Raw genomic sequence first — 144,179 nt, forward strand, 5'->3', positions numbered from 1 at the left:
GATTTAAGGATAGAAACACAATTTGATATGGAGATCAAATTGTTGTTTAGAAAATGCATGAGAACTTAGCTTAAGATGACCTAAACTCATATCTCACATCAAAATTGACTTGGATGTGTTTGATACACCTTAGATGTGTGTGAGATATTAGGATTATGAGTTAGGATCAAGGTGCATAGTTCTTGTACCTAGATGAGCCTAATTCAAATTTGAGGATCATAAGGAAAACTTGTATACAAGTCATGTACGTTTAGCCCTAAGATTGTGGTCCTAAATTGAATGGTTTAAGATTATTTCAAAATTAATTTGAAAAACCTTGATGAAGCTTTTCTAGTGATAGCATTCATCATTGAGCAAGTTGATACAAAGATGGATTAACCTTGAGCTATTTCAAAGTCTTTCGAACTTTGTATCAAGATTAAAAAATGAGAGTTATTTTCATAGAAAACTATTTTTCCATGATAATATATGTTATGAGGAATGTATCCTCAAAATTTTACAATTTTTGGAATTTTCTGTAATTTTTTAGGGGTTTCTGAATTTCGGGAGAAAAATCAGAAATTCTTATCAGAGAATTGTGGACCGATCAGAGAAGATTCTGATCGGTCTAGGGAAGTCTGGATCGGTCACTGGACCGATCCAGGGAAGTGTGGATCGGTCTGGTGACCGATCCAGTGGAGTCCTGATCGGTTTGGTGACCGATCAGAGTGTGCCAAAATGCTGATTTTCGACTGTTGTCTGAAATTTTAGCTGTAGAAGTTGGTGTTTTAGATTTCTAAAGGGTTGAAACTCTCCAAGACATTGTTGGTGCAATGGACAAGGAGGAGTTGACCTTTAGGGGGAGTTTTACCTATTGGTCAAGGGGGAGTTGACTTTTAGGGAGAGTTTTTACTCGTCAAGATTTCTGAGGATGAGTGATATGGGATTATCACTAAGTTGATTGTTGACTTTAGTATCAAGGGGGAAATTAAGGGTTTCAATGAAAGGTATGAGACTTTCATTAGGAAGAAACTCTTAACCTTGATTCACTCTTTTTGATGTGTGTCAAAAAGGGAGAGAATGTCCAGAGAATGTTCAAGGAAGAACAATGGAGTTTGGGGAGAATGTTCAGAGAATGTTCAAGGAAGAACATTGGAGAACTATTGGAAAACCTAAGTTAGGTTATCAGGTTAACCTAACTTGATTATGGTTTTTGTCAAACATCAAAAAGGGGGAGATTATTGGTGCAACCTTAGGTCAAGGTTGACCTGGGTGACCCGACTCGAGTTGACCTGACTCGAGGTATATTTTGATGTTTGACAAGAATAGAGAAGTTATATTTTGATGATTGACAAGAATAGGAACTTGGGGGATTGTGGGTGCAACCTTTGGTCAAGGTTGACCTGGTTGACCCGACTTGAGTTGACCTGATTCGGGAAAAGTCCAAGTATAGAGACTTGGCACGGAAAAGTCCAAGCAGGGAGCTTGGCACGGGAAAAGTCCAAGCAGGGAGCTTGGCACGAGAAAAGTCCAAGTATGGAGACTTGGCACGGAAAAGTCCAAGTATGGAGACTTGGCACGGAGAAGTCCAAGCAGGGAGCTTGGCACGGGAAAAGTCCAAGCAGGGAGCTGGGCACGGGGAAAAGTCCAAGTATGGAAGCTTGGCATGGGAGGTCGGAGAGGGCTCGGTAGCTCGTTCTCTGGACTAGGTCAGAGAGGGCTCGGTAGCTCGTTCTCTGGACCAGACGAAGTTGGAGAGGGCTGGGTAGCTCGTTCTCTGGACTAGGTCAGAGAGGGCTCGGTAGCTCGTTCTCTGGACCAGACGTGGAAGTCGGAGAGGGCTCGGTAGCTCGTTCTCTGGACCAGACGTGGAAGTCGGAGAGGGCTCGATAGCTCGTTCTCTGGACTAGGTCAGAGAGGGCTCGGTAGCTCGTTCTCTAGATCAGGAAGGCTTTAGGGTTTAAGGCTGGGAAATTGAATCGGTCTGCTGACCGATCCAGTGATACTATGGGTATCTGGATCGGTCTGCTGACCGATCCAGTGATACTATGGGTATCTGGATCGGTCTGCTGACCGATCCAGTGATACACTGATTCTCAATCAGTCTGGTGACCGATCAGTAACCAAACAGATTGGGAGAAGGAATAGGAGGGATCGGTCTGTGGACCGATCCACCTATGGCCTGATCGGTCCACAGACCGATCAGGGATCGGCACCAACTCTCTATGAGAGTTGGGATCGGTCTGGGGACCGATCAGCCGAGGGCCTGATCGGTCCCCTGACCGATCAGATCCGTCCTGGACCGATCAGGGTGGAGTCTGATCGGTCCAGGCCTAGCCGTTGAGACACAACGGCTAGATTTCTGTGTCTTTTTCTTCGCAGGTTCATATAAATCAAGAGGTGGAGGGCCTCTATAGAGTGATCTTCTTCTTCCTCCTTGCGATCTGAGCTTTGCTGAGCTCTCCATTACTGAAGCTTCGTGTGAGCTTCCCTCGGCTGGGTTTCCAACTGATCAGTTGCTGCTGTGGTTGGCATCCGTGAAGTTGCTGCTTCATCAACAGTCGACGAGAAGACAAGCAAACCAGTGTTTTTACATTCATATTGTTCTTGGCTTCTGCTGTATTTCTTGTACTCTGATCTTGTTGTTGCAAGAGAGATTGTGGCGAGGTTTCTCCACCCAGAAGGAGTTTTTATTAGCCGGTTTTCCGGGGTCTCATCCACCGACGGATTGATAGGATTCGTCCACCTTACGGACACGCCGAGGAGTAGGAGTATCATCTCCGAACCTCGTTATATCGTCATGTTTGAGGTTTGATCTTCTCCATTTTCGTTTCTACTTTTTATTTCCGCTGCGCTAACTCAAATTGTAGAAAGAAACGAGAATTTGGGGTCGGCTATTCACACCCCCCCCTCTCTAGCCGCGTCAGAAGGTCCTAACAGTTCTAACTACATTCAACTAAAGTTTAGAAATCATGATAGAATCAACTAGTACCATAGACATCACCAAGGACATATTAGGAAAATCCCTAAAAATTATATACCTCCCAAATTTTTAATAAATTCAGTAGGCAGAAATTTATATTGGGTTCCAAAATCTTTTTTAGATTAAAATCTATTTTTTTTTATTTGGATATAAATTGTCTCAATTAGAAAAAATTTTTATATTTTGAGTTGAAAATTTTTCTATACTATTTGATGATTTAATCTACAAATAGAGACTTTTTCAAATTTTGGTTACTGTTGAGTTATTTTTTAAAATTTAAATGTATTTTGAAAATATTATTTTTCTATGATAAAAATTAATATTCTCTATCTTTACAAATATTTTTATTTTTTTTTTAAAAAGTCTAATTTATTACGAATTATTTTCAAAAATTAGTTTCTATACTGTAATAATTTATTTCTTTTAGAATACAAATTATTTCTTCATGTAAATTTTTCTAACAGTTTATTTTATTTTTTCCCAATTTTTTTTTATGTGATCAAAGAGAGAGAAATATGTACAAGTTCAGGGGGAGTTAGGATTTAGAATTTTTACTCATTTTGCATGTAAATTTTTACTTATCGTTATCATTTTTAGTTTATTACATTTTTAACCCTAACTTGAACTTAAGTTGATGCACATCAAAATGTAGAAGATTGTAAGTACCGAGGATAGTTTTGATGTGGTCAACAAAGTTTAATTAGATCATGTTGTGTTTTAACCCTTGTGTCTTAAGTGTGCAGGGACTTATGAGCACAGGAAGTCGAGCGAAAAATGCAGCTAACGAGAAGGATGGCACGGGAAAGAGCCGACGGGCTCGGTGCATCCGTGGGACGAGATGATGTGGAAGAGTACATCGATGGACGAAAAGGATGCGCACAACATTCGAGGGATGAGAAGCCGGGAAGGAAACCTGCTCGAGGAGAAGGTTGGAAGATAGGTCCAGGTGAGCCCAATTCCGGATAGACGAAATCACCTAGGCGATCGGAGCAGCGGAAGAGCCAACAGGGAGCTGCGGAGCTACTGGAGGCATCCTCAATGTGGTTGGAGGCGCCTCCATGTTTTTCTGTGGGAAGGCCCCTTCAACAGGTTGAAAGCGCCTTCGACCACCCATGGAAGGCGCCTTCAACCCTTCGAAGGCACCTTAGACTGGGCAAAATATAACCGTTAGCGAAGATAAAACCTTATCTTCACTTGTCTTGCTGGAGGCGCCTTCCACCTTATTGGAGGCACCTTCCAGCCTCGGATAAGATTTTTCAAGGGTTATAAAAAGACCCCAAGACTTAGGAAATATTTAACAACTCAAGTATTCATTTCCTAGAAATTTTCTAAGCATTCAACGAGTGTAAGAGGCTTCTCCGCCTTCACCGAAGGAGATCTTTAGTGCTTTCTTTTGCCTTAGATTAACAACTACCTAGGTTGTAACCAATTAACTTTCTTAGCCTCTTTATTTTATTAGTTGTTAAATTGCTTTGAGTTAATTGTGCTACTAATCTTGTTTGACAAGATAGAGAAAGATCTATTTTTGAATTTACAGGAAATTCATCCCCCTCTTGTCGAATTCGCTCCATTTTTGAACCTTCTCCTTTTCCTCATAGGCTAGCGCGGGAGATTCTTCCATGATAGTGTTCACCTCCAAAAGTTGAACTTCCGCGTGCCCCTCGCCTCTAATTTAACCATCTTGACATAGCACTGCCAAGCGGCCAACTGGTCGCCTTTGACTTCACCCACCTCATTGTCTATCGGGACCTTTATTTTTTGACAGAAAGTAGAAACCACAGCTCGAAACTCATTTAGGGTCGATCGGCCCAATATGATATTGTAGGAAGATGGCGCATCCACCACAATAAAATTTATGGTCCTGGTCCTTTTGAGAGACTCCTCTCCTTGGCCAATCTGTAATACTTCATTACCTGTGAACCCATACAGCGGGGTTGTCATGGGCTGCAACTAGCTCCAGTTGATTTGTACCTGGTCGAACGCCTTCTTAAAGATTATATTCACGGAGCTACTGTATCAATAAAAGTTTGATGAATAGTATAGTTAGCTATTACCACCCGGATGATCAAAGCGCCGTCGTGAGAGATCTCCATTCCCTCTAGGTCTCGAGGGCCGAAACTAATCTATGGTTCCTCGACCTTCTTTTTGCTGCATCCTACAGCATGTATCTCTAGTCGTTGGGTATGTGACTTCCTTGCTCGGTTGGAATCACTGTCGGTTGGCCCATTAGCGATCATTCTGATTTCGCCCCAAGCGGTGTTACTTCGATTTTCCTCCTCCCGAGCCAAGGGTTTAGTTCGCTCAGCAGAAGCTCAGGCGGGACGTGTTATTTCTCTGTTGAGGCTGGCGATAGCGCTGCTGGCCCGCTGGTCTCGCTTCTTCTCTTTGCCTATCTGACCGACATCGATGTCGTCGATTGAGAGTTGGTGAGCGACGACGATATCTTGGAGAAGCTGGTCGGCTAGAAATCGGCCTCAAGTCATAGCAGTCTCAGAGTATTATACTTCACCGATTGATGGAACAAGCAAAACAAAGGTGTCCAGGTCTTGCCTTTTGCATCTTTAGGTCGACCTGTTGCTACGTGCTGCACGACATGTATTCTTGGCTCCTGGTGCGACTATGCTACTCCCGATCGGGGACCCTTTGGTGGTTGATTACCGAAACAATAGAAAAAATGGAACAATAGTAAGCACAAGCGTGAATAATAAATAACGCGTACATCAGTCGATGCATGAACCCCTCTCTTATATAGTGCTACAGTGGACGATGTGCACCCTCCTCAAGCGTGGCACGTTCTCCAAACTGTCCTATGAAAGGACATATCAAAAAAGTATCTCTGACACCATACCTTAACAGGGCATGCAAATTCCTGACAAGACAGTAGAAACTTCCGTCATACGATCCACCTGCTGACCATGCCCTGTTATCAGCGGCATTATCTCCTAAACGGATATTAAGAGATATGAGAGGAGTCCCACTGTTTAGCCGAGCGGGGGAGCCGCTCGGCCAGGGATCCCCGCCCAGTCGACCTCAGTCGTTCTTCTCCGTAATCCCTCAACTCAATTGATTGTTTTCGCTCGACCGAACCAACGCTCCAGTGCCTTAGCATTCCTCCGCTCTATAATGAGTATCTGATGTTCTTGCCGTAGTACTCTTGGCCAGACGGACGATCTGATCAAACAAGTTGTTTCACAGATCGAACACTTTAGGCTCGATCGACAGCTAGAGTCGAATTTTGCTCGACCAACTTGGGTGGGACCGTTGACCACCATTGACTACGTTGACCGCTTGGACTTTAACTTCCACATCGACTGTTGTCTACATTTGACCCGCGCTTGGTGGGCCCCCTTTATCGTCACATCACTAAATAAATAATAAAATAAAATAAATAAATTTAAATTTTCAAATTCAATAATTAAAAATTGAGAGCTCGATAACATCTAAACAAATCAAACTCAAGTCAAGCTTAAACTAAGCTCAAACCAAGTTTGAATTGAGAACTTGATAACAACTAAATGAGCGAGCTCAAGTCAAGCTTCAAACAAATTTAAGCTCATATAAAATAAACCAATCCAAACTTGAACAATCATTTTAAAAGTTTAGTTCATTTTAAGCTCAACTCAATTACCTTATTAAATAAGTTTGAACATCCCAAAACTCGACTCGTTTACAACCCTATGGTCAAGAGAAGAATGTAAAGACTTTGTAAGAATTTTATTATTTTTATCATCTCAAGGAAAAAAAAATCTTTTAAAGCTTCAACATTTGATTGAACTTGTGTAATATATGCATATACTAGAAAAGATTTGTTTATCATATTTGAATTTTCAAGGTTGGCAGATGAGTTGAAATTAGCGATTGAAGGGTTAAAATGTAGTAAGATTGTTTACTTGTAAAAGAACATAGAAAGCAACACAATTTACTAAATTTGCTACACACAAGGCCAACTTAGGCGGAGTGTCGACAACTTAAAAGCATCACCTTAGTAATTTATAAACCAACCAAGTAACATCGACCAAGCTTTACTAGATCGATCAATGTTTTGCATACTAATGCCTATATCTATATAATAGCAAATTGCGATCAAAATGTAAATAATTTAGAACACTATCAAGAGCTCACATTCTCCTTCACGGCTACAAAGATCTCGAAACATGGCATTAACAAATTAAAAGATCAAATATATTAGAAGTCGTAATCAAATTCCATTTATTTAATTATGCCTCAGGTGTTTTCTTTGCCTGCCCGCTTGGTCTCCAGCCTGCGTCGCCCCTCGTCGTCGTCGTCGTCCTCAGACGCCGCCCTCCGGCAGAAGACCACCCACGAGTTCACCTCCAACGCGACGCAGACGCCCACCACCGTGGACAGCCCCAAGCAGTAGGCCAGCTTCCAGTACGACCTCCCCAGCCCCATGACGTCGAACCCCTGGAAGACGTTGACCACCCCCACCACCATGCTCCCGTACCCCACCAGGTGGTGGTACGACTTCCAGTACTTGCGGTACTTGTTGGTGGTCTTCGGCCGGAGCAGCAGCGCGGCCGACTGCAGCCCCCCGCCGACCACCGCAGCCACCCCCAGTCCCCGGTGCAGCCCGTACTCCACCCCCTCCGACCGCGCCCCCATCACGATGCCTATCGCGAACCCCGCCGCCCCCATCAGGTACCCAGCAATTTGCACCGCTGCGTGCAGGTAGAACCACGACGGCCCCAGCGGCCGCCGGAGGTACCGCGCCACCGCGACCCCTGCCGGGAGGAGGATCCCCCACGAGGCGGCGTTGAGGGCGGCGTGGGTGCAGCGGAGCACCACCTCCGACGAAGGCGAGGGCCCCGCGGCCTCAGTGGCAGTGGAGACGATGTCGATGGTGGCGCGGGAGGCGAGGTCGGCTGGGGATGTGGGGTGTATAGTAGGGGAGTAGCCTTGCACGTAGAGTCCCCTGTTCCAGACGTGGTGGAGGCGGGTGTGGTTGGGGGACAGTTTGAGAGTGGCGAAGATATGTACACCGGCGCCGGCACTGACGGCGGCTGCGTGCCGAAGGGCGGCGGAGGAGGAGAGGAGGTGAGGGCCGAAGGGACGGGAGAGCAAGGGGGACTGCTGGAGCTTCACGGAGGGGTCGAGGAAGAAAGGGAGGAGAATGAGTCCACCAGAGGAAGGGTCGGAGAAGGCAGCGACGACGCGAGCCCCGGTCATGGAAGGGGAGTCCGGGTTGAGCCCCCAGGCAACCCAGCCGGAGGGGGAGATGAAGGAGCCAGAAAAGGCGAGGTCGAGGGTGGCATTGCGGGCGTGGTAGGTCCAGGCCAAGGTGGCGCCTTGGGTGGGCAGACCAACGCACTTGGCGAAGGTTCTACCGAAGACGGTGGCAGTGCAGCGGGAGGCGGACGCGGGGATCGCCGGCGAGTGGAGGAGGACGAGGAGGAGGAAGATGAAGGGCGACGGCATGGTCGAAGGAGCCCAGTGGAATGGGAGGACTGTGAGTTGAGGCTGAGGGAATAAGAGAGTGCAGTGGCTTGTCCATTGCCATGCAGTAGAGTTGGCAATGGCTTGGCTTCCAAGTGAAGGCAACTGAACGTGGGAGATGAGATCATGGTGGGTGTAATCGAGTGAAGTTCAATGCTTGTAAAACAATTAAGAATGATTTATTTATTTCAGGATTAATTCAAAAATTATCATTGCCTTGGCTTCAAAGGAATGTGATATCTCGTTCATGTCAAGAAAAAAATAAAGGAAAAGAAAATTGAAGAAATGAAATGGATGTCAAGTTTTACCTTGAAATGGTTGTGTACATGTGAGGTAATTAGGGTTTTTGAAGACATCATGATGTTCTTTCTCCTAATCAGTAACCTGCAGAGAGTTTAAAATTCTACAGTTAGGAGACAATTAGTCGTGGAAACCTTTAATTATTCACGATAGAAATTTTTTTTAAGAGATTAATATACTGAAAGTGGGCATAATGATGAACTTCTAGTATAAAAAAGATAGTCAAAGGCATGGAGATTAAGAAAGTTATAACTGACTAAAATATGAAGAAAAATATAAAAAAACAAAAATGAATGTCGAGCAATGTAGTTTACATTGTTAATTATTCACAAATTTAGATATCTCAATGATCAACCTGAGTCTTAGTCCAAGCATCCATGGTTCGATTCCAAATTACGATACACTATAGAGTATTTTCTTCCGATGGGATGATAAACTTGGAATGTTGGTATGGACCTGATAGTCGGTGAAAAATTTTTGTAGAGTCAGGCCTCATCCCCAAGATTAGTCGGTCCGAAGGACTGAATACCTGGTGTTAGCTAAAAAAAAACTGAGACTTAGTCCATAGTTTACCAATATAAAAATTCAAGTTTGGCTCAGATTGGAGTTAGAAGTATGAATTTACCTAACCATCATAATAGAGGAACTTATTCAAATCTCCTCTACTCGAACAACATTTCATTATCACTAGATGAGCGTTAGTGTTACCCTGCCAAAATTCAATCCATACGAGCAACAAAAGTTAGATTATTCGCTCAAATGCCAACCCATCATTTTCTTTGAATCCAATTTCAAGTTCCGAGAGATGAATTAGCAAGAAAATATGTAGGTTGATAGTATAAATCCATAGGGTGAGACAAACAGAACACTAGAGAAGACAAAAAACAGACTATCCAGATAGATTGGATATTGCCGACGGTAAGGCAATTAAGTTTTGAGTTACTACGATCTCATCAATCATGCTATATAATGAATTTTCCAGTTCCTACTGCCATTTTTATGAGATGAGCCTTACATAGGCACATCCTACATGCACCAGATTAAAGCAAATAGCTGTAGCTTAAATTAAAAACACATGGCCACGCAAATTATGGATTACATTACCTGATGTCGTTTTTGGATTTAGAATCCAAATAGTATCTCCAGCATACTCATAACGCAAAAAAAAATCATCGATGAGGATGCTATCATATCCTTTAGGAGCAGAAGATGCAAGTGTTAGCCAGATCTAAGTCATTTGCAAATAATGGCATCGCATCTTGGTCCAACAGCAACGTAATTAATGGGAATGCTAACAAGCTCTTCTATCCTCTCGACATACTTATGAGCAACTAAGGGAAGGTCTTCATAGTTTCAGGTAGATGAATGTCACTTTTCCAACCAGGCAGCAGCACTTCATAATCAACCTGTATTAATGCAAATATATCAAGGACTGAGAAGGTCAGAACTAGAAAGAATAATTGTATTTCCAGTCATAAATTAGACACTTCAAAAAGACTGGGAGTTATTTCAAATGACTTAGAAGTTGACTGTAATGATCTGAAAAAACATGCCTGCGCTTGCTCAAGAAGACGAAAATCAGCAGGGAATGATTTAAGTTTTTCACCATCCATTTGCAGATAGGAAATACCAAGCTTGATGTCTGGAAGTTCAGATAGCACATCAAGCTTGGTGAGATTGAGAGACAAAAAATCATTTATCTGGCAGGAATACTAACGCAACTATATCAACCCAGCTGTAGCAGTGAGGACAACCAGTTGTTCCAAACTCCTCCATCCCAAAAACCCTAAAAAGGTCACCATCTTTGCCCAAAACTTCAGTTGGAAATGGGCCAGAGCCAACCTGAGTCGTGTAAGCTTTCACCTACATAACATTGAAGAACAATTTGATTATTTGTGTGAACTTTCACCATTCACAGCCCATCCTACCTTCCCAGTTAAGTTTGACTATTTGATAATCAAATATAATTCAAAAATTAATTCATTTCAAGTTAAACAAGAAAAACGTCTACTTGTATAGTTTGGGCACCGTTTCAAGTTGGTGTGATGACCAAGGACTTGGAGGATTTAGTAGTGAACAATACAACATGCAGAGAACCATTTCAGGAGTGTGTAGCACACGTACAAAACAGATGGGGTAACTAAGGGGGAGAAATTATTTAACTTTAGAAATATTGACATTCTGCTACCAGCTTAAATTTGCAATCCAAAGAGAAAATTTTGGTCAATGTTCTATCACCTAAAACATTAACTATATCCCATTGCAACGGAGGGAAATATATGGGTGGAGATGAGAGGCACTGTGAAAAGAGAGGAAGAAGTATGCAAGGGTTGTAACAGATAAATTGTTTATGTGTTTTAAAAGATTGAAATATATATGAGCCAACCCATCTAACACACAAAAATTGTTTATGTGTGGATAATCAAGGAGCAAACTTGTTTAAGACCAGAAGAAAGTTACACAACATCTGAAACCCATATTTTAGCTATATGTCAGGCCACATAGCGTAAAAAAGTAGTCCACTCTTTTGTTTGCATATCTGAATGTTTGTTCAAAAACTCCTCTTGATTGAATGGATTAGGGATATGGAACAAACGTGAACTCAAAACTCAATATAAGGCGGCAAATCAAACAAAAAAAAACTCATTTCAGTTTGGTTCGATTTTGGAATTTTCCAATATATTCAAATTCTGTCTACCTTATCTGAATGTTCCTATACAATTGCTGTTGAGGAATTGCTCATGGCCTTATGGGTATGGAAGAAAGCAAACTCAGACCTGGATATAAGAAGAAAAAAAATTGAATCCTTAAAAATAATTTCATTTTGGTTGAATTTTAGACTTTTCAACATATATTGGATGCATTATATTATCTAATATTTTATATAACATTATATATAATATTATAGTATATATTATGATAATATATATAACTTTATGTATAGTACATATAACTTCTGATTTTCAGGTTGACTTTTCTATTCAGGCCAGTTTTCCATTTCAGTTTTGAGGTCATTGAGGGTCTATGTATAAATGATTAGTCAATTGCATATGTGTGCCATTTGAGTAAAACTCATTGGTTAAGTTCAACTCTAATCCTATGTTAAAGTTCTTAGCATTCTTCATTCTTAAAATGCTATAGAAATTATCATATGCTTCGACTTCACTACACTTAAAATTTGGTCTAATGGTAACCTAGCTATATCAGGAAAATTTTCAACCAAAGGTCAAGATTTTGAATCTGTATAGTGTCACTATTGGGAGGGATTTAACCTTGTCGCTATTGCACCGAATCTAATGTAGTGTGATTTAAGTATTATAAGTTATGGGTACGGGTCACTAGGGGGGTGACATAAAGAACATAATCACTTATAATTATCAGATATCTCCCTTCCTAACTACAGTTTACAAGGCATAATTGCATCTCAAAATTCTCTTCTTTTTTGTAACATTATCCTTAAAATCCTTATCAACCACAATAACTACTACATTTTACAACTAATTATCCATTTCTATAACATTATTCTCAAAGTCCTTATCCACCAGAATAACTACTATATTTTACAACTTCCCATTATATGAAATTTGGATCTTCTATCATCTACTTCTTAGTCTCTCCTCTCATCTTTTTTTCATTGATTATGTTTGTTCTCCTACTGATCATTACTTTACGAATTCCAACTTTTTTCTTGAATGCGTTCCTATACTTCCAAGTTTTTATCACCATGTACTAGCTTCTTTACACTTCGCAGTTCTATAATCCCCTTTTTGCACCAGTTACAGATGCTGAATGCGGTGGTCTAAGAGACCGTCTAAGCCACCAATTGTCTGATAAAAAAATAGGACAGAAACTTTACCTGGCACCGGGCAACGACATCAACGAGTTTCCTTTGCCCTCGTCTCCCCCACTGCGTGCTAAGCACGGTTGCCTGAACTGACTTAGCGACGCTACCCTGTATATGGAGTCTCCGCGGTCAATCTCCTCAACGGCTGCGAGGGCTGCGAGGGCTGCGGCGGGCACCACGGCTCTGGCCGATGTATCGATCTGTTCCATTGGCTATTGGATTTGCGCAGGTGAACAAAAGTGGAAACCCTGATGACACGAATTATAGTTTAAAATAGAAATAGGGCCTCATATTGTATTTTCAAAACATGAAGAGCTATAAAGTATTCTTTAAAATTTAGGGACATTTAGAAAATAAGGAAATTTCAGAAAATTCGGAGGGTGGCAATAAAATTTTACCTTGACATCGTTTCGGCCGAACTGATCCGCTCTCTCGATCCTTCCTGCTCTCCTCCTCCCAAACGGAGTTCCGACGGCGATGCGCAGAGCGGCGGCGACCCTCCCTCGGCTGCTCGCCAGACCTATTGTTTTCCCGCGGCCTCGCTTGACCTCCCTCCCTCCTTTAAGCCCTCGATCCCTCCCATGTTTACGCCTCGGTTCCTCGCTGTCTCTTTCTTCTTCTCCTCCTCCTCCTCCTCCGGTCGCCACAGTTGCCCCGTTGCCAACCTCTTGGGATCCTCCACGACCTTCGAGCGTATCCCATGCATACGCTGATCTGGAGCCTTATCTCGGATGCTCGATGCCGGGGAAGCGCCTCAAGGTCGCCGTCCTCCTCAGCGGAGGCGTCGATAGCAGCGTCGCCCTACGTCTCCTCCACGCCGCCGGACACGATATTACTGCTTTCTATCTTAAGATTTGGTTTCAGGTACTTTTTCCATTTCAACATTTCTTCTCTACTCACCTTGCATTTTGATGGATCGCGCTCTTTCACATCCCGGGCTGTGTTTAATTTATTAAAGTTTACATCTTCTAGCTATTTATGTTGTTTCTTACAATACCCGCTAGTAATTGCAAATTGGAGGGAATTTGAAGAACTTTGGACAACTAAAGAACGTAAGGGTTTTCATTTGCATGTTCTTAACTGCCGGTCATCATTCAGAGAAGTAAACTAATAGCCTTTCGTTCTCTTGTAAAACACATTGGGGGAGGGAGGACTTGAAAGGCTATTCCTTGTGTTATTTTCTACGGAAACCCATAATAGTGTTCTTCTAATCAGGCATTGATCTTAATTCTAGTTTGTATTTATAATTGACATATGGCGATTGAAATTTCCTTATATGAGTATTACACCTTGCTGATGTTGTATCCTCAGGACCAAAAATTCTGTGTCAATGTTTTTTTGTGCATGTGTATGTGTGTTACTATTTTCATGAAATACATATTCTTGTCTATCAGACAACACAGTAGTTTTATTGATACATGTTTTCCTATAGGAAGATTTTGAAAACTTTTGGTCTGAATGCCCGTGGGATGAGGATTTAAAATATGCTACCATCGTTTGTGACCAGGTGAGTTGGTTATTTTCTTTTCTCCCCATATGTTTAAGGTCAAGTTTACAGCAGTTATCTGGATCACCGATATTGAAAGAAAATTTCCTGTTTAACAATCAATTAAGAAATTTGAATAATGGTTTTGCTATGATCTATGAAATAGAAGTAATCAAACTTTTTTTTAGTCACCTCTTTCAGAATAATCTTTTAAGTAAATATGAACTAAAGTTTGTTTTTCCTTCATCTTGATTTTATGTTTAAAAGAAAAGGTGCAATGCCTCTTAACTTTGTGCACTAAAACATAGTTTGATGATGTTGCAAAAGGTCACCAATCATGTGAGCTATTTTATTGATACAGGTTGATGTGCAATTTGAGGTGGTCCATTTAACAGATGAGTATTGGAAGAATGTGGTAAGTCTGCGCTGCTCTCTGGTAACTAGTTTCTGAATCTCTAAAGTATATGCTGAAACTTTAAATGAGAACAATGTTGAATTTGAGCAATCAAGATAATTAAGATATAAAGACCATGAATTTTGGTGATTCCTATAATAGTTGTAGAACCAACAACATGATTACATTGACTAATATCCAAAAATTCACCTCTAGTACTCATGAAGTTGAATGCTTACCGTCTTAGGTATCTCACATTATCAACGAGTATCGTAGTGGTCGAACTCCTAATCCTGATGTTCTTTGTAATACAAGGGTAAAATTTGGTACACAACTAACACCTTTTTAGTCAATTACCTTATTAGTATTTTATGAGCTATTTTTTAGAGTTTGAATAATGTCAAAGTTTATTTGTCCTAGGTGCTTTCTTGGAAGCCATTGGTAGTAGGGGGTTTGATTATGTTGCTTCAGGACACTATGCTCATGTTATCCACTCTTCTTCAAAAGATGGTCTTTCCATTCTGAAATTGTCAAAAGACATGGTACCATTTTGTAACTCCTGCTCAGTTCTTGTACAAGGCACTAATCTTATTGATGTAGTTGTTAGGTTTTAAGTTCTTTCAGCAAGTTGAGTTAAGCTCTGTATCATTATAAACACGACAATTACCCTTAGATTGTTGAGAAATCTTTATTTTGTATTCTTAATGAGGATTGACAAAGTTTTATTATATACAAAAACATGAATCATGTTTCCTAGGTGAAAGTCCAATCAACAAACGCTTTTTTGTAGTTTCATAGTTGGCAATTTGTTAAAAAGACACCTTGAAGTTTAATCTAAAATTTCAACAGCTATACTTTTTGCAAGTTGCATATTTGTTTATCAAGCTTGTTATCCTTATATTTATTGCCTAAAATTTCAATCCCCGTTAGTTTTTCTCCTACAGACAATTAGTTCTAGTGATTGTGAAACAAAAGTTTTGCAAGTGTTTAATTGTATGCATGTTCCTCATATGATCTGGTCACCTTATTGGATAGTAGAGATTATCTATTGTGGGTTCTGCACAGTATGGTGTTGATATATTTTTATTTGGAATTATGGATTTGATAAGTTGATAATATACTGTCATTTATACTTCATTGTTGTCAATATAAATGTTTTATCAAATTTTTTATATGGATTGTATATTCTCCCACATATACGTTATATGCAATGTGGTGACCACATAGCACCTATATATAATTCTATCCTTGCATCAAAATTACTTAGTTAAATGCGTGAAGTTAGCAGTGTAGAAAAGAAAGTAGGTAGGAGAAATCTAACCGACTTATATCATTCAAGAGATTTTCTAAAATGTTCTTACTAAATTGAGAATTTAAGGGAGCGTTTGGTTTAGGGGAATAGAAGTGGGGAATGGGAATGGAAATCATTGATTGTCATTGTTAATGTTTGGATTATAGGAATAGGAATGCAAATAAGGGAATGAATCCTTGAAATTGGGTAATAACTCATTCCCATGTACCTCCCATTCAATGAGTCATTACCCTATTTTCATCAATCAAAATATTCCCTTATTCCAAAAATACCCTTGACCTAAAACTAAAATTTTCTCCCTTAATATCAAATATCAAAATATATTTATTTATTTTTTCTTTCATATCACTTCTCTCTCCTTGTTCTCTCTCATCATATTTTCTCTCTCATCATTTTATCACACACTTTCTCTCTCCTATCACACTCTCTTTCCTCTTTTTTTTCTTATCACACTTTCTCTCTCATTATACTTTCTCTCTCCTCAATCTCTTCCATCGCACTCTCTTCCTTCTTTTTCTCTCATCATACTTTCTCTCTCATCATACTTTCTCTCTCCTCAATCTCTCTTGTCATACTCCCTCCTTTTTTTCCTCAACACACTTTCTCTCTCTTCATACTTTCTCTCTCTTCAGTCTCTCCCATCACACTCACTGTTCTCTTTTTTTCTCATCATACTTTCTCTCTCATCATACTTTCTCTCTCACTATACTCTCTCTCCTCAATCTCTCTCATCACATACTCTCTCCTCATTTTTCTCATTACATTTTCTCTCTCTTCATCCTCTCCCATCATACTTTCTCTCACATCATATTTTCTCTCTCATCTTCTCTCATTATGCTCTCTCTTATCACACTCTCTTTTCTCATTTTCTCTCAGCACACTTTCTCTCTCTTCATTCTTTCTCATCACACTTTCTTTTTCTTCATTCTTTCTCATCACACTTTCTCTCTCATGAGTCTTTCTCTCTCATCATTCTCTTTCATCATATTTTTCTCTTACATTCATCTTTCTCTCACATCTAATTTTTTCTCTTATTTTCTTTTAAGGGTAAAAAAGGAAATTTTGATTTATTCCGATAGAAAATATGCAACTAACCAAACATTGCTTTTAAGAGTGATATTCATGCTCATACTCATTCCCATTCCACAATATAATGATTCTCATTCCGATTCCTATTCCTAGGAAAGAACCAAACGCCCCCTAAGAAATTGAAATTCCTTGTTCTCAGAACATTGTTGTAGTAGACCCAGTATATAGTAGCACCATGCTACTTAATTTCCCTATGTTCTCTTAATTCAGAAGTAAACACTGTAATAACTCAATTAGATATTAATTTTCTATGATAAATTTCATAATCTTATGTCAACTAAGCATTCATGCCAAATAAGCATGCAACAATAAAACACAAAATAATAGCATATTTGTCACAGTCAATATAAGGAGTTAAGGACATATAAGAATATAAGATTAAGAAAACTATAAATGATATACTAGTACTAGTTCTATGACCATATTGATAAATGGTGATGCCTTTGGCCATTAGTAATTTCCGATAATTGATTTTTCTTATCAGAATCAATATGATAATCTTTGTCTATATACTATATTGCCTGTCTAGCTGATCTTTCTGACAATTAATTTTCTTTGTGGGAATGGAAGGGAGATTTAAATGGTGAAATGTTTTCATTGTGTTTGACACAATTATTAAGCTGATTAAGTAGATTTATTTATTCACCTCAAACATTATTAAGCTGATGTATAAAGCTAATCAATCTTGTAGGTCAAGGATCAAACCTATTTTCTTTCTCATCTATCCCAATCTCAGCTCAAAAAGCTTCTTTTTCCACTTGGATGTATCACAAAGGTAATATGACTCTAATTGATAAGGACCACTTGATATCTTAAATAATGATATTGAAAGTTAATGTTTTACCTCCATTGGGAATATATATGTGATCCATCTACCTTAACAAGTTTACTTTTTCCAGTGTTTGGTTGATATTATATTTGGTTGTTCTAAATAGGAAGAAGTGCGTAGTATAGCTTCCCTAATGGATCTGCCAAACAAAGACAGAAAGGACTCCCAAGGGATATGCTTTCTTGGAAAGGTAAATAAGATACACTGATGAACAAAATACAAGGATTAAGTTTGCCTTGAGTCCCAATAATGTTATGTATCTTAGGTTTTGACAAGTGCCCTTATCCATGTTTTCTAAACCATTTCAAGTAGGTTAAGTTCAGTGAGTTTGTTGCAAAGCATATAGGGGAAATGGAAGGTATAATGCTTGAAGCTGAAACCGGAGATTACCTAGGAAAACACCGTGGGTTTTGGTTCTACACCATTGGTCAACGGCAAGGCCTGCGGCTTCCTGGAGGACCCTGGTATGCTGTTTTGCTTCAGCACATACTTTTCTCTGTTGCCTCATATCATTGCTTCAGCATTACAATGGTGATAGAAATGCTTCTATTTTATTATCTGATATTCACTGCATCACATGATTTGGCTATAACTTTTGGCTAACGTTTAGCTCAGTTTCATATTGCTTGAATCAATCATTGTAGGTATGTTGTTGAAAAAGATGTGCAGAACAATGTCCTTTTTGTATCAAGAAACTACTTTTCATTAGATAAAAGGCGACGGACATTCCGTGTTGGATCATTGAATTGGTTTAGTGGTTCCTCTCCTATTAACGTTGAGCAACTACAATGCAAGGTAAATTCTAACTCATGTTTCTCAACTGTATAATGTACTTTTTAAACTTGCTTGATTGTTTTACTGAGATACAATATGTACATTATTTTAATTTTTGTACATTGTATTAGAATTTATAATGTCAAATATCAAGGTTGACGAATTGGTTGGTATTCCACATGTAATTTCATATGATTTGATTAGAAAATCTTAGCGATGAAGACAGCAGTATTCTGCTATTATGAAATATCCATCAAAGTAATTTATGCTCAGTTCAAAGTTCATACTTCAAGAGTTTTTTTTCGAGTGTAAAAATACTGAAAAAAAAATTACTATTAGGTCCGGCATGGTCCTGGTTTCTATGAGTGCAGCATTACAAGTGGATCAGGGATAAGTGACGAGGAAAGTTTGGTTGTGCATCTATCGGAAGATGATCAGGGTTTGGCTGCTGGGCAATTTGCAGCTTTCTACTGTAACACAGTGTGTGTAGGTTCGGGAGTTATTTTGGACTCCTGGGATGAAAAGTGCTTCCCCATTTGTTCAAAGGCTTTGGAGATTTCAAGGATGGAAGACAAATCGAAACTCGGAAAACCAGTTAGAATAATTAACCTGGAAACAAGTAAAAGTACAATTTGTCGATCAGAATGCTGATGACATATTTGCAAGAATATCAGATTTATAGCCCAAACTCAGGTATACATTTCTAAAAACTAATGCCGTTGCATGTTAATTGCCTTAGCTTTGATTATCTCCCCTACTTATTGGTAGCTGAATCCTTTGGAAAGAATGGGGTGCAGGTGACTTGAACAATCATTTCGGACTTTTGTAGTCAAAGTCCTGATACAGATTTATCACCAAAAGTGTCAATTGTCGTCACAGCTTCTTGAATGACTTGCCATCGACATGCCACTAGTTGAGGATTGCCACTAAATGCCCAAGTAAATGTGGATCCTTGCATACTAGAATGACTGGTAGAGCCCTTCATCAATTCATGAAGGTAGCTGATTTTGGAGGCTTCCACCTGTTGGAGTTGTCTCAAGCAATCTCTTCACCCCCAAAAGTGTAGATTTCTGATCATTTGTAGAACGAACAATTGAAACTGCTATCGGCAACTTGTGTTTCGCCGACAAACTTGGTATTTAAGCAGAATGACTTTTGAGTTCTTTTAAACAGGAATTGCTTGTAAGTTGCATACATTATGAATTCATAGTTGAATTTCTCTGTCTATGTTTCAGGTTTGAATTTTTCTCAACAACAGTTTTAACTTTATAGCTCCCGGCGCTGATCAACAACAGTTTTAACTTTATAGCTCCCGGCGCTGATGAGATTCTGTTATATGATGGAAGACCGGGATTAAATAAATCAAATTAATTAAGACTCGATGGAGGATAAAATAGAATGAACTTATTAAGTTTAAAAGGATGAAAACATAAAAACGAGTCCAAATGAGAATGCAGGATGAAAGTGGGGGCGTCGAGTAAAAGCAATGCAACTTGCAGATAAGCAGGAAGTAAATTCCAAATTTTCTGCAAATACGATGTATACATGAACCAGGATTTGTGGAACCACAAAATGCATAAATTGAGAGCAAAGTTTCGAAAATTATAGCGGTATATCTAAGAATAGTGTTAGCTGATCAACCAAAATTCATTACCAGCAAAACTAAAATATCCTAACAGACCAGTCATCTGCAACCCGAATGTTGGGCTTCCTGATTGTGAGCGCAATTGGCTTTGATCCTTTCCGAAGAGTGAGTGGACCAAGTTCGATGTTCATCTCATGATTTCCTGGTGCAACCACTGCTTTTTTGGCTCCAGATGGTAGCCCAAGGAGTATAATTCTCTCAATGGTGCAATCTGAGGAGAATTTCTTCTCGCCTGCAGTGGAAGGGCGGATGTCTATTGATGTTAGCTTATTATTGGCAAAAATGAAACGGCGGTGGATGTAGGCTCCCTTCTCAAAGTCATAGCTTTCGCCATCATCAATGTAGAGCTCCCCCTCGGCAGCAAGTGAGCCGTTGAGAGCAATTACCTGGTACCACAATTCAGGTTCATAAGTTACCGGACAAACAACTCTGAGTATTCTAGACTGAACATGCCACACTAGCAATAAATAAAACAAAATTCAAAATCAATTAGCATGAGGTTCAAATCTGCCAAACCGGAGAAGAAATAGCCAAACAACCAGAAGAGAAGGAAAGATACTTGAGGCGTCTTAACATGAAAATTTAGCAACCACAAACAAATCATTTGTGGTTTCATGTATGAATATAGAAAATATTTTATAAAGAAAAAATGGAAACATGTGCACAAACAATATGTCTTTCCCGACTCCAATGACCCTTGCAATCTAGCCACCCTTCTGTTGGAACAGTGGTTCCTCGTAGGTAGGTTTGATCACATTATTTTGATAGTTTGACAATACAATTTAAGTTATATGGAGCTTGGATTTGAAGACCAAAGAAAAGTAAACTATGTATCGATTAAGCGTGTTGTAATCTTGATTTTTGTTTTCAAGGCATAATATGCAACCATGTCGTGATTGTAGGAGTTGACCACCTATGCTTGAAACATGTGACTTTGGAGGGAAGTCATGTTTGTTACCGACTCATCTTAAACCTTAAATGCTTGTGACATGTTGTAAGAGGAAATAAGAGTGCCTAGGCGTGTCAATCCACAAGATGCAAAGCATTGGGAAAACAAAATAGCAACAGTTGACTGGAAGCATTTCAGTCAGCTTGAGATGAGTAGTTTTCAATCGACTGGTGATACAACCATTATAGTCTTAAATCGACATTGTAGTGGTCAACTAGAGGCATCTAGTAAGTGAACATTGGAACTTCAGATATAAGCTCTTATAGAGTTCAGAACTAAATGAAATATTCTATTCTCCTGTGATGGAGTTGATCAAGTGTTTAAAGAAATCAAAGAGCAAATGATTGGAAGACTTCTTGGAGAAACCATTCTTTCCTCGTGGTTGAGCTTAACCACATTCTAGTCCCTTGTAATCCGATGTAAAATACCAGTGGGTTTGCAACACTTAGCAACACTCCTCTCTTGTAAAGTTATGAGGACAAAAGATGTCATTGCCACTAAAGCAAGAGCGGTCCAGTTTCAGAGTATTTCTATTCCTGATCTCAGTGTTGTGTCACAAAGTATTTACAACTCTCAAAGATTGAGTTTGAATGTAGCCATGAGTGGTCAGCTTGCACAAGGAACTATAAGTAACATAGAATAAAAGCATACATGTATTTATATATATCTAAAAAGAATAAGAATATGAGACAAAGTGATTTTTTTTTCCAATCCAAGTTCCTTTAGTATAAAGCTGAAACACTACCAGCTCACTTGTGACAAATTATCATAGCAAGATTACTATGTCTCATCCTGAAGGAACACATTAGCACTTCCATCTTAGGGCAATGACAAGATATTACGTCCTATGTGTATGTAATGGTCTGGCCAATTACACATTTGCAATAGATGTAAGTTTCATATGATGGATTACAATCCATTACCACTTTTTGGAACATAGCCCAAGCCCCAAGAGTTAGGAACTCGTTTTACAATCTTCCCCATTTAAACTCTTGGAGCTAACAATGATGCAAATATTGCATATAGATCATGAAAAACCATCAAATGTTTCGTGAGCATCCTTGTAGTTAGGTTAATAGTAGTATAGTAGGTTTAGTCCTCAGCTTCTAGATTTAGGGGTTAACAGTAGCTAATACAAAAATGTTTCAGAAATAACTATAGCAGAAAACCAGATTCTAACTAAATAGATAAACGAGACAAGGCATATTTAGCAGGTTGAAAAGGGTGACATATTTGTATAATAATATACCAATGTGTAAGGATCATTGACCATCTGGGTGGAACTTCGCCTGAACCTGTCCTTTCTGGGAATAATAGTACCAGCTCTCTGGAAACTGGGTATACTATCTTCTGAAGCATCCAGTTTGAGTAAGACACCTCCATCATACTTGACTCCATTTCTCAAATTAAACCAAGATGCTCCAGAAGGCAAATAAACTGATACTGACTTTTGATTCTGTCCAGTAACAAAAAATAACAAAAAGGAATTGATTACCTAGCCAACTCGTATAAATAGCGGAGACATAAGCATGAAACATGTATACCTTCTCATAAACACCCTGGACTAACAGGCTTGATCCAACCATGAAAGCCTCACTATTGTCATATGTTTCTTTATCAGCAGGAAATTCCAGCCACAAAGGGCGCATGATTGGAATGCCACTTGTAGCAGCCTCTCTAAATAGTGTGTAGTAGTATGGCAATAATGAGTACCGGATATGTATTGCCTCTCTCATCAAAGCAGTATTTTCCTCTCTGGATTAATCAGAACAAAAGGTTACATGTATCATTTCGTGTAAAATCAATTACATTACAAAAAATATAGCACATTCATTTACTAAACTGCCTTATTCAGAAACTGGTTAGAAGCAGATTAAGTTTTGTAGTCTACAATTTGATGAAAACTAGGGAAATCAGGTTACTAGATATGATTTCAAGATTTAAACAAATAATTCATAGAGAGATATAGCTACACTTTTAAAAACAAAATATCATTGTACAATAGAATTGCCTCGACAATTTATGGAAATAAAACTATCAATGGAGTCTCAAGCCAGGTTGGAAAAAAGTTGGCAACCAACATAAAATGTATCTTAACCTTATGAAGTTGATCCCATGTAATTGGAACAAACATGACTTCTTATTGTTGTAATGTAGAGAATGTTAGGGTGCTACTGTCAGGACAAATAATTAGACATGAGACCATCTAGATGTTGTGCATATTTCCTGAAAGAATTCAGCTAAGATAGTGAGAATCATACCATATGATTAAGAAAAGCTAATACATTCAGATTCTTTTCTTTTCATAAATTTCTCTAAGAACCAACCAAGATTAGCACAATCTCTATTTTGATTCAGATCTAATTTCCAGAAGTTTCTCAGTGATGTTAGAGCCAATGACCATTTTCAAAACTACAAAGCGTTAACCTCCTGAAAGCACATATACACAATTCTATGCAAAATCTAGTATGCCCGCTTAGAATGCTTTTGGACCAGTCCTTGAAGCCCTTTAACAGTCCTTATTCTTTGGATATAGAACTACATAAAAGTTTGTCATTTTCTGATGAAAATTTCACAGCGAATCAATTCAACTTACTTCAAAGCTTAAATGTCAGATATCTTGAGTACATCTGGCTAAGCAGCAAACTTAGATAGACTAGGCATATAAGGACCTATAAACTCACCAGAAATTGGCCAAATTACAAAATAGTCATAAAGTATCTTAAGATAAATGAATCTTAGAGACAAGAATATATTAACTGAGAAACAAAAAATCACCATAGGCCTCCGCCTTGCTATAAATTTTCACACTGTTAAAGTTAGAAAATTTGCTGAGCTTAAGAGCAATAGAATATGAACTGGGGCATTTTAGCAAAGATCTATAACCGAATAGAACAAAATATGCCTAATTATGGTTAGCATACATAAGCTTAAAAAAGTGTTTGTTATTGCATCTAGATTGGACAATACAACAGAGTAACTGATGAATACCCAAATAGCCAAGGTTCTCGTCGCTTGGTGTCATGATGTGCATGACCTCTGAAGAATGGGTAATAAGCACCAAGCTGGTACCATCGTACTAACAAATCTACTTCAGGGTTGCCAAAAAACCCTCCAACATCAGCACCTGTGGCATTATCTTGATTTTAAGAAAACTGGTATAAACAATACAACATGCACCAAACATTGAGTTCAAAATTACTTACCAGAAAATGACATGCCAGTAAGACCAAGGTTTAGGATCATTGGAACTGAAACTCTGAGATGATCCCAATCTGCTGAATTATCTCCAGTCCAGATTGCCCCGTACCGTTGACTTCCAGCAAAAAAGGCTCTTGATAACACGAATGGCCTGTCTTTTCCATTACCTCTCTTTACAAGTCCATTAGCTGTCGCCATATGGAAATAGTAACCATATGCATTGTGTAATTCTCGATGCTCTACTTCCCCATGATGTATGGCATCCCTGGGCATGGTTACCTAATAAAGATGGATATGGTTAGAATATAAAATTTATTTGCAAAACCTTTTGAGTCATGGAGCTCAAGGCTAAAATTTAAATTAACTACTAAAAAAATCTGTAACTAAGGATTAAAGTCTGATGATTGAGCAACTAAGCTGAAATTGTAACCTGAGGAGAAAAGCTACTGATGACCAACAAAAGACTTTAAATTTCTGGAAAGAAACAAAAATAAAGGGGAAAAAAGAATAAACTTTTTGTCTAAAATGGCCTCAGCTATCATGTATCCCTACACTTTCACTTTGATGTAGAGATATTGGAGCTTTCAAGTGTTGGCCTAGATCTTTACATTGCATTTAGTCAATCTTAATGGGAATGAAAAAATAGACACAGAAAGCAAAAAAAAAAAAAAAGACGAATGCAAAATCATTAATTGTGCCCAATTATAGTTTATACCCCCTACTAAATGATAAATATTTATTAATCATCTCTGACCTGTAACCAAGATATTATGAAACAAAAAAATTGTATCAAGTGGTTGTTATAAACATAGAACTAAAAGAACAACATATCATGATTACCTCAGGACCATTGAAGACTGAAGGTTCATTCATGTCATTCCATATATATAATGATGCAGTCGAACCAACATAATTCTTGTAAGAGAATTTGTCAGCCCACCATTCTCTTATCTCTGGGTTCAACATGTCAGAATACGATGAGGACCCTGGCCAACACCATCCATCGAAATCCTTCCCTGATGCATCTTTGACGTAGTAACCCTTCTCAGTTGCCTCTTTATGCACATGAAAGGAATCATCCCGCTTAATGTGAGGGTCCACGATTGTCACCATGTGCCTCCCTTTGGCAGCCAACTTCTTCTGCATCTCCTCAGGATGTGGGAACAGCGTCCGATCCCAAGTGAAGTATCTCTTCCCATCAGTATGTTCTATGTCGAGCCACAAAACATCATAAGGTATATCATGCTCGTCAAAAGCAGCATCCACAGCTGCAACATCCTCCTCATCCCTGTAATTCCACCTGCACTGGTGATACGCCACAGCAAACTCCTGGGGCATGGCCGGAGTCCCTGTCACAGACGCGTACTGTTTCAGCACGTCTTTTGGGCCTGGACCAACAAAGAAAAATGCATCCACCACTCCAGCCTCGCTCATCCAAAATGAGTCGACCCTCCCAGCGTTCGGCGCAGCAGAATCATCCCACCCAGGCGCGAGGACATCAATCTGCATCTCGGCAGCGTTAAGCCAGAAGAATCCGGAGGTCGAACGGGTGCCGTGGGAGAGCATAAATGGAATGGAACCGTAGATGCCGAATGGGGAATCATGGAGGTATTCGAAAACATCGAGGTTGAAGAGGCGGTACGGTTCGGATTCATCTACTCCGGAGCCTCTCGTCGGGCGCAGAGAAAGTGACGGAGAAGCGTGCTCGGGGATCCCGTACACAAAATTAGCACCGTGGAATGAAACATCGAAGCTTATTGACTGTGGTCCGTGAGGCCGCGAGTCCGTGTGGCTGCGAAAGCTTTCCTCCCAGTCTTCACCTTCTTTCTTTGCCCTCAGCTGCTCGTAATCGAACAACCCGTGGGAGTTAAAGGAGAGGACGGGCTCGCCCTCTGAACCAGTACGGCGGACGACGATCTCGAAAGGGTCGTGGCGGAGAATGCCCTCGAATCCATCAGCAAGGTAGAAGGAAGTCGCGGCGACACCGGAGGGGGACGACAGGCGGGGGAGCCAGAGGCGGCGATCCTCGAGATCGGGAAGGAGAACATCGGGAAGGCGGAAACGGCGCTTGGGAGTCGGCGCGGAGGACGGATCCTCATCGATCTCCAGCCGTAAGATGCCCCCGTGGTAAACGGAGAGGCGGAAGAGGAGAGGCCGCTGGGCGGTGTCGTCAACGGCGGCGTCGGCCGAGGGATCCTCGTCAGTGACCTGGCGGATGGAAGGGGAGGGAACAAGGCGACCGGACACAGAGCCATCGGACAGGGATACGTCGGAAACGGAGAAAGGAGGAAGCGAGTGAGGGGCGCGGGTACGGGCGCGCTTGCAGAAGGGGGTCTGCTTGCAGGATCGGAATTCCTCCTTCTTCCAGGCGGAGACCGACGAGGAAAAGACAAGGAGCAGAAATAGCAGCACGGGGGCCGCCGATCGGCGGACTGGCGAGGTCATGGAGGCCGGTGCTGAAGGCGACGGCTAGATGGATAGTGAAATGTTCCTCACACCGTGAGAAGAAGGGTTAGTAGTTCTCCAGGAAGATCGATTTGCGGGTCGGATCCCCTAAAAACAATCGGATCCAATTATTTCTATAAATAGTTAGAAGATAATGATCAATAGCAATAGCGGGCTTCCAGTCCAAGAACTCGAGGGGGGAAAGCCCACTAACTTCAAGCCTGTCGCTGTTCCGGACGCCGGTTGCGCGGCATCCGGTCAACGCCAGGGCTCAAATTCTAAAACGGAGTAGCGTTTGAATTAGTTTGTAGTATCGCGATTCGGAGTAGGATTGATTTGGGTCAGAATTGAATTAGTTGGGATTAAATGATCGTATCAAAAATATTTTAAATTTAATTTAATATTTAATAGAATAATCAACTGATTAATGAAGACTAATCAATATTAAATTTTTTTAAAATAAAATAAAATAAAATAAATTAATAATATTATTAATGATAATAATAAATGTTTAAACTATATATATAATAAATAAATAAAATTTATTTATAATTTTTAAAATTTAAAATAAATTTATATATATATTAATAGGATGATTCGAATAACTATCTCGTTCGAGTTAAGAATTATTTAAATTAATTAATTCAATTAAAAAATTAAATTCACTCACTGTTTCGTCTCCTGTCTTCTCTTTGCACCTACGTAGCAAGGCATTCTCTCTTACCCGTGCTCCGTACTCATCGTCATTGCTCCCGTCAGCTTGACCTGCACAATCGCATACATATCGCCGTCGATGCTTGCCACCAACGATGTCTTCCCCTCTTCGTTTGAGCGCTCGCCGCAGTCGTTACCCTCAAGGCCTCACCCGTAATGTCGTTGTTGCCAACTGCCAACAAATACCTTCCCCTCTTCCACTCTAAAAACCACCAACGTCGCATCCTCATGTCCCCTCCGGCCTCCACTGTCGTTGTTTGTTGAGACGTCGATGAAGATGCTTTGTTCTTGTGCTACATCTATATCATTTGTAACGTTCCGATTAATAGATACTATACGATTCTAGCAATTTCATTTCGATCTCATTACAAAACCGATCTTTAATCAGATTGATCAATTTCTTACTTCTAGTAGGATCATACGATCCTGATCCGGTGATGAGGATAGGGGGGCCCATATTGATAGAGGTCAACGACACGTGGATGTTAAGGTCGGAGGTCAACCTACGGGTGGGGCCGATCGGAAACGTCTCATGACCACCCGGCTAGAAGAAGTCTCATGGCCATTCAGATAGGATCACGCCAGGACTGGTGTGAAGACAACTCGACCGCAGGGTCAAGCTTCCGACGCTCATAAGTTGCCAAGTACAGAGAAATTGCCTAGCCAAGCGACCTGTTCGCTCGACCGAACTACAGCTCAACCAAGGAAGCATTCTCACTCGGTTCGGCATGCCTTCAGGCCCGAGCCTCGCGGTGCCGAGCGGCTATTCCGCTCGGCCCAAAACTGACAAGGCGCAGAAGGACAAAGGAAGCAGCTGGGGATATCCTTCTCGAGACGTACGTCGCGCGACAGGCAGCGTGGTTGGCGGCTGGACCGGACAGAGAATCGTACGGTGGAAGTTTCCACTGTCACGTCAGCGGACAATTGCGGCATGGCGCCAGACACGCTTTTCTGACAAGGTCATTCCAGGTATACTTTGAGGAACGTGCACGCTTTGGGATGCGTGCACGCATCCCCCCGGGGAGTCCTATATAAAGACCCACAGGCTTCAACGGAGGTATGCATTCTACATCACTGTAGCTACAGTTCTCATTCTCATCATTCTCTTTTCCGCCAGAGTTGACTTGAGCGTCGGAGGGTCGTTGCCAGGAACCCCTTCCCGGCTCGGTTTTGTGCTTGCAAGTTCTCGCCAGAGGTTCACAGCAGTCGAAGGTCTATACGTCATCACCGGGAGCACCACGTACCCAGCGCTAATCGACTCAGCACTCGAACAGGATCAAATTGGCGTCGTCTGTGGGAACGCACCTGAATCCGAACCGAGAAGGTGTAAGAAGCTGAATGTCAACTCATGGTGACGCTCTCTCCCGAGGAGCTCGACGCACTCATCCAAGCGCGAGCTACGAAGATGGTCGAGCAACAGCAGAAGGCCCAAGCCGAGCGGATAGCGCAACAGGCCACCTCGGTTTCTGGTGGCCGAGCGGCGATGGAGGATCGACCGGAGCAATACTCTACTTGGGCACAGAACAAGGGGCAGACCGGCACACCAGGAGACGCGCCACTCACCCCTATTCCGTTTCATCGGACACTGTTCCAGACTCCGTCGGAGCTGACCCTAGCCAACCAGGGATCGTCCGATGAAGCGCCCGCGCGGGACACCAGGAAGGAGAAGGCGCCGCGGGATGAATCATCCCCCGAGCGGGTCAATCGCCAGTTCTCCGAGGCTATCTTACAAGACCCTCTCTCAAAGCATTACGCTCCCATATCGATCGGAGAGTATAACGGTACAACCGATCCGGACGACCACCTCGGTAAGTTCGATAATGCTGCTACTCTCTATCAATACCGATGGAGTTAAATGCAGAGTCTTCCTCACTCCATTGTCCGGTTCAGCACAACGCTGGTTCCGGAGGTTGCCGGACGGATCAATTCAGAACTTCAGAGACTTCCGAACGACATTCCTTCATCACTTTGCCAGTAGCCGATGCTATCAGAAGACCAACGTCAGTCTCTTTTCCATGAAGCAGGGGCCAAGAGAAACACTCCGAGCCTACATCCAACACTTCAACCAAGCAGCTATGGACATCCCCGCGGTCTTGTCCGAGACAATGATGCATGCTTTCACACAAGGCTTAGTCGACGGGGACTTCTTTCGCTCGCTCATCAGGAAGTCGCCTCGCGACTACGACCACATGCTGAAAAAAGCAAGTGAGTATATTAACGTGGAGGAAGCACAGGCGACCCGAAAGAAGGAAGCACTAGGTGAGCCTTCGGGCCCTACCGAACGGAGACCACACACCAGCCAACAGTCGCCGAGAGGACCACGTGCCGAGGGGATGAGGCCACATCAAGATTCCAGGTCGCCCCGCCATTCAGCATATTGCGGCCGAGCGGCCTAGACAAAAAGGCAAGGTATGGACGCCCTGTTTTGCAAAATCCATCAATCAACCACTCACAACACTCGAGACTGCCGAAGTCTCCCCCCGATTAGCCAACCTGAGCCAAGGAATTATCGCCGTCGATCACCTTCACTGGACAGGCGAGCTTATCATCAGAACATCGAACGGCGAATGGCCAGGCGTTCACCCGAGTAGCATCACCATCAGCAGCATCATCACCAGCCAAGGGCCAACCCCCGAGTCTCACAGGAGCGAGCGAGACCATTTGCTCAGGAGGAGGAAAATAGAAGCAATGCAGCTTAGGGCGAGATTAACATCATCGCCGATGGATCGACGAGCGGTGACTCGAATCGGGCCAGAAAGTTGCACGCCCCGGCAACTCAGGATCCACACGGTTGGCTGTAGCCAAGAACGGACATCCGGACCCGAGATCAGCTTTGGTCCTGGGGACCTTGAGGAAGTTGAAGTACCCCACGATGACGCCCTCATCATCCGAGCGGTAATAGCTAACTACACTGTTCACCGCATATTTATTGATACAGGCAGCTCGGTCAACATTATCTTCAAGAAGGTGTTTGACCAGCTTCAAATTGACCGAGCCGAGCTATTGCCAATGACGACCGCGTTATATGGGTTCACTGGCAATGAACTCCTTCCGATTGGGCATACCAGGTTGGCTATCTCGCTAAGAGAAGAGCCGCTCCGGAGGACGCGGACCACTAACTTCATTGTGGTTGATGCCCCCTTTGCCTACAATGTAATATTGGGACGATCGACCCTCAATGAGTTCCGGGCGGTCGTCTCAACCTTTTGCCAAAAAATCAAATTCCCCGTAGAAGATCGAGTGGGAGAAATTCGGGGAGATCAGCTAGCAGTCCCGCGATGCTATGTGGAGATGGTCCGAGACGAATCAAAGTCCGCTCGGAAAGCACCTCGCCTTGAGGTAAACGTTATAATTGAAAAGCCCCCTACTTTGGTTTATGAAGAAAAGGAGAAAGTACAGATTCGGGAAGACCGATCGGGGGGCACCACATTCATTACGTCCGATCTGGAAGAAGAACGAAAGGAAGAATTGGTCAGATGCCTCCAGCGGAATCATGACGTCTTCACGTGATCAACACACAAGCTACCAGGGATCTCGCCAAGCGTCGTGCAGCACGAGCTCCACGTTCGGCCGGACGCTCGTCCCGTCAAGTAAAGGAAGCGGGACTATAGTGTCGAGCAGAACATCATCATACGGGCGGAAGTCGAGAATCTCTTGGAGGCTGGCCACAAACGCGAGGTACAGTTCCCGAGTTGGTTAGCAAATGTGGTACTGGTTTCCAAGCCTGACAACAAATGACGGGTCTGCATCGATTTCCGTGATCTAAACAAGACATGCCCAAAGAACTTCTACCCTCTACCTCGAATTGACCAAATGGTGGACTTGACCGCTGATGCGAGCTAATATGCATGCTGGATACTTATCAGGGGGTACCACCAAGTGTCGTTGCCCCGGGAAGACCAAGATAAAGTGAGCTTCATTACGGCGGACGACATCTATTGCTACAACGTAATGCTGTTTAGACTGAAAAACGTCGGAGCTACGTACCAGCGACTCATGAACAAGATGTTCCAAAAGTAGATCGGGCGAAACCTAAAGGTATATGTTGATGATATACTCATTAAATCACTCCGAACGGCCGACCTCTGTTCAGATATACAAAAAACTTTCTGGACAGGATCAGATCCTATAATCTGTATTGCAATTTTAGAAACCACTCTGACATGTATAAGGGGTTAGGGTTTGAGATGTTAAATGGAAAGGCTCATCTTGAACCGTAAAACTTTTTTAAAATTTTTGTTTTTAATTTTATATAATTTAATATTATGAGTATGAAAAACAATTGGTAAAAATCAAAAGATCCCCTTAAATTTTATAAATATTGAAAGAGGCGCTCATTAAAAAAAAATAAAAGTGTGTCCATAATGATTTCATCTTGAAGATATCTATTATTTTAGTGACATTATATTAGCTATTGAGTAGCATATAAAATTTACTATAGGAGTAGTTTTTAGAATGTGTAAAAATTATTTGGTAGCCGCTATAATATATTTAAGATTAATTTAAATTTTAATTTGATTGAGTATGAAGTATATGATTTTTTATATTCTAGCATTTACCTATTAATTTTATGATAATTGTTACATGTTATAGTTAAATTCTAAATCTTAAAATTTTAAATCCTGAATTCTAAACTCTTATGTCAAAATACTTTTTATAAATTTGACAAAAACTATTTAAACTTCATCAAAATTATTTTAAAATAATCAAAATCATTCTAAAATTGTTATAAGCTACTAAATAGTTATTATAACATTATAACACTATTGTATTAGGGGTTACATATTATAATATCTACATAAAATTGTTATAGAGCTACTAAATAGTTATTATAACATTATAACACTATTGTATTAGGGGTTACATATTATAATATCTACATAATAGCTTTCTACACTTTATTACAATTACATTATATTAGGAAATTGAATAAAAGAAGATTATGCTCGTCTCAAACCGTCATTAGCCCATCTCAAGACCGCCACAAGGACAGTAAAGTTACGTCACGCCAACTCCAAGATTCAATCCTTCGCTAATTGAATAAATCTATCATTTACTTACCATTTCAATTAAACCAAGAGGGCATAAATCTATCATTTACTTACCATTTCAATTAAACCAAGAGGGCATATCTAACAATGAGTTTCTGCATGTAGCAATATCCTATAACATTACAACATTATTCATAACAATTAATAGTAGTAACATATTTGATAACTTCTATTCATTATAATAGTAAAAAATAAAATAAAAAAATAATCCCAATTAATCTCACTATCTCTTGAGATTCAGGACGACCAACCCAAAAACCCAAGATCCTTTGATTACATCGTCCATTTTAAAAAAAAATCCTATAAATATATCATAGTTGAACTTCAAACCACGAGTACCTAAGAAACAACCTGAATGTCCTACCACTAAATTTCATAAATAACCAAAATCCTTTGTATAAATTATGGGAATAATACTTTGACGTGGATAAACCAAATTCCTTTTCTGTCCCGTGCAATTGTTAAGAGCATCTGCAATGTGCAATGTTGAGAGATTTTTTCAAAAGAATAAGATTTTTAACTTTGAAGTGACGGCAATGTGATGGTGCATAAAACTCTTCAAGAGGTTGATGCCCAAGCAACAAACTAAACCAAAACATAAAATTCAGGAGATAAACAAACAAGGGTTCCAAGTCCTTAACACACTATTGAATCATATTTGTTGGAGATAAATAGGTCTCTGGTAGGGAAAACTGACTTCTTGAGATCCTAAGCTTCAATCCTCTCGGTGTTCTCAATGAGAATCGTTTTGGTCGGTTTGGCGAGCAAGTCTGTGTACTCCTGGAAGGGAGACTTGCTGAAGCGAGTCTCTAACCACAAGTCAGGAGTGAGGAACCCATAGGTCTTCATGAGACAATCAAACGTAGCCTGCAAAGCAATAAAAGCATCAGGAGCAAAAATGCAAACAGTTGTACCTCTATTGTCAAGATCTCGTATATTATATATGCCATACCAAAAAATTACATCATCGGAAAAAAGAGAATTTCCCAGAACAAAACACAAACACCATCATCCTTATGACCCAAAAAGTGTTGTCACTATTATTAGAAATCGTTCTACATGAATCTTGCAACTATTAGAGATCCCCTACATGTTTATATTACCTGACAGAATAATATGAGTAATGTCACTAATTGTATTCAATTAATTAAACTATTTTTTTAGTACATTGATTAATATTTCTTTGATCTGCCTTTAGCTCTTTAGAGGTTTCACTCTGATAAATTAAACTTTTCTAACAAAAGTATATTAATTGTCTTTTAACATGTCAATACCAAATCTTCTCTCATTTTATGAGTTACTGATAGCACCTAATACCTAATTACTCTAGAATATAAGTATTTTTTTATTCAATCATTTCTAATCTCTGCACATTCACATTCCGGTTCCGAATTCATCTATGAAACAAAATTTCTTTAGGTGTTCTTTTCTATTGGTCCACTTTGATTGATAAATACAATTGTGAAAGTTTCTTCTATACTTAGGGGTCACAACGAAGAACTCCATAAACTTCTCCCCATTTCAATCTCTCATTTTTCATCCTATTCTCTTTCTGAAAGTAAATATCAACAACCATAAGATCATGAGAACAACAAAGTCTAAATTGAACTACCTTCCTTATCTCTAGCAAAATCCAAATTATATTACCTTCATTCATAAATCATATCCATACAGTATACCAAGAATGATTTCATCAAGGCTCTCCCAAAACAATCTTTTGATTTGGTTATTTGATACTAGTTAAGAAGAAAGGAGTTATAATATTTAGTATCTCATTTCTGAAAATCAATTTTCACACAACAATTTCATCTCGAGATTTCTAACTCAGACAGCCACTCATCTAACTAATATTTATCAAAAAATAAATAGAATATCAAACATAAAGCATGCATAATTAGGTGAATATGTAAAAGATATTGGTTGTTTTCCATTAGTTCAACATTTTTTTATGCTAGTGCAATAACAAGGAAGAGGACCCTTCTCCAAAATGCACATTCTAATTCAGTGCAATAAAGATTTTGCAGTTCACTTGATCATAAACCTTCAAGCCAAACATGTAAAAATTAATAAAATCAATGAAAAACTGACCTTGACAAAGTTTCCAAGAGTCTTCGTGGAACCACGGGATGAAGTGTATACGTCCTCAATTCCAGCAAACTGAAGAACCTTTTTCGGAACACGAGCAGCGACAATCCCTGCCCCTCTCGGCGCAGGAACAAGGCGGACAGTGACTGACCCGCACTTCCCAGTAACCTTGCACGGAACAGTGTGGGGCTTCCCGATCTTGTTCCCCCAGAATCCCCTCCTGACAGGAACCACTGAAAGCTTAGCCAGGATGATTGCGCCTCGGATAGCCGTGGCGACCTCCTTGGCACACTTGACGCCGAGGCCGACATGGCCGTCAGAGTCACCGACGACTACAAAGGCCTTGAAGCGGGTGCGCTGCCCCGCGCGAGTCTGCTTCTGCACAGGCATGATCTTCATGACCTCGTCCTTGAGGCGACCGCCGAGGAGAGTGTCTACAATCTGGTGCTCCTTGACGGGGAGCGAGTGGAGGTAGATCTGCTCGAGGCTGGTGATCTTGCCCTCCTTTACGAGGCGACCAAGCTTGGTGACGGGCACCCACTTCTCCTCCTCATCGCGCCGCCCGCCGCGTCGCCCACCGCGACCGCGGTCGCCGCGGCCCCGATCCCCGCGGCCCCGCCCGAATCCACGGCCAAAGCCTCCACGGTCTCCAGCGCCACGCTCCGCCATGAGGAATCTCCGGACAACAAGTTGCAGTGATGGAAAAGAAAACGGCGGATAGGGTGCAACGAAAGGTTTTTATAGCACAGGACTCCTAGGGTTTCCTCTGAGCGTAAACAACCGCAAGATTAGAAATCGATCTAATCGGGCCGGAGACAAGGCCGGCCCAAATGGAAAAGTTTTAAAAAAAACAAATAAATCTGATTTTTGTTTTAAGAAACTTTTTTTTTTGTTGAATTCTTCAGTACACTTTGAATTATATAAAAATTATCATAATTTTTACCATTTTGTTAGGGAAATGCCCAGCTAGCGGTAAGGTCAAATGGTTCTGTGATTTACCTCTCAGGACAATCTTAGGGGTTATCATCTTTTCGTCACACCGATGGTAATAAAAGTGTCCATATTTTCACTAATATCAAAGTGCATAATGCTTGATTTAAACATGAACGAAAGTATCAACTTCAGTATTTTTTTTTTCCTCCGCCTTTTTCTCTATCCATGTAACGTAGGGCTTAAGCCCAACCTCCCAACTTTGTTATCGATGTTGTATCCCCATGGAATATTTAGTTGGTTAGAAGATGACTCTAGAGGAAAAAATCTCAATCAATTTAGTGGTCAACTATAAACTAACTTAGTAGTTTATCTTTTTTTACATAATCTGATGATGGACTATAACATAAGTATAATCACTTTTTTTCCCTTGCTACAATTTGTTATCGATGTAGCTTCGAAAGGTAAACACATTCATAAATTTAAACGAGCATCAATGGTTTTGTACTTATGAATGAGAGAGACAAAGCAAGTAAAATCAAATAATACAAGACACCGCGAGGAAAGAAATGATGAAGATTTAACCCCAAGGAACAAAGGAAGATGAGCGTTTCATAAGGTAGCATGGAGTGAAAACTCTGGCCATGGCAAGAAAAGTAGATAGTCTATCGACTCCATTGCATTCTTCATTCATTACCATACCTCAAAAGAAGTAGATGAAACAAAATAATAGTTCTGCAGTTGCTAACTGCTTGCTTTGCACATCTCTAATCCTGATGAAGAATGTTGGAGGAGAATGAATGCTCTTGTGATTCGCTTTCTAGATAATAATACAAAGGCTAAGTAGGGAAGACATCATTTCTTCCGTAGCGGAGCTGGAAAAATTCTCAGCGGAACAACAATTCGCTCCTTAAAGTTGATGGCTTTGTCCATCTTTCACCATCACTAGAGAAAGTATAGAGATAAGGAGAATAGCGAGTTAGAGAAACAGCTTAATATAGGGATTGCGGGATTAGCAAGTTGAAAAAATAACTTAACATTGGGAAATCAAGAAACACAGTTTGCCCACCTCAATGTAGCAGTCTTGTCGAAGAAGAGTCTGGTTTTGTGCATTCACTTGAAGTGAGCAAGAAAATTTACCCTGTTCAATGAACATTGCAAAAGAGGTCATGTCAATCTATCGAAAAAAAAGGAGAAAAAAACCATGTACACTATGTATAAAATAAAATTTAGATTATCATATCAGGTGTCAAATTAAAAATAATTGTATGATTAAATTTGTATAAGATTTTCAATTGTGTAATCTCTATTAAGTAAATTATTAAATTGAAAATCTCTTGGGCGATGTACACAAGTAACATTCCAGTACACCATTGGGCCAAAACGTTAAATCTTTGTATAAGGGGGAAAAAGTTGACAGAGAAAAGGCTGCCATTAAAACATTACTAGAATCTACAGTTGAGTACAAAAATTGTAAAGCTTGGGTGCATAATAGCCTTGCAAGTAGAGGTGTTAATAGGTCAAGCCTGTGTCAATCCATGAAAAGCCATGCTAGGCTAGGTTAGACCTTTAGTAATTTGGGTATTACTCAGCCTGTGGGTTGCGCCTGATCCATGGGTCTTAACTCTTATGCCCCACATGAACCCATATTTGGTATCAAGACCAATCTGGCCCCGTCAAGTTGACACTACTACCTTGCATCATGCATGTCTCTTTGAAGATATGACCCTTAGAGAACAAAGATGGTTTTAAATCTATCATGGTACAAACATTAAGATTATTCATCATAATTATTTGACAAATCACTTATAATTTACCAGACCATCAAGTGTTGGAAACAAACTCAAGGGATCCCAGTTCATAATTATCCTCAAATTACCTAATCCTAGTTTCACCATTTCTTGGATCTGATTCACAAGCTGACACCAGTCCTCCCTAATTATGCTTCCAACAATTAAGTCATCCTCTCTCTTCACACTCATAACTTATCATCTCCTGCACACTCCGCAAATTATCATCTTATTTTTCTGCAACCTCCTAGGCCTTACAATATGAATAAGTCAATAAACTGGGAAAAAAAAAATAAGAGGACCTTTAGTCCTTTTACACGTAGATTGAGTGTATGCAGTTGAAAAAGTAGGCTAAATCCACTAACATCCACAGATTTTTCAATTAGCAAGTGATAGTTGACAGAGCATATAAGTGGTAGTCACTAGTTTGAGAAATGTGAAATAGGTTCCACGAATCATTTAGAAAATCTAGATAATTTCTGAAGAAAAAGAAGATTCATACTAAAAGAGAGGAGATATGAATTAAAAATTTGATGATAAGTAAGAAGACCATCTTTAGCTTAGCAAACAGTAGAACCACTTGTCAAAATTTGGATCCAGTTAGCATACAGGATTAATTAGAAGACAATAACCTAGAATAGGGTGTGTATTATGGTGGGAAAATAACAAACTTTGTATAAGAAGCAACAAGGATAATTCTGTATTATGTGCATCATCATAGGCATGTATTTTCTGGACATAATTGGGAAAAAAAAACATGTTCAATTAGCAAAATCACAGACAATGGGTGGATTTGTTGTCATTCAACAATCTGAACAATGAAGATTTAGCTTCATTTTCATTCTTATTACTTCCTCTATTTATTTAGCATCATTTTCAATCTAACTACTTCCTCCATTTGCATGGCATAGCAAAGGATCACAAACAAGATAGTAGTTGCCTTCTCTAAAAGTCTATTTAGGAAAGTCATTTTCTTCTGCATCTCACAAATTTCTGGAGTATATATAGTAGCACAGCTCATGAAAGCTGCACCAACGAAATTCTTTATGTTGTGAACGTCAAGATGCTAATGTGAGGATGTGAGGGCCATAGTTTCAGGATTTGACTGGTAATGCTTGGTGTAGAAAGTTAATATCTGTCTGAGATATAATGATACCATCACCATTCATACTGAGAGGTGAACACTTTTTTTGCACAATTTGTAGGAGTGCATTAAGGCATACAGACTAATATAGCATCTGGGACCAATGTAGGTATTCACAAATAGGGCCTGAAGCAAAACAGGCAGCAAGATCTACCAGATAAAAGAGATGTAATGTGCAAGGTCATATGAAGAGCAATGACACAAACACATTAACGTAGCTAAATCCAAGCAGTTGACATGGTTTGCTCTTCTCGTAGGAAGCTACATTGGAGTCTAATTACAAAGACCAATACTCAAATGTAATAAGTCCATTGATACAGTAGCAAACTATGACTAACCATTTGTCAACTCCTCTATTTTCCGATTCTAGGACAAGCTAAATTATATAAATAAGAAAATTTAAATAAGAACTTATATAGCTTATAACTCCATGAAATTCTCATAGGAATAACACCCAAACTTGACAACACAAGAACTAATCCCACTTGATCTCCTGAATAAACCAGCATAACAGAATGATATATCTTACAGTCATCTGATTATATGAAGTGAAGCCCCATTGAAATAGATCATATAATCTTCTACCCAGCAGCTCTAATGCATGGACTCTTAATCTAGACCTTTAATATCTGAATCATATATTGAGATTTTGAGTGGACACTTAACATCCAGTTGAGCCTGTGTTAAAATAGTTGTTCCAACACTTACATTAATACTGTGTCAGATACTCATCACCAAGTCTGAGTATCATTGTGACATACTCCAAAATAAATGCTTATGTCAGAACTACCAGGTGGAAAATCAACTTGAATCCAAATCATTTTTCACTTTGCAAATGATACATCCAGAGTCCGAAATTAGTCATAAACCAAGCAAGCCACCAAAAAGACTCTTGGCTATTCCAGTAACCATAAATTGAGAATTAGGTCCTCTAATCTACATTTTGTCATTAATTATTAACATCAACCCTTGCTTAAAGCTCTAGAGATAGACGAGTAGTCATTAGAAAAGATTCACTATTGGCATTTAATCTCTCAGCACAGAAATGACCTGTAAGAAGCCTGACGAATAAAAGTCAGGTAACTAGGCAAAAATGCTACGTGGTTAGTAAAGATAGAAGCATCCGAAACGATTTGAGGGTGTTGAACTGTCACCGTAGTAAAGACAACAATTCGAGTTTAACACACTCAGACCTAACTATAATTTTGTCATTCCAGTGCATTTCTAATCCACATTTTAATCTTGTTGCAGCTGGAGGTTTAAATTAGTTACAGACAAGATGAGCATATTAAAATGAACAAAGTTCACATCTTTTACCTACCTCAACAGGGACGTCGATGAAGAAGAGTCGCAACTTGCCCTGCACCTCCGTTATAGTTTCAAAGGGGATGGATCCCCTCCTATAATCCTCGAGCAAGTAGAAGATGTCGTGAATCACCCGGATCCCATTCAGCTGCAGGTCGGCATCGAGGTACGAGACCCGGCGCGCCCCGACGCGCCCACCCTCCGACGTCACGGATCCAAGCTTCCGTCCCCGGTAGCCGATCGTGGAGACGAGAGAGTCGTAGTCCAAGGAGAAGAAGTTAGGGTTGCGGACCTTGACGGAGAGGCTGATGGAGACGTTCAGGCAGAGGGAGGGGGAAGTGGAGAGGTGGACGCCGTCGAGGTGGAGGCGGGCGACGCGGAGGTCGGGATCGGCGGGCCAGAGGAGGAATAAGGCCACGCCGAGGGCGGCGAGGGCGAGGGCAAAGAGAAGCACCGGGAGGAGGCGGAAGGAGTTGCGCCGACGAGGAAGAGGAGAGAGAAGGGGATGCGTGCCTTCTCCTTGCTCTTCGACGACCGCCATGGCCATGATCGATGGGGAAAATCATCGCCAGCAAAGCTTCGAACTCGATGGTGGTTTACATGGTCCCCCAGTTGGTGGGCGGTGACAGATACGCTGGGCAAGGATGATGCCCTTCGGAAAAACTATTTAGCGGTCGATTATAACTTAACTCCATAATTTACATCTCCGTGACTCCGTTGGAAATTAACATTAAACACCTTGTTAATCTAATTAATTTTAAATTTGACAAGTTTTAGTATATCTTCCATTTTGCATCTTTTTCTAACTAAACTTAAAACTGTCAGATAGGTCAATATGTGATAAGATGAATCGGTCCGTAGCGGATCAATCATTTAGTGGAACAGGATGGAACGACCCGTCAAGGATCAATCATTTAGTGGAACAGGATGGAATGATCCGTCAACTTGACGGGTTGAGAAACTTTTAACCCAACTCAATTATTTTTTATTGTTAACACTTCACGTTGGAAAGGTTTAATTAATTAAATGTATTTATAAATATATATTTTAAATATAAATGATACAAACGAGTACTTATATTTTATCACTATTTTTATTTTAAAATTATAATAAAGAAAGATAATAAATTGACATAAAACTTAATTTACATATGTTTCTTAACTCGCGGACCAACCCAAGCCCATCGTGGGTTGACCCGTACGAGTTGTGGGCCTAGACAGGTCGGCCCACAACAGACTTGAGTTGATAATATTTCAACACAATCCGCTTAAATTATTTGACAGGACGAGTCAATTCTATGGGTCCAACTCAAATTGATCTAACTAAACTTCCCCAGAAGGAATTGAATATTAAATATTGTTTCTTTCTAATTATCAGATATTTTCTCCCGAAATACTCTTTATTTGAGCATTGTTATAGCATAGCTACTACGCTACCGAGTAATTACCATAATATTGTTCCTTATTTTTCAATATAATTTTAACCGTTACAATGAGCTACTATAACATATAAAAATTACTCTATTGATGTTACAAAATTAACACCACTATTGTGGTATTTTAACAACTACTTATTAGTTGTAACAACTATTTTAGAATAACTTTGATGAAGTTTATATAATTTTAATTAAGTTAGTAAAGAATATGTTGAGAATATAATTTTCTCACGATTATAATTGAGTTGGTATGAAGGTGGTAGAAGAAAAATCTTTTTAAAGGTAAGTATTTAACTATAGTATTTTTAATAAAATTCTTTTTAAATAATTAGTTAAATAATTAGCAAAGAAATTTTTTTAAAAACTAAGTTTTTGTTAAGGTAAAGTGATAATTTCAGGGAGCTTAAAAGTTGAATTTGTGGAAAAATATTAAAAGTTAGCTTTTTCAAAAAAAAAAAATATTGATTTTATAAATTAAAACAATTTATCTCAGTGTCCTTTTTGATATGTCAAAGAGTTAAAATAACTTTTCTTAGTGTCCTTTTTGATATATGTGAAAGAAAGAAAGTTTAAAGTTAAGTTCTCCAAAAATCGATGTTTTTTTTCTCAAAAGATTGAGGGAGAGCATTTTGTTAAATTAGTCAAATTATTTTATTTATGCTCAAATTTTTTACTGATGTTATATTAATTGTTGTTATATTTTATTTAACTTTAAATTGTATTGTCATAATAAAAAAAGAAGAGATTATTGGTATAGAAAACACCAGATGATCAAACCTAAGTTTTAATTATGGTAAAGGATTCAAAGTTAAGATTTTTATTTGTCTAACAAGTTGAACTGAGTGTGCAAGAAAATCCTAAGTGATTTTAGGCAAAAAAAAAAAAAAACAATCTAGTCGAGGCTAGGCAGATAGAAAGTCCTAACTGTGGTTAGACATATGGAAAGTCCTAGTTGAGGTTAGACAAGGAGGTCCTGGTCCGGGAGACTAGGTGAAGTTTTGGTGGGTCAAGGACTTTGGGTGAAATCCTAGAGTCTAGGACTCTAGGTGAAAATCCTGGGGGTCAAGGACACCAGGTGAAAGACTAGACAGGTCGTGAATCAGACGTTCAACATGAAGTCTTGAAGTCTCAGATGCTGAGTAAAAGTCCAGACGGTCTAGAGGACCGTTTTGACAAAAGAAAAACTCCCCTGAGAGGAGTAGACGAGGACGCGTTCCCCGAAGAAGAAACAGTAGGCGTCGGTCCAACCTAGAGTTTCAGCGAAACTCAAAGTCAAGACCGGACAGTCCGGAGGTTGTCAAAGTTACTTCTTATATACTATTATTCTAACTCTATTTTGCAAGAATACTAACATTTTGCAGGTTAGAATTTTACTTTGTTCGGTGACCAAACGTCCGAATCGGTGCATCGAATTGTCAAATAAAAGGATCAGATTTTAGCTCATAATGAGGTTTTCACTGAGGGACCGGTCGACCGAACATGGAGGTTCAGTCGACTGAACGATGGATATACAATGAGTTGATCAGATTAGATAAGCCGAAGATCATCGACGAATCGGTCGATCGAATGTCAAGATCGATTGACCGAATGAAGCCTCTTATCCGAAGCGGTAATATCTGGATGGGAAGCTAGCAGATTCAGAAGGTTTGGTCGACCGAACGGCTGGATCAGTCGACCGATCAACGTCAAGTTAAAGAGTAATCCCGAGATTAGTGGATCTGGCTCAGGTTCAACTCGGCTATAATAAGGGTTCGACCAGCTGCTTTGAAAACAGTCATTATATTAATTGAAACGTCTTTTGCTCTTGCACACTGCTCAAAAGACAAGTCTATGAAGTCATAACTCTGCTTCGACGACCGAAAGTTCGAAACTCCAATTCTCTAAGTCGTCGGTATAACTTTCATTTATAGCACTCAATTCTACAGATTGATAGTGAATTTTCCAAAGTAAACACTCAACAAGTGTAGGCCTTAGAGTAGAAGTCGTCACAAGCTTTGAACCAAGTAAAACTAGCTTGTGTTGGTGTTTTATTTATTTTTTTATTTCCGTTGCACGAACTCTTGCACGAATGTATTCTAAAAACGTGAAAAAGTCATGAGCGTTATTCACCCCCTCCCCCCTCTAGCACTTTTGATCCTACATCTCCCCTCAAAACATGCTCTAAACTTCTATCACTACACTAAATTGAAGTTATGAGATTGAAAATTCAATATTGAATATAAACCTCCTCCTAAACTCCAAATTAGTCTCTTTTAACCATTTTTCTTAATTTTCTTAAGAAAATTACTCTTAAATACTTATCAAAGCATTTTAGAGGGTGAGGGATAATTAACATGACTAAACGTAGCTTAATAGACTGAAATTGGACTATTTCAGTCAAAATCAGGAATACTAATCGATTGATTTCAACTATCAATCGATTGATTTCAACTATCAATCGATTCTAATATATATTAATTGATTGAAGTTGAGTTTCAATAGATTACCGTCACCTTAATCGATCAACTGATCGATTCTGAGGGTTTATCTTCGTCAAAAATTCACTATCAATCGATCATCCAATCGATTAAATAAATCTCAATCAACCGCCAGATTGATTGGAGTTTTTGATTTTATGAATTCAATTTCAAATTCAATTTTAGAAACTCATACTAATTCTACGATTATCAAAAATCATAAAATTTTATGTAAACATTACTTATGTCATACACTATCCAAAAAAATAGTTTCCTATGAAAATAATCCCTCCTTCTGAAAGATTGATACAAAATTGGAAATCATTGAAATAATTCAATGTTTCACTCTACTTTATATCTAACTAATAAATGATTATGATTATCAAAAGATAGACTTCACCAAAGTTTTTTAAAATGATTTTGAATTGTTTTTTAAAATAAAATTTCCAACCACAATCTTTGGGCTAAATGTACATGACTTATACATTTTCTTTTCTCATGATTAGACTTCACATAATTTATCTCTTTAATGAACCTAAAACTCAAAAAGATACACTAAATTAATATATTGAGTTATATTCATCTTTCTAATATCTCACTTGTCTCTAATGTTTATCAATACACATATAAGTCAACTCTATAATTATTGTGAGATGTATAATAGTTTTTTCCTAAACTAAGAGATCATGTATTTCTAACTAAGCATTTAAAACTTATATTATCCAACCTAGGATGTTAATTTATGTCATTGTTCTTAATTATAAGAATTTAAAATAATTCATGAAAACGATCATGGTATACATCAAATGCATATTTCTCAAAAAAAAATCTATCATATCTAAATGATGTATATATGACATTTTTCATATAGATGTGAATACAAAATATAATGTCATGGCATATTATAGGACACGTAATTATGGTAATTTTAACATAAAAAAATACCTAGATTTTCTATCTAAGTATCACTAATTAATCGCTAAATTTAAAAATAAGACTAATTTTGCCCTTATTTCCCTAGAAATTACCAACATCCCAACTTAACATTTCTTTGATTTTTATCCTAATTGTGTCAATTTAATTAAGCCCAAATCTTCAAATTTTGGCATATTTTACTATTTTAAGAGTAAAAATAACTTTTCATTTTCAAGATGTACCAAAACCTTGAAAATACCCTAGAGTGCTAATTTCATCATAGTTGGGTTAACTATCCTTCTAATTTGAGTTGATACACTCTAAACCCATCTAGGGTGTAGAGAATACACTCCTAAGAATCCAAAATCTATTTGTGCTTCTTAGGTGTTCTAAGCATTCATTAGGGATAACTTCCCTTGATACCTTCCTAGACTTCTTAGAAGTCGTGGTCACACTAGTCTCTATTGGATCGTGAGAGGGGGTGAATCATGAGTTTTTGAAACCAGAGTAATTTTAATATATTAAGATAAAATTGCAGCAGAAAGAAAAACTGAAAAGAACACAAAAGACGTGGTTGATTTTTTACTTGGTTTGGAGCCTTCGGTGACTCCTACACCAAGACTCAGGTCTCGCAGACCTATCGACCGGTAATCCACTAAAATACCTCTTTCAAAATTGTCGGAACAGGGGATCGAGTACAAGAGACAAGTGTAACACGCTACACTTTCCTTTTGCAATAATTAAGTATAGAATTGTAAATTCCTTGCCCAACACCTTCGAAGATTATCGGCTTAGGCTCGGTGTTGGTCGGCTCCTCAGTAGCAGGCGGATGTAGCAGAGTCGTAGCAGGGCAGCAGAAGGAGGCTGGGATAATCAGAAAGCCAATCGGGCGTTTAGAAGTTTGTATGAAAGTTGTTTTTCAAATGTTATTCGAACAACCCTCTTAAAGGCTATTGGAGGCGCCTCCAATGCCCATGGAGGTGCCTTCAACCTCGAAGCTCTATCCCGAGAAGATCGCTTCTCATCCACGATGAAGCAATGTTTTGATCCTCTTTATGGTGCCTTCAATCCACACGAGAGGGCACCTTCCATTAGATCCAAGGCGCCTTCAGCCAACGCTCAAGGGCGCCTTCAACCCGGTCTGAGGAGTTCAGAACTATTTATCCAAGGTGAATGTGTGTCAATCGATCCTACAAGTCAATGTTAGCTCAAAATAGAAAATAACCTATAAAACAGAGTTAGTACAATAAACATAAGCAATAATAATTAGTTCATATCCTTGCAGGATTAGAAACTACTCAAAGTCTCAGTTTAAGAATCCAAAATGGACCTAAACTGGACTGACGCCTACTGTCCCTCAACCGGGATGTGTCCTCACTGAATTACTCTCCTCTAGTGACTTACCTGCCCTTACCAATTTGCAGTTTATCGATTAGCCTCTTGACCCACCAGGTCTTCATGCCAGTTGTTAGATCTGTAGATCCAATTGAACTTTTGTCAGCTGTCAGGCTCGCCACGGACTCAACTAGACTTCCAGCCAGATATCAGGTCAGCCCTTTAACCTATCTGGTCTTCGTACCAACTATCTGTTGGTGCAACCTTAGGTCAAGGTTGACCTGGTTGACCCAACTCGAGGTGACTTGACTCGAGTTGTATTTTGATGTTTGACTTGGGAAGATTGTCGGTGCAACCTTAGGTCAAGGTTGACCTAGTTGAGTTGCATGTTGATGTTTAACACTCGTGAGAGAGTTCTATTCTTGATATGGGACAAGAATAGATGTTTGGGAGGTTATTGGTGCAACCGTAGGTCAAGGTTGACCTGGTTGACCTGATTCGGGAAAAGTCCAAGCAGGGAGCTTGGCACTGGAAAAGTCCAAGTATGGAGACTTGGCACTGGAAAAGTCCAAGCAGGGAGCTTGGCACGGGAAAAGTCCAAGTATGGAGACTTGGCACGGAGAAGTCCTGGTGAGTGAAGCCAGGCAGTCGGGAAATCCTGGTGAGTGAATCCAGGTGAAAATCCTAGTGAGTAAAGCTAGGTGAAGGTGAAAGTCCTGGTACGTGAAGTCAGGCATTCGGGAAAATCCTGGTGAGTGAAGCCAGGTGAAAATCCTGGTGAGTGAAGCCAGGCAGTGGAAAGTCTTAACTGGGATGTTAGGCAGTTGGAAAGTCCTGGTGAGTAAAGCCAGGCAGAGGAAAGTCCTAACTGGGATGTTAGGCAGTTGGAAAGTCCTGGTGAGTGAAGCCAGGAGTGAAGCCAAGCAGTGGGAAAGTCCTAACTGGGATGTTAGGCAGTTGGAAAGTCCTGGTGAGTGAAGCCAGGCAGTGAGAAAGTCCTAACTGGGATGTTAGGCAGTTGGGAAGTCCTGGTGAGTGAAGCCGGGCAAGGGAAAATCCAGATGGATCAAGGATGATCGGACATCTGGTGTTGAGAAGGTCAAGTAGGTCAAAGGGTGACCGGATACTTGACACAAAGAGAAAAGTCCAAGTGGGTCAAAGGGATTGACCGGACACTTGGTGGGGAGTCTTAGCAGGTCAAGGGAGTGACCGGATGCTAAGCATGATGTACCAACAGGTCAAGGTTGACCGGATGTTGGTTTGGGAGACTTGGGACTTGGTTTGGGCAAAAACCAAGCTCTGGATCGGTCTGCAGACCGATCCAGTGATACGTTTGTATATCTGATCGGTCTGGTGACCGATCAGATAACAAACAGAAGGCAAAGCGCAGTTCTGTGAGCATACTGATCGGTCTGGGGACCGATCAGCATGAAGCCTGATCGGTCTCCACGACCGATCAGAGACGCAGCCGAGAGAGGTGGGATCGGTCTGTGGACCGATCCATCTGTGGCCTGATCGGTCCACAGACCGATCAGGAAACGAACAGAAAGTTGGGCGACTTTATGTGGAGGAATCTGATCGGTCTAGGGACCGATCAGCCCAGGGCCTGATCGGTCCCCAGACCGATCAGAAGGGTCCTGGACCGATCAGGGTGGAGCCTGATCGGTCCACGATTCGACCGTTGAGTCACAACGGGTCGCTCCGTTTCTCCGCTGGCTTCTGTCTTCGCTGTGCAGGTTCGCAGGTTATAAAAGGAGATCAAGGCTTTGGTGCGACTTCTTCTTCTTCCTCACTGCTGCGATTAGAGCTTTGCTGAGCTCTCATTGTGCTGAAGCTCTGCGTGAGTTTCCTGCTGGTTTTCTAGCTGAGTTTGGATCCTAGAAGCTGCTGTTTCATCTGGGTTCCAATCGACAACAAGAGGCAAGCAAGTGTTTTTACATTCCTGTTGTTCTTGTGTTCTTGTTCTTCTTGTACTCCTTATTGCTGTTGCAAAGATTGTGGTGAGGTTTCTCCACCCCGAAGGAGTTTATATTAGCCGGTTCTCCGGGGTCTCATCCACCGACGGATTGATAGGGCTCGTCCACCTTACGGACACGCCGAGGAGTAGGAGTATCATTTCCGAACCTCGTTACATCCTTGTGTTAAGGTTTGTCTTTCTTCTCCTGTTTTCTTTCTACGTTGTATTTCCGCTGCACTAACCTAATCGTAGGAAGAAACGCGAAAGATTGGGGTCGGCTATTCACACCCCCCTCTCTAGCCGTACAAAGGATCCCAACAAGTGGTATCAGAGCAAGGCCGCTCTTCGACGGATTCACACCCGTGGGAGCAAAGCTAGAGAATGGATCTCTATGGAGAAGACGTCACCATTCCACCCTTCTACGAATGCGGCGACTTCGCGTATTGGAAGGTAAGGATGAAGTACTTTCTTATGACTAACATAATGAATTGGTTTTGTGTACAAGAAGGTTTTACTCCTCCGGTGGATAAGGAAGGAAAACCTCTTGAGAAGAAGGAGTGGACCAGAGAACAAATTCACAAATCCGAAATCAACGAAGAGGTAACGAGAATAATTGAATTTTCATTGCCTACTAACATCTTGTGTAAGATAGGTTACAACAATGCCAAGGAATTATGGGATAACTTGGCCAAGTACCATGAGGAGAGCTCCACTTCAAATCATGAAGAGGAGACAAGTGAGTCATCAAGTAGCTCACATCATGGAGGAGAGGAATTAGAAGTTGAGGGTTACTCAACATCTAAGGACGAAGAGGAGGAGAGTTCTTCTTCAAGTTAAAAGCAAGTAGAAGAAGCTTCTACCTCCGAAAGGGATGAAGAAGAGAGCTCGCATCCACCCTCAACCCTAGGTAACTCAAGCAATTTAAGTTCAATTAAATTACACATTATGTGCTTTGAGTGTAGGGAACATGGACATTACAAGAGTAAGTGTCCAAAGAGGGTAAGAAAGACTCCACCGGCGCCAAAGGTCAAGGAAGCCGGAGTCCCGAAACGCAAGGGCAAGGAGCACATCGTGTGCTTCCAATGCAAGCAAAGGGGACACTATAGGAGCCATTGTCCGAGGGGGAGGCAACCTCACAAGGGCAAGAGACCGGGCACATCGATAGGGGGAGCTAAGGCAAACCCTAAGGTAACCTCTAAGGTTCATTTTTGCAATTCTAATAAAATGCATGCTAGGAATTTTATTGCACTTGTCGATAATAACAAGCATGATAACCTTAGGAATCAATACATGTGCTTAGGAGCTAAACATGTGAGTCTAGATAAGGATAATTCTAGAAAGGCTAACCCTAGGATCAACCCATCTAAGGCTAAGGATAACCTAGGTAGGAATCCTAAATCAACTAGACATATGCCTAAGAATACCTCAAGGAAGAGTGATAAATCAAAAATTGAGGTATTAGAGAAGGAGAATCAAGTCTTGAAGTCAAGACTTGATACTTTGGAAAAGGCTCTTAAGAACTTGGAGAAGTCATCTCTAGGGTTTAAGGGTCAAAAACCAATGTCCAAGGACAAGAAAGGTTTGGGTCACAAACCTAAGTCCCAAGTGGTCAAGCCCACTTATCACAATGTTCCATTCGATTATGGAACAAAACCTAGGGCTAGGAAGACCACCACCAAGGTCACAAGGGGAGTCACCCCTAGAGTTGATCTTGATGAGTCCCAAATGACCAAGGCTTCAAAGCCTAAGAGGGTCATTAGGAGGGTTGCTAGGGAAGTTATCCCTAGTGAATATTTAGTGAACCCAATGAGCTCAAATAGGTATTGGGTTCCTAGGAGCATCTTCTCTACCCCATAAATGGGTTAGAGAGTGTCAACTCCAATAAGAAGGGTAGTTAACCCAACTTTGAGGAAATTGACACTCAAGGAGCATTTTCAAGGTTTTGTGAACTTTTGAAAATGAAATGGAATTATCATTTACTCCTTGGAAGAGTAAAATGTGCCATTATGGAAAAGAATGATTTTAATTGGCACAATTTGGGAAAATCTAGAGAACTCTCGAGGAAAAATGAAACATGCCAAGTTTTGAGGATAAATTTGATCTTTAAGTGGCATGAATTAATCTAGAGTTCAAGAAGTGTCAAAATTAGGATTTTGGCATTTTAGGGCAATCAAGGGTTAAATTTTAGGTTAGCAAAGTAGTTAAGGATACTTAGATAGGTAATCTAGGTATATTTATTTATGCTAAATCTTGCCATGATTGGTTGCCCTCACATGTCATGACATCATATTTAGTTTTATTATCATTTGAAATGTCATGATAATGCTTAGGCTAGGTTATATGTCATGCTTTATTTAAGTTTTCAAACTTTATGCCATGACATCATGACGTTGGCACATGTTTTTACTTATGATATCATTATATGTCATGTCATCATCTCTTGCATTGTAATCAATGAAATTGATTTAAGGACAAACATATAATTTGATATTGAGATCAAATTGGTGTTTAGAAAATGCATGAGAACTTAGCCTAAGTTGACCTTAATCCATATCTCACATCAAATTGACTTAAATGTGGTTTGATACACCTTAGATGTGTGTGAGATATTAGGATCATGAGTTAGGATCAAGGTGCATAGTTCTTGTACCTAGATGACCCTAATTCAAGAGATTAAGGATCATAGGGAAAGCTTGTGTACAAGTCATGTACATCTAGCCCTAAGATTATGGTCCTAAATTCAAATGGTTTTAAAAGCATTTTAAAATTGATTTGAAAAACATTGATGAAGCTTTCCTAGTGATAGCATTCATCATTGAACATTGTGATACAAAGTTGAGCTAAACTTGAACTATTTCAAAGTTTTTTTTTTTTTTAACTTTGTATCAAGATTGAAAAATGGAAGTTATTTTCATAGAAAACTATTTTTCCATGATAGTATATGTTATGAGGAATGTATCCTCAAAATTTCACAATTTTTCGAATTTTCTGGAATTTTCTAGGAGTTTCTGAATTTCGGGAAGGAAATTCAGAAATTCTGTATCAGTCTGTGGACCGATCAGAGAGGTCTGATCGGTCCATGGAGAGTCTGGATCGGTCTGCGACCGATCCAGAAAGCGAGGATCGGTCTGGGGACCGATCCAGAGGGGTCTGATCGGTCCGGGGACCGATCAGGCGTGCTAAATTTGCTGATTTTCGACTGGTTGTCTGAAATTTCAGTTATGGAAGGTGGTGTTTTGGATTTCTAAAGGTTTGGAACTCACAAAGACATTGTTGGTGCAATGGTCAAGGGGGAGTTGACCTTTAGGGGGAGTTTTACCTAATTGTCAAGGGGGAATTGACTTTTAGGGGGAGTTTTTACTCCTTAAGACTTTTGAGGATTAGTGATATGGGCTTATCACTAAGTTGATTGTTGAGTTTAGTATCAAGGGGGAAATTAAGAGTTTCAATGAAAGGTATGAGACTTTCATTAGGAAGAAACTCTTGACCTTGATACCCTCCTTTTTCTTTTTGATGTGTGTCAAAAAGGGGAGAGTGTTCATTGGAGAATTATTGGAGAACCCAAGTTAGGTTATCGGGTTAACCTAAGCTAGAGGAAGAACATTGGAATTCTTTTTGATGTATGTCAAAAAGGGGGAGAATTATTGGAGAACCCAAGTTAGGTTATCGGGTTAACCTAAGGGGAGAATGTCCAGAGAATGTTCAAGGAAAGAACATTGGACATTGGAAGATGGTTGGAAAACCTAAGTTAGGTTATCGGGTTAACCTAACTTGATTATGGGTTTTGTCAAACATCAAAAAGGGGGAGATTGTTGGTGCAACCTTAGGTCAAGGTTGACCTGGTTGACCCAACTCGAGGTGACTTGACTCGAGTTGTATTTTGATGTTTGACTTGGGAAGATTGTCGGTGCAACCTTAGGTCAAGGTTGACCTAGTTGAGTTGCATGTTGATGTTTGACACTCGTGAGAGAGTTCTATTCTTGATATGGGACAAGAATAGATGTTTGGGAGGTTATTGGTGCAACCGTAGGTCAAGGTTGACCTGGTTGACCTGATTCGGGAAAAGTCCAAGCAGGGAGCTTGGCACTGGAAAAGTCCAAGTATGGAGACTTGGCACTGGAAAAGTCCAAGCAGGGAGCTTGGCACGGGAAAAGTCCAAGTATGGAGACTTGGCACGGAGAAGTCCTGGTGAGTGAAGCCAGGCAGTCGGGAAATCCTGGTGAGTGAATCCAGGTGAAAATCCTAGTGAGTAAAGCTAGGTGAAGGTGAAAGTCCTGGTAAGTGAAGTCAGGCATTCGGGAAAATCCTGGTGAGTGAAGCCAGGTGAAAATCCTGGTGAGTGAAGCCAGGCAGTGGAAAGTCCTAACTGGGATGTTAGGCAGTTGGAAAGTCCTGGTGAGTAAAGCCAGGCAGAGGAAAGTCCTAACTGGGATGTTAGGCAGTTGGAAAGTCCTGGTGAGTGAAGCCAGGAGTGAAGCCAAGCAGTGGGAAAGTCCTAACTGGGATGTTAGGCAGTTGGAAAGTCCTGGTGAGTGAAGCCAGGCAGTGAGAAAGTCCTAACTGGGATGTTAGGCAGTTGGGAAGTCCTGGTGAGTGAAGCCGGGCAAGGGAAAATCCAGATGGATCAAGGATGATCGGACATCTGGTGTTGAGAAGGTCAAGTAGGTCAAAGGGTGACCGGATACTTGACACAAAGAGAAAAGTCCAAGTGGGTCAAAGGGATTGACCGGACACTTGGTGGGGAGTCTTAGCAGGTCAAGGGAGTGACCGGATGCTAAGCATGATGTACCAACAGGTCAAGGTTGACCGGATGTTGGTTTGGGAGACTTGGGACTTGGTTTGGGCAAAAACCAAGCTCTGGATCGGTCTGCAGACCGATCAGAACTTCCCTCGAAAGGTGACCATCGGTTCTGTGAGCATACTGATCGGTCTGGGGACCGATCAGCATGAAGCCTGATCGGTCTCCACGACCGATCAGAGACGCAGCCGAGAGAGGTGGGATCGGTCTGTGGACCGATCCATCTGTGGCCTGATCGGTCCACAGACCGATCAGGAAACGAACAGAAAGTTGGGCGACTTTATGTGGAGGAATCTGATCGGTCTAGGGACCGATCAGCCCAGGGCCTGATCGGTCCCCAGACCGATCAGAAGGGTCCTGGACCGATCAGGGTGGAGCCTGATCGGTCCACGATTCGACCGTTGAGTCACAACGGGTCGCTCCGTTTCTCCGCTGGCTTCTGTCTTCGCTGTGCAGGTTCGCAGGTTATAAAAGGAGATCAAGGCTTTGGTGCGACTTCTTCTTCTTCCTCACTGCTGAGATTAGAGCTTTGCTGAGCTCTCATTGTGCTGAAGCTCTGCGTGAGTTTCCTGCTGGTTTTCTAGCTGAGTTTGGATCCTAGAAGCTGCTGTTTCATCTGGGTTCCAATCGACAACAAGAGGCAAGCAAGTGTTTTTACATTCCTGTTGTTCTTGTGTTCTTGTTCTTCTTGTACTCCTTATTGCTGTTGCAAAGATTGTGGTGAGGTTTCTCCACCCCGAAGGAGTTTATATTAGCCGGTTCTCCGGGGTCTCATCCACCGACGGATTGATAGGGCTCGTCCACCTTACGGACACGCCGAGGAGTAGGAGTATCATCTCCGAACCTCGTTACATCCTTGTGTTAAGGTTTGTCTTTCTTCTCCTGTTTTCTTTCTACGTTGTATTTCCGCTGCACTAACCTAATCGTAGGAAGAAACGCGAAAGATTGGGGTCGGCTATTCACACCCCCCTCTCTAGCCGTACAAAGGATCCCAACACTATCGGGTATCGTAGACCTAGTTGGATTTCAACCTGATGTCAGATCCTCCAGACCTATCATCTCCTGCACCCTTGATAAAGCAATTAGATCAAAAAAATATCTAACTTAACTCACTTGTCATTTATTAAAATCTAAGTTAGATCATTAGTGTAGACTATACCAACAGTCTCCTCAAGGTCAACTCTAAGGATAACTTCCCTTGTAATCTTGGCTTGACTCCTAGACCTAAAGTTAGTTCCATAACCCTCTGAAACTCTATGATAAGAGACCACTTTTTCCTTAGACGTAGGTTTGTACCCCAAACCCGTCTTTCCCTTGGATGGCTCTTGCTTTCCTAAACCTAGGTTTGACTTCTTTGACCCTTTAACACTATTTGCCATTTTTTCTAGGGTCCTCTCAAATGTTTCAAGTCTTGACCTCAAAATATGATTCTCTATCCTTAAATTTTGATTTTTTTTTATTTCCTTGAGCATTTCTTCTTTTAGGCATGTATCTAAAATCTTTAAAGTTCTTACCTAAAACATTTTCTACCTTCCTATCATTAGGTATGGTAGTCCTAACATAAAATGATTTGTGATTTTCCCTAGGTTTTTCATACTTCCTATTTTCATGATAAATAGGATTAAAATAATAGAAATTATTTCTATCATGCTTTTTATTATTATTTAAATAAGCACCATTAACTAATGGTACCTTAGTTTTTCCCTTTGAAGCTACCCTTGACTTGAGCTTCCTCGTTTCTTCTAAGTCAAATTCCCTTCCTTTGGATATTGACTTCGATAATATTCTCTTTGATTGCAAAAAAAAAACATACAATGTACTCCTTGCCATTGCGTACCACGGGGTCGACCTCTTTTGGTTTCTCTTTCATCTTGAAAGTCATTTTAGCCTACTTCTTCCCCAATTTAGGATATTTGCTCTTATAGTATTCTTTTTTTTCCCTACATTCAAAACATATAATGTGATTTTTATTTTGATAATTTAAAATTGATATACCTTTGCTTTTAGGGGTACATGTAGTTCTTCTTCATTTGACCCGAAAGTAGAAGTTTTTTCTTTCTCCAATGTCAATGATTAACGTTCCCCCTCAATCCTTGAGGTGGATGCCTATTCAATTTCTTCCATGGATGTTGAGCACCTCTTAACCTCAGAATTTTCTTCCTCTTAATCCAATGAGTTTCCTTTTTTGGATTTTTCTTAATTTGGCAAAGTGAAAGGATCTTCATGGAGCTTGGTCAATTTCCTCTATAACTCATTGGCATCTTGATACTCTTCAATCTTGCACAAGATGGTGCTCAACAATAAATTAACCAACACTTTAGTTACTTTTTCATTGACCTCACATATCTTGATTTTCTCCTCAGTCCATTTTCTCTTTGAACCTCTTGGAGCTTCATAGCCCTCCATTAGAGTAAATCATGGCTCTATCTCCATCATGAAGTAGCTTTTGACTTTTGATTTCTAAAGATCGAAGCTTTCCAATCCGAATGCTGGAGGTGCTTGAGTGTCATATCCAAATCCATCTCGGAAATCCATTTGAAGTTGAGCTCCTTAATGATGAGTCTTTGACAATTGGAATTAGGACTTCAAGTTTCAACTTCTTCTTCTTCCTCTAGCTCATTGCTCTCTCGGTGATTAATCTAATGAATAGTGACCTTACTCTAATATGACTTGTTAGGACACTTTAGGAGATAGAGGGGGTGATTACTTTAATCGCTTCATTGATGATTTGTTACAGCGGAAAATTTGAAACAATTACTAACACTAGAATTTACTTGGTATCCACCTCCTTGAGATAAGTAATCCAAAGATCCACACAGTATACACACTACACTATGAAAAACATTCTTTTTCGAAAATAATCCAAAGGTGGGGAAACCTCTTATAAGTTCACAACAAGACTACAATGAAAGTAAGAAGTAATATACAATACAAATGAAAACCTTATTTGCTTGATCTCTTGTTGCTTATAGATGCCTCTTGAAGTTTGGAAAGTGCAATATCACTTCTCTTCCACAACCCAAGCACTGACGATGAAGAGCGGAGAAGAAGAAGTTCATTTGAATCCTTGTGAATGCTTTTATATCCACGGATTAGGGCTCCCAATCGATTGACCTTACCCCCAATCAATTGCCACATCATATCTAAGCAAATATAGCCACCCAAATCCCCAACATTTCTTTTCTACTTCTCCCAATCGATTACGAGAATTCAATCAATCATTTGATCGATTCAGGAATCCACTGTTCGCTCGTGAACTTCTCTCAATTGATCAGTCAATCAATTCACTATTTTTCACGAACTTCTCTCCCAATCGATTACCTAATCGATTGAGTGACTTTAATCAATTGCCAATCGATCCGAGGCCTTTCTGTTTTGTAAAGAAAAGCTCTCAATAGATCACCTGATTGATTGGCGCAACTCTTGATCAATTACCCAATCGATCCATATGTCTTCTGTTTCACGAAGAAAGGCTCTCAATCGATCACCTAGTCGATTAGCTTTGGCCCAATCGATTATCCAATCGATTGTCCAACCCTAACTTGATTAACCCAAGTCTAAGATTTCCTTACCCAACCTCCGATCAACCGTGATCTATTGAAACTTCTTCACCGGTATTCGATCAACCTTTGACCCACTTGGACTTTCCATCTCTTGTTAATTTTCCGTTGGACTTCCGATCATCAAGTGCGGTCCTTCTTGACCCACTTGGATTTTCTCTTTTCTAAACATAGGTAGGGCTTTCCTCTTGCCAACGTGCGGTCCTCCTTGACTCACTTAGACTTTGCTTTACCTAACCATAATTAGGACTATCCTTTGCTAACGTGAAATCCTTCTTGACCCATTTGAACTTTCCTTTGCTGAATCACAGTTAGGACTTTCCTTTGTTAATGTGTTATCGTTCTTGACCCACTTGGACTTCACTTTAGCTAATACAATTAGGACTTTCCTCTTACCCTAACCTCCAATTAGGACTTTACTTAGCCTAACATTCAGTTAGAATTTTTCAGTCAAGTATCTGATCCTCCATGTCCTACTTAACTTCTCTTTCACATATTGTTAAGTATCCGGTCAACCTTGGCATACTTGATATCTATCTTCACATATTGGCCAAACATCAAAACTCTAGCTTGAATCAACTCGAGCTTAGTCAAACTGGTCAACCTTGACCTGAGGACGATTGTGTTGAATCGAGTTGCACGTGAGGGGGTGAATCACATGGTTTTTAAAACTTGTTCTTTTTGAATTTTTTTTTAAAAGATAAGTATGCATCAAAAATTAAGAAGAAAGATAATACAAGAAAACACAAACAATTTTACTTGGTTCGGAGCCTTCAGTGACTCCTACTTTAAGACCCAGGTCCTGCGGACCTATTGATGGGTATTCCACTAAAATACCTCTTCCGGTACTTCCGAAAGAGGGAATCAAGTACAAAGAAAGTTAGAACAAGTGCAACACCTTGCACTTGTTCTTTTGCAGTACTTAATTACAAAGAAATAACTTTGTTACCGACATGTAGGGATCAAAGTAAGAGCGCTCATGTGTTAGTGTCGGTCTGCCAGCCACGATCGGAAGTCCTCGGAGCAGTAGTCGAGCACAGTAGCTTTGCAACAAAGTCACAGCAGGAAGTTGAATCTCAAATTGATGTGCAGTAGCTCTTATATTAGTTGTGTTTAGAATCTTGGGCAAGACTACCTTATAAAGGGCATGGAAGCCACCTTCCATAGCCATTGAAGGTGCCTTCAACGTGGTAAATCTAATCCTGACTTCGTTGTGCCTTATCCACAATGGAGTCCAAAATTTATCCCTTGGAAGATGTCTTCAAGCCATTGAATGTGCCTTCCATGAACAGTGCGAAGGTGTCATCCAATGCTTGAAGACGCCTTCGGATACTATTCATCCAAAGGTTGTTTACTCCATTTGCCCTGCAAGTTGTGTTAGTCCAAAACTAAAACATTTAACATATAAAATAAAGTTAGTACATTGATAATACAAAGTAGTAATTAGCTTCTGTCCTCCCAGGAACAGGAACTAGTCAAGGCCTCATATTAGGGATCCAAAATGGACCTAACTTGGACCGACGTCTACTGTCCCTCAATCGGGGCACGTCCTCACGGAGTCACTCTTCTCTACTGACTTACCTTTACTTACCAATTTGTAGTCGGTTGACTAGCCTCTTGACCCACCAAGTCTTCATGCCAGTTGTCCGGTCCGTAGATCCAACTGGACTTCTGTCGGTTGTCCGGTCTCGCGGACCCAACCAGACTTCCTGCCAGATATTCGATCAGCCCGTTGATCTATCTGGACTTCATACCTATAACGCCCGAAAATTCTCAAAACTATTTTAGAAATATTCTATGATTTTTCTGGAATTTTAGGATATTTTTACAGAATTTTTAGAGTAACGGAAGTAGCAAAAATAAATAGAAAACGAAAACGGCCTAAGCGGAAATTGAACCCGAGACCTACGGTTTATGGATAATGTTAGTAACCAGTTGCACCCAGCAGGGCCGTGCTAAAAGGAAAGGGAGGCAATTAAATTTGTATTAGAGTTGGGCTGAAATTTCCCACTTAATATAAATAGAAATTTAAGTGGGGTTTGGTTTATTTTTAATTGGTTCGGCAATTTCTCCTCTTCACCCTAACCTCACGCCGCACCTCTCCCTCTTCTTCTTCCTCTCGGCGCCAATCCTAGGGTTCCCTCCCTAGGGCCCCAAGGTCATCTTCCGGTGACAACTCCGGCACGAGGACGCTATTCTTCACGAGAGGAACGCATAGACGCGAGAAGATTGTCGAAAGGGTCGTCTCCACCGGAATTCTAGCGAATAGAATTGTAAGGAAATTAGCGTACGAGGTAAGAAACCCCTCACCTGCAGTATAAGTAGCTTCCGTGTGAATTCCATGTCTTAGTTTAGTAATATGTAGACTATCGACACAAAGGATGCGAGTTAGCGCATACTAAGTGTTCGATTAAATTATTTAGCACAGAAAAATGCAACTTAGGCATTTTAATAGCTCAGTAAATGCAATAGAAGCATTTAAATAGTTTAGTTAGCCTTGCCACAGCATATATGGGACTACGGTCCAATGGGTGGGCACCCACAGTCGCCTCTAGGTTCAGATAACCTAGTAGAAGCAAGGTAAATTAACTAGCTATGATTCAGTATTTTATTTTCAGTAGTGGCACTGTACAGGATTAGATATCCATTGGGCTGGGCTCCCATAGTCGGTCCCTAGGTTTAGATAACCTAGTAAACCTTACTAAATTCGGGATTTACAACCCCGGGTCTAGTTAAGGATGCGCGCACAGCATGTACAGTTGCCGGACCCATTAGCAGTATGATTATGTATTTTAATCTATTATATTATATTTTTTCAAAACTCACAAAGATTAGTTATGTTAGTTGAGTTTGAATTCAGTTCCAGACTAGTTTAATTCATGTTCAGCTCAGTTTTCTTTATTGTTACACATGATAGTTATGGTTAGCTTAGTATGCCATGCTTTAGTGTTCATGTTCAGCTTTTATTACACATGTTTAGATGATAGTATGCCATGACTAGCTTTGATTTCTATGTATGATAACATGCCATGTTTCAGTCTAATCAGTGCACTCTCAAACAGCATGTTTTAAAAATATATTGCATCGAATGCATGTTTTAGTGAGGTAGATGGTTTCTTACTAAGCGAAAGCTTATAGATACTTTCTTTTCCTTATACTGCAGATAAAGGTAAAGGAAAGATGGACTAGCGGAGGCTGGAGGACAATGCTACGAAGATGTGTGTGGGAAGGAACTTGGAAAGAAGATCTTAGGAAACTCTAGCAAGTTGTTTAAACATTTGAACTTTTCAGTGTTTTAGTATTTTGCACTTCAGTATGTTAATTGCCATGAATTAGTTAACCATGCACCTGATCATGCTTAGAACACTTCTGTTATGATGTTAGAATGTTATTTGTTAGTGTTAGAATGTTTCCTAGCCATCTTAGAACATGTAATGTGATTGAGGCACGAATTAGTGCTGAAATCAGGGGTTCTGGTTCGAAATCAGAAACCCAGATCGATCTACAGATCGATCAGAGTTGGGTGGTGCCACTGGATCGGTCAGCTGACCGATCCAGTCGCGAACAGAGAGTTAGCGCCTGTTATGGATCGGTCAGCCGACCGATCCAGATGCGAACAGTGAGTACCGAAGCTCACTGATCGGTCAGCCGACCGATCAGTGAGCCACTGGATCGGTCTGCTGACCGATCGGTGGAATCTGGAATGACGATCCTTAGGGAGTTTAGCAAATTGAGAACAGCATCATTTCTCAAGTACCTTATGGACTTTCACGACCAGATTAGTCTTCCTTAGCATGTGTATCAATCCTGGATCGATCCGACAGCCCAATCGATTCATGGATCGATTGAAATGCCTGATTACAACTAGCAGAACATCCGAGAGGTATAGATTATCTTCCCTAGCATGTGTACAACTCCTAGGTACACCTAGAATATTAAGTTCAGATTTTACAGTAATCAGATTAGTAAAATTTTAATCAATCCAGATTTCCGCAATAGTAATTTAGCACAGCATAATGTAGCGATCGGCCTCACAGCCTAGTCAGTAGGAGGCGGGTCGTTACAGAGTGGTATCAGAGCAGTTTCCATACGTCCTACACACACATCAGCATTGTACCTGCAGCTTCCAAGTAAGAATACCTCTCACTTTGTATGTTTATTGCTTTTCTGTTATAGATAACTAAAGCATGCTTGTTTATGATAGTAGTTAACATGATAACAATAGTTTCTCTATTATGCTTGTGTTAGTCATGTATGTCCTGCATGTCTTTAGAAATGACACGAGGATGCCCAGCTAGAAGGGCACCAGCCACTGAGCCCCAGCATGAGGCAGGCAGTTCAGTGCCTCCCCCAGACCTTACAGCACTAGTGGCTCAGTTACAGCAGCAGCTAGCTGAACAACAACAGGAAATAGTCACCTTAAAGGCTAGTCAGCAGAACACTCCCACTGTCACCCCGGAGCTTAACTTAGCGACACCAGTGGTCTTAGAAGTTCCACCAGTCCAGCCTACAGCACCAGTAGCCCCAGCAGCAGTAGAGGCAAAGAGAGAAGCCTATTTGATCCAGTGGCAGAGAGTCAAGCCCGAGAACTTCTCAGGCACCAGTGAACCATGGGATGCACAAGCCTGGTTCAAAACACTGGAGAGTACGATGGAGCTTCTGGACTGGCCAGAACATGAGAAGGTGAAGTGCGCCTCCTTCTGTCTGATAGGAGATGCACGCATGTGGTGGGAGAGAATCAGAGCGAAGCGCCCAGTAAATCAAATGACATGGGCAAACTTCGAGAAAGAATTCTTTGAGGAGTTCTTTCACACGAGGGTCACTAACCGCCACTACGACGAGTTCACTGAGTTTCGTCAGGGCAACCTATCAGTTGAGGAAGCCGTGAAGAAATTCAACAGGTTAGCTCGTCTATGCCCTGAATTAGTCAGCACAGAAAGGAAACGAGTCCGGTTGATACTCAAGATGCTGAGGCCGGAAATAGCGATGAACGTGGCTGGTGGCGTTCATAGGCCACAAACCACCGAAGAGCTAGTGAGCAGTGCTCTAATCACTGAGCATTACCAGAATAGCATCAAGCAGCAGAAGCAAGTCCTCTCAGAAGCTAAAGGTCAAGGAGGCTTAGTCACTCAGAAACAGCAGGGTCACAGCTCCCATGGCTTTAACTGGAAAGGGAACTCCAGCAACAAGCGCAAACCAGGGAGTTACCCAAAAGGAGGGCCAGCCAGCAAGCAGCCCAGTTATCCAAAGTGTGCTACTTGTGGGAAATTCCATCCTGGAGTTTGTCGTAAGGGCACACGAGGATGCTTTGAATGCGAACAGAAAGTCATATTCCAACCTGAAGCGGAAGCACAGTTTGAATTCGTCGGAGAACCCAGGAGAAAGGCCAAGAAGTTTCTCTCAGCTATGAAGGCACGGAGGTTGATGGATTCAGGATGTACGGGGTTCTTAGCACACGTAGTCAGCACCAGTCAGGACAAGGACCAACAACTAGCAGATGTCCGAGTCGTATGTGACTACCCAGCAGTCTTCCCTGAAGAGTTACCAGGCCTAGCACCAGACAGGGAGACCGAATTTGAGATAGAGCTCATTCCCGGTACAAATCCTATCTCCAAAGCACCTTACCGCATGGCTCCAGCAGAACTGAAGGAACTTCATAAGCAACTACAGGAGCTGCTTGACAAAGGCTTCATACGCCCTAGTCACTCACCATGGGGAGCGCCTGTATTGTTCGTGAAGAAGAAGGACGGGAGCATGCGTTTGTGCATAGACTACAGAGCATTGAACCAAGTCACCATCAAGAATAAGTACCCTCTTCCCAGAATAGATGACCTGTTTGATCAGCTAAAGGGAGCAGCAGTGTTCTCTAAAATAGACCTCAGATCAGGTTATCATCAGATGAAGGTTAAAGAAAGGGACATACCCAAGACAACATTCAGGACTAGATACGGACATTACGAGTTCGTAGTCATGCCCTTTGGCGTGACAAATGCTCCAGCTACTTTCATGGACCTCATGAACAGAGTATTCAGGGAATATTTAGATAAGTTTGTTATCGTGTTCATCGACGACATCCTTATCTATTCTAGAACTCAGGAAGAACACGCAGAGCACCTGAGGACAGTATTACAGACCCTTCAGCAGAATCAGCTGTACGCCAAGTTCACAAAATGTGAATTTTGGTTAGATCAGGTGTCCTTCTTGGGTCACATCATCTCGAACGATGGTATCATGGTAGATCCCAGTAAGATAGAAGCTATGAGCAACTGGAAAAGACCCAAAAACACCAACGAGATCAGAAGCTTTCTGGGATTAGCAGGTTACTACAGGAAGTTCGTAGAGGACTTCTCCAGGATAGCCTCCCCACTGACAGCTCTTACCAGAAAGAACAGAAAATTTCAGTGGACAGAGGACTGTGAGAACAGTTTCAGCGAGCTGAAAAGAAGATTGACCAGTGCACCTATTCTGACTCTACCAGAAAATGCAGATAGCTTTGACATATATAGTGATGCCTCGAAGTTGGGACTAGGAGCAGTGCTGATGCAAGATGGCAAGGTGATCGCCTATGCCTCCAGACAACTCAAGGATTATGAGAAGAACTATCCTACTCATGACCTTGAGCTTGCAGCAGTAGTGTTCGCTCTCAAGATTTGGAGACATTACTTGTATGGAGCTCAGTGCAGGGTGTATACAGATCATCAGAGTCTGAAGTACTTCTTCACTCAGAAGGATCTGAATATGCGATAGCGCAGATGGCTAGAACTGGTCAAAGACTACGACATAGATATCCTCTACCACCCAGGAAAAGCGAATAGGGTAGCAGACGCCCTCAGCAGAAAGTCCAGCGCTACCCTATTATCTCTAGCAGCCATGTCACCGCCCCTACAGAAGGAGATCTTATATTTCGGTCTCGAACTCATAGTCGGACAGCTCTCTACTATGACATTAGAGTCTACCTTGCTTGGTGACATCCAGACAGCTCAGGAGCAGGATCCTGAAATTTAGAGGATCAAGCAAGGTTTAGCAGAATCAGAAGGTGGAGAGTTCAGAATATCAGATAGCGGGGTGTTGTATTTCGGTGACCGGCTATGTGTTCCGGATCAGGAGGAACTACAGAGGAAAATCCTAGATGAGGCTCACAAGACTCCCTATGCGATGCATCCTGGCTCCACCAAAATGTACCAAGACTTGAAGAAACATTTTTGGTGGCCTGGGATGAAGAGAGACATCGCTCGATATGTCAGCACCTGCCTAACCTGTCAGAGGGTTAAGGCAGAACATCAGAGACCAGGGGAGTTTTGCAGCCCATACAGATACCAGAATGGAAGTGGGAAGACATTTCTATGGATTGCATAGTGGGATTACCCAGGACCACAAATGATTTTGATACCATCTGGGTAATAGTCGACAGGTTGACTAAATCAGCCCACTTCTTAGCTATCAGGATATCCTACTCCATGGAACAGTTAGCTCAGTTGTATCTCAAGGAGATCGTTAGACTACATGGAGTCCCACGAACCATTATTTCAGACAGAGACAGTAGGTTCACATCACACTTCTGGGAGTGTGTACAGTCAGCTTTGGGCACGAAATTAAAGTTTAGTACAGCCTTCCATCCGCAGACAGATGGACAGACGGAGCGAGTAAATCAGGTACTCGAGGATATGCTCCGAGCATGTGCCCTAGACTTCAAGGGAAGTTGGTGCAAATATCTGAGTCTAGCAGAATTTGCATACAACAACAGCTATCAGGCCACTATCGGTATGGCACCATACGAGGCTCTCTACGGGTGGAGGTGTAGATCTCCAATCTGCTGGTATGAGAGTGGTGAACAGAAAGAACTAGAACTTCAGACAGATCTAGTAGCAGATACCACAGCAGCTATACAGCAGATCCGCCAGAGGATAGAGACAGCTCAGAGCCGCCAGAAAAGCTATGCTGATACACGGCGCAGACCTTTAGAGTTCTCAGTTGGGGATTCAGTGTTCCTCAGAGTAGCTCCCATGAAGGGAGTAATGCGTTTTGGGAAGAAGGGCAAGCTAAGTCCCAGATATGTGGGACCATACCTTATCAGCAGAAGAGTGGGCAAGGTAGCATATGAGCTAGAGCTACCCCAGGAAATGTCAGCTGTCCACAATGTATTTCATGTCTCTATGCTGAAGAAGCATACCCCAGATGCCACCCAGGTGATTGAGCCCCAGTCGGTACAGATCCGCGAAGACCTCAGCTATGACAGTCGGCCTATTCAGATAATAGACCGAGCAGTTAAGAAATTGCGAAACAAGGAAGTACCATTAGTCAAGGTTATTTGGCACAGTCACACAGCAGAAGAGGCAACTTGGGAGACAGAAGCCAGCATGAGACAGAAGTACCCAGAATTATTCTAAGTTCGAGGACGAACTTTTTATAAGGTATGGGGGATTGTAACGCCCGAAAATTCTCAAAACTATTTTAGAAATATTCTATGATTTTTCTGGAATTTTAGGATATTTTTACAGAATTTTTAGAGTAACGGAAGTAGCAAAAATAAATAGAAAACGAAAATGGCCTAAGCGGGAATTGAACCCGAGACCTACGGTTTATGGATAATGTTAGTAACCAGTTGAACCCAGTAGGGTCGTGCTGAAAGGAAAGGGAGGCAATTAAATTTGTATTAGAGTTGGGCTAAAATTTCCCACTTAATATAAATAGAAATTTAAGTGGGGTTTGGTTTATTTTTAATTGGTTCGGCAATTTCTCCTCCTCACCCTAACCTCACGCCGCACCTCTCCCTCTTCTTCTTCCTCTCGGTGCCAATCCTAGGGTTCCCTCCCTAGGGCCCCAAGGTCATCTTCCGGTGACAACTCTGGCACGAGGACGCTCTTCTTCGCGAGAGAAACGCATAGACGTGAGAAGATTGTCGAAGGGGTCGTCTCCACCGGAATTCTAGCGAATAGAATTGTAAGGAAATTAGCGTACGAGGTAAGAAACCCCTCACCTGTAGTATAAGTAGCTTCCGTGTGAATTCCATGTCTTAGTTTAGTAATATGTAGACTATCGACACAAAGGATGCGAGTTAGCGCATACTAAGTGTTCGATTAAATTATTTAGCACAGAAAAATACAACTTAGGCATTTTAATAGCTCAGTAAATGCAATAGAAGCATTTAAATAGTTTAGTTAGCCTTGCCACAGCATATATGGGACTACGGTCCAATGGGTGGGCACCCACAGTCGCCTCTAGGTTCAGATAACCTAGTAGAAGTAAGGTAAATTAACTAGCTATGATTCAGTATTTTATTTTCAGTAGTGGCACTGTACAAGATTAGATATTCATTGGGCTGGGCTCCCATAGTCGGTCCCTAGGTTTAGATAACCTAGTAAACCTTACTAAATTCGGGATTTGCAACCCTGGGTCTAGTTAAGGATGCGCGCACAGCATGTACAGTTGCCGGGCCCATTAGCAGTATGATTATGTATTTTAATCTATTATATTATAGTTTTTCAAAACTCACAAAGATCAGTTATGTTAGTTGAGTTTGAATTCAGTTCCAGACTAGTTTAATTCATGTTCAGCTCAGTTTTCTTTATTGTTACACATGATAGTTATGGTTAGCTTAGTATGTCATGCTTTAGTGTTCATGTTTAGCTTTTACTACACATGTTTAGATGATAGTATGCCATGACTAGCTTTGATTTCTATGTATGATAACATGCCATGTTTCAGTCTAATCAGTGCACTCTCAAACAACATGTTTTAAAAACATATTGCATCGAATGCATGTTTTAGTGATGTAGATGGTTTCTTACTAAGCGAAAGCTTATAGATACTTTCTTTTCCTTATACTGCAGATAAAGGTAAAGGAAAGATGGACTAGCGGAGGCTGGAGGACAATGCTACGAAAATATGTGTGGGCAGGAACTTGGAAAGAAGATCTTAGGAAACTCTAGCAAGTTGTTTAAACATTTGAACTTTTCAGTGTTTTAGTATTTTGCACTTCAGTATGTTAATTGCCATGAATTAGTTAACCATGCACCTGATCATGCTTAGAACACTTCTGTTATGATGTTAGAATGTTATTTGTTAGTGTTAGAGTGTTTCCTAGCCATCTTAGAACATGTAATGTGATTGAGGCACGAATTAGTGCTGAAATCAGGGGTTCTGGTTTGAAATCAGAAACCCAGATCGATCTACAGATCGATCAGAGTTGGGTGGTCCCACTGGATCGGTCAGCTGACCGATCCAGATGCGAACAGTGAGTACCGAAGCTGACTGATCGGTCAGCCGACCGATCAGTGAGCCACTGGATCGGTCTGCCGACCGATCAGTGTACTCCTGGATCGGTCAGTAGACCGATCCAGCCGCATACAGAAACAATATCGCTTATGGATCTGTCAGCCGACCGATCCAGAGTCTTTCTCCGTGCTAGTATCAAGCTGGATCGATCACTGGATCGATCCGACAACCCAATCGATTCATGGATCGATTGAAATGCCTGATTACAGCTAGCAGGACATCCGGGAGGCATAGATTATCTTCCCTAGCATGTGTACAACTCCTAGGTACACCTAGAATATTAAGTTCAGATTTTACAGTAATCAGATTAGTAAAATTTTAATCAATCCAGATTTCCGCAATAGTAATTTAGCACCGCATAATGTAGCGATCGGCCTCACAGCCTAGTCAGTAGGAGGCGGGTCGTTACAATACCAGCTATTCAGTCTCCCGGACCTAGCTAGATTTTAGCCTGGTGTCCGATCCTTCAAACTCATCAATTCTTGTACACTCAGTATAACAATTAGATCATAAAACACCTAACTTAACTCACTTGTCATTCATCAAAACATAAGTTAGACTGTTAGTACAAACTGCACCAACAATCTCCCCCTTCTTGATGCAATGACTACTTGAATTAAGTTAGGAAAAAGATATGCAAAACAAACAACAAAAATGATTTTAAGAGAAGCAAATAATAAGAACGTTAGTTTTGTTCTCTTGATCATTTTTAGTGTTAAGCTATTTTGATTTTTTTCTTTTGTTTTCTAACTTAAACCCTAACCCTCCCCCTTTATCATTAATAAAAAAAACATGAGTAGAAAAAATGGAAAAAGTGTGCTAAGTAAAGTAATTAGGGAACATAATAACATTTTCGTAACAACAAACTTGCAGGATTATCGAGGGAAGGAGTTAAAGGATTTTCATAAACCATTCGACATGCTATATTTGTAAAATAGTTTTTGGGAAGTAATATCATTCCAATGGCATTTCTGAATGGATTTAAAAAGAAATTGCTAAAAATAATTTTAGAAATATATATAAGATTATTTTCGAACATGATTGTAAAAGGTTTGTCAAACTAAAAAGATAACATTTTGCAAGAACTGTATAAACCTTGTTAAAACCTTTTTTAGAGTGTGTTCTAAACACATTTTTCAAAGTAGTGTTTAAAACAGTTGTATATTGAAAGTTAGACTTTTATCTTTCAAAACACATATTTTGAAGAAGTAAAATTTGAAAGTTATAACATGTTTTGAAAGCTAACTCTTGCAAAAACAATTTTAAAGGTAAAGTTTAAGGGGTTTTCAAGATAATTTTAAAGTAAATTTTAAATATACTAACTTTTCATACCTTTCTAAATTATTTTACCAAACAAAATATTTAAAAATATACTTTTAAGAATTTCATACTAAAAAGCTTCAAAATATTCTAAACAAGAAGTTGGAAATTTTTTCAAAATACAAGAATTCTTAATTTAGAAAGATTTTTAATATATCTTTAAGCAAACATGGTAAGGTTTAAAAAATAGTTTTATATTTGAGATTACTTATCAAAAATCCTCCCCTGGACCTAATATTATTTAAAAAAATATAATCATCTAGAAATTAGCCTTACATGTCTAACCAATAGTTACTAACTAACTATTAGAGGATAGCAGTGTTCAATTGGTTAGTTAAGTTAAGTATATATGTCCAATTAGTATTTAACTAAGATGAATTACTTAACCTGATCACTGTAATTTGGTATTTCTCGTCCAGACTTATTTTGATACACAGCTAAAAACATCTTAAGTCCAGGCAAATGGCCTACTAATCTCACGCCATTCTAAGTTTGTGACTACACAATCAAGATAAGCATAGTGTGTTTGTTAGATGCTTAAGTCCTAGATCTATAGGAACATGCTTTCTATGGATTTGACCTCGACTACGGCTAAAATCAATTTTAAAAGTCTAAGGAAGTGGGAATTTTTAAAAAAAAAAGTAAAGGTTTTTTCCTTAGAATTTTTAAACTATTTTAAAAAATTATTTGAAAAGTAGTATGTCTATTTTATGAAGCACATTCCTAGTTTGAACAAGCAACAAAGGTAAAGAGTGGTAAATAGTATATGCCCAAACAGTCACAACATCCAAAATATGCACTATATAATGAATAAGGTCAGAGCTCATCATCATCAGTTGGAGGTGGTGGAGGCTGATCAGGCGCTTGCACCTGAGTTTTAATTTAAAATTTTTAATTTAAATTTAAATTTTTATTTTAAGTTTTATTTTTAATTTAATTTTAAAATTTGAGTTTTCTTTTGAATTTTAATTTAATTTAATTTAATTTGTTTTAAATTATTTTAATTTATGTTAATTCCATTTTAAGTTATTTTAATTTGTTTTAATTTAATTTTAAGTTAATTTGAATTTGAATTTAAATCCTTAGCCATATCACTCGATCTATGTTTTCAATTAGGGGATCATATAATTTTATGAAATGAGTTAAGTTGAATTTTAGGGTTTAATTTAACTTTGTGATAGATTTAAGTTTAGTTTTGAGTTCAACAAATAGACATTCTTTGGATAAACTTCTGAGCTATGGTGAGTCACCTGGACATCATTAGAGTAATCATGCATTCGAAATTTTTCAAATAGTCTTATCCACTGAACTTAATAATAAAACTTTGGTCTAACTAGCTAGGATTGGTAAGAGGTAGCTTCAGTTAGTTCCACTAAGCTAAATGCACCAGGTCGAAGTCATATCTTCCTAAACATGCATAGACAAAGCTTTCCTAACCTACTATCATTCAAAACTTTTCCAGTGTCGTTGATCAAGTTAAACTTTTTGTCCCTTTTTGGACTAATCCTAATTACCTGTCCGGGTAAGTTTATTGATTTTGGAGGTGCCAACTAATTTGGAGACTCCTCTTGGATTATTGACCCCCTTTTGATTTAGGTTTTAGGTCTATGTCGATTATTTTTATAGTTATAAAAAACTTGATGATAATTTAAATAAGCCTTTGATTATTTTTTTTATTTAAGTTTGCATTGTTTGGTTTTATTTTATTCTTTAGTTTGAAATTTGATTTTAAATAATGAATTTTATTTTTAGGTACATAAAATGATTGAGTCTTACTTGCGTGGTTAAGCACGCTTTCAGAATCCAAGCTTTAGTTAGTTTTTATTTGATTTATTAGTGATATAAATATTTTGTTAGTTGAGCTGGATTTGTATCCGAGTCCAGACTTGTTATACACAACTCTTTGTGATTCAAATATCATGTCAAGGTACTTAGATCTAATTGTAAATTTTTCTAGTAGTTCTTTTAGTTCAAGTATTTCGCCTTTCAATATGGAATTATCCTCCTCAACTTTTGCAACTTGAGTTGGGATTTCAGGTTGAATTGACTTAACTATTGAGTTTGAATTCAGTTGATCGTTAAGTATTTTATTATACAGATTTAGTTCATTTATTTTATTTTTAGACATAGTCAATTTTTTATCTAAACATGCAATTACTTTAAAAAATTTCTTGCTAAGTTCAGACTGTATCTCATCGGAACCTTCAAAAACGAGTGCACACTCGTGGCTTGATTCAGGTTCAGACCCGTCTTCTGATTCACTTTCCGAGTCTGGTTCGTAAGCCATCAATGTGAGGTAGTTGGTGTGCTTTGGTTTGTCGTCGTCTGATTCTTCTGAGGATGATTTGTCCCAAGTTTCTTTGAGGACTTTTTCCTTTTTGATATTTGGGCAGTTGGTCTTGTAATGCCCCTTCTTGTTGCATCCAAAGCATGCAACATTCATCTTGTTGTTGCTCGAGTTTGAGGTGGAGTTGATCTTCTGCAGGTCCCTTTTGGTGAAATTCTTTTTTCTCCTGATGAACATCTTCCTTACCAGGTTCACTAGGTATTCTTCATCGTTTGAGTCTTGGTCAGATTCAACTTCAGGTTCTGGTTTAGTTCTGGATTTTTCTTTTGATGTTCCTACAATAAAAGCAACACCTTTTTCAGGTTTGGCGTTATTCTATTCATGTAGCTCTAATTCATAAAAAAGTTAATCTAACTTTAATTTGGACAAATTCCTCAAAATCTTATAGGCATCCACGATGGATACCTATAGTGTATTTCAAGGAAATGCGTTTAGTGCGTACCTTATAAGATCTCGGTTCTCCATCTGGTGGCCGATTGTGTGAAGTCCGTTGAGGATATCATTTATCCTCAGGTGCAGCTGACTAGCAGTCTCACCTTCCTACATTTTTATATTAAATAACTTATTTAAAAATAAATCCCTTTTAATTACCTTTGCGACGTTAATTCCCTCGTGTAGTTCTATGAGCTTGTCCTATAACTCCTTTGTATTTTCCTGTGGGCCGACGTGGTTTAGCTCCTCCTTTATTAACCCGCACTAGATTGTGTTGAGGGCCTTGAAGATGATTTGGACCTTCTTTTTCATTTCCAGATTTTTCTGAGTCTATTGGAATTCCGATGTTGTGATCGACTGGCGCCTTGTATCCATTGGTGACGCTGAACAACTGGTCGTAATTGGTCTTCAGATACACTTCCATCTACCTCTTCTAATAGGGGAAGTCGTCTCTATTGAAGAGAGGGGGATGTGCAGTACTGTATCCCTCAAGTTGGGCCATTTAACATTGAAGACAGAAAAATAAAGAAAGGTACCAAGACTTAATCTTGGATTAGTAGAGTTTGAGAAGAATAATAAATTTTGAAGAACTTGAGTGCTATTACACTAACTTAGAGTTAAAAAGTGAACGAGAAATCGTTATTTGAAGGGGTAATTTCTACCAATTCAAATTGAATACGAAAAACTTAAAATTCAAAAGGAAAATAAAATAATTTCCCCTGGCTAGGCATGTAAATGAACCAAATGGTTCGCGAGCTATTCGGAGCTCGATTCGGTAAAAAACATATTCGAGTTCGTTCGTTTATCTTATCGAGCCGAGCTCGAGCTCGATTTCGAGCTCGACAGTTTTATCGAGCCGAGCTTAAGGATATTCGGCTCGTTAGCTCGTGAATATGTTCATTTATAGGCTCGCGAGCCATAAAAATTAGCCTTAAAGCGAGTCTTAAACCGAGCCAAAAAAATGAGCTCTAAAAATGAGCTATAAAACGAGCCTTAAATTGAGCTTTAAAATGAGCCAAAAAACGAGCTCTAAAATGAACCAAAAATGAGCTCTAAACAAGCCCGAAAACGAACCCGAGCTCGCTTAACGAGTTAGGCTCGTTAACTTTGATAATCGAGCTAATAACGAGCCGAGCTCGAACTGTTCGTGTGCTTGATAATTCTAAAACAAGCCGAGCTCGAGCCTTGTGATAAAAGCTCGATTCGAGCTCGAGCCGAGCTCGAGCCCGATAACTTAAACGAGCCGAGCTCGAGCCTAATATTGTTCGACTCGGTTCGGCTCGTTTACATCCCTACCCCTGGCTTGATTGGTGGTTGCACCAATTCAAAGCAGAACCTACTCATATAGAACTTATTGGATCGAGCCGCACGTGAGAGAAGGGTGAATCACGTGGTTTTTAAAACTTGTTCTTTTTGTTTTTTTAAAAGATAAGTACGCAGCAGAAAACTAAGAAGAGAGAGAATACATCGATTTTACTTGGTTCAGAGCCTTCGGCGGCTCCTACTCCAAGACCCAGGTCCCGCAGACCTATCGATGGGTAATTCACTAAAATTCCTCTTCCGGTACCTCCAAAAAAGAGAATCGAGTACAAAATAAAATTAGAATAAGTGAAACACCCTGCACTTGTTCTTTTGCAGTACTTAATTACAAAGAAATAACTTTGTTACCGACAGGTAGGGATCGAAGTGAGAGCGCTCATGTGTTTGTGTCAGTCTGCCAGCCGTGATCAAAAGTCCTTGGAGCAATAGTCGGGCACAGCAACTTCTTAGCAGAGTCACAGCAGGAAGTTGGAGCAATAGGAACCTCAAATGGACGTGCGTAGCTCGTATATTAGTTGTGTTTAAAAGCTTGGGCGAGACTGCCTTATAAAGGGCATGGAAGACGCCTTCCATAGTCATTGAAGGCGCCTTCAACGTGGTAAATCTAATCCCGACTTCGCTATGCCTTATCCGCGATGGGGTCCAAAATTTATCCCTTGGAAGGCGCCTTCAAGCCTGAAGGCGCCTTCCAATGCTTGAAGGCCCCTTTGAATATTGTTTATCCGAAGGCTTTTTACTCCCTTTGCCCTGTAAGTTGTGTTAGTCCAAAACTAAAACATCTAACCTATAAAATAAAATTAGCACAATGATAATACGAAGTAGTAATTAGCTCATTTCCTCCCAGGACCAGGAAATAGTCAATGTCTCAAATTAGGGATCCAAAATCGACCTAACTTGGACCGACGCCTATTGTCCCTCAATCAGGACGCGTCCTCACAGAATCACTATCCTCCAGTGACTTGTATTTACTTACCAACTTGCAGTCGGTTGACTAGCCTCTTGACCCACCAGGTCTTCATGCCAATTGTCCGGTCTGCAGACCCAACTGGACTTGTGCCTGTTGTCCGATCCCCCAGACCCAATCGAACTTTCTGTCAGATATCCAGTCGGTCCGTTGATCTATCTGGATTTTGTACCAGCTATCTGGTCTCGCAAACCTAGCTGGATTTCAGCCTAGTGTCCGGTCCTTCAGACTCATCAATTTCTGCACACTCGGTATAGCAACTAGATCACAAAACATCTAACTTAACTCACTTGTCATTCATCAAAACCTGAGTTAGACTATTAGTATAAACTGCATCAACAGATTGTACCAACAATCTCCCAATATGAATCCTTGAGGGAACAATCCCTTAGGGAATAAAATCAATCCCGCTTAAAAAGATCGCTGGATCACCATGGTTCGCTCCCTTCACTTCGTTATGAGGTCGACGATGAGGGACAATTGGGGTGAGCGAGTCACTTTTTATCATATTTTGATATAATAGTACTTTGTGTATAGTAATTTTGATTAGAGTAAAATAGACTTTTTCACGTTATAGTAGTTATTCGGTAGTTATTACACATTATAGAAACTATTAATAGCTACTATATAGTTACAACTAAATCCTAAATCTTAAAATTTTAAACTTTAAATTCTTAACTATGAATACTATTATATCAAAAAATTATTTTTCAACTTAATTAAAATTATTTAAAATTCATCTAAATTAATTTAAAACGATTGTAAATGCTACAAAGTAACTATTATAGTGCTTTTACACGTCGAAATCTCTAGTCAATTGTTACAATATCACTAGAATTATAGAAATAAGGAACAACATTCTAACAATTACTCGGAACTTTCATCCGTTATAGCAGTTATTGATAACTGCTATAACAATAACGGAATAAAGAGTAGTCTTAAATAAAAGGAGGAACTCTTTTAACTTTTTTAGATAAAATAAAATATTCTTTTTCATTATTTACATAATTTGAAATGTTTTCTTATTTATATCCAAATAATTTTACTAAAAATTATAAATATTCACAAACTTAACAAAGATGGCACTATACACAACTAAGTTACTTTACCATGCGAGAAGAACACTAGCATGCATAGCCAGTCACAGGCATTTTCGATACCTTTGTGCATCTCTTCAATGGTCAGCAATCCTGGGCTATTCATCATCCATATCACGATCCTTAATTTCTTAGAAAAACAAAATATTCATCAAAAACTAGCTACAACATGACGTATTGTACTTCAGGAAAATCACTTAATCGATTAACCTAATCGATTGACCTTAGGCTAATCGATTGAGCTAATCTGTTGCCTGACCCTAAACTTTGAACCGAAGTTTATGGTTTCTCTGCCCAATCTTAAAGTCATCTGTGACTCGTTGGGACTTCCCATTATCTAGCATCTAGTCAATCTTTTCCTGTTAGAGCTTCTTTACCAAGTATCTGGTCAACCTTTGACTCACTTGGACTTTTCTCTTATCAACTTCTTATTGGACTTCCATTTTCTAGTTCCTAACTAGGTCTTCCACTGCCTAGCACAATAGCACCGCTAAGACTTTCCATTGTCTAACCTCCAATTAGGACTTTCCATTATCTAACTTTGCTAGAACTTTCCGTTGTCTAACATCTAGTTAGGACTTTCCATTGTCTAACCTCCATTTAGTATTTTTCATTGTCTAACCTCTAATTAGGACTTTTCCTTGCATAACTTCCAGCTAGTGTTGAATCATAAAGATGTTTGGGGGTAAATAGTGATTGTTACTTTTTCGAAAGTCAAGAATACGTCGTGGATAAAAAGTTAAGGAGAAATAAAAAGACAAGCACGCGCTAACACAAGTAATTTTTTACTTGGTTCAGAGCCTTTGACAACTCCTACTAGGTCCGCACTCGTTGAGTACTTTCATTGAGCAATCCACTAATAGTTTGAATAATACAATAATCAAGTACAAGTAAACTAAAAAAGGTTATCGACAACAAAGAAAGTAAGGAGAACTTGATTGCCGATTGTCGGAGGAGCGTTATAGTTTCGTAGGAGCTTTTTTAGAGCAGCGCACAAGAATGAAAGTTGTAGGACTTGATGTTTTTTAAGATGTTGGTTGAATGTTGCTTTTATAGCTCCATCTGGGCACTTGGATCCCCTCTCGGGCGCCTGGACTGTGCTGACGTGACGAGCTCTCTATGAACTTTATCCTCGAAGTTTATCCACCTCAGAGCACCCAGACCCCCTCCGAGCACCTAGACCATTGACAGAGTCGTAACTTCCATGAGATCAGAGAGGCAATTGTTAGAGTATATACTAAAAGCCTAGCTTTTGTGAACATTTATTTTTGAAATAAAAGAATCGCATTGGTCAAATGCCTATATTTTATTTGTTAAGTGTAGTTGTTCAATTAATTTATATTGTAGATAACATGGTGTGTGGTGTCACACACAGAAGATCATGTTATTAGTTCTTTATAAATTATAAACAGTTGCTCACTACTAAGATGGAAAGGAACAAACCATTGAAATAGTCGTAATGTAATTAGGTATTAGTTTATCTTGACTAATAAATTACACTAGTACACTCTAAGTGTATTGAGTATGACCATTTTAGGTAAGTTCTTTTTATACTGACTTAATAAAAGAACTAGACCTTAGTTATTATGGAAGTGTGTGCTCTTAATCCTAATATAATAACAAACATATATATTTAATATTTATTTCTTTAACTTATCAAAGGGTGAGATTTAGCTTGATAAATCAATAGACCCGATAAGTTGGGAAATGATATTACTTATAGTGTGTGTTGTTGATTATAGAAGGAAACTGTGTCCTAGTAATCTAGGTTGAGAATGCCCCCAAGAGGAGCTCATAAGGATTATCATCACTACAAGAAAAATCCTCATAGACATCGGTGGAACAACAACAGTTTTAAGCAAAAACCGATGTCTTTGAGTATTTTACAACTATTTTTCCAAAAATCGATATCTATGAGCGCAGATTTTCGCTCATAGACATCGCCTAAAAAATCGATAACTATGAGCGCTTTTTTTTCGTTAATAGACACCGATTTTAACAGCAGTTTTTAAAATCCGGTGTTAATGAACCAAAATAAAATAATTTAATTTTTCCACCCATACTTAGCGAAAATTTGCAACACTTCACTCTTCCCTCCAAACCTAAACCTAGAGCGTCGTCCACCGTATACACTTCACTCTTCCCTCCAACAGTTCACTCTTCACTCAGCCTCACCTCCCTCTTCTCCTCTCCAAGCTCTCTGCGGAGACAGATCTGAGAGTTCCCGAGATCCAGTCGTTGTCGGATCTTCCTGTCGATGAGGTAAACTTCCTTCCTCGACCTGGGATCTAGGCGATTTCTTTGCCGCAATGTACCTCTCTTGCATTTTTCGTCGAGATCCAAGGACCTACGATTCTGGATCTGCTATTTTTATCTTCAGATTCTTGCTTAATGTTACTGTGTTTGAGTTTTTTTTTTCATTATCTTGTTTGTCCAACGGTGCCTCAGATCGAGCTGCCTTTCCGATCTTATTGCTCCGTCTGGTAATTTCTCTTTTCGACTTCCAGATCTGTACGATTTCTCTGCTGCATTTAGTTTAATTTCTCCTCGGATCCATCTTGTATTAGCTTTGCAGGTTGTGACCTATTGTTTTCACATGCGGAAGGAAGAACTTGCTTTTTTCCATTTAGGGTTTACTACTTATTTCGTCTTGGTGTTTATTAAATTATTACTTGGTAATGATGTTGAAAAAGCTTAAAATTAGTGTTTTTTTTTTAAAACTTTCTAGATTCGATTGTTTGGGCATTGATTTTCATTTGTTTCTGAAGTAGCTTTTGTTGTGTTTATTATCTAGAAGATTTCTCTATTGAAGGGAGAAAAAGGGATTCTAAGAGTTGAATGACACATTGCTTTGTTTTTGACTTTGACTTCTTCAGTCGTCTTGTGAATTGTGAAGGAAGTTGGTGTTGGATCTTAGGCCTGAGTTGTAAAAAGAAAGAGCATAGAAGAAACAGTGTCAAATGGGGCCTTTTTCATTCTCCAAGAAATTATCCTCATTGTATACATTGGCTTTACTGGCCGTGTTTCTGTTTTGTGTCTCTAGTAATGCACTTGGGTGAGCTCCCATATAGCTATTATAGCCTTCCATATTGCCATCCACAAGGTGCAATCAAAAGGAGTGCAGAGAATTTGGGTGAGCTTCTCATGGGTGACCAGATTGATAACTCTCCATACCGATTCCATGTTAATGTTAATGAATCACTAGCAACCAATGCTCCAGTTTGGTTGGCTATCCAATGCTGCCCACATGGACTGAAATTCATCGCCAAGATAATGGCTACAACCCAGCTGGATGTACACAGGATGTTGCCGTATAAACAAGCTATCAGCACTACTTTATAGCTTTCCATGTAAACTTTCAGGCTTTCTGTTTGCCACATAGTTGATACCCAGAGGAATTAGCTGATTATTAGCGTTTAGGGCCTTCTAAGTTACATTACTAGTCAGCAAGGATTGTGGTCTACAAGGCGTCATAAAACTAGGTTTTGTAGGTTACATTTCTGAGTCTTCATGCTCAAATGTTGTCAACAACTATGTTGTGCACACATTCTGTACTGCGTGAACCATGTCTTTCAATTTGATTCTTTTGTCTTATTATTTCAGTGAGGTCTGAATTTGTTATTGCATAGATTGGCTAAGAGACAATGCAACTGTGCCTGTTCAGTGGTTTGATCGTTCACTTGATACAAAATGGGCTAGAGATTTTTTGGATAAAATGTAAAATCTATGTCATGTCTTCCCGTTAAAATACTAAAAATCTGATATAAGCACTGAGTTACAGTTAGGATTTTCTTGTTACCTAAACTGAATGAAACCCTCGAGTTATGTCTCAAACATTTCTTCTGTAGATTTTTTTCATGTAGGAAACAAGTTGAAAATCTCTGTATCGTTTTATGTATACTTGATCTAAAGATGTTTATAATTCACACCCAGGAAACATAACCTCTCCACTTGCTTCTGATAAAGATTGGAGCAGAGCTCTCAAGGAAGTGGATAAACTCACCCAATGATGAATGTGAAATCTTGTCAACAGGTGTAGGTTTGATTTCAAGTCAGCCAGGATCCAACTTGTTCTGCAATTGATATATTCCCCATGCGGAAGGCCATGGTCAGCATGCTGAGTAGCCGCTCTCACTCGTGAGTTTTTTCCTGTTTTCCATTCAAATTATGCTTTTTGTTTGATTATGATCCTTCTTTACATTCTCATTTATAGAAAGATTGTTAGATTTCTGCTTGACATTTTTAGCTGGTAGTGAGCGTCTTGGCAAGATTGAAGTAGAAGGAGAGATGCTGAAGGAATCTTAATTCATCAATAAATCTCTATCAGCTTTGGGAGATGTGATCTCTGCTCTTGCCTCCAAGAACCCACATATTCCATATAGATTCCTTCTAATGCTCATAGTCATATGCTTCTATTTTACTATCTAAACTAGTTTGAATTTTTCATTGTACTAGAGGAGAGATGAATTTTGCAGGAACTCTAAGCTAACACATTTGCTCCAGAGCTCTCTAGGTGAGAAAAAACCTTAAGAATAGTAAACATCTAGCTGTGATGATCTTGTTGTTTAGGTTCAAAAACAACAACTAGTTTATATCGTTATTTTTATTGCCAGAAGAAAATTTGACGCATTACCTTTCACTGATAATTTTGATTCACAATAGGAGATTGCAAGACACTCATGTTTGCACATATTACCCTTATAACAGATTATTTCAAATGTGCAGATCAAAGAAACTGAACAAACAAGTAAAAATTATCAGCAAAAGGTTACTTATCTCATTTTCAATCTCTATTTGAGTAGAATTTATAGCATCTTTAATTCCCCTTATGTAAGCAACAAACTGCTTTATATCCATATTGACTATTTTCTTCTATTCAGGTAAGAGAACTGGAGAATCAATTAAATGGTGAGAGGACAACCAAGAAGGATGTTGCAAAGTTCCCAAAGCCTCCAGTGGCTCCTTTAAGATGGAGGTCTCCTTTACAAAGAATCACCAATCAGTTGTCATCCTCAGGACATCAAATAAGCAGAGGTGTCCATCCAGTAATAGATAAAGAGAATTGTCTATTAACAAATAAAACTACTGGGGAAGATTTAGTTAAATCTCTGTACAGAGCAAGAAGGATAACGTTGGCACCAGTAAGAAGAATATTTGTGTACTATCTATTACCTTTTGATGTTGTAAGAAGAATAGTTATGTGTAATTTGTGGATACTGACTTGATGTGCACAATATCTATTATCTTTTTATGTTGTAGGAAGAATATTTATGTGTTGGTTATATGGATATTGACTTGGTGTGTTTAGATACATCGGTGTATTTTTATTTGTGATTTTCTTAGTGAATTAATAATATTAACTTAATTTTATGATTTGCTTGGTGATAATATTGGTTTTTCACTATTTTGGAAATCAAATTTGTGTCGTTAAACAATATTGATATTACATCGGTTTTCCACCGCTGCAAAACTGGTGTCATTAACTAATATTACATCAGTTGTATACCGCTGCCAAAACTGGTGTTATTAACATATAATATTACATCGGTTTTACACCCGATGTCGTTAAGTGATACTACATCGGTTATAACCCGATGTCTAAAATGGCAGACCTTTTACATCACCTTCATAGACATCGGTCTAAAATGTAATAGACATCGGTGGAAAATCGATGTTTATGAGAGTTTTTGTTGTAGTGCATGCTAAATCCTGCAGGTGAACTTAGTCCGACATGACAATGAGGTTGAGTGATATTACTCTTGGACTTAGATATTAATTAAGTGAGTTGTCAGTAACTTACTTAATTAGTGGACATTAGTTATCTTAAACACAGGGAGACTAACACACTCATGATAAGAAGGAGCCCATAAATGTAATTTGGGATTGGTGCGGTAGTGCAACAATAACTCTCTAGTAGAATGAGTTATTGTTGATGAACTTGAGTTGTGTGTTCAGGGCGAACACGGGATACTCAAGCTCATCGGAAGGTCAAAATCAACTTCTCCTCTAGGTCCCTGTCGTAGCCTCATTAAAGCCTCAAGTCCATCCAATGAAATCCCATCTTGGTGTCCAAGAAGGGTCGGCCCAAGGCTTGGTGACCAAGCCAAGGGCCGACCATAAATTCCTTCAAGGTGGCCGGCCTTCGCTTTGTGCAAAGGGGTCGGTCACAATAATTCAAATATAAGGGGGTGTTTTGAATTTTTAAAATCTTCTCTTTGTAGAAAACTATAAGTTTTAAAAGAGAGTTTTTAAAATATAAAACTTTCCTTATTTGAATTAGGTAGCATGGTTTAAAAGAAAGTTTAAAAGTTTTAAAACTTTCCTTTTTTAACCATTCTCATGGTTTTAGAAAAAAGGAAGAGAAGTTTTAAATTTTAAATCTTTTAATTTTGTAACCATGGTTTAAAAAGGAAATTTTAGTAGAAAAGTTTTAAATTTTAAAACTTGGTTTTAATTTTTTAAAACTTTTCTTTTTTAACATGCACAATAGGAAAGAGAGCTTGTAAAATTTTATAAGAGGATTTCTTCTTATAAAATTTTATAAAAATTATTTTTCTCTCCTTGATGATGTGGCCGGCCACCCTTGCTTGGTGCCCAAGCAAGGGGCCGACCAATCAAAGATTAAATCAAATCATGATTAATGATTGATTCAATCAAGAGGAAAGAAAAGGAAAAATTAAAAGGGAAAAGGAAAAACAAGAGGAATATTTTAATTTTTGTAAAAGGTCTTCCCTTATTTGCCTTGGGCAAGTAATATAAAAGAAGGGGAGGGGAGGCCTCATGAGATAACAATTCTTATTCTCTTGTTGGTGATCTCTTTGGTGGTCGGCCCTCTCTCCCTCTCTTTTCCCTTTGCTCTCTTTTGCTCCTTGGTGGTGGTGGTCGAATACTAGAAGGAGGAGAAACTCTTTTGGGTGGTGTTCATCTTGGAGGATCGTCGCCCACACGACATCCAAGGTGAGGTGAGGAATACGGCAGAAGATCTCGAGGTCATTAGCATACAAAGAGAAGATATAACTAGTAATTTTCTTCCGCATTATATTAGTTATTTTTCTTTGTATGAATTCCAAACACAAGAGGCAATAGATTCTAGTTTTTCAGATTTGTTATTCGAATTTGTGTTTTTTGTTTTTCGAATTTGTGATTTGATTGTTCTTTTTGGTAAACCTAGTGTTATATAAGGAAATTAAATATTAGCTTTCCTTAAAAGGCTTTGTCTAGGAAGTGGTGGTTGCTCCCATATCCAAGAAGGCCTAGTGCCTCACCATGTTTAACCTGGAAACTAATTTTGGAAATTAATATTTAATTGAATTTATAATGTAGGTGGATTTGGATCAATAGTATTAAGTTCCGCTTGCGATCCAAGTCTAAATCATTAAGAACAGATAAGTTAAATTTGGAATCAATAATGTTAAGTTCCGTTTGCGATTCCTAATTTAACTTCTAAAGAACACAATAGGTTATTTAGGAAAGGTTCGACACTTGTACAAAATTTTTGTACAGTGGAACCGGTACGGTCTTCCTAGGACTAACCAACAGCAATCGCCTCAAGGCCCAGCCTAATGAAGGACCCTTTTTTTTAATTATACCTAAAATAAAATGAGAGGCATGGACCCTAAATGGTCGCTAAACCTATTCTCACGGCTTAAGGCACGCATCGATGCACGACTCTTCTTTGAATGCAATTTCTTATCTGGTGTTGCTTTTCATTGTACGTGATTTCTTCTCCAGCGTTCTTTTCTACCAATGCATGGATTCATTGAACAAGAGATAATCCTAATCTTTTTCTTTGGCCATCTTATTCGTCTTGCAATACGCGACACCAATTGTATCCTAATCGTGCAACAATGGTCGTTTATGCGATCTAATCACATTGATTCTCGCAGTGACTATCTCATGCAACACAGGCTGGTGGTTGGCCTTTGCTCGTGTGACCTAATTGCACGACGCGGTGGCTGTCATACGCTACCCCGATCGCTTGTGTGAACGACAACCTAATCGCATGGTGGTTACTGCCTGTCGCCTTGCTACTACCTGCAGCCACCGCATTGGTCTCAATGTTATATGATACACTAAATGAAATATCAATGTTATAGATTGAGAAATAAATAGTTCGACAATTGGATTATTCAGATTTTATAAATATTTTTATCTCTAAAATAGCTAGACAAGTAGTGTTTATAATAATATGTTATTTTTTATTTATTTATGCATTTAGTATATATATTATTTATAAATTGAACTTTATAATTATTTATCATAGTAAAAAGATCATTTTTTAGTATGCGCTTCGGGCCCCGTCAAATACAGGTACGGCTCTGACCATTGACATAGATTCTGTAGGATCGAAAAGAATTTAGATATCTCCACAATGACGTGATATTGTCCACTTTGGGCCTAGACCCTCATGACTTTCCTCTTGGGCTCTCCCCAAAAGGCTTCATGCCAATGGAGATATCTTTCTCTTTATAAATCCATGATCTTTCCCATGTATTTTCAATGTGGGACTATGTTTGCAACCTTGCAACACCAACAATCTCCCCCTCAAATAAAGGACCACAGGCTTCCCATGTCCGATCCTCGACCCACCAGGTCTTCCTGCCCCTCGGTCCACCCGACTTGCTAGGACTTCCTTGCCTAGCCGCAACTAGGACTTCCTGCCTGGTGTCTGGTCCTCTTGATCCGAACATAAGAGCCCTCACTTTCTTTATTCGAGGTCAATATTGTATCCACATGGCTCAATTAGACCATAGCTCTTGTGCACAGTCGGCGATTAAACCTTCTGGCAGTCTGGGCTCTGATACCAATTGTAGGATCGAAAAGAATTTAGATATCTCCACAATGACATGATATTGTCCACTTTGGGCCTAGGCCCTAATGGCTTTGCTCTTGGGCTCTCCCCAAAAGGCCTCATGCCAATGGAGATATCTTTCTCTTTATAAATCCATGATCTTTCCCATGTGTTTTCAATGTGAGACTATGTTTGCAACCTTGCAACACTAACAGATTCGACCAGTCGTCGTGCTCTAACTCAGCTTCTAGATGAATTTTCTGGTTTGGGTGCCTAGACCAACTCCGGGTGCCCGGACTGCCCAAGTACCTAGCCAAGCACCCATCCGGGCAAAGTTGGTTCGGGGGCCCACATCCCTTCCGGGCGCTCGGGCAACTCTTTTTTAGCCTCTTCTTTTCTACAAAAAAGAGTTAGTCCAAGTAACCAAAATATGTCTATCCTGCAAGACAAAGTTAGCATAATATAATAAGATAGTAGTAGTAATTAAATCTTGTCTTCCCAAGACCAAGATCTAGTTAAAATCTCAGCTTAGATTTTTCAAATGGATCTAAGTTGGACCGACGCCTACTGTTCCCTCAACCGAGAACATGTCCTCACTGGATCTCTCTTCTAGTTGCTTACCTTTTATTTACCAACTATAGTCGCTTGACTTGCCTTTAACCCACCAAGTCTTCCGACAATTGTTAGGTTCGCAGACCCAATTGAATTTCGGTCGGTTGTTAGGTCTCGCAGACCCAACCGAACTTCCCATCAGATATCAGGTCACTCCTTGACCTATTTGGATTTTGCACCAGCTATCAAGTTGTTAGAATGTATTCTAAAAGACTAGCTTTTTGTAAATATTTATTTTGAAATAAAGAATCACATTGGTCAAATATCTACATTTATGCAAAGTGTAGTTGTTCAATTAATTTATATTGTAGATAACATGGTGTGTGGTGTCACACACAGAAGATCATGTTATCAGTTCCTTATAAATTATAAATAGTAGCTCACGACTAAGATGGATAGGAACAAACCATTGGAATAGTCGTAGTGTAATTTGGTATTAGTTTATATTGACTATAAAATTACACTAGTACACTCTGAGTATATTGAGCAGGACCATTTGAGGTAGTTTCTTTTTATAATGACTAAATAAAAGAACAAGACCTCTGTCATTATGGAAGTGTGTGCTCTTAATCCTAATATAATAACAAACACGTATACTTAATATTTATTTCTTTAATTTATCAAAGGATGTGATTTAGTTCAATAAATCAATAGGCTCGATAAGTTGGGAAATAATATTATTTATAGTGTGTGTTGTTGATTATAGAAAGAAATTATGTCCTAGGAATCTAGGTTGATGACGTCCCCAACAGAAGCTCATAAGGATTGTCATGTAAACCCTGCAGGTGGACTTAGTCCGACATAATTAACAATAAGGTTGAGTGGTACTACTCTTAGAGCTAGATATTAATTAAGTGAGTTGTCAGTAGCTCATTTAATTAGTGGACATTCAATATCTTAAACACAGGGAGATTAACACACTCATGATAAGAAAGAGCTCATATAGTAATATGGGATTAGTGCGGTAGTTCAATAATAACTCTTTAGTGGAATGAGTTATTATTGATGAACTCGAGTTGGGTGTTTGGGGCGAACACGGGAAGCTCAAGTTCATCTGGAGACCAAAATCAATTCCTTCTCTTGGTCCCTGTCGTAGCCTCTTAATTATAAAGTGTTATATCCACCCATACTCACCTTCTTACCCATCCTAAGGTGGTCGACCAAGCCAAGCTTGGAGCCCAAGCAAGGGCCAACCAAGCCAAGCTTGGAGCCCAAGCAAGGGTCAGCCAAGATAAGCTTTGGATGGTTCAAGTGGTGGCCGACCCTAACTTGGAGCCCAAGTTTAGGTGGCCGGCCACAACACAATAAAAGGATTTTAATTTTTAAAATCTTTTCTTATGTGGAAGCCATGGTTTTAAAAGAAAGTTTATAATTTAAATCTTTCCTTTTATAGTTTTCTACAAAGGATTAAGAGAAATGTTTAATATCTTTCCTTATTTGTAGTTAAAAGGATGATTTTAATTTTTGATAAAACTTTTCTTTTTTGTAACCATCCTCATGGTTTTAAAACAGAGTTTTAAAAATTATAAATCTTTCCTTTTATAGCTTTCTACAAAAGATTAAAAGAAAGATTTGATATCGTTTCTTGTTTGTAGATTGAAAAGGAAGATTTTAATTTTTGATAAAACTTTTCTTTTTTGTAACCATCCTCGTAGTTTTAAAAGAGAGTTTTAAAAATTATAAATCTTTCCTTTTATAGCTTTTTACAAAAGATTAAAAAAAGATTTGATATCTTTCCTTATTTGTAAATTGAAAATGAAGATTTTAATTTTGAGAAAACTTTCCTTGTAACCATCCACATGTTTTAAAGGAGAGATTTTAATTTATAAAAGTTTCCTTTTATAACCAACCATGAAGGGAATTTTAAAAGAGAAATTTTTATTTTAAAATTTTCCGGAAACAACTTAGGAAGTTTTAATTTTGTGTTTAAAATTTTCCTTTTTGGGAGGACTTGTAGGGGCTGGCCACAAGAGGGTTTATAAGGAAATTTTTAATTAAATTTTCCTTCTTAAACATTGGCAAGGAATATAAGGAAGTTTTATTTATAAAACTTTCCTTATTTGCCAAGACCAAGAAATATAAAAGAGAGGGTAGAGGTGTCTCACCTTATAACATATCATCTAGTATTCCTCTCTTCTCTTCCTTGGTGGTGGTCGGCCCTCTCTTCTTCCTCTTCCCCTATTCTTCTTCTTAAGTGGCCGGCGGCGTCATCTTCTTGGAGAGATCTTGGTGGCCGGATTTTTCTTGGAGAAGAAGAAGAGATAGGAGGCTTTGTTTCTTAGCATCCCTTGGAGCTTGGTTGGTGGCCGAAAGTTCTTCATCTCTTGAAGATTGTTGGTAGTCGAAACTTGCTTGGAGAAGAAGGAAGCTTGGGTGGATTCTCGTCTCGGTAGATCATCGCCCACACGATGTGCGAGTAAGAAGAGGAATACGACAGAAGATCGTGAGGTCTATAAGCTACAAAAGGTATAACTAGTTATTAGTTTTTGTATCATAATTAGTTCATCCTTTTTGTTTAGATCTTGAAATACCAAATACAAGAGGCTTATGATTCTAGGTTTCTGATTTGTGTTTCTTTTGTTTTTCGATCTTGTGATTCGATTGTTCTTATTGGTTAAACCTAGGATTACTATAAGGAGATTAAATATTGAATTTCGTTGAAAGACTTTGTCTAGGAAGTGGTGGATGCTCCCATAACCAAGAAGGCATAGTACCTCGCCATGTTTAACCTGGAAGCCAATCTCTGAAATAAATATTTAATCGAATTTGTAACATGGGTGGATTTGGATCAATAATATTAAGCATTGTTTGCGATCCAAGTCTAAACCTTTAAGAACAAATAAGTTGAATTTGGAATCAATAATGTTAAGTTCCGTTTGCGATTCCAAATTTAATTTCTAAAGAACACAATAGGTTGTTAGGAAAGGTTCAGGACTTGTACAAAATTTTTGTACAGGGGAACCGGTACGATATTTCGAGTAGCAACTAACACAAGTCTCGCAAAGTTAGCTAGATTTCAGCCTGGTATTAAGTGCTCCAAATCTGTCAACTCCTGCACACTTGGTAAAGTAATTAGATCACAACCACTCTAACTTTAATCCATGTCATTCATAAAAACTTGAATTAGATCATTAGTGTAAATTGCACCAACAGTTAGAACTTTCCCAATGAAGCATATGGTCCTCCCTTGACCTACTTGACTTCTCTTACACATTGTCAAACATCGAAACTCAATATCGGACCAACCTGAGCTTAGTCAAATTGGTCAAGCTTGACTCGAAGATGATTGCACCAATAATTTAAAGTTAAGTGTCCAAAATACCCTTATATTGAATTTTAAGATTTACATTATAGCAACAAGCAGGTAACTACTTCACATGATAGGAACTATTTGTTAGCTTTTACATAGTCGATCATGATAGAATAATATTCATTTGAAATATATATAGTGAGTGTAATATAATGAAATTTTCTTAATTTATTTTTCTCATTAAAATATTATTTTAATTAAGTTATCATTTTCCAATGAGCAAAATCATTTTAAAATACTAATACTGTTGTAGAAGCTAGTAGAAAATCGATACAACATGTAGCAACTAATGTGAGCTTATATACAATTGATTGTAATTAAATAATATTTATTAAAAATATAGTGAATGTCAATGTTGTCCTCTTAATTTATTTTTACTGATTAAAATATTATTTTAATTAAATTATTATTCACCAATAAGCAAAATTCACATAAGAAATAATGATACTATTGAAACAGCTAACAATCAACTACTCCAATTATAGCAGTTAGCATTAGCTACTATAACTTAAAATTTAAAATTCAATTAGGGGATTTAATTTCGGATAGCTGATAAATAAGATGCCAATTCGACTTTAATTGAAAAGGAGACGCCCATCTCATAATTAAACAAATAATAGACGCTCATTTCATTTTTACCCTAACTAATTAACTGAGAAAGAAATTGAAAAAGATAGGGGGAACACCCATGGTCCCATGAAACTCTATCATTCGATCTAATAATTCAAAAATTTACTTTAATAAAAAAGGATAATTTCTTTAGACATTGTTTTTTTTGCCTTTCTTTTCTTGTTCTTTGTTGTGTTGTCGTATCACTTATGATCTTGCAGTTTTCCATTCGCTCAGCGTTATTGAATATAGACATAAATTTTGAGTGAATTATGGTTGTTTGGAAAGTCACTTGGTTAATAAACTTGTCAATACTAACTCATCCATGAACATCATCATCTTAATGGCTCTTTTAATTTTATGCTTTTTCAGTTCCATCATTAATCCATTAGTCATTAATTCCCAAATAGCGAACCTCAGGCAGTCAACATTAATCCCATATAATTTTAAATCATGACCATACTCCGTGTTTGTTTAGATTAAAAAGGGTGGCCATATCATCGCTTCCTATTTCCCCACGTTTCTTTAGCTCTACATTTCTTGTATTAAAAAATTAAAAGGGGCGGCCGCGCTATATCTAATAGTTATATTAAAGTTCACGTGTTAGTGCAACTGTATTCTAGAAAAAAAAAATATATAAAGTCGGTAAAATTCAAGCTACGTCATCTCATCCAAAGTTCATATTTAGTTAAATAATGAGAATGATTATAGATATAAGTTTAATAATAGAATGGAATGAGAATAAGAATGGAAATGAAATTCATTAAATTATATAAGTTTAGTTGATTTCTATAAATCTAATAATTATTTCTAAAATATGATTCTCAAATCCATAATTTAAACACTATTTTTTACTATCATTTCATTCTCTCATTCTTAAATTCATCAATCAAACACCTCCTAAATCTACATCTCCAAACCTGGCCAACTTACTTCTCTAACTATCCGCAACTCGATTAAATCACCCACATCTAATCTTAGCCCAATCATCTTGGTCTACTTAAGCCAACTTCGAAGTCCAAGTCAAACTCGAATTCCCAATCAACTTCATTTTCAAATTGTTTTAATTTTTTAAACTAATGACTTGATTCAATGGATGTGACTTAAGGGTCCCATTTCCCTGGTGGGCAACGTTTTCGTGATCATTTTACACATGAAAAACAAGAAGAGAAAGCAGAAAAAGAGGGGCAATTAATTTGTCTACGTAGATTCAAATAATTGGATCTGACTCAGCAGCTGCTGATTCACATTAAACATGCAGGTCCCAGAAGATAGAGTCTACCAAACATCTATAATTATAATTTGATTCTCAATTTTAACTTACGGCAACATAATAAATTTGAGAGGTCAAACTGTTTGGCCGTGTGTTATAAGTATTTTTTTTAATTTACTTTATTGGCCAATTGAAAATTTATAGGAACCAATTTGATCATCGATTTCAAGGACTCAATATCTCTAATTAAAAAAATAAAAATAATATAAACAGATACATGTTCTTGCATGTTTTTCATACCTCTTTAATTGTCGGTGACTTATTGAAGTGTTCATGCCAAACTGTGCTAAGCTATATTTTATATATATATACTATATAATTGTGATGGATGCGGTGATGATGAAAACTCAACTCTGTTATTATGATGGAGATTAAAGGAGGTTAAAATCAAGAGGATTAATGTGTAGATGACATCGATCGATCGGGTGGAAGTATGCCCTGATCGAGGGAAAAAGATCCGACCTGTCATCGCCTTCGATATGGGGAGTAATCAAACAACTGACGCTCTAGGGAGACAATGTGCAAAAGCCGAACCGAGCGGATACTCCGCTCGGCTATACATCACAGCTGGTGCAGAGTTCAACTTCGGCCGAGCGATTATCCTGCTCGGTCTAGCAACAAGGTTCGGCCGAGTGGCTACCCTGCTCGGCCTGGTAGTAGGCTGTGGCCGAGCGACTATCCCGCTCGGCCCTGCATCAGGTTTCGACAGTAACAAAATGGACCTTTGATCGAGCAGATACACTAAGGAACAACGAGGTACCAGCCGACCAGACGGGGTACCAGGGCAGCGAAATTCAGGCCGAAAGGCCAATCCGCTCGGCCTACTAGTACACTCATGATATCCAATGATATCCTTTTGGGAGTTGGTGTCGTCGATACTGGGCATAGGTTGCCAGAAGATCGTAAGGCGGAAGCTTCCACTGTCACTTCAAAGATATGCTCGGCCACTAAGATACTGTGTCAGAAACACTTTACTGACAAGTCTTTTCAGGGAAAGCTTTGAGAAATGTGCTCGCTTTGGGAAGTGTGCACACACGCTACCGGAGCTTTATATAAAGGGGGGTCCAAGCATCGCGCGGAGATACGCGTTACATGCGATAACACTGTTTGCACTACAGTCTTCTTGTTGCTCCACTTATCACCGATGACTGACTTGAGCATCGGAGGGTCAATGCCGGGGACCTCTTCCCTGGCTCGGCACTAACGTAGTATGTATTATAGGTCTGCGCATAGTCCACAAGAGGTCAGCGTGAGTGTCACATCCCCAGCTTTCCGTCCCTTCGACTTTCGGACAGGATCATATTTGGCGCAGTCTGTGGAAACGTCACCTGCATCCCAGCTGAGAAGATGGAGAACGCTGGACGACTCACCACCGTGATGCTCACTCAGGAGGAGCTTGAGATGCTCATTCAAGCCCGAGCAGCAAAAATGATCGAGCAACAACAACAGCAGGCGCTAGTCGATCGGTAAGCGTCGCAACCTGCAACATCGGCAGCAGACAGGCGAGCAGGGCAAGAAGATCGAGCGGAGCAACTTTCCGTATGGAGGCAGAACAGAAGGCCCACCGACACACAGGGGGAAGCGTCGCCCGCGTTGATCCCCTTCCATCGCGCCTTGTTCCAAACCCCCTCGGAGATAACCTAGGCACATCAGGAGCGGGGATCATCTTCGGATGATGCTCCCGTTCGGGACGCACGCAAAGGCAAGGCACCCCGAAGCAATGCGTCTCCCGAACGGATCAACCGACAGTTCTTAGAGGAGATCTTACAAGACCCTCTGCTCAGACACTATACCCCGCTGGCGATCGAGACGTACAACAGATTGACCGATCCAGATGATCATCTGGATCGGTTCGACAATGAAGCCACGCTGCACCAGTATACGGACAGAGTGAAGTGTCGAGTCTTCCTCACCACTCTCTCCTGATCGACATAGCGTTGGTTCCGCAAACTATCGAACGACTCGATACGAAGCTTCAAAGACTTCCGAGCCGCATTCTAGCACCATTTCGCTAGCAGCCGACGCTACCAGAAGACGAGCGTCAACCTCTTTGCCCTGAAGCAAGGGCCTAAGGAAGCGCTCCGAGCGTACATCCAGCGCTTCAATCAAGTGATCATGGGCATCCCCTCGGTTTCGTCCGAGACAATGATAAATGCCTTCACTCAAGGGCTTGCCGAGGGAGATTTCTTCTGGTCGCTCATCAGAAATCCGCCCAGGGACTTCGACCACATGCTCAAGAAAGCCAACAAGTATATCAATATGGATGAAGCCCAGGCAGCTAGAAGAAAGGAGGCGTCGATCAAACATTCGGTGCCGACCGAGCGCCGACCATCAAGCAGCCATCAGTCGCCCAAGGGACCGAGGGTTAAGGGAGCGCGGTTGAACCAGGAGACAAGCATGTGGCGTCCGGTCGGTCGAAGGCGTCGAGGGGTAAGGTATGGACGTCTATATTTTGTTCGTTCCACCAGTCGGCAACTCACAACAAGCGAGATTGCCGAGGACTAACACCAATCATCAGCCGACCGGCCCCAAGAGGATACCGCCGCCGATCGCCTTCTCCCGATCGACGACAGAGACATCACTCTACGGAGCGATGAGAGGACAGCAGAAGGGAGCCCGAGCGACACCACCAACATCAGCAGAGGGATAACACCGACCATTACTCATTGCGGTGGACTACTTCTCGAAGTGATTTCTCAAAGTGGGTAGAAGCCGAGCCACTTGCAAGAATCACCGAGCAAATGGTCATCAAATTTGTTTGGCAGAACATCTTTTGCCGGTTCGGCATCCCACGCCGACTCGTATCAGACAACGGGAGGCAATTCACCGGTCAGGGTCTCAGAGAGTGGTGCGAGGGCTATGACATCCAGCAAGCCTTCACATTAGTGGCCTACCCCCAGGGCAACGGACAAGCCGAAGTCGCCAATCGGGAGATCCTCAGAGTCTTACGTGCTCGGCTCGACCACATCAAAGGCAGCTGGGTCGACGAACTACCCAGTGTGTTATGGGCCCTTCGTACGACCCCGAAGGTGGCGACCAGTGTGACTCCCTTCCACTTGGTATACAGTGGTGAGGTAGTCGTCCCCATGGAGGTCGAAGTAGAGTCCGATCGAGTGCAGTACTATGACGAGGGAAACGCTGAACGGAGGCGCATGGAGCTTGACTTGGTGGACGAAACACGGGCAAAAGCAGCGGTCCGGCTAACGACGTACCGACAATGGATGAAATAGAACTACAACCGGAGGGTGATCCCGAGGTCCTTCCAGGTCGATGATCTCGTCTGGAAGAAAGTAAAGCAGGTTGGCGACGTCACCAAGCTCGAGGCTTCATGGGCAGGGCCCTTCAAGGTTGTGTGGAAGCTTCGTTCGGGTGCTTACTACTTGAAGGATAAAGAGGGAAGGCACCTCGAGAGGCCATGGAGCGCGAATCATCTCCAACCCTACAGGGTCGGATGAGAGGTGCACGAGTGAATATTGTATTATTGTTTGTTTCCCGAATGCAGGGCGAAATATGAATAAAAAGTGAAGGCCTTTAAGTGCATCTCTCTCAACGGTTGAGCGACGACCTGAAACCCGAGTTTACCTCAACGGTCAAGCGGCGACCTTAAACACATGTCTCCATCAACGGTCGAGCGGCAACCTTAAATCCTTGTTTCCATCGACGGTCGAGTGACGACCTTAAACGCGTGTCTCCATCAACGGTCGAGCGTCGACCTTAAACCCTTGTCTCCACCGATGGTCGAGCGGCGACCTTAAACCCTTGTCTCCATCAACGGTCGAGCGACGACCTTAAATGTATGTCTCTAATAGCGGTCAAACGACGACCTTAAACCCTTGTCTCCACCGATGGTCGAGCGACGACCTTAAACGCGTGTCTCCAACAGCGGTCGAGCGACGACCTTAAACCTGAGTCTTAGCCTAATCTTCATTAATGGTCGAGTGACGACTTTAAATACGAGCCTTCATCAACGATTGAGAAGCGACCTTGAACTCAAGTTTTCGTATATTCTACGTCAACAGTCAAGCGGCGACTATAAACCTTTGAGTCAAAGACTCCCGTACCGATTGGTCGGGTTTTGAGTTATATTAGAGCCACGGGCTCTAGAGGTCGAATGAGCTTCCCTGGTCTTGGACCAGCACATCGGATTTCAAATCTTCCTCGTTCGAGGTCGAGTGGTCTTCACTGGTCTCGGACCAGCATACGGGATTCCTTGTCTCCCTTGTTCGGGGTCGAGCAGTCTTCAAAAAGCTCAGTGAGCAGGCAAGCGTCGATGAATAGCTGACCGTGAACACGAGCTACTCAAGAGCTCGAGGTCTTAAAAATATAGTGACCATTCGGTACTATTCTTCAAAATACTGCCAAGTTCGGCTGATAGACTAATCATGGACGAGGCCACGAGCTCTTGCAATGCTCAGAGTTGAAAACATACAAGGAGGTAAAGCTTGTCCGAACGGGGCGAGCATTCATTTAAACTTCAAAAATTTTACATGAATTTTACAGGGGCTCGGCCTCACTCAAGGTAGTCTAGGGCATCGTCAGGCAAGGACGCTGTAAGTTTATCCCAGTTGATTATGTTGCTGGTCAGAGCGGTTGATAGATATCCACCCCCTCTAAGCTGGTCGATCGTCTCGTCGATCGCCAAGTCGAACAATGGAGTGCTCGGTCGGCAATCTTGTCATTAAAAGCATCCGAGCGGATATAATTTTTCTTCATCGCCTCGAACCGGCCAGCCTCAGCATCCTGATAGGTCTTCAAAGCCGCTCGGGAGGCCTCCAGCTCATCCTTGGCGGTGGCCAACGCCGTATCCTTGGAGGCGAGCTGGTCGCGAATGACAGTTTCTTTGGCCGCGAATGGCCATTTTTTCGGTCGATCGACTGTTCCGCTTGATGACCAGGAAGTCCTCAGCTTCCTTGAGTTTTTGGACAAGGGTCCGGGTCTCCTGTTGGTTGCTAATCGGAAAGCCTAGAGGTTCCACTGTACAAAAATTTTGTACAAAGATCTGAACCCTTTCCTAGCTACCATGTGTTCTTTTAAATTAAATTTTGGATCGCCTGCGGAACTTAACACGTTTGATCCAAAACTTAATTTATTTGTTCTTTTAGGTTTTGACTTGGATCTCCTGCGGAACTTAACACGTTCGACCCAAATCACCTTAAGTTATTAATTTCATTAAATATTAATTTCCATAATTGGTTCCCAGTACTGACGTGGCGAGGCACACAGCCTTCTTGGATATGGGAGCAACCACCACCGACTAGACAAAACCTTTTATAGAAATCTAATATTTAATTTCCTAAAATAACTTTAGGTTAACCGAAAAGAACAATCAAATCACAAGGAAAAGAAAAAACAAAAGAACACAACATCGAAAAACATATTCGAAATTCTAGAACGTAAGCCTCTTGTATTTGGTATTATTTCCATAAATAACTAGTATGATGCGGAAAGAAAAATTACTAGTTATACCTTGTAGAAAAACCTCTTGATCTTCTACCGTATTCCTCTTCTAACCTCGGACGTTGTGTGGGCAACGATCTTCCAAGATGAGAAACCACCAACCACCTTCTTCTCCTCCTAGCTAGGTTCGGCCACAAAAAGCTTAACCAAGGATGAAGAACAAAACACCAACCAAGCTCCAAGAGATGCTAGCTTTCTCTCCTTCTTCTTCTTCTCCAAGTAGTATCCGGCCGCCACAAGAGCTCCAAGCCTTTGAGAGATTCGGCCACCACAAAGAGGGAGAGAGGAAGAGGATGGCCGGCCACTCCAAGGAATAAAAGAGGGAGAGAAATAATAGAGGTTGTATCTCATGAAGGCACCGTCACCCCTTCTTTTATATTCCTTGGCCTAGGCAAATTAGGAAATTTAATTACAATAAAATTTCCTTAATTCCCTTGACATGATTTAATTGAGAAAAATAAAATAAAATATCCCAAATTAATCTCTAATGGTCGGCCACATCAAAAGAGATAAATTAGACAAGTTTTAATCAACAATTAAAACTTCCTAATTTGTTTCCGAAAATTTTAAAATTATCTCTTTAAAAATCTCTTCATGGTTGATAAAAGGAAATTTCTATAATTTTAATTTTATCAACATGTGGATAATTTTAAAGAGAAAATAAAATATCTCACCAATCTACAAATAAGGAAAGAGATCTAATATCTTTCTTTAATCTTTTGTAGATCTTTTACAAGAGAGATATTTTAATTTTAATTCTCTTTAATAAATTATTTCTTCCACATAATAAAAATTAAAATTAAAATTCCTTTTTAATTTAATTTGGCCAGCCCCCACTAGCTTGGGTTCAAGCTAGGGCCGGCCACCCCAATTTATACCTAGGCCGGCCCTAGCTTGGTTCCCAAGCTAGCTTGGCCGACCCCCTATTAGTGGGTATAGAAGGTGGGTATAGGTGGGTATAGTACTCTATAAATAAGAGGCTACGATAGGGACCGAGAGGAGGAATTGGTTTTGGTCTCCCGATAAAATTAAGCATCCCGTGTTCGCCCCGAACACACAACTTAATTTTATCAATAATAATTCATTCCACTAGAGAACTATTATTGAACTACCGCACCAATCCCAAATTATATTTTTGGGCTCCTTCTTATTATGAGTGTGTTAGTCTCCCTGTGTTTAAGATATCGAATGTCCACTAATTAAGTGAGTTACTGACAACTCATTTAATTAATATCTTAGTCCAAGAGTAGTACCACTCAACCTTATCGTCATGTCGGACTAAGTCCACCTGCAGGGTTTAACATGACAATCCTTATGAGCTCCTCTTGGGGACATTATCAACCTAGTATCTCTAGGACACAGTTTCCTTCTATAATCAACAACACACACTATAAGTGATATCATTTCCCAACTTATCGAGCTTATTGATTCATCGAACTAAATCTCACCCATTGATAAATTAAAGAAATAAATATCAAATATATGTGCTTGTTATTATATTAGGATTAAGAGCACAGACTTCCATAATAACCGAGGTCTTTGTTCCTTTATAAAGTCAGTATAAAAGAAACGACCTCAAATGGTCCTACTCAATACACTCTGAGTGTACTAGTGTAATTATATAGTCAAGATAAACTAATACTTAATTATATTACGACCTTCTAATGGTTTATTTCTTTCCATTTTGGTCGTGAGCTACTGTTTATAATTTATAAGGTACTGATAACATCATCTTCTGCATGTGACACCACATACTATGTTATCTACAATATAAATTAAATGAATAACTACAAACAAATGTAGACAATTTGACCAAATGTGATTCTTTATTCATAATGAATATTTACAAAGCTTAGGCTTTCAGTATACACTCCAACATCTCCTTATTCTTCAACTCAAGGTATTCGATGGCCCGGTTCTTCCTCGCATTAGTCGACTCTATTTTATTGTCGAAGGTGGCGACCTACTTATTGAGCCGCTCCAGTATCGTGCCCTGTCCGACGCTCTTAGCCTGTTCGGCCTCAAGTAGTTTATTGCTCTTTTCTAGAGCGGCCCGTAGCTTGGCCACCTAGGTATTTGTTTGTTCCTGAGCGACAGAGGATTGGCTGCTCAACGCCTTCAATTACTTCACTTCCTCCTCCAAAAAAGCGAGCCTTTGACACATGGTCAGGCTCTCCACCTAGTACTACAAAAAAGCAAATATAAGCACCGATCGGAAGTGAACTATGCAAATATGAATGTAAAACTTACCCAGTAGGCATCTGGGTGTGACTATCCGCGAGTGCCCCTGGAGGCATCACCGCCACACGGGCCGGGGCATCTTCCTATATTTTGGCGAGCGACCCTTGGATAATGATCTGGTGTTCCGGAGCTCGGGACTTGGCGCTGGACTCGCGCCACTCGTCGGTCGGTAGATGCAAAATCATCGTAATGTGGCGTTGGTCGCTCGGCACTGACTATGCAGAAGTGGCCCTCCCGGACAGCTTTGATGAAGAAGTCAGGCGGATGCCTGCGGATGCCTGACTTCTTGGTCTTCAATTTTGGTGGCAGGAATGCCACTGGCGACGCGCAGATCGTCTCCTGAGGCAGAACGGATAGAGAGGGTGCCCGATCCGACGACTCAAGAGTAGTGAACTCTTGGACGGGAGCAGGGGTCGACGTCTCCACCCGCTTGGCGGACCGTACCCTGGAAGTGGGGGGCGCAATGAATGCTCCGCCTGGCGCCTCTTGCGCCTGATCAGTGACTTAGCTGAGGAGGCTGAGCCTGAAGCCCCTTCAGCTTCAACAACCGAGTGCCGATCAGGAGATTGGGAGCCTCCGGTCGCCCTGCCACTCGCCAAAGCAGGAGCCGCCTGCTCCCATCCTGCGGCTCCTCTTGTGAGCCGATCGGATGTAGGCCTCGGCTCCCCAATTCTTCCACAATGGTCGGATTGATCGTGGCATCCTTGAGCTTCGCCTTGCCGACCAGACGTGCACACATCATGACTTCAACTGCACGAAAAGAAGAAAAATTAGTTAGAATCAATAAAAGGAGTAAAGTGATCGCATACCTAGGCTAGTCAGCAGCCGGGTGCGGGTCGAACTCAATCCGAAGATAAAAAGGACACCCTCCAACAACAACTTGTGGATGCCGTATTTCTGATCGACTAACATGGAGGCTATGTTGAGGTAGTCCTGTAACGACCCACCCCCTACTAACTAGACTGTGAGGCCGATCATTACATTAGGCTAACTAATTCATGTGCGGAAAAGCTGATACTGATGAAAATTTTGCTGAACTAATGAATATGCTTCTGTTAATCGCTATACTATCTGAACTTAATGTTTAAACTGCCCCTTGAATTGCTGTGGCTATGCTAGAAGGGGTGTTCTAGGTCTTTGCTGTCATCTGGGGCTGAACTAAAGTGTTTTCAGCTAGTACTAGGCCTCTGATCGATCCACGGATCGATCCAGCGTGCTACTGTGCACGGAGACTAATTTGGATCGATTGGCTGATTGATCCAGGTTAGGCAATCGATCCAGTGATCGATTCAGGACCCTACTGTACGCGGGAACTAGCGTCTGGATCGATCGGCTGATCGATCCAGTATGTCCAATCGATCTAGTGATCGATTCGACGACGCGCTGTACGCGGGTTCAACTCGGATCGACCGGTTGATCGATCCACAAACCTTCTGTTTGCGACGAAACTCGGCTGGATCGATCGACTGATCGATCCAGACGCATTCTGTTCGCGGGATAAGCTGCCCAATTGATCAGCTGATCGATGGAGAAGCCTCCAATCGATCGGCTGATCGATCGGGGTTTCTGATTTCATATCAGAACCTGATTTCAGCCCTGGTTCGAGCAGAAATCTCATATACCAACTCTAAACTAACTGAAATGCATTCTAACAACAATTAACTAGCATTCTAAACATGGCATGGTGCATATTTCACTAGTTCATGACTTTTAAGCAAACTGAAATGCGAAAACTAAAAGTAACAAGGTTCTAATAGTTAGACTTGCTAAATCCCTAAGATCTTCATTCCAAACTCTTTTTTCCACACACATCTTCGTTGCATTGTCCTCCAGCCTCCGCTAGTCCATCTTTCCTTTACCTTTATCTGCAGTATAAGGAAAATAGTATCTGTAAGCTTGAGAGCTTAGTAAGAAATCATTTACCTCACTAAAATATGCATACGAAGAAATCATGCTTTTAAAACATGCTATTTGAAATATATAAATACTGAACATGTAAAAGCATAGCATGACATACAAACAACTAGTCATGGCAACAAGTGCTAACATATGCTATCATATGGTATCAATAGAAAACTAAACTGATACAAACAAACTGAACTGAGCTAATTCTAAACTAATGCTAAAGTTGTACTAAATTCACATAACTATTTGTGAAGTTTTGAAAACTATTTCATAAATAGGTTAAAATAATAATCATGCTGCTATTTGGGCCCGACAACTGTACTTGCTATGCGCGCGTTCCTAACTAGACCCGGGTTTGCAAGTCCCGAATTTAGTAGGGTTTACTAGGTTATCTAAACCTAGGGACGACTGTGGGAGCCCAACCCAATGGATATCTAATCCAGTACAGTGCCATTGCTAAAATAAAATACTGATTATAGCTGAATTTTACTTATCTTGCTATTTCTAGGTTATCTGAACCTAGAGCTAGGTTGTCTGAACCTAGAGGCTGTAAGAGTGTATACTAAAAGCCTAGCTTTTGGTATAAACATTTATCTAGAAATAGGAATCACATTGGTCAAATGTCTACATTTATGATAAATGTAGTTGTTTAATTAATTTATATTGTAGATAACATGGTGTGTGGTGTCACACACAGAGGATCATGTTATCAGTACCTTATAAATTATAAACAGTAGCTCACGACCATAATGGAAAGGAACAAACCATTGGAAGGTCGTAGTATAATTAGGTATTAGTTTATCTTAACTATATAATTACACTAGTACACTTAGAGTGTATTGAGTAGGACCATTAGAGGTCGTTTCTTTTATACTGACTTTATAAAGGAACAAAGACCTCAGTTATTATGGAAGTGTGTGCTCTTAATCCTAATATAATAACAAGCACATATATTTGATATTTATTTCTTTAATTTATCAATGGGTGAGATTTAGTTCGATGAATCAATAAGCCCGATAAGTTGGGAAATAATATCACTTATAGTGTGTGTTGTTGATTATAGAAGGAAACTGTGTCCTAGTGATCTAGGTTGAGAATGTCCCCAAGAGAAGCTCATAAGGATTGTCATGTTAAACCCTGCAGGTGGACTTAGTCCGACATGACGATGAAGTTGAGTGGTACTACTCTTGGAGCTAGATATTAATTAAGTGAGTTGTCAGTAACTTACTTAATTAGTGGACATTTGTTATCTTAAACACAGGGAGACTAACACACTCATAATAAGAAGGAGCCCAAAATGTAATTTGGGATTGGTGCGGTAGTTCAATAATAGTTCTTTAGTGGAATGAATTATTATTGATGAAATTCAGTTGTGTGTTCAGGGCAAACACGGGATGCTTAATTTCATCGGGAGACCAAAACCAATTCCTCCTCTCGGTCCCTATCGTAGCCTCTAGCATATAGAGATTTATACCCACCGCATACCCACCTTCTTACCCATCCAATGGGGCCGGCCAAGCTAGCTTGGAACCCAAGATAGGGCCGGCCAAGACCAAATGGATGAGCCATGTAGGTGGCCGGCCAAAGCTTGGGTCCCAAGCTTAGGTGGCCGACCACTAGAATATTAAAAAGGATTTTTATTAAAATTATTTCTTATGTGGATATCATGATTTTAAAAGAGAGTTTAAAAATTAAAAATTTCCTTTTATAGCTTTCTACAAAAGATTAAGAGAAGAGATTAATCTCTTTCCTTATTTGTAGTTTAAAAGGATGGTTTTAATTTTTGGTAAAAACTTTCCTTATTTGTAAATCATCTACATGTTTAAAAGAGAGTTTAAAATTTGAAATCTTTCCTTATTTGTTGATTAAAGGAGGATTTTAAATTTTAAGAAAACTTTCTATTTTAATCATGTTCATGATTTAAAAGAGAGTTTAAAATTAAATAATCTCTTTTATAAGTTTCTACAAAAGATTAAGAAAAGATTTGATATCTTTCCTTATTTGTAGATTAAAAGAGATTTTAATTTTAGAGATAACTTTCTTTTTATCCACATGTTTAAAAGAAATATTTTAATTTATAAAATTTCCTTTTATTAACCAATCATGAAGGGATAAAATTATTGGAGAAATTTTTATAAATTTCTAGAATAAATTAGGAAGTTTTAATTTTTGTTTTAATTAAAACTTTCCTTGATTTGTGGATTGTAGGTGGCCGGCCAAATAAGTTGGAAAAAGGAAATTAATTTTTAATTAATTTTTCTTTTTCATGGCAAAAGAATTAAGGAAGGTTTTATTAATTTTTCCTTATTTGCCAAGACCAAGGATTATAAAAGAGGGGGTAGAGGAGGCTTCATGGTGAACAACTCTATTCTTTTTCTTCCTCTCTTTTCTTCTTTGGTGTGGCCGGCCCTATTTCTCTCCTCTCCTCTTGTTGGCCGAAACTTATCTCTTGGTGGAGCTTTTGTTAGTGGCCGGATCAAGGAAGGAGAAGAAGGAGAGAAAGCAAGCCTCGTTTCTAGCATCCCTTGGAGCATGGTGGTGGTGGCCGAACCTCTTCATCCTAGAAGATGTTTTGATGGCCGAAACTTGCAAGGAAGAAGAAGGTGCTTGGTGGTTCTCATCTCGGAAGATCGTTGCCCACACAACGTCCGAGGTTAGAAGAGGAATACGGTAGAAGATCAAGAGGTCTTTCTAAAAGGTATAACTAGTAATTTTTCTTTCCGCATCATACTAGTTATTTATGGAAATAATACCAAATACAAGAGGCTTACGATTCTAGTGTTTCGAATTTGTTTTCGATATAGTGTTCTTTTATTTTTCTTTTCCTTGTGATTTGATTGTTCTTTTCGGTTAACCTAAAGTTATTTTAGAAAATTAAATATTAGTTTTCCATAAAAGGTTTTGTCTAGTCGGTGGTGGTTGCTCCCATATCCAAGAAGGCCATGTGCCTCGCCACGTCAGTACTGGGAACCAATTATGGAAATTAATGTTTAATGGAATTAATAACTTAAGGTGATTTGGGTCGAACGTGTTAAGTTCCGCAGGAGATCCAAGTCTAAACCTAAAAGAAAATATAGATTAAGTTTTGGATTAAAAGTGTTAAGTTCCGCAGGCGATCCAAAATTTAATTTAAAAGAACACATGGTAGCTAGGAAAAGGTTCAGACCTTTGTACAAAATTTTTGTACAGTGGAACCTCTAGGTTTTCCGAGTAGCAACCAACAATTGGTATCAGAGCTAGGGATTTGCCTCTGTGTATTTGGTATTAGTTTAATTATGCACATGTCATACATAATTTAGGCAGGATAATAGTAGGATGTGCTAACTTTGTGGATGCAGGATCCAACTATTATGGCTTATAGTTATTATGTGTGTGATTGGACCCTTGGACATGTCAAGGGCATTTTATTGTGTGTGCATGATTGTATTATAAAATACAGCAGGAGCTGTATTTAGTTTTATTAGGATTTTATTTTTTGATCTAGATACATGTACATTCCTTCGAGGAATATAGGATCGAAAAATGTAAAATTCTATATATGTCGCGAATCGAATCTTGCAAGGCGTGGAACTTTTTGAGGACCAGAGGCGCAGCGGAACAAGGAGCAAGATGGATGCGACAACTAGACCCGGTGGCAGTGGCCAAAGATGGCAGCAGCTAGGGTTGGTGACACACGGAGGACAACAATAGATAAAAGCCATAATAGTTGAAAATTAGATTTTCTATTTATTGCTTTTATATTGTACTGTGTGTGCATGTTAGTATACATAGACTAGTATAGTTAAAAATTCCTCGTTTATAAATAACTAAGTGGGAGAGGGGTTTTAAATAAATCCCATGGTCTCCATTACTGGTTTGTAAGTGATGCAAACAAGCTTGCGCGTTGGCTCTGAGTGCCTTCCTCCATAACGGATGAGCTTGTTTGTGGATCACTAGAACATACTTCCAATTTTGGATGACTATAGGAAGTTAATTAAGAGCGTGTGATCTTCCCCAACGGAAGGGGCATAATCTTATTAATGGACTTAGTGTCAAGTAATGGTATACACTTAGGCATGTCTAATAGTATCCTCCCCATCGGAGTCACTGCTATTATTTGTGTGACCAAGAAAACCACTATTAATTTGTCATAAAATTAGGTTGACAAGATAATAAAATTAATGGGTAAACCTCCTCTTACAAATGTTTGATTTTGTATACGTCCACACTAACGTGGCATACAAAATTTACGGTGTTTGAGGTAATTTTATTTGTCATAAAGATTTATTGACAAGATAATTAATGGGTAAAACCCTCCTCTTACATATGTTTAAATTTTGTATACGTCCACACTAACGTGGCATGCAAAATTCACGGTGTTTGAGGTGTTGGTGAATTTAAATAATATTGTTTGAGGAATCAATGTTATTTTAAATTCAAAGAGTTTTGACCAAATATTTGATCAAAGACAGATCAACTATTAATTTTATTCATCATAAAGTAAAGTTGATGAGATAATAAAATTAATGAATAAAATCTCCTCTTCGATTTTGTATATACAAAATTCATGGAGATTTTAAGGAGTTGATCTTGACCAAATATTTTTGTGATTCTTAGGATGTTTGTCAATCCCTAGTAGTCATACTATAGAAAAAGACTTAGTAGTCCCAATTGTAATGATTGGAAATAAGACTTGGACATTAAGGTAGATTGTCTTCTTAGAACTAAGAACAATTTAGGTGTATTTAATTCATTAGTTGAAACATGTCTAGTGGTGTTATCTACCAGAACCTGGAGTGTAGATACAAGATGCCATTAATCATGTCTGCAATTCAGGGTTCCAGGAAACCCGACAACTAATTGAAAGGTAAATCACCACATGAGCACTACTGTAAAGTGGTAGTTGTTGCAGTGGGAGATGTTTATCCTTTGATAAGAATAAAATATGGATTTTAAGTAATTGTCTTTACGTACCAAGTTTAGAAAGAACCTGATTTCAGTTTCTAAACTATTATAGATATTGTGTCTATTTTGATAACAAAGTTGTTATCAAGAAAAATAGGAAAGTTATCTATTCCGGTATGATGGTTGACAATTTATAATCCAATAACTCCCACGATGCAACAAATGGAAATTAGTAACACATCTTCTAATTTTAAGAGAAAGCAACCTTCGGAAATGAACCAATTATATCTTTGGCATCTAAAGCTAGGTTATATTAACTTAAGTAGGATTCATTGGTAGCTGATGAACTTTTGTGTTCATTAGTAGTGGAAATCTTTCCAACCTACGAGTCTTACTTGAAAGGAAAAATAACCAAGAAGCTTTTAAGTCTAAGGGGAATGGAGTCAAAGATATATTGGAATTGGTTCATTCTGTTTTGTGTGATCCTATGACAATCCAGACAAGAGGTAGTATCGAATATTTCGTCTATTTTATAGACAACTATTCAAGATACAAATACATTTACTTAATGTGCCGCAAGACTAAGTGCTTTGATTAGTTCAAAGAGTACAAGGCTGATGGAGAAATGTTAAAGTAAAAAGTCACTATGGAAGATCGTAGTGGCAAGTACCTCTTGAGAGATTTTAGGAGTCACTTTTCAGAAGTTGGATTTCAATCCCAACTAACTGCATCTGGTACACCCCAACAGAATGGTGTAGTAGAAAGAAGGTAAAGGACTCTTATGAAATAATTAGATAGATGATGAGTTATTCAGAAAATTACCAAATTTGTTTTAAGGATAAACTCTGAAAACGAAAGTGAACATAGTACCTTCCAAGTTAGAACTCTCTACTCATATAGAATTGCTGAATAGGTGAAAACCTATTTTGAAGCATATTCGGATTCGGGTAATCCAGCACATATGTTAAAGAGAGACAATGATAAGTTGGATAGGAGTTCACTTGTTTGTAAGTTATCCTAGATAAACAAACGTAGGTTTGTAGTCTTAAAAATCAGAAGGTCATTGTTAGCATCAATGACTGATTTTTAGAAAAAGGACTATATAATGAACCATGTGCTCATAAGTAAATTTGTTCTTAAGGAAATAATAAAGGACATGTCTAACCTAGTACCAACTGTACAAGATGAGATACCACAAGAAAACTGCAACACGTATCACAAATTGATACACAATTACAGAAAGTGTCTTGTCGTAGTGGGAGGGTTGTTAGGCAACCTAAATAGGTTCATGTTTTGGGAGAGTTTTTGGACTCGATCCCTGGAGGACATGAACCTGATCTCCGGTCATATGATGAAGCACTCCAAGATAAAGATGCATCATCTTGGCAAAGAGTAATGAATAAAAGAATTATAATATATGTATTCTAATAAAATCTGGAAGCTTGTAGAATCACCAAATGGTGTAAAAGCCGTTGGGTGTTAAAAGGTCTATAATAGGAAAAGAGGGATAGACAGGAAGGTAGTAACTTTCAAAGCAAGGCTTGATGAAAAGAAACTTTTTCACTGGTAGCCATGCTTAAGTCTATCCGGATTCTTTTATCTATTTGGCAAGTGGATGTCAAAACAACATTCCTTAATGGAAGTCTTGAAGAAAGCATCCATATAAAGCAACCAGAAGGGTTCATTGCAAAGGGCTAAGAGCATCTTGTGTGCAAGCTCAATCAGTCTATGGACTGAGGCAAAGCTTCAAGGTCTTAGAACATCCGGTTTATCAAAGTCTATGGATTTAGTAACCGGATAAGTCTTGTGTATACAAAAGGTGTGATGGAAGCGTGGTGGTATTTCTTGTACTATACGTAGATAACATTTTTGGTAGTTGGAAACAATATCAAAATGTTGTCAGAAGTAAGGGTATGGTTGTCCAAATAATTTGATATAAAGGACTTGGGAGAATGTATATATTCTTGAGATCAAAGTAATAAGGGATCGCAAGAAGAGAATATTTTACTTATCCCAAGCTTGATACATCGGAAAAATCCTTGCTCGTTTTAAGCATGCAAAACTCCTAGAAAGGTTTCTTACCTTTTAAGGATGGAGTGCCTTTATCTAAAGAGATGTCTCCGATGACATCAAAGGAGATTGAGGACATATAGGCAGTTCTTTATGCTTCGGCAGTTAGACAACCTAATGTATGCTATGCACGAGATCAGAAATCTGTTTTGCCAAGGGCATAGTTAGCAGATATCAAAGTAACCCTAGACAAGGACATTGGACTGCAGTAAAGCATATATTAAAGTACCTTAGAGGCACTAGAGAATATATGCTAGCTTATAAGGCAGTTAATTTGGTCCTTGTGGGTTGCATGGATTTTGACTTCCAATCGGAAAGGGACAATAATAAGTCAACCTCGGGGTTTTGTGTTTACTTTAGGAGGTAAAGTCATAACTATGGAAGAGTGATAAGCATAGGTGTTTTTCTGAACTCCACCATAGAAGCTTAGTATATGGCAAGCCTCTAAGGTAGCCATAAAAGCTGAATGACTCAATAACCTCAAGATAGACTTAGATATGATTTCTGGTTTGTCCAAAGATTATTACAATTTATTGTAATAATGTTGGTGCAGTAGCAAACTCGAAGAAACCATAAGTCTATAAGGCAAGTAAACACAATAGAGCGCAAGTACCACCCAATACGAGAAATCGTATAAACGAGGAGAAGTTGTTGCTGCCTAGAATGCATCAGATGATGACCTATAGATCTTTTCACTAAGGTCCTTAAGGCGAGAGCTTTTGATGAACATGTTGAAGGGTTGGAAATTAGATGTATGGCAGCAGATATGGCAGCTTAGTCTTTTAGTATAAGTGGGAGATTGTTAGAGTGTATACTAAAAGCCTAGCTTTTGGTATAAACATTTATCTAGAAATAAGAATCACATTGGTCAAATGTCTACATTTATGATAAATGTAGTTGTTCAATTAATTTATATTGTAGATAACATGGTGTGTGGTGTCACACACAGAGGATCATGTTATCAGTACCTTATAAATTATAAACAGTAGCTCACGACCATAATGGAAAGGAACAAACCATTGGAAGGTCGTAGTATAATTAGGTATTAGTTTATCTTAACTATATAATTACACTAGTACACTTAGAGTGTATTGAGTAGGACCATTAGAGGTCGTTTCTTTTATACTGATTTTATAAAGAAACAAAGACCTCAGTTATTATGGAAGTGTGTGCTCTTAATCCTAATATAATAACAAGCACATATATTTGATATTTATTTCTTTAATTTATCAATGGGTGAGATTTAGTTCGATGAATCAATAAGCCCGATAAGTTGGGAAATAATATCACTTATAGTGTGTGTTGTTGATTATAGAAGGAAACTGTGTCCTAGTGATCTAGGTTGAGAATGTCCCCAAGAGGAGCTCATAAGGATTGTCATGTTAAACCCTCGCAGTGGACTTAGTCCGACATGACGATGAAGTTGAGTGGTACTACTCTTGAGCTAGATATTAATTAAGTGAGTTGTCAAGAACTTACTTAATTAGTGGACATTTGTTATCTTAAACACGTGGAGACTAACACACTCATAATAAGAAGAAGCCAAAATGTAATTTGGGATTGGTGCGTAGTTCAATAATAGTTCTTTAGTGGAATGAATTATTATTGATGAAATTAAGTTGTGTGTTCGGGGCGAACACGGGATGCTTAATTTCATCGGGAGACCAAAACCAATTCCTCCTCTCGGTCCCTATCGTAGCCTCTAGCATATAGAGATTTATACCCACCGCATACCCACCTTCTTACCCATCCAATGGGGCCGGCCAAGCTAGCTTGGAACCCAAGATAGGGCCGGCCAAGACCAAATGGATGAGCCATGTAGGTGGCCGGCCAAAGCTTGGGTCCCAAGCTTAGGTGGCCGACCACTAGAATATTAAAAAGGATTTTTATTAAAATTATTTCTTATGTGGATATCATGATTTTAAAAGAAAGTTTAAAAATTAAAAATTTCCTTTTATAACTTTCTACAAAAGATTAAGAGAAGAGATTAATCTCTTTCCTTATTTGTAGTTTAAAAGGATGGTTTTAATTTTTGGTAAAAACTTTCCTTATTTGTAAATCATCTACATGTTTAAAAGAGAGTTTAAAATTTGAAATCTTTCCTTATTTGTTGATTAAAGGAGGATTTTAAATTTTAAGAAAACTTTCAATTTTAATCATGTTCATGATTTAAAAGAGAGTTTAAAATTAAATAATCTCTTTTATAAGTTTCTACAAAAGATTAAGAAAAGATTTGATATCTTTCCTTATTTGTAGATTAAAAGAGATTTTAATTTTTAGAGATAACTTTCTTTTTATCCACATGTTTAAAAGAAATATTTTAATTTATAAAATTTCCTTTTTATTAACCAATCATGAAGGGATAAAATTATTGGAGAAATTTTTATAAATTTATAGAAATAAATTAGGAAGTTTTAATTTTTGTTTTAATTAAAACTTTCCTTGATTTGTGGATTGTGGTGGCCGGCCAAATAAGTTGGAAAAAGGAAATTAATTTTTAATTAATTAATTTTTCTTTTTCATGGCAAAAGAATTAAGGAAGGTTTTATTAATTTTTCCTTATTTGCCAAGACCAAGGATTATAAAAGAGGGGGTAGAGGAGGCTTCATGGTGAACAACTCTATTCTTTTTCTTCCTCTCTTTTCTTCTTTGGTGTGGCCGGCCCTATTTCTCTCCTCTCCTCTTGTTGGCCGAAACTTATCTCTTGGTGGAGCTTTTGTTAGTGGCCGGATCAAGGAAGGAGAAGAAGGAAAGAAAGCAAGCCTCGTTTCTAGCATCCCTTGGAGCATGGTGGTGGTGGCCGAACCTCTTCATCCTAGAAGATGTTTTGATGGCCGAAACTTGCAAGGAAGAAGAAGGTGCTTGGTGGTTCTCATCTCGGAAGATCGTTGCCCACACAACGTCCGAGGTTAGAAGAGGAATACGGTAGAAGATCAAGAGGTCTTTCTAAAAGGTATAACTAGTAATTTTTCTTTCCGCATCATACTAGTTATTTATGGAAATAATACCAAATACAAGAGGCTTACGATTCTAGTGTTTCGAATTTGTTTTCGATATAGTGTTCTTTTGTTTTTCTTTTCCTTGTGATTTGATTGTTCTTTTCGGTTAACCTAAAGTTATTTTAGGAAATTAAATATTAGTTTTCCATAAAAGGTTTTGTCTAGTCGGTGGTGGTTGCTCCCATATCCAAGAAGGCCATGTGCCTCGCCACGTCAGTACTGGGAACCAATTATGGAAATTAATGTTTAATGGAATTAATAACTTAAGGTGATTTGGGTCGAACGTGTTAAGTTCCGCAGGAGATCCAAGTCTAAACCTAAAAGAAAATATAGATTAAGTTTTGGATCAAAAGTGTTAAGTTCCGCAGGCGATCCAAAATTTAATTTAAAAGAACACATGGTAGCTAGGAAAAGGTTCAGACCTTTGTACAAAATTTTTGTACAGTGAAACCTCTAGGTTTTCCGAGTAGCAACCAACAGAGGCGACTGTGGGAGCCCACCCATTGGACCGTAGTCCCATATAAGCTGTAGTAAACCTGCATATGCTAAATAAATGCTTCTATTGCATTTAGCTAAATTATTAAAATGCCTAAGTCGCATTTTAATTGTACTGAACATACTATCGAGCACTTGGCGTGCGCTGTTGCACACCCTTTGTGCCACAAATCCTTATACTACTAAACTAAAGCATGCAATCACACGAGAACTACTTATACTGCAGGTGAGGGGTTTCTTACCTCCTACGCTAGTTTTCTTACGAATCTAGTCGCTAGTTTTCCGGTGGAGACGATCTTCTCGACAGTTCTCTTGCTTTCACGTGCTCTTCTCGCGGAGAGGAGCATTCTCGTGCCGGAGTCGTCGCCGGAAAGTGTTCTTGGAACCCTTGGAACGGAACCCTAGTCTTCCTTGGCTTGGGCGCCGAGAGGATGAGGGAGAGAAGAGGGTTCGGCGGTGAGGGTTTGAGAGAAAGGTTTTCTCGTTAAAGAAAAATAAAAATTCCTCACTTAAACTCCTTATTTATATTAAGGAATTAATTCACCCAACTCTAACTTAAATAAAATTGTTTCCTTTTCCTTTCAGCACGGCCCTGCTGGGTTCACTTGGTTACTAGAGTTCACCTTAAGTCGTAGGTCCCAATAGGTCTCGGGTTCAATTCCCGCGTAGGCTGTTTTACAATTCTATTTATTTTTGCTACTTCTGCTACTCTAAAAATTCTGTAAAAATATCCTAAAATTCTAGAAAAATACTAGGATATTTATAAAAGTATTTCGAGAATTTTCGGGCATTACAATCCCCCATATCTTATAAAAAGTTCGTCCTCGAACTTAGAATAACTCTGGGTACTTCTGTCTCATACTAGCTTCTGTCTCCCAAGTTACCTTTTCTGCTGTGTGATTTTGCCAAATAACTTAATTGAATTGCATTTTCTGAGATGCCTTTGTTCAGCATATAGCTGATACGGATCTTTTGCCGTACTTGAGTTAACAAATGAGCTTTCATTCGACGATATGAGGCTGCCTCCGCTATAAAGTTTATTTCTAGGCGGGAAAAAAAAAGAATATAAAGAGAATTTCCACAGCGAAGCTCTATTGATGGAGCATTTTCGATCAACTGGAATTAAAGAACGTTCACTTATGAAGGGTCCGCGTAGGAAACTTACAATTATATTTATTTTTGCTACTTCTGCTACTCTAAAAATTCTGTAAAAATATCCTAAAATTTCAGAAAAATATTAGGATATTTATAAAAGTATTTTAAGAATTTTTGGGCGTTACAATCCCCCATACCTTATAAAAAGTTCGTCCTCGAACTTAGAATAACTCTGGGTACTTCTGTCTCATACTAGCTTCTGTCTCCCAAGTTGCCTTTTCTGCTGTGTGATTTTGCCAAATAACTTTTACTAATGGTACCTCCTTGTTCTGCAATTTCTTAACTGCTCGGTCTATTATCTGAATAGGCCGACTGTCATAGCTGAGGTCTTCGCGGACTGGTACCGACTGGGGCTCAATCACCTGGGTGGCATCTGGGATATGCTTCTTCAGCATAGAGACATGAAATACATTATGGATGGTTGACATCTCCTGTGGTAGCTCTAGCTCATATGCTACCTTGCCAACTCTTCTAGTGATAAGGTATGACCCACATATCTGGGACTTAGTTTGCCCTTCTTCCCAAAACGCATTACTCCCTTTATGGGAGCCACTCTGAGAAATACTGAATCCCCAACTGAAAACTCTAAGCGTCTGCGCCGTGTATCAGCATAGCTTTTCTGGCGGCTCTGAGCTGTCTCTATCCTCTGGCGGATCTGCTGTATCGCTGCTGTGGTATCTGCTACTAGATCTGTCTGAAGTTCTAGTTCTTTCTGTTCACCACTCTCATACCAGCAGATTGGAGATCTGCACCTCCGCCCGTAGAGAGCCTCGTAAGGTGTCATACCGATAGTGGCCTGATAGCTATTGTTGTATGCAAATTCTGCTAAACTCAGATATTTGCACCAACTTCCCTTGAAGCCTAGGGCACATGCTCGGAGCATATCTTCGAGTACCTGATTTACTCGCTTCGTCTAACCATCTGTCTGAGGATGGAAAGCTGTGCTAAATTTCAACTTAGTGTCCAATGCTGACTGCACACACTCCCAGAAGTGTGATGTGAACCTACTGTCTCTGTCTGAAATGATGGTTCGTGGGACTCTATGTAGTCTAACGATCTCCTTGAGATACAACTGAGCTAGCTGTTCCATGGAGTAGGATATCCTGATAGCTAAGAAGTGGGATGATTTAGTTAACCTGTCAACTATTACCCAGATGGTATCAAAACCATTCGTGGTTCTGGGTAGTCCCACTATGAAATCCATAGAAATGTCTTCCCACTTCCATTCTGGAATCTGGATAGGCTGTAGAACTCCTCCTGGTCGCTGATGTTCTGCCTTGACCCTCTGACAGGTCAGACAGGTGTTAACATATCTAGCGATGTCTCTTTTCATCCCGGGCCACCAAAAATGTTTCTTTAGATCTTGGTACATCTTGGTGGAACCTGGATGCATCGCATAAGGAGTCCTGTGAGCCTCGTCTAAAATCTTCCTCTTTAGTTCCTCCTGATCTGGAACACAGAGTCTGTCACCGAAGTATAATACCCCACTATCGGACACTCTGAATTCTCTACTTTTGGATTCTACTAACCCTTGCTTGATTTTCTGAATTTCAGAATCCTGCTCCTGAGCTGTCTAGATGTCACCAAGCAGGGTAGATGCTAATGTCATAGTAGAGAGCTGTCCCACTATAAGTTCGAGACCAAAATCTGTGATCTCTTTCTGTAGGGACGGTGACATAGCTGCTAGGGATAGAAGGTAGCATTGGACTTTCTGCTAAGTGTGTCTGCCACCTTATTGGCTTTTCCTGGGTGGTAGAGGATGTCTATGTCGTAGTCTTTGACCAGTTCTAGTCATCTGCGCTGTCGCATATTCAGATCCTTCTGAGTGAAAAAGTACTTTAGACTCTGATGATCTGTATATATTCTACACTGAGCTCCATACAAGTAATGTCTCCAAATTTTGAGAGCGAACACTACTGCTGCAAGCTCAAGGTCATGAGTAGGGTAATTCTTCTCATATTCCTTGAGTTGTCTGGAGACATAGGCGATCACCTTGCCATTTTGCATCAGTACTGCTCCTAGTCCCAATTTAGAGGCATCACTATAAACGTCAAAGCTGTCTGTGTTCTCTGGTAGAGTCAAAATGGGAGCACTGGTCAATCTCCTCTTTAACTCACTGAAGCTGTGCTCGCAGTCCTCTGTCCACTGAAATTTTATGTTCTTTCTGGTAAGAGCTGTCAGTGGGGAGGCTATTCTGGAGAAATCCTCTACAAACTTTCTGTAATAACCTGCTAGTCCCAAAAAGCTCCTGATCTCACTGACATTCTTGGGTCTTTTCCAGTTACTCACAGCTTCTATTTTGCTGGGGTCTACCATAATACCATCCTTGGAGATGATGTAACCCAGAAAGGACACCTGATCAAGCCAAAATTCACATTTCGTGAACTTGGCGTACAGCTGGTTCTGCTGAAGGGTCTGCAATACTATTCTCAGGTGCTCTGCGTGTTCTTCCTGAGTTCTTGAATAGATAAGAATGTCATCGATGAACACGATAACGAACTTATCTAAGTATTCTCTGAATACTCTGTTCATGAGGTCCATGAAAGTAGCTGGAGCATTTGTTACGCCAAAGGGCATGACTACGAACTCGTAGTGTCCGTATCTAGTCCTAAATGTTGTCTTGGGTATATCCCCTTCTTTAACTTTCACTTGATGATAACCTGATCTGAGATCTACCTTAGAGAACATTGCTGCTCCCTTTAGCTGATCGAACAGGTCATCTATTCTGGGAAGAGGATACCTGTTCTTGATGGTGACTTGGTTCAGTGCTCTGTAATCTATACACAGGTGCATGCTCCCGTCCTTCTTCTTAACAAACAATACAGGCGCTCCCCATGGTGAGTGACTAGGGCGTATGAAACATTTGTCAAGCAGCTCCTGTAATTGCTCCTGAAGTTCCTTCAGTTCGGCTGGGGCCATGCGGTAAGGTGCTTTGGTGATAGGATTTGTACCGGGAATGAGCTCTATCTCAAATTCAATCTCCCTGTCTGATGCTAGGCCTGGTAACTCCTCAGGGAAGACTGTTGGGTAGTCACATACGACTCGGACCTCTGCTAGCTGTTGGTCCTTGTCCTGACTGACATTGACTACATGTGCTAGGAATCCCGTACATCCTGAATCCATTAATTTTCGTGCTCTTAGAGCTGAGAGAAACTTCTTGGCCTTTCTCTTTGGTTCTCCGATGTACTCGAATTGTACCTCTGCTTCAGGTTGGAATATGACTTTCTGTTTACGATACTCTATAGAGGCACTGTATCTGATCAGGAAGTCCATTCCAAGGATGACATCATAATCAGTCATATCTAGCACTATCAGATCACAAAAGAGTTCTCTGTCTGCTATAATGACTGGCACCGCTCGGAGCCAGTGCGTGGACGCCATAAATTCTCCTGAAGGTAGCGTCGTCAAAAACTGACCACTGAATACCTCTGGGGGTACTGCTAACTTTTCGGCGAATGCCCTGGATATATAAGAATGGGTTGCCCCAGTATCGAATAAGACAGTTGCACTTTGCTGTAAAATACTAATCTGACCTGTAACAACTGTCGAGGCATTCGCTACGTCTTCTCTGGTTAAGGAGTAGATCCTTGCATTCGTCATAGTTGGAGGGGCTTCTAGTCTGCCCTGGTTGACGTGTGGACCATCTATAGCGGCCTGCATCTGATGTAGCTGTGCTGGCTGGCCTCCATACTGTATCGGCTGTGGTTAAGGAAGACTTGTCTTGTTCGGGCATTGCTTAGCCATATGCCCTTCTTGTCCACATTCAAAGCATCCTCGTGTGCCCTTGCGACAAACTCTTGGGTGAAATTTTCCACAAGTAGCACATTTGGGATAACTAGGTTGTTTGCTGGCTGGCCCTCCCTTTGGGTAACTCCCTGGTTTGCGCTTGTTGCTGGAGTTCCCTTTCCAGTTAGAGCTGTGACCCTGTTGTTTCTGAGTACCTGAGCCTCCTTGCCCTTTGGACTCTGAGAGGACTTGCTTCTGCTGCTTGATATTGTTCTGGTAGTGCTCGGTGGTCAGAGCACTGCTGACTAGTTCCTTGGTGGTTTGCGGCCTATGAACGCCGCCAGCCACGTTCATTGTTATTTCCGGCCTCAGCATTTTGAGCATCAACCGGACTCGTTCTTTTTCTGTGCTGACTAGTTCAGGGCATAGGCGAGCCAATCTGTTGAATTTCTTCACGGCTTCCTCAACTGATAGGTTGCCCTGACGAAACTCAGTGAACTCGTCGTAGTGGCGGTTTGTGACCCGCATGTGAAAGAACTCCTCAAAGAATTCTTTCTCGAAGTCAGCCCATGTCATCTGACTCACTGGGCGCTTCGCTCTAATTCTCTCCCACCACATACGTGCATCTCCTGTCAAGCAGAAGGAGGCACATTTCACCTTCTCATGCTCTGACCAGTCCAGAAGCTCCATCGTACTCTTCAGTGTTTTGAACCAGGCTTGAGCATCCCATGGTTCACTGGTGCCTGAGAAGTTCTCGGGCTTGACTCTCTGCCACTGGATCAGATAGGCTTCTCTCTTTGCCTCTGCTGCTGGGGCCACTGGTGCTGTAGGCTGGACTGATGGAACCTCTATAACTACTGGGGTTGCTATGTTTGGTTCTGGGGTGACAGTGGGAGTATTCTGCTAATTAGCCTTTAAGGTGGCTATCTCCTGTTGCTGTTCTGCTAGCTGCTTCTGTAACTGAGCCACTACTGCTGTAAGGTCTGGGGGAGGCACTGAACTGCCTGCCTCATGCTGGGGCTCAGTAGCTGGTGCCCTTCTAGCTGGGCGTTCTCGTGCCATTTCTAAAGGAACAAAGGACATACATAACTAAAGCATCATATTTACATAGCTAATACTATCACAGATAAGCATACTTTAGTTATCTACAAACATGAAAGCAATAAACATAATAAAGTGAGAGATATTCTTACTTGGAAGCTACAGGTTCAATGCTGATGTGTGTGTAAGAAGTATGAAATTTTGCTCTGATACCACTCTGTAACGACCCACCCCCTACTAACTAGACTGTGAGGCCGATCATTACATTAGACTAACTAATTCATGTGCGGAAAAGCTGATACAGATGAAAATTTTGCTGAACTAATGAATATGCTTCTGTTAATCGCTATACTATCTGAACTTAATGTTTAAACTGCCCCTTGAATTGCTGTGGCTATGCTAGAAGGGGTGTTCTAGGTCTTTACTGTCATCTGGGGCTGAACTAAAGTGTTTTCAGCTAGTACTAGGCCTCTGATCGATCCACGGATCGATCCAGCGTGCTACTGTGCACGGAGACTAATTTGGATCGATCGGCTGATCGATCCAGGTTAGGCAATCGATCCAGTGATCAATTCAGGACCCTACTGTACGCGGGAACTAGCGTCTGGATCGATCGGCTGATCGATCCAGTGATCGATTCGACGACGCGCTGTACGCGGGTTCAACTCGGATCAATCGGCTGATTGATCCACAAACCTTCTGTTCGCGACAAAACTCGGCTGGATCGATCGACTGATCGATCCAGACGCATTCTGTTCGTGGGATAAGCTGCCCAAACGATCAGCTGATCGATCGAGAAGCCTCCAATCGATCGGCTGATCGATCGGGGTTTCTGATTTCATATCAGAACCTGATTTCAGCCCTGGTTCGAGCAGAAATCTCATATACCAACTCTAAACTAACTGAAATGCATTCTAACAACAATTAACTAGCATTCTAAACATGGCATGGTGCATATTTCACTAGTTCATGACTTTTAAGCAAACTGAAATGCGAAAACTAAAAGTAACAAGGTTCTAATAGTTAGATTTGCTAAATCCCTAAGATCTTCATTCCAAACTCTTTTTTCCACACACATCTTCGTTGCATTGTCCTCCAGCCTCCGCTAGTCCATCTTTCCTTTACCTTTATCTGCAGTATAAGGAAAATAGTATCTGTAAGCTTGAGACCTTAGTAAGAAACCATCTACCTCACTAAAACATGCATACGAAGAAATCATGCTTTTAAAACATGCTATTTGAAATATATAAATACTGAACATGTAAAAGCATAGCATGGCATACAAACAACTAGTCATGGCAACAAGTGCTAACATATGCTATCATATGGTATCAATAGAAAACTAAACTGATACAAACAAATTGAACTGAGCTAATTCTAAACTAATGCTAAAGTTGTACTGAATTCACATAACTATTTGTGAAGTTTTGAAAATTATTTCATAAATAGGTTAAAATAATAATCATGCTGCTGTTTGGGCCGGGCAACTGTACTTGCTATGCGCGCGTTCCTAACTAGACCCGGGTTTGCAAGTCCCGAATTTAGTAGGGTTTACTAGGTTATCTAAACCTATGGACGACTGTGGGAGCCCAACCCAATGGATATCTAATCCAGTACAGTGCCATTGCTAAAATAAAATACTGATTATAGCTGAATTTTACTTATCTTGCTATTTCTAGGTTATCTGAACCTAGAGCTAGGTTGTCTGAACCTAGAGGCGACTGTGGGAGCCCACCCATTGGACCGTAGTCCCATATAAGCTGTAGTAAACCTGCATATGCTAAATAAATGCTTCTATTGCATTTAGCTAAATTATTAAAATGCCTAAGTCGCATTTTAATTGTACTGAACATACTATCGAGCACTTGGCGTGCGCTGTTGCACACCCTTTGTGCCACAAATCCCTATACTACTAAACTAAAGCATGCAATCACACGAGAACTACTTATACTGCAGGTGAGGGGTTTCTTACCTCCTGCGCTAGTTTTCTTACGAATCTAGTCGCTAGTTTTCCGGTGGAGACGATCTTCTCGACGGTTCTCTTGCTTCCACGTGCTCTTCTCGCGGAGAGGAGCGTTCTCGTGCCGGAGTCGTCGCCGGAAAGTGTTCTTGGAACCCTTGGAACGGAACCCTAGTCTTCCTTGGCTTGGGCGCCGAGAGGATGAGGGAGAGAAGAGGGTTCGGCGGCGAGGGTTTGAGGGAAAGGTTTTCTCGTTAAAGAAAATTAACAATTCCTCACTTAAACTCCTTATTTATATTAAGGAATTAATTCACCCAACTCTAACTTAAATAAAATTGTTTCCCTTTCCTTTCAGCACGGCCCTGATGGGTTCACTTGGTTACTAGAGTTCACCTTAAGTCGTAGGTCCCAATAGGTCTCGGGTTCAATTCCCGCGTACGCTGTTTTACAATTCTATTTATTTTTGCTACTTCTGCTACTCTAAAAATTCTGTAAAAATATCCTAAAATTCCAGAAAAATACTAGGATATTTATAAAAGTATTTCGAGAATTTTCGGGCGTTACAAGTCCGATCAGCTCTTGTACTTTTTCAATGGAGGCTAAGGCGCCACTTTGAGCTGCCAGGAGGTGGGAAAGTCCGACCGCTCGGGAAGGCGCATAAAAAAAGAAATATTCCCTCCAATGTTTTTTAGAGGACGATATATTGTCAAAGAAAACCAAGCACACTCAGGCTTGGAAAAGGAAAGTCCCCGGCTCGGATAATTTTGGATAATAAAAATAATGGAACACCCGGGGAGTGAGTGGGATGCTGTGCAAGCAAAAAAGGACAACCACTCTGCACAGTAGCCAAAAGGAGTTCGACACTAGCTGATGGAGGGAGACTCGGAAATATTTACACACGGAAGAAAAGAATGGGTGGATGGGAAATCACAGGGCGACGATAAAATGATCCCGAAAAAAGGTGATACATGTTGGGACCGTTGGGTCGGCTAGAAGGGGGGTTGAATAGCTCTGTACAAATAAAATAAAAAAAATACCCTTCTCAGACTTAAATGAACACTTGCATAAATAAAATTAGGATAAACAAAAAACAGAGGCTCAAGGGATTTACTTGGTTACAACCGGAGAGGTTGTTAATACAAGGAAATGAAGCGCACTAAATACTCCTTCAGACGGAGAAGCCTCTTACAGCAGTGAAAGCACAAAAATGAAGAAGCTAAACAAAAATGGAAAGCGCACAAGTGCTGTAAATGAAATTGCTTGTTGATTTTAGTTTCTTGGGCCAAGACTATATTTATAGCCTTGGTTGGGGCACCTGGAAGGGTTCCAGGCGCTTGGAGGGAGATAAAACCTTATCCCCTCTGCAACGGATCATGGTTAAACGCGATCTAAATAGAATCGGGTTCCGGGCGCTCGGAGCCTTAAAGTCAACATGGTTGACTTTTTCCAGTTCGGGCCCTCTACTCCGGTGCTGCTCGTCTCGTTCTGGGTCTTTCGCTCCGGCTCCGCTTGCTTGGGTGATTTCGGCTAACCGAAATAAGGCTCACCCGAACTCAATTTCAGCCTTCTCCTCAAGAAGGCTTTCGCTCCGGCTTCTCGTCCCTCGAATGTCGCACACGTTCTCATCCATCGGTGTACTCTTCTGCTGCGCCTCGTCCCTCAGACGCACCGAGCTTGTCGGCTCTCTCCCGTGTCGTCCTTCTCGCTAGCCGCATCTTCCACTCGACTTCTTGTGCTCCTAAGATCCTGCACACTTAGACACATGGATAAAAAACCACAGAACCTAACTTAACTTATTTGATCATATCAAAACAACCTTGGGGTTCCAACAATACAGTCGGGCGGTGGAGAATTAGGTCGATCGGAAGGAGAAGGAATGATGACTTCATACTCGGGAGGAAGTTCAAAAGCGGCCTTTAGACTTCAGCAACGCCAGCGTCAAATCGAGACTCGGTAGAAGTATACCATAGTCCTAGGATGCCGACGGAAGGCTGTGATGAACTCGCCATTGCAATACAAGAAAAAAAGGAGGAATGGAGTGGCGGAATGGTCGCCGAAACACTCAGACGATGAAAAACTCGATAACGGGAAAGAGCAGACACTGGAAGGCGAAAAAACTCGGAGGTCAGTACGATAGGGAGGAAGCTTATGAGCAAAAGGTTGACGGAGAAGGGTTGCGGAGAGGTCACCGGAGGAGCAGTAGGAGAACGTCGCCGGAGCACGAAGCAGGCAGCACCAAGGAGCACGAAGGCAAAATGCACAAAGGCGGCGATACGCGCGGGCTTATAAGCCTAGGGGTCGACCAACCGGAGCTGTTCGATCTAGACACGTCAGGCATGCGGCGGTAGCAGGCGTGACACGTGGCACACCGCCACGGGTCGACATTTAATGAAGGCGTAGGAGCGTGGTCAGCCTTAATGAGAGGAGATTTACACAATTTCCTAGAAATCTGGGTGACGTAAGTCTCGCTCGGGCTCGCCTAAGACAACTCAAGAAAAGATTTCACAAGTACAAACCTTCGACGTGTCGATCGGATTTATGGAGGATACCTACAGTCGAACGACAAGTTTCAACGGGCCGATCGGCAAGGAACGATCGCATCCCGACTTGAAACCACATAGTGTCGACGGACGATCGGGAGAAAATCTGCCTAGACAATTGTCCAGTCAGTCGGACTTGCAGCCTCTTTCGACTAGACTAGAGGGGGAGGCTTGTGATGCGGTGATGATGAAGGGTCCCACCCCCGCTGCCACGGTGGAGGTCAAAGTCAAGAGGGTCAACGCGTATATGGCATCGGTCAGTCGGGCGGAAGTATGCCCCTATGGGGGGAGAAAGATCCGACCTGCTGCCGCTTTCGACATGGGGAGCAATCAAATAACCGACGCTCCAGGGAGACAATGTGCAGAAGCCTAGCCGAGTGGATAGCCCGCTCGGCTATACAACACGGCTGGTGCAGAGTTCAACTTCGGCCGAGCGGTTACCAGCTCGGTCTAGCAACAAGGTTCGACCGAGCGGCTACCCCGCTCGGCCTGGTAGTAGGCTGCGGCCGAGCGGCTACCCTGCTCAGCCCTGCATCAGGCTTAGGTAGTAACAAAGTGAACCTTCGGTCGAGCAGACACACTGAGGAACAACGAGGTACCGGCCGACCATACAGGGTACTAGGGCAGCGAAATTCAGGTCGAGCGGCCAATCCGCTCGACCTAGCAGTACACTCATGATATCTAGTGATATCCTTTTGGGAGTTGATGCCGCCGACACCGGGCATGGGCTATCAGAAGATCGTAAGGCGGAAGCTTCCACTATCACTTCAGAGATATGCTCAGCCCGTTAAGGTACTGTGTCAGAGACACTTTACTAACAAATCTTTTTAGGGAAAGCTTTGAGAAGCGTGCTCACTTTGGGAAGCGTGTACACACGCTACCGGAGCTCTATATAAATGGAGATCCAAGCATCGACGGAAGTACGCGTTACATGCGATACACTGTTTGCGCTACAGTCTTCTTGTTGCTCCACTTATCGGTAGTGACTGACTTGAGCGTTGGAGGGCCAACGTCGGGGACCCTTTTCCTGACTCGGCACTGACATAGTCTGTGTTGTAGGTCCACACGGAGTCCACGAAGGTCAGTGTGAGCGTTACATCCCTAACTTTTCATCTTTTCGACTTTCAGACAGGATCAATGACCTATCAAATATGGTTGGGGGGCATATTATTTTTTAAAAATATTTTAAAAGAATTTTATCTTATTTTTTATATTAAAAAAACTCTTATTTTAATATTTTATTATAAAATAATTACTATAACTTATATTATAGCAAGTATCACGTGATTACTACAATAACATCTAACTGTAGACCGGTTGCTCTAGTCGTTGTTATAAATTATAGTTACAGCAACTTGGTGATAATTAATATACAAAGTTGTTTTCACCAAGTTAAAATAATTTTGATAAATTAATAAATATTATTTTGATATAATGAAAATAAGTGCGTCTCCTTTATTTTTATTTTTTATAATTTTTTCTTTAAAAATAAAATAAAATAGTATTTGGAGAAATAAGCAAACCTTATTGCCTTCAATTTTTTTTTTTATCTATAAATAACCCCCAAGCAGCTTCCCATTTTGCAAACCACACCCTCACCGTCACGACTCCTCTGCTCCGGCTTCAACCGAACTGCGAGCGAGAGACCGACAGGATGCAGACTAACGTGTTGGATACCATCACCAAACGCCTCCACGAGAAGGCGGCGCCTCCTCTTGAGAAGCTGAGCGCGACGGTGGTGCTGGTCAAGAAGAAAAACTTGGTGCCGTCGCTGTTGGACACACTGGATGAATTAGTCGGCAAGAGCGTCTGCTTCCACCTCGTCAGCGCCACCGCCGGCGAACCCGGTACGATCTCTCCCCCCGGTTCCTCTCCTCGCTCGCTTATTCGCTTTCTTTGGTGCTTGGATCGGGCCGAAGAGTCGACCCGCGAGCTCGCCGCCGCTCTGACGGTTTGCTTTACCAAGTCGTTTGACCTTGACCTCTGCTGACTCAGTCGAAGTCTTCCTTAAAGCAATTCTATCGGAATTAAATCGGACAAAAAAGTTAAATTTTTGATCAAAACGTCAATTTCAACTTCTTTTTCATCCAAAATTTACTGTAAGATCTAGAATTTTGGATGATCTTAAAGATCATTTTTGTCTTCAATAATCGGTGCGAAGTAAAACGATGATTAATGGAAACAGGTAAACTGAATCAAGGAAGAATAAGTCGGCCGGCGTACTTGGAGCACTGGGGGATGCCGCTGATGACGTCGGTGGTCGAAGGCGAGTCGCAGTTCAACGTGCAGTTTGAGTGGAACGCGAGCCACGGGGTTCCCGGCGCCGTCATCGTTAAGAACCACCACCACTCGGAGTTCTACCTCAAGACCGTCACCTTGCCGAAGGGGGTCCCCGGCAAGAGCAACCGCATCCATTTCGTCTGCAATTCCTGGGTTTATCCGGTGAAGAACTACAACTACGATCGCATCTTCTTCACCAACGACGTGAGTATTTGATTTGATTAGATTACAATCGAGTTTCGGTTCTTGAGTTGTGTTCTTGATGTAGACGTACCTGCCGAGCCAAACGCCAAAGCTGCTGAAGGCGTACAGAGAGGAAGAGCTCGTCCATCTCAGGGGAGACCACGTCGACGGAGAACTCAAGGACCACGACCGTGTTTACGCCTACGCCTACTACAACGATCTCGGCGAGCCGGACAAAGGCCACGACTACGCCCGCCCTGTCCTCGGCGGCTCCAAGGACTTACCTTATCCTCGCCGGGGCCGCACCGGTCGACTTCCTACCAAGACTGGTAAGTTAACTCGAGCTATAACAATTCAAGCAAATTTCCTAATTTAGTAAAGATCGGAATCAATACGACGGCAGACCCGAAATCGGAGAGCCGGCTGTGGACGTTGAACCTCGATATCTACGTGCCTCGCGACGAGCGGTTCGGCCGCCTGAAGATGTCGGACTTCCTCGGAAACGCGCTGAAGGCGATTGTCCAGTCGCTGGTTCCGTCGCTGAACATGGTGTTCGATGCCACCCCCATGGAATTCGACTCCTTCCAAGACGTGCTGAATCTCTTCGACGGCGGCCTGCGGCTGCCGCAGCTCGAAGATAATGGCGGCCAGGGCAACGACCAGATCCCGCGGGAGCTCGTCAAAACCGACGGCGACAGAATCCTCAAGCTTCCCCGCCCTCAAGTCATCCAACGTAAGCTGTTCGGACTTTTGAACGTCGATCGATTAGAATTTAGAAGCAGAGCTGATGTTGGTTTGTACTCTGTTTGGTGGCAGAGGACACGGAAGCTTGGAGGAGCGACGAGGAGTTTGGAAGAGAGATGTTGGCCGGAGTGAATCCCCTCATCATCAGGCGACTGCAGGAGTTTCCTCCGACCAGCAAGCTTGATCACAATTTGTACGGCAACCACACCAGCTCTATTACGGCGGCTCACATCGAGAAGAACATGGAAGGCAGAACGGTGGAAGAGGCGATGAAGGCTAACAAGCTGTTCATTTTGGATCATCACGATGCGTTGATGCCCTACTTGAACCGCATCAACTCTGGCGACAACAAGATCTACGCAACCAGGACTCTGCTGCTGCTTAAGGATGACGGCACGCTGAAGCCGCTGGCCATAGAGCTGAGCCTGCCGCACCCTGAGGGAGAGAATTGCGGCGCGGTCAACCGCGTGTTTACGCCCGCGGAGAGTGGCGTCGAGGGCTCCGTTTGGAGCCTCGCCAAGGCTTACGCCGCCGTCAATGACTCCGGCTACCACCAACTCGTCAGCCACTGGTACAGAAAAAGAAGAAAAAAACACTCACTCGATGCGAATTACGCAGTTTCCGATTCGCCTGAGATGTGTCTGATCAATTTCCAGGCTGAACACGCATGCGGTGATGGAGCCCTTCGTGATCGCCACCAACCGGCAGCTCAGCGTCGTCCACCCTGTGCACAAGCTTCTCAGCCCGCACAACCGCGACACGATGAACATCAACGCCTTCGCTCGTCAGACACTTATCAACGCCGGTGGAATCCTGGAGCTCACTGTCTTCCCCGGGAAATACGCCCTGGAGATGTCCGCCGTCGTCTACAAGGACTGGAAGCTGACAGAGCAAGGGCTCCCCGATGATCTCCTCAAGAGGTAGAAGTCAAAACCTGCGTCGATCAGTTGACTTTCCATTTCAAGAATGTAATTATGTTGTTTTACTATAGAGGAGTGGCGGTGGAGGATCCGACGAGCCCGTACAAGCTCCGGCTGCTGATCGAGGACTACCCGTACGCCGTCGACGGCCTTGCGATTTGGTCGGCGATTGAGACGTGGGTGACCGACTACTGCACCATCTACTACCCCGATGACGAGGTGGTCCGCGCCGACGTCGAGCTGCAGGCGTGGTGGAAGGAGGTGCGCGAGGTCGGGCACGGCGACAAGATGGACGAGGCCTGGTGGCCCAAGTTGGAGACCGTCGCCGAGCTGACCAAGACCTGCACCACCATCATCTGGGTGGCTTCCGCCCTCCACGCTGCCGTCAATTTCGGGCAGTTCCCCTACGCCGGCTACCTGCCGAATCGCCCCACCATAAGTCGGCGGTGGATGCCGGAGCCGGGGACGCCGGAGTACGCGGAGCTGGAAAAGAACCCGGACCTGTTCTTCCTCTCGACCATCACGGGCCAGTTCCAGACCATCCTTGGCGTGTCGCTGATCGAGATCCTGTCGCGTCACTCGTCGGACGAGGTGTACCTCGGCCAGCGGGACGCGCCGGAGTGGACCTCCGACCAGAGGGCGCTGGAGGCCTTCGAGCGGTTCCGCCAAAAGCTGATCGAGATCGAGAACCGGATCCTGAGAATGAACCGGGACCCGAAATTGAAGAACCGGACCGGACCGGTGAAGATGCCCTACATGCTGCTCTACCCCAACACGTCCGACTTTACCCGGGTCGGTGGCCTCACCGGCCGCGGGATCCCCAACAGCGTCTCGATTTGAGTCGAGTTCGAATCCAATTCAAACTCAACTCGAATTTGTTCGAGCTAAATCGTATCCTTCCAAATAAACTCTATGTTTACTTGTCCGGATGTAGGTTTATGTTTAAGTGCCCTGATGTTGCTGTGAGAAGTGTTAATTTAAGTGGAATAAAGATGAATTGTTAGATAAAGATGGTTATTGGGTGGGTTTAGGTTTAAAGCAACAATAAGAGAAATAAATAAAATTAAATCTCTTTTAATTAATTGTGTAAAGATGATCCTAAGTTTATTTTTACTTAAAAAGCCCCCCAAAATTGAGAGGGAAAAAAATTTCAAGTGACAAGCGACCACTGCGGTCTCATCCTAATTACTTACCATGCTCATCCTAATTACTTACCATTGTGGTGGCATGGTAAGTATCCTAATTACTTACCATTGAACCATGCCTCTAAGGATGCGTTTGGTTCGGGATTATTCTTGATAATCTTGGTTATCCATCCAAGGTTATCAACAAAAACCTTGTTTGGTTTAGGTATTCGATGATTCCCAAGTAATGTTTCATGCCCGACACGTCAGCAAAAGGGTCATGCAGCCCGGAATCGGAAAACCTCAGAAAACTAAGGTTTTTGTTGATTCCGGGGTTAACGAATTTTTTTTACCAAAAATACCCTCCGATAAGAAAAAAATATGAAAAAAAGAGAAAAAATGTAAAAAAATATTAAAAATTTTAAAAATAAAAAATAAAATTTTTAAAAATGTTAAAAATTTTTAAAAAATTTAAAAATTAAAAAAATTAAAAAATTTTAAAAAAATTATAAAAATTTTAAAAAATTATAAAAATTTAAAAATGTAAAAATTTTAAAAAATTTAAAAATTTTAAAAATAAAAATAAATTTAAAAATTAAAATTAAAATTAAAAAAATGTAAAAAAATAAAAATAAATAAATATAAATAATATAAAAATATAAAAACATTAAAAAATAAAAAAACACATAAAAAAGTAAAAAAATATACAGGAAAAAGAAAAGTAAAAAAATATTAAAAAATAAATAATAATAATAATAAATAATAATAATAATAATAATAATAATAATAATAATATGTATAGTTGGTTTTGTAACTGAGGGTAATACGGTAAAATATTAAACTAGGGTATTCATTAAAACCTTCAAACAAACAAGTTTTTGTTGCATTACTTAAGTTGAACCAAACAACATTTGGTTATGTTTTATTCCCTATAACCTTGGTTATGTGATTACCTGATAATCACATAACCAAAGTTATACATGATGACTTGAACCAAACGAACTCTAAATCTATGCATTGGATGTTCAATTGATTAGAAGATAACAAATTTATTATAATAATACAGAGATTAATTTCTAACGGGCATATGACCTCAATGAAAAATTATCCCCACCTTTTAGTCATTTGATAGCTGATTAGAAATTGATATTGTACAATCCTTTACATAACTTAACGATAAACTAAACTATGAGGAGTGTGTGAGATGAACATAATCATTTTTATTACTGTCATAAATATATAATAGCACCATACATGATAAATGGTATACTTGGACAAGGAGGATTCTATTCTCTGACTGAACATATCAAACACCTTGATAATCGGTCGGACTAGGCCACCCACTTCTAGAATTAATCGAATCGTAAGAGTTACAATAGCACTGACAAAAAAACACAATCATCATGTTCCTTAGTGAATTTTCATGAAATAAACATTTATTTTTTCAAAAAAACACACGAGATTCGAATGCCATCTTTTTGGAACAAATACTGGGCAAATTGAACTTAAAAATAATATTATAAAGATGCATTTTTTTATTTTTTACACAAGGATATAAAATAATGTGTTTCGCAATAAAAGCAACTCATGTTATATTAATATAGAGTACCCACAAATATAGAATGGTCCGTCTCAACAAAAATACAATGAAATGTCGAATTGAGAATCGCATTGATCGACCATACCAGTGCCGAAATAGATAGAACTTGGTTAGGGTGTGAACCTTGCATCCACAATGATCACTTTCCAATCTGTTGCGAACCTTTGCCGGTTTAGCAGGACTTGTTCATGCCAGTAGCCCTTGCATCTCACTTGCAGTTCTTTTCGACTTGTGTTTTGATCTTTTTTTTCGCTTCTTATTGCTGCATGATACGTTTGGATGAAGGGAAAAAGTTCGAGAAAATGGAAATGACAGACAAGTTATGTTACGGGAATTACTCTTCTGTGATTGGATCCCAACAGCTCTTCAGTTTTCGATCGATATCCTTCATTTCGTCTGCTGTCAGTATGTTAAGTTGAGCAACCTGGATGAGGAGTGGAAGTTAACAAATATCGATAGTAATCATACGCCAATGAAAAACCAAAACATTTCCTGCTAATGCGGGGGGTTTAAATATGCTTTTCAACTTTGATGACAATTACCAATATATCGATTGAATTCAAAGTTTCAAGAAGCTGAGAAGCCGAGTGGGTAGACCGCTGGCGAGACACTATGAAATTCAAGTATCTGCAATGTTCATCAAACATGGAATATAAGTCCCACTATAACCAAAACAAAATAAGATTGATCTTTTCTCGTATAAAGAGAATAATTTATTGAGATAAAAGTTCAAATAAATATCTAGGTACCTTTCAAAATCAAGGAATCTATGCACCTCATTTGCTCTGCGCAAGGCAGCCAGTGCTAACTGTAACCAAAAACATATTTTTTAGATATTTCAAATCGCTCAAAATTACAATAGGATTACACTATCTATAACTTAAGCATCCTTTGAAACGAAATGGCTCAGGAATAATGTTGGAGGAAAATACAGACGATTATGCAACACTGTTAAATGTCAAAAGGAAAAAAAAAAGTTGGAACTAGTGCAGAAACTTACATGAATAACCTAACTTGGACAATTTTCCTGTAGGTCTGTTCTGCTTATGTTATCCCACTTCAGGCCCAAAAGGAGGTTGTGGGCTATCAAAGGGGCAGTATAAGGCTTAGGAATTGAGTTTTCGCACTTTCGACTAGGAATCTAGGCCTATAGGATTTCAGTAGGTCTTTAATCACCCATAAGAGATGTGGCGTCGTGTGGGGAGCAGGAGGTTAAAAGATCAAATAAAGGTCCCAAATCAATAAGTGGTTAAATTTCTCATTTTGGTCAGGTTGGCACATGGTATGGAAGTAGATCTTTGGGTTTAGTGAGATGGGAATCTCACTGCAAATTTAGCCCTTAAGTGTCCAATGTTACGATGGTAGTTTAGTTCCACATTTTAAGTTGTGGACTAGTTACAGAAGCTTGTAAGGCATAGATAAGTATATTTTGATTAATCTAGGCTTAACATTTTCGAGACATTAATCTAGTCGAGTCATGTCAACAATTTTCTGAACAGGATCAGGTAGTGACGGTCCAATTTATAGGTCAACGTATTCGAAACAAAGTAACAGCTACTCACTTTCAGACAAAAAAATTAGTGAAATACACTTGATGAAGTAAAGCACCTGCGCGGGAGCAAAGAGAAGTGGTCCATCGGTCAACATCATCCTATCTACCTCTGAATATGAAGTTTGTAGCAAGTCCTTGAAATGGAACAGAAAGTATTGGTGAAAAACATAAAAGACAGCATAGTCACATTCAGCCAATTCAATGATATATAATTGGTGTGTTTTAGTGACCAAAATAATATCACAATGAATGATGATATGTTTCCAGCATCTAAATAGCTAATATTAAAGCTAAGCGATATCAAGTAAATCTACGAACAACATTGGTACCAATAAAACGTTGCCAGGGTCTATAACCTCCATTGCTTAGATTCATGGCATTATCAATTTTAAAAGTTATAGGAGATTAACATGTAGAAATATGGCAGTTTTTGCTTCTTTTCCAAGTACGAACAGTAAGCAGAGGTTAATGATATGGCTCGTGCAACAAAGAGGTGAAAAAGATGTATTCAACAAAGTGAAATGCTATAGTTATGAAAAAAAGCTGTAGGGAAGGTTGGTGTTAGTTATGCTAGGTAATTTAAGATCACAAGATATACCATACTATTGGAACTAGGGTAAAAACCATGAAAATACTAGTAAAAGGATTCAAATATGCAAAGCAATATAAAAAAAAACATATTAATTTGATAGTTGGAAACAGAGGAAAGCACCTGAAACTTCTTTTGGTCATCTCTTGCATGTAAAAAATCCTTTAAAATAATAAAAAAAAAGGTAATTAGTCATTCGACACGATAGGTGGTGTCAATAATGCATTAAAATTAAGGCCTGAATAGAGAAGTACCCAACAAACTACAATGTCCAAAGTAGCTGAGACTACTTACCCAACAAATGGATTTTAAAAGTACTATCACAAAGAGAACAAATCACCTGCATGCCCTCAAGGAAACCTTCAATTGACCGGTAGGGCGAGTAAACAATTAAATCAAAGCCAAGACTCTGAAAATTGCAAATAGCAGAAGGAAATAAGACATAAACAAAGGAAAAAAAGAATGTGGAATACACATTGAAGCATACCTGATAAACAGCCATTTCATTATTGAGGATAATCTGATGATCAAACTGAATTCCCTTCCCAAGCTCCTCAGCAGATACATGATTTTCTTCCACTTTACATGAAGCGTATATGCAAGTTAACCTGTTCAAACAGGAAAAATTAATTGCCAAAAAAGTAGAATTAACAACTTAGCACAACAAAGTTGAACTCATCAAGACTGGCAGCTATTTGTTGTAACTATCAACATGTTGCTACCCACTTCCTAAAATCAGTATTTTCTGGAAAGATTCTCTTGATCTCACCTTTTCTATTTATCCAAAATAATGATCATAATAATAAACAGCTAGGACAGAATTAGAAACCAAAGTTTGCATATATGCCAATGGAAACATGAGACTTAATTGAAAATATAATAAACTTTTAGATATTGGGAATAAAGTGTTCAATATTAAGTATAGAATCCCTTATCAGAGTAGCCAGAATAATCAGCAAAACTTTAACTATATAAGATAATATGAAAATAAATAAACAAGCTATCAGCAAATGAATACTGCAACAGGGATCTCACATTATACGTTTCGGGTGATGCTCCATGACAGACCACTGCAAACAAAATCTTTTGAAGTAGATAATTGCTGTTGCCTGCAAGGCAAAAAAAGACACAGATGAAAAATCTTCTCTTTTACCAATTCCAGAATGCAAAAAATAAGAAAAACAATCACCTGAATCTTATGGGGAAACTTAAATGCTCGACACACTTCTTGAATTTTTTGCTCATAGAAGATCCGCATATGCTGCTCCTCTTCACAATTAAGAGGCTCGGGAATGGACCTCTCGGCTAACATAAAATGATAGAAGCAGTATCATAAAATCAAGCTCAAATGATCAAAAGCAAAAAAGCACTATGAAGACACAGAAATAGCTATATAGAAGCTAAATCAAGACAGCTAGAAATTGCTGTTTCATTACCATTATCTTTTTGGTCAAATATAGGTTCAGGGTAGGAGACAGACCCATCAACATGAACTTCCAGCCGTGTGATGCCAAACTGCAAGGAAGTTGAGTGATAAATACAAATATTGAATGCCATGTTCGTCTCACAAAATACTACTAATGACCATGACAGGTTATGTAACACAGCCAAAAAAGGGAGATCACTTCATAAAAGATAAATAAGGCAGAGCATAGGCTCATAGCCAAATGCAAAAAACAAATTGACTATAGTGCATACACGTATTAACAATGCTAGCAATGTAATATGGACAATCTATGTCATAAGTCAGGCAGGAAAATCTGCCTTCGGTATAATTTCTACAACTCTAACTGAAAAGCACCTGTTCAAGCAGCTTTGAGGCCCTTTGGTTTGCATTCTTATGCTTTTCAAACTGCAGGAAGAACCCAGAGGCCAGAATATAATTAATAAGGAAGATCCACGTTCTATTACAATGTCAACAAATACAGTAAAAGTATAATAACTTGCTAAGATCAGGAGTTATCCATACGAGAATCAAATACAAGTTTAATATATTTAACAAAGGCTGCTCATTTGACATCAAAGAGAAGGACTACCCTGCAAACTCAACCATGATCAAGGAAAAACATAATCTGAAGAAAAAGAACCACAAATAGTGAATTACCAGCTCTTCAAGTGAAAAAATCCACCTTGAACGATGGGTAGAGCTCTGAAAGTCCACCATTGTATCCACAATCAAGATAACAGGACACTTATCAAAACTGATGGGTTTTGGCAATTTAGGGTATGTATGTTGTTGAGTATTCAAAGAAAGATTTTGGGAACACTTTAAAAGCAACCTATGATAAGATAAATTTCAATTTTCAATTCACTTGAACTCAGCAGGCAAAGATATTATAGATTGATGAAGGGAATGTCAGATCCTTCATCATCGACTAATAAGGAGCTGGATGACAGTATTGAAGGAAGGTTTTGGAGTTAGCAAAGTGAACGTTGGAAGCTGGCGAAAGCATATAATGTAAACTTGATTTGTAGTCTCGCCAAATTAAGTACCAGTACCTGCAAACGGAAGACATCTCCGTGAATAGGTTATAAACAAAAAAGCACAAGAAATACACATAAATAAAGAATCTTTTATAAAAAAAAAACATATTTCATGAGGCGCAAATCATTAACACTCATTTTGAAGTTTGAGCCTTTTCAATATCTCAAGGACGTAATTGGTATAGAACTCTCACTTCGTTGAACTGTAAAAAGCACCTAGATTTAGCATCACAAAACCGAAAAGAAACCTAACTCACAAGCAACGAAGATAAAGGAGAGATCGATATTATGTCCGCTTACGAATTTAACAGTAACGATTTTCCAAAGCCTGGATTCCTACAGTGCCAAAATTCCTGAAATATCAGAGACCGAAGGCATCCATCGGCAGCGACGAAGAGATGCGGCGGCGGCAGCGATCGAGGGTACAGGCAGCGCGGAGGAAGCCAAGCGTGAAGCGGCACAGCGGCAGGAACGGCGCAGAGGACTGGGGGATTTTGACAGAATAAAATCGAAAATTCGACCGTCTGCCAGGGGCATTTTAGGGATCACAAATTTGAGAACCAGTCGTGGGCCGATCGGGGAAAAATAACGGGTCGTTAGGGATCGGGCAACTGGCAGTCCAGTAAGCCGGTTACGGCCTAATATAAGCCCACAAAATTCATATTTTTCTATAAAAATCTTTTATTTTAATATTGTGGTAAAGCCACGATATATAAGAATAAATCAATTCAACTCGATTAAAATATTTATATATAGAACACTTTATACTTAAAAAAAATCTTTATAAATTAGATAAAAAATTAAAATCATTTTAAAAAAATTAAAATTATCATAAACTTAATGTAGCAGTTAGTTAATGACCAATAAAATAGTTGCAGTGATTTTGACCTTTTAAGCTGATTTCAACATTTTTAAAGTGATTTTAATTAAGAATAAACAATATTAATTAAATTGACAAAAAAATTAATATAAAAGGTATTATATATAATATTTTTTAATATTTTAAATAAACTAATAATTTAACTTTACCTATTATAATAATTATAAGTAGTATTTTTTGCGTCATATAAATTTTTGCCTAACTAATAATATAAATTATTTTCTAACGTAGCTTAATTAATAATTATTATTTAATTTATCAATTATATCTCATGAATGTGTCACATCATCATTGAGATTCATGACCTAAAAGTCTTCGTAATTTGGATTTTGGTGTGGGTTAACATCACACAATACGTTCGTTCCACCGAATTAACAAGTATAATACGACAAGGAATGGGCGAAAATTAAAAGGCCTCTCAAATTAAGAAAAATATCAAATGAATGTTTTTTAAAAAAACAATAAATAGGTGCGTATTATTGTAAACGACAATTTACCAAAAGGCGTACTACAGTTAATGTATTTATCAAAAAGCGCATCACGATTTTGTATTTACCAAAAGGCGCAGATAAGTGATGTATATTACCGAATATAACCCTACCGCCAACCAACACCTCTGATCAGTCATCAATTCCCAGGCATCCGAACCACATTTTTAAAAAACTTAGATATTAAAAAAAAAACGATCATTAGGGTACCTCCCTCTTTCGTGACATGCGAGTGCAGCTCGGTCTTGTGAAATCCTAGTTTAGTGTTCGTGAGCCATCAGTTCGAGTTTTTCTCAAGCGCCATCTAGTTAGCATTTCAGTTTAATTAAAAACCAGGAGTGTTCGTGAGCCATCAGTGAAGGATTCTAGGGTTTACATTACATTAATCAGCTAGTATCATAATGGCGCAAAGACGTCGATCGGGTGAACCATCATCCTCGCCACATCAATTAGCTGTAAAGGTTATCATTTTACAAACTCTGTGATATTGAGAAGCTGAACTAGTATGATTTAAATTTTTTTATTTTTATAAAGTATAGGGTTCAGTTGATGTTGGACAGAAACTGCATTGGAACAGTGTCCTCGGTCACTTTAAAAGTTTTTTTCAACCATCCACGAAGAAAGGAACGCATGGAGGCGGTGTTATTTTACATAACCGACACATAGTGCTGATCAAACAGTCACCCTTTCGTATTTTTTTGGACATAGAAGATATGCAGCACATCCGTGGGATTTTGATAAATATATTTGAAAATTGGGATTCAAGTAGTCAAACCTTTAGATTCTCAGGTACAATTTATAAATTTGTATTTTAATTACAAAGTAGTTGTATGGTAAAATTTAAGCTTTTACTAAACGTGGGGCTGATACGATGCCGTATCAGGCCCAACGTGGGCCTGATACGGCATCTTATCAGGCTCAACGTGGGCCTGATACGATGGAGTATCAGTTTTTGATATGACATTGTATCATGTCCACGGTGTTCCTAATACTTTTGTATGTGTTGGTAGAATTCTAATAATAATTTAACTTGGTCAGGTGTTCCGGTTTGCTTCACAAGAGGAGACGTTTCATTGCTGCTCGGTATTGCAGACCGAGGAGCTTCAATTCTGATTGATTCAGCTAAAGCATCCAGTGACCTTTTTCTAACTTACTTCTCAAACAAAAAAGAAGCTACTAGATCAAGAATTGAGGAGTTGCTTAAATTTTATGGCAATCGCGTTGAAGGCGAAGATGATGTTTTATTATTTTGCAAATTCTATATTTTGTATATATTTGTTTGTGTCTTATTTTCTTCTAGTACATATAAGGTCCCGTTAAGTCTTATAGATATAGTAGATGATTTTGAGAATCTTGATAGATTCAACTGGGTTGAATCAATCCATGAATTTATGGCTCCACAATTACCTAAGATTGTGGACATATTTTCATCAACTGAGACAAAACATGCTAACACCAACCTCCCTTACCTAAAGGGATTTGCTGGTCTTTTGGCAGTAAGTGTTTAATTTGTGTGAAAATTTTTAATATTTTGCGAACAATTATAAAATAGTTAACCCTTGTCATGGTGAATTAGGCATGGTTTTTGGAGCATGTTCCAATCCAAAAACCATACAAAATAAAAGGAGCCAGAATAAATAAGTGGAGGAATATTCCTTCACATATTAGTAAGGTGAGAGAAATGATTAACCAAGTTTCATCTGAAGAGGTAAATTTAGAATACTTTGACTATAGTTTGGTAAAAAAGTATGGTTTTAACATGTGGTTTAATATTCTTACAGGTTGTGATTGACCTAATCCCTAACCAAGATGAAAGATCATTGGTTGAGAACCTTGCTGGCGTTGATGACAGTCCACATGCAATGGAGGCATCACAAATTGAAGTGAGTGTAGCAGGAAGGCAGATTAATAAGGATTGTTGTAATTGCATTATTCAAGCAAACATAAATAAAGAGCTAATAATGGAGAACATGCAATTGAAGGAGAGGGTGAAAGAGTTACTTAAAATAGTTGAAAAAAAAGACATGGAATCTCAATATAGCGAGCCTGTAGACGATCCTCAAATTGAACCTGTAGGTGTTACAACAAGAAGTAGGAGAGGACGTGACAGAAGTCGCTATGATTACAGGGATACTCCAATTGATAGTCCATTGTGGCTCAAAACTTTACCTAAGAGGCAGCGTAGAAATATACATATAAGTGAGCCTGCGGAAAAAGTTACAAGTATAGGAGAAGGAAAAAAATTTGTCAAAGAATATGTTGTTGTGGGCAAGGGGAAAGGAAAAATAGGTTTGGATGAAATGGAAGAAGAAATTAATATTGTACAAATGATGGAAGACAAATCTGATGAAGAGGCAGACAAGGATGTAGAAATGTTTGCCAAATATGACAAAATGAGGAAACAAGCAATTGCTGTAAGACGATATATGCAAATTTCTTTGCAATTTGTTAGATATAATGGATTATCTAATTGCCTTTTTGTTTGTATGCATAGTATGTGAAGAAGCAATTTAAGTCTTCCAAGAAAAAAAAACAAGACGAAGAGGTGGCGTACTTGTTAAAAGCCTTGGAGGAAATAAAGTATGTAAATTAAATAGTTGAATAGTAAAGTATAATATATGCATATCTGATTACATATTTGGGCTAAGGTTATCAAAAAGAAATTTGTAAAAATAATCTGTGATTTGTTTACTTTGTAGGTTTACAAATGATATAGTTTGGGAGGAACCACCCTTTTGTTTAAATTTGTATTCCCTTTTATCTGGTGTGAATGGAGAAATGTTGACAAGAGGGGATGTAATCGACACGTATTGTAAAATTTTATTTAGGGGGGCATTCCCGTCTGGAAGCACATACAACAAGTCAATATATTGTTCAACATTCTTCACAGTAAGGAATTGATTTGATTATAGTAAAAAATAGAATTCTTTTTATTAGTTGGTTATGTATGTATGACTTTGCATATTTGTAGTCATTAATGAAATCATCGAGTAAGTTTGCCTTCCAACACATGATAAAGACGGATAGACGAGATGAAGAGGTAAGGTATATATTTATACCTTTGTGCAGTGATAATGCACACTTTCACTTGCTGGTGGTGGACACCAAATCAATAACGTTCAATCAGTACAATTATCTTGCAAGTGGAAGTAAATACAAATATGAATTTGAAGCAGCGGTGAGCATCTAATAATAATGATATTGTTTGTATTTTAATATAAATACTAGTTGATGGAAAATGGAAATTTCCTCTTCAATCTTCAGGTATCAGACTTTAAATTATATAGTCGTGAGCACGTTGCTGCTATTCATCCAAACTTGGAAAGGCATTATCCGTTTGATAGATGGGTCTCTCACACAATTGAATGTCCACAACAACAAGCAAGGTAAATCGAGTACAACGTGTGAATATAAATAATTGATAAAAAAAATATTGACAATTAAAATGCTATTGTTCTTTACAGCGTTGACTGTGACTTCTTTGTGATGCAATACATTCGATGTCTCCTATATGATATGAAGATGGACTTCAAACAAGGAGACATGAAAAAGATTAGAATTGATGTAATGGTAGCAATTTTGAGGGATAAATATTTTCAAACATTGGATTAAATATCCAGTCTTGTAAGGCAAAAACTTGTATAGAATGTAAATGCAATTATTACGTAGTGTAGGACTTTTAATATCTTTGTATGTAGTCTTTGTTGTATAATACGGTGGTATGTAGTGTATGAGAAGATTAGAAACTGTCACTGGAATATTAATAATATTGCATAGTGATTAGTCAGAAATATAAATCACAAAATACAAAATGCAATGCTGGTGCTTATCAGTGGAAAGAGACAATGTATATAAGTTGTAATGCACACCATTTCTATCTTCTCAAAACTGAAAACATGGTAACGGTTGGGATTGTTTAAAAAATCAAATAGGCTCGGACCAACAGTCGGTTTCCAGAGCACGTCACTAGGTTCCGTGCCAACTGCCACGGAGCAATACCTTATTAGAAATGAGGTATAAATACGTTTTGACACCAGATATACCATCTTCCCAGTTAGAACTTCACAGGGAACATGATTTCAGGTAGAACTAAGTAGGGGAGGGCCATCAGTGGGTTTTGGTCAAAACCCACTGATGGACCTTGACACCTCTGATTGGACTCATTTCAGCTCTAGTGGTATTCTGGAGTTTCAAGGACTCAGAAGATGGTGGCAAATCATTATTTATATATATATATATATATATATATATGTGCTGGGAAAAAACAATATAAAATCAGCCTTCGTTGGGCCTGATATGCTTGGATATCAGGCCCAACGTGGGCATGATATGAGGGCATATCAGGCCCAACGTGGGCCTGATATGAGTATCAATTAATAAACCATTATTCTTTCTCCCCCTAATATAAAGAAAGGAACGCATGCTAACAGGGGCCTGATCAAAATAATAAAATAACATCAATTTTAAAAGTCACTTTCCATACGGTAGAAAAGAAAAGTTGTGCAGTGTTCCGTGCCAACTGGCACGGAACCATACCTTCTAATCCATGGTGTATAAATTATGTTTTACACCATATATACCATATCTCCACCAAGACCTTCACAGGGGAATTGATTTCTATTATATCCAAGTAGGGGAGGGGCATTAGTGGGTTTTGGTCAAAACCCACTGATGGACCTAGACACCTCGGATTGGACAGATTTTAGTTCTAGTGGTATTCTGGAGTTTCAAGGACTCCATATCTGGTGGTAAATCATTATTTAAATTTCTAAAGGTGCTGGGAAAAAATTAAAATACAATCAGCCTCCGTTGGGCCTGATATGCTTGTATATCAGGCCCAACGTGGGCCTGATATGAGTGCATATCAGGCCCAACGTGGGCCTGATATCCAAGCATATCAGGCCCAAAGTGGCCTTGGTACTGTTCCGTGCCAATGGCACGGAGCCATACTTCGTAATACATGGTGTATAAATTATGTTTGACACCATAAATACCATCTCCCCAGCAAGACCTTCACTGGGGACTTGATTTCATGAAAATCCAAGTAGGGGAGGGCCATCAGTGGGTTTTGGTCAAACCCCACTGATGGACCTAGACACATCGGATTGGACCCATTTCAGCTCTAGTGGTATTCTGGAGTTGCAAGGACTCAGAATCTGGTGGCAAATAAATGTTTAAATATTTATAGGTGCTGGGAAACATTTAAAATACAATCAGCCTCCGTTGGGCCTGATATGCTTGGATATCAGGCCCAACGTGGGCCTGATATGAGTGCATATCAGGCCCAACGTGGGCCTGATATCCAAGCATATCAGGCCCAACGTGGGCCTGATATCCAAGCATATCAGGCCCAAAGTGGCCTTGGTATAGTATCCTTTCTTATATATTTATACTATTTCCCCTTTTCTATAAACTCAAAATGTGCTACCATGCTCCTTATGAAAAAATAAATGGCAACTGGCACGGAGCCATACTTCGTAATCCATAGTGTATAAATTATGTTTGACACCATAAATACCATCTCCCCACCAATACCTTCACAGGGGACTTGATTTCATGGAGGGCCATCAGTGGGTTTTGGTCAAAACCCACTGATGGACCTAGACACATCGAATTGAACTCATTTCAGCTCTAGTGGTATTCTGGAGTTGCAAAGACTCAGAATCTGGTGGCAAATAAATGTTTAAATATTTATAGGTGCTGGGAAAAATTTAAAATATAATTAGCCTCAGTTGGGCCTGATATGCTTGGATATCAGGCCCAACGTGGGCCTGATATGAGGCCTGATATCCAAGCATATCAGGCCCAAAGTAGCCTTGGCACTTATAAATGGCAACAGGCACGGAGCCATACTTCGTAATCCATGGTGTATAAATTATGTTTGACACCATAAATACCATCTCCCAACCAAGACCTTCACAGGGGACTTGATTTCATGAAAATCCAAGTAGGGGAGGGCCATCAGTGGGTTTTGGTCAAAACCCACTGATGGACCTAGACACATCGGATTGGACCCATTTCAGCTCTAGTGGTATTCTGGAGTTGCAAGGACTCTGAATCTGGTGGCAAATAAATGTTTAAATATTTATAGGTGCTGGGAAAATTTTAAAATACAATCAGCCTCCGTTGGGCCTGATATGCTTGGATATCAGGCCCAACGTGGGCCTGATATGAGTATCAATTAATAAAGCATTATTCTTTCTCCCCCTAATATAAAGAAATGAACGCATGCTAACAGGGGCCTGATCAAAATAATAAAATAACATCAATTTTAAAAGTCACTTTCCATATGGTAGAAAAGAAAAGCTGTGCAGTGTTCTGTGCCAACTGGCATGGAGCCATACCTTCTAATCCATGGTGTATAAATTATGTTTTACACCATATATACCATATCCCCACCAAGACCTTCACAGGGGAATTGATTTCTATTATATCCAAGTAGGGGAGGGGCATCAGTGGGTTTTGGTCAAAAACCCACTGATGGACCTAGACACCTCGGATTGGACAGATTTTAGTTCTAGTGGTATTCTGGAGTTTCAAGGACTCCATATCTGGTGGCAAATCATTATTTAAATTTCTAAAGGTGCTGGGAGAAAATTAAAATGCAATCAGCCTCCGTTGGGCCTGATATGCTTGTATATCAGGCCCAACGTGGGCCTGATATGAGTGCATATCAGGCCCAACATGGGCCTGATATCCAAGTATATCAGGCCCAAAGTGGCCATGGTACTGTTCTGTGCCAATGGCACGGAGCCATACTTCGTAATACATGGTGTATAAATTATGTTTGACACCATAAATATCATCTCCCCAGCAAGACCTTCACAGGGGACTTGATTTCATGAAAATCCAAATAGGGGAGGGCCATCAGTGGGTTTTGGTCAAAACCCACTAATGGACCTAGACACATCGGATTGGACTCATTTCAGCTCTAGTGGTATTCTGGAGTTGCAAGGACTCAGAATCTGGTGGCAAATAAATGTTTAAATATTTATAGGTGCTGGGAAAAATTTAAAATACAATCAGCCTCCGTTGGGCCTGATATGCTTGGATATCAGGCCCAACGTGGGCCTGATATCCAAACATATCAGGCCCAAAGTGGCCTTGGTATGGTATCCTTTCTTATAAATTTAATTTACAATAATTTTATTCACCATAAATTTTAGTTACACAAACAGTAAATCATTACTACAATAAATTATTACAATTGTTCACTATTTCTATAGTTTAAAGTTTTTGTCAGACATGATTTTGTGTTCAAGTCTAAATCTATAAGCTCTCATATCAGCTTGTACAAAGTCTGTAAATCTCCGGAACATCAAACTCTCTGCATAGCGCATTATAAAAAAAGCACAATCCAACCTACAAAACAAATGCACAATCCATCATAGAAAAGGCAAATAGAATTATTATTGAACATACACTAATACTTACGATTTGCTTTATGTGGGGCCAATAACTTACATCGTTTTATACTCTCTCCCGGAGAATGGTTCTAAACCTTTATGTCACATGTGATAGTATGACCAGTTCAGCTCCTTAAAAAACAACACCTACAAATATCAAACCATAGTAATTAATACATAAATAATGATTATTGGATATAAGAAATTTGTTACTTACAGTTTGATTAAAAACAGAAGTGTAATTTTCTGTGGTGCCAAGAGAGTTATAATGAATTATTTGTCGTTCCTCCAGGTCCATGACCATTAGATGCCAATGATCATCTTGGTTATGTAGAGGACAAAAAATATATCTAATGTCCTTGTCGTCATCTGTTTTTGCAGTTTGTTTCAATGCATCCACGTGCATCATTCCGAACAAGTCCTATACAAATAATAGAGCTATTATGGTGACTGCATCCAATATATAATTTAAACAATTTACAATGAGATAAGGGACATACTGGGAATCCAACCCCACAAAATATGGATGGGTGGTATGGTGAGTTAGAGTGTTTGGCTTCATTAGCAAGAATATTCCAATAAACATTTATGCAATCCCCATTGGTATATTGTATCCAATCAAATATTGTCATAAAAGATTGCATATCTAAGGAGAAATTATCATTTGCCCATATTGGTTGCACCGTCACCCCACACACAAGTATACAGTCAATGGTATTTAATAAATTGAAAATAAAAAAATTATCATTAAATTCCAATAATAATCCTTTGTTGACATGTGGGTTAAGAATTTAGGTTGGCAACTACATTACCTTAACTGACTGAGCTTCAACAATGCATCGGCTATCACATCATCTTTGCTCTTTTTAAAAAATATTTTTGCTTGCTGAGATAATTAAAATAATACTATGTCATTAAGGATTATAAAATAACAACTTACCTACTCTCGACCGTACCTTCAATATTTTGGTTTTGACCTTGTTAATTTCATGACATTTGTGTTTCTATCTGTGATGAACTTGTATTTTCTGTCTTTGATGGTGCAGGAGCATCTGGTTCGACACTAAGAACAACCTGTTTGCCTTTTTTTTTTTGGTGCATTGGGATATGAACCTTCTCTGGGTTCTCTTTCTTTTGGGGCCTACTCGAAAATTAGTTTGAATTATAGGCAGATTATGGTCTATGCCTTCTGATGCTGGGTCTATGCCTTCTGATGCTCTTGGCTCCCCTGATATGCTTTGTATGACTTGTTGGAGCTTTTTAATCTTATTTTCGGCATCGGCTATGATTTTGTCTTTTACAGTTAAAATTCTGTTATCCACGTCAGAATTTATAGTGTCAGCCTTGTTGCCACTCGTATCCCGTTCTTTACGCAGTTCACTTTTTTGTTGATCCTTTTCTTTAAGCATAGCTTCCATATCAGCAATCACAATATCCTTTGCTGCTACTAGACTATCCTTTTCTTCTATCACCGTTGCCAGGTTTTTATTAGCTTCCTCCAAACTTTGAGAAGCTTTATGTAATTCTTGCTTTAAACTCTCAATTTTGTTATCCTTTTCCTTGCACAAACTACAATCTACGGTATCGTCACACTGGAGTTGGCCTTCTTCGGCTTGATGTAAAGATCCTTGGCCAACCAACTCAAGATACTCAGATGGCTGAGGCCGGTTTGGTAGTAAATTAAACTCTGATTCTGTCGAAATTAAATCTACTAAAATTTTATCTGCAGTTACACGGTCTATCATTTTTTTTACTGTGTCAACATGATAATTAGGCCACCTCCATCGTAGTATTCTTGGTAATTTTTCTGGATGGTCTGGATCAATAATGCTGATGTGCTCACACACCCATACCTACAATATGATTATAAAAATAATTCATAATCTTTACACATATCTTGCTATATATGTAATCGGACTAACAGCTAAAATATTTAGAAATCCCTTTAGCAAGGGGGCCTTGGGCGTTGCATCAGCAACCTGTGGTTTTGGTCTTAATGTAAGCTCCAATCCAATGGAGTCTAATTGTTGAGCCATGAAACTGTATACTGCATTGCACCAGTTAAACCTAGCTAAGTTGTCAAAATCATCTACACAGTCAATTAGGGAGAGCACAGGTATTCTGAGAACACTGCTACTCCCACAAAACAGAACAGTTGTAAAAAAACACAGGATAAAAAGTTGACAGTACAGCTTGTCATTTGATCTAGACTTCCTAATCAGTTTCTCTAAATGTCTGGCAGAACAATCCGATTCTCGGAAAAACTCCATGTACAGTGCGCTTGAAGCCTCATTTAAATCGAGACGAACTATATCTCCATTGTCGGGTAGGCCAAGAATCAGTCCCACATCTACCTTTGTAAAATTGAGCTTCTTCCCATGGAAGATAAAGTTTTTTTCCTCATGATCCCAGTTATCAAACATATTTTGTACCTGAGCTCTTATAAAAGAACTATCAGGGAGGTCGAGGATCCAGGAAAAAGGTGTGCCTCAAATCATCTGTTCTTGTTCTGCAGTCGGGTTAACAGAAGAGATAAATTTTCTGAAGTGGCAAATGGTAATTTTCCAGTTCATTCTTTTAGTTCTTCCTCTGTTGACGTAACTTTGATAATTTGGTCGATCAGCACATAGACTTGTGGAGACTTCTTTTGTTGCCATTGCGAACCTAGGTACTGTATAACCACACACAGAAAAACAACTCTTAGTTCCCGTAATAACGACTACGCTCTTATTCTAACACACCCACACAAACCCTAGGTTAACCGGTTATAGAAAGCTTAACTAAATGAGCAACCGACCTACGTACGGAAATGATTCTTGAACGCCGGTGAAGGAAGAGTGGGTTTTGGCCCGGAGCTGCGTTGAATGGCTTCGAGAAGAAGATGAAGACCGAAGCAGGAGAGTGTGCGCTTTTGCAGATTGAAACTTGGGCCTGATATCTCATTAATTTATTTTTAATCGCCTCGATTTATGTGTAAGATTATTTATTATTATTTTGAAATAATACTTTTTATATTATCAGCCCCCACGTTGGGCCTGATATGCACTCATATCAGGCCCACGTTGGGCCTGATATCCAAGCATATCAGTCCCAACGGAGGCTGATTGTATTTTAAATTTTTCCCAGCACCTATAAATATTTAAATAATGATTTGCCACCAGATTCTGAGTCCTTGCAACTCCAGAATACCACTAGAGTTGAAATGGGTCCAATCCGATGTGTCTAGGTCCATCAGTGGGTTTTGACCAAAACCCACTTATGGCCCTCCCCTACTTGGATTTTCATGAAATCAAGTCCCCTATGAATGTCTTGCTGGGGAGATGGTATTTATGGTGTCAAACATAATTTATACACCATGGATTACGAAGTATGGCTCCGTGCCAGTAGGCACGGAACAGTGCACACCTTTTCTTTTTCTACCCATGGAAGGTGACTATTAAAATTGATGTTATTTTATTGTTTTGATCAGGCCCCTGTAAGAATGCTTGGAGTTTATATTAGGGGGAGATAGAATACTACTTTATTAAATAATATTCATATCAGGCCCACGTTGGGCCTGATATGCACTCATATCAGGCCCACGTTGGGCCTGATATCCAAGCATATCAGGCTCAACGGAGGCTGATTGTATTTTAAATTTTTCTTAGCACCTATAAATATTTAAATAATTATTTTCCACTAGATTCTGAGTCCTTGCAACTCTAGAATACCACTAGAGCTGAAATGGGTTCAATCCGATGTGTCTAGGTCCATCAGTGGGTTTTGACCAAAACCCACTGATGGCCCTCCCCTACTTGGATTTTCATGAAATCAAGTCCCCTGTGAAGGTCTTGGTGGGGAGATGGTATTTATGGTGTCGAACATAATTTATACACCATGGATTACGAAGTATGGCTCCGTGCAAGTTGCCATTTATTTTTTCATAAGGAGCATGGTAGCACATTTTGAGTTTATAGAAAAGGGGAGATAGTATAAATTTATAAGAAAGGATACCATACCAAGGCCACTTTGGGCCTGATATGCTTGGATATCAGGCCCACGTTGGGCCTGATATCCAAGCATATCAGGCCCAACGGAGGCTGATTGTATTTTAAATTTTTCCCAGCACCTATAAATATTTAAATAATGATTTGTCACCAGATTCTGAGTCCTTGCAACTCCAGAATACCACTAGAGCTGAAATGGGTCCAATCCGATGTGTCTAGGTCCATCAGTGAGTTTTGACCAAAACCCACTTATGGCCTCCCCTACTTGGATTTTCATGAAATCAAGTCCCCTGTGAATGTCTTGCTGGGGAGATGGTATTTATGGTGTCAAACATAATTTATACACCATAGATTACGAAGTATGGCTCCGTGCCAGTTGCCATTTATAAGTGCCAAGGCCACTTTGGGCCTGATATGCACTCATATCAGGCCCAACGGAGGCTGATTGTATTTTAAATTTTTCCCAGCACCTATAAATATTTAAACATTTATTTGCCACCAGATTCTGAGTCCTTGCAACTCCAGAATACCACTAGAGCTGAAATGAGTTCAATCCGATGTGTCTAGGTCCATCAGTGGGTTTTGACCAAAACCCACTGATGGCCCTCCCCTACTTGGATTTTCATGAAATCAAGTCCCATGTGAAGGTCTTGGTGGGGAGATGGTATTTATGGTGTCAAACATAATTTATACACCATGGATTACGAAGTTTGGCTCCGTGCCAGTTGGCACGGAACAGTGCACACCTTTTCTTTTCTACCCTATGGAAGGTGACTATTAAAATTGATGTTATTTTATTATTTTAATCAGGCCCCTGTAAGAATGCTTGGAGTTTATATTAGGGGGAGATAGAATACTGCTTTATTAAATAATATTCATATATGGTGTCAAACATAATTTATACACCATGGATTACGAAGTATGGCTCCGTGCCAGTTGGCACGGAACAGTGCACACCTTT

The 144,179-nt window shown here is 39.9% G+C and overlaps 7 protein-coding genes and 1 long non-coding RNA gene across 18 annotated transcripts; 3 read left to right on the forward strand and 5 right to left on the reverse strand.

Annotated features, from left to right (window-relative positions):
• Positions 1 to 7,039: 7,039 nt before the first annotated feature.
• Positions 7,040 to 10,119, reverse strand: LOC121971736 (cytochrome b561 and DOMON domain-containing protein At2g04850-like). 3 transcript variants are annotated; one of them, XM_042523147.1, is made up of 4 exons: positions 9,821 to 10,119; positions 9,342 to 9,425; positions 9,173 to 9,255; positions 7,040 to 8,800 (listed from the first exon to the last, which is right to left on the reverse strand). In XM_042523147.1, the coding sequence occupies exon 4, from the start codon at positions 8,396 to 8,398 to the stop codon at positions 7,187 to 7,189; it is 1,212 nt and encodes a 403-aa protein (XP_042379081.1). In that variant the 5' UTR covers positions 8,399 to 8,800; positions 9,173 to 9,255; positions 9,342 to 9,425; positions 9,821 to 10,119; the 3' UTR covers positions 7,040 to 7,186. The 3 variants fall into 3 exon arrangements, with proteins under 3 accessions (XP_042379081.1, XP_042379080.1, XP_042379082.1); XM_042523146.1 differs by having other exon boundaries at positions 9,072 to 9,255; XM_042523148.1 differs by lacking the exons at positions 9,173 to 9,255; positions 9,342 to 9,425.
• A 2,843-nt stretch (positions 10,120 to 12,962) lies between these two features.
• Positions 12,963 to 19,675, forward strand: LOC121971738 (tRNA-specific 2-thiouridylase MnmA-like). Of its 3 annotated transcripts, none has more exons than XM_042523150.1 (11): positions 12,963 to 13,424; positions 13,993 to 14,067; positions 14,408 to 14,461; positions 14,688 to 14,766; positions 14,861 to 14,982; positions 17,533 to 17,616; positions 17,777 to 17,860; positions 17,983 to 18,134; positions 18,315 to 18,465; positions 18,784 to 19,137; positions 19,213 to 19,675. In XM_042523150.1, the coding sequence occupies exons 1-10, from the start codon at positions 13,038 to 13,040 to the stop codon at positions 19,093 to 19,095; spliced, it is 1,500 nt and encodes a 499-aa protein (XP_042379084.1). In that variant the 5' UTR covers positions 12,963 to 13,037; the 3' UTR covers positions 19,096 to 19,137; positions 19,213 to 19,675. The 3 variants fall into 3 exon arrangements, with proteins under 3 accessions (XP_042379084.1, XP_042379086.1, XP_042379085.1); XM_042523152.1 differs by having other exon boundaries at positions 19,230 to 19,675; XM_042523151.1 differs by having other exon boundaries at positions 19,242 to 19,675.
• Positions 19,676 to 19,944: 269 nt separating this feature from the next.
• LOC121971737 (probable glucan 1,3-alpha-glucosidase) lies at positions 19,945 to 26,736 on the reverse strand. Its single transcript, XM_042523149.1, has 6 exons — positions 25,080 to 26,736; positions 24,245 to 24,518; positions 24,030 to 24,165; positions 22,583 to 22,793; positions 22,288 to 22,494; positions 19,945 to 20,475 (listed from the first exon to the last, which is right to left on the reverse strand). Exons 1-6 carry the CDS (start codon positions 26,682 to 26,684, stop codon positions 20,107 to 20,109), a joined length of 2,802 nt encoding a protein of 933 aa, XP_042379083.1. The 5' UTR covers positions 26,685 to 26,736; the 3' UTR covers positions 19,945 to 20,106.
• A 6,279-nt stretch (positions 26,737 to 33,015) lies between these two features.
• Positions 33,016 to 35,258, reverse strand: LOC121971739 (40S ribosomal protein S2-4-like). Its single transcript, XM_042523153.1, has 2 exons — positions 34,538 to 35,258; positions 33,016 to 33,316 (listed from the first exon to the last, which is right to left on the reverse strand). The coding sequence occupies exons 1-2, from the start codon at positions 35,201 to 35,203 to the stop codon at positions 33,158 to 33,160; spliced, it is 825 nt and encodes a 274-aa protein (XP_042379087.1). The 5' UTR covers positions 35,204 to 35,258; the 3' UTR covers positions 33,016 to 33,157.
• Positions 35,259 to 35,932: 674 nt separating this feature from the next.
• On the reverse strand, positions 35,933 to 40,369 carry LOC121971740. Its single transcript, XM_042523154.1, has 3 exons — positions 39,720 to 40,369; positions 36,534 to 36,605; positions 35,933 to 36,409 (listed from the first exon to the last, which is right to left on the reverse strand). The coding sequence occupies exons 1-3, from the start codon at positions 40,248 to 40,250 to the stop codon at positions 36,407 to 36,409; spliced, it is 606 nt and encodes a 201-aa protein (XP_042379088.1). The 5' UTR covers positions 40,251 to 40,369; the 3' UTR covers positions 35,933 to 36,406.
• Positions 40,370 to 76,015: 35,646 nt separating this feature from the next.
• On the forward strand, positions 76,016 to 79,080 carry LOC121971741. 5 transcript variants are annotated; one of them, XR_006109209.1, is made up of 4 exons: positions 76,016 to 76,176; positions 77,848 to 78,427; positions 78,622 to 78,681; positions 78,795 to 79,080. It is a non-coding gene; the product is annotated as an uncharacterized LOC121971741 (long non-coding RNA). The 5 variants fall into 5 exon arrangements; XR_006109207.1 differs by having other exon boundaries at positions 78,640 to 78,681; XR_006109205.1 differs by having other exon boundaries at positions 77,848 to 78,681.
• Positions 79,081 to 120,552: 41,472 nt separating this feature from the next.
• Positions 120,553 to 124,118, forward strand: LOC121971742 (probable linoleate 9S-lipoxygenase 4). Its single transcript, XM_042523155.1, has 7 exons — positions 120,553 to 120,829; positions 121,168 to 121,466; positions 121,531 to 121,774; positions 121,849 to 122,178; positions 122,262 to 122,760; positions 122,846 to 123,109; positions 123,181 to 124,118. The coding sequence occupies exons 1-7, from the start codon at positions 120,637 to 120,639 to the stop codon at positions 123,947 to 123,949; spliced, it is 2,598 nt and encodes an 865-aa protein (XP_042379089.1). The 5' UTR covers positions 120,553 to 120,636; the 3' UTR covers positions 123,950 to 124,118.
• Positions 124,119 to 125,732: 1,614 nt separating this feature from the next.
• Positions 125,733 to 130,955, reverse strand: LOC121971743 (cyclin-H1-1-like). Of its 3 annotated transcripts, XM_042523157.1 has the most exons (15): positions 130,759 to 130,955; positions 130,591 to 130,661; positions 130,079 to 130,473; positions 129,776 to 129,826; positions 129,411 to 129,489; positions 129,164 to 129,279; positions 129,010 to 129,083; positions 128,462 to 128,582; positions 128,315 to 128,383; positions 128,098 to 128,136; positions 127,442 to 127,519; positions 126,583 to 126,641; positions 126,376 to 126,460; positions 126,172 to 126,257; positions 125,733 to 126,095 (listed from the first exon to the last, which is right to left on the reverse strand). In XM_042523157.1, exons 3-15 carry the CDS (start codon positions 130,136 to 130,138, stop codon positions 126,020 to 126,022), a joined length of 993 nt encoding a protein of 330 aa, XP_042379091.1. In that variant the 5' UTR covers positions 130,139 to 130,473; positions 130,591 to 130,661; positions 130,759 to 130,955; the 3' UTR covers positions 125,733 to 126,019. The 3 variants fall into 3 exon arrangements, with proteins under 3 accessions (XP_042379091.1, XP_042379090.1, XP_042379092.1); XM_042523156.1 differs by lacking the exon at positions 130,591 to 130,661; XM_042523158.1 differs by lacking the exon at positions 130,591 to 130,661 and having other exon boundaries at positions 130,799 to 130,953.
• Between the last annotated feature and the right edge of the window lie 13,224 nt (positions 130,956 to 144,179).

Source organism: Zingiber officinale, chromosome 4A (assembly GCF_018446385.1).
Source record: "Zingiber officinale cultivar Zhangliang chromosome 4A, Zo_v1.1, whole genome shotgun sequence".
In the NCBI taxonomy this organism is placed as follows: domain Eukaryota; kingdom Viridiplantae; phylum Streptophyta; class Magnoliopsida; order Zingiberales; family Zingiberaceae; genus Zingiber; species Zingiber officinale.

Coding starts and splice junctions, on each gene's coding strand:
- LOC121971736 (XM_042523148.1), bottom strand. CDS start 8,398: ATGCCGTCGCCCTTCATCTTCCTCCTCCTCGTCCTCCTCCACTCGCCG.
- LOC121971738 (XM_042523150.1), top strand. CDS start 13,038: ATGCGCAGAGCGGCGGCGACCCTCCCTCGGCTGCTCGCCAGACCTATT. Junction 13,425..13,992: donor ATCTTAAGATTTGGTTTCAG/GTACTTTTTCCA, acceptor GTTTTCCTATAG/GAAGATTTTGAAAACTTTTG. Junction 14,462..14,687: donor ATGAGTATTGGAAGAATGTG/GTAAGTCTGCGC, acceptor TTACCGTCTTAG/GTATCTCACATTATCAACGA.
- LOC121971737 (XM_042523149.1), bottom strand. CDS start 26,684: ATGACCTCGCCAGTCCGCCGATCGGCGGCCCCCGTGCTGCTATTTCTG. Junction 22,794..24,029: donor CGAGAACCTTGGCTATTTGG/GTATTCATCAGT, acceptor TGATTAATCCAG/AGAGGAAAATACTGCTTTGA. Junction 20,476..22,287: donor TCAATGATCCTTACACATTG/GTATATTATTAT, acceptor TTGTGGTACCAG/GTAATTGCTCTCAACGGCTC.
- LOC121971739 (XM_042523153.1), bottom strand. CDS start 35,203: ATGGCGGAGCGTGGCGCTGGAGACCGTGGAGGCTTTGGCCGTGGATTC. Junction 33,317..34,537: donor CTCTTGGAAACTTTGTCAAG/GTCAGTTTTTCA, acceptor ATTGCTTTGCAG/GCTACGTTTGATTGTCTCAT.
- LOC121971740 (XM_042523154.1), bottom strand. CDS start 40,250: ATGGCCATGGCGGTCGTCGAAGAGCAAGGAGAAGGCACGCATCCCCTT. Junction 36,606..39,719: donor TCATCGACGTCCCTGTTGAG/GTAGGTAAAAGA, acceptor TTCATTGAACAG/GGTAAATTTTCTTGCTCACT.
- LOC121971742 (XM_042523155.1), top strand. CDS start 120,637: ATGCAGACTAACGTGTTGGATACCATCACCAAACGCCTCCACGAGAAG. Junction 120,830..121,167: donor CGCCACCGCCGGCGAACCCG/GTACGATCTCTC, acceptor TAATGGAAACAG/GTAAACTGAATCAAGGAAGA. Junction 123,110..123,180: donor CCCGATGATCTCCTCAAGAG/GTAGAAGTCAAA, acceptor GTTTTACTATAG/AGGAGTGGCGGTGGAGGATC.
- LOC121971743 (XM_042523156.1), bottom strand. CDS start 130,138: ATGGTGGACTTTCAGAGCTCTACCCATCGTTCAAGGTGGATTTTTTCA. Junction 126,461..126,582: donor AGATTCCTTGATTTTGAAAG/GTACCTAGATAT, acceptor TGAACATTGCAG/ATACTTGAATTTCATAGTGT. Junction 126,096..126,171: donor TGGGATCCAATCACAGAAGA/GTAATTCCCGTA, acceptor CGTATCATGCAG/CAATAAGAAGCGAAAAAAAA.